Below are 121,757 nucleotides of genomic sequence, written 5' to 3' on the forward strand. Positions count from 1 at the left end.
CCAGCTGATTTCTTGTCTTATCAATGTCTCTCTATTTCTCCCTAAACAATACGAGTACCTTAGCATATTCTCACATCCCTTAATCTTACCCAGTGCACCACCTCTAGAATGTTAATATTGCCTAGAATTTAGTCATGAGTTATATGAATATACATATTTTTCTTTTCTAGTGTCCTTGTTTTTTTCTCCTTTTTATTGTGGTATAATTCATGTGAAGTCAAATGCACAGATCTTTTTTTTAATAGAACTTTATTGGAGTATAATTGCTTCACAATACCATGTTAGTTTCTGTTGCACTACAAAGTGCAACAGCCATATGCATACACATGTCCCCACATCCCCTCCCTCTTGAGCCTCCCTCCCATCCTCCCTATCCCACCCTTCTAGGTCATCGCAAAGCACCAAGCCAATCTCCCTGTGCTATGCTGCTGCTTCCCACCGGCCAACTATTTTACATTCAGTAGTGTATATATGTTGATTTAGACAAAGATATATACCCATATAACCATCAACCAATTCAAGATAAAGGGCTTTTCAGATCCCCATGTTTCTCTCATGCCCCCTTCCAGTCAACCCCCTCCACTGGTGCCAAGTGCTATTCTGATTTCTATCACCATAGATTGGTTTATCTCTTCTAGAATTTCTTTGTCGGAAGCCATCCTGGAGCCATTGCACCATGACAAAGTCATGAAGCAACGGAAGGCGAAACTGCAAGGCAGCGCCATGCCAGGAGGGTGGACTACAGCTCTGTTGTTACGTTTTATGATAATAAATTTACATATAGGGGCAATTTTGGGAGGATGTTCCTCCACGTGAAAGAAAAATTCCTCTAAGGACTCCTCCTCCTGAAACTACCACAGAATGGGAAGTACCCACTAAAGCCCCGGGGAAATGGGTAAAGAATTAAGAGCCTGGAACTAAGGGGATGTTTTTATGGAAAACACCCTCTAGTATGGAGTTACGGCCATGGACCGGAGTTCCTGATGACATAGGAAATTTATGGTTCTATTATAAAGGAAGATTAATTATAGAAAAGCAAATGCCTAGAGCAGAATTGGTTGCTAGGATAGGGAGAAAACACTGTCTCAGTTGGAGGAAACAACAAGAAAGGGCATGCAGGGCATATTGTAAATATTTTCGTGGAACCATTGTAAAAGGTTGCCCATGCAAGAAGAGAAATAGGAACAAGTAGATCCAACTTCTACAATTAAAATAATTATATAACTGCTTGGCTTGATTATTAAGAAATAACCTGTGCTTAATGGGAACTTGGGGAAATATTTTAATGGGACATCTAGAAACTAGGGGATTTTTTTTTTTAAATCTTTATAGAACGTTTTGAGGTCAGATTGTGGTAAGATTGTTTGGTCACGTACCTGGTAATGTAATCAACTACAATATATAAATCTGTGATTGTAAATAATAAAGGAGAGAGAGACATGCGATGCTGATACTTTAAGAAGTGTAATAGATTTATTTCCTTCGCCGACACTATCCATCCCTTGGGTATCCCTGGACTCGCTGGAGCTGGACTCCAGCAAGTGGCGCCTGAACAGGGACCTGAAGGGTAAGTGTAAATAGAGTAAGTTTGGGACAGCTAGGCTTCCACCTAGGGTGCTGCAGACCCCCTTGCAGAGTATAGGCAAGGTAAGTGAAGGGTGGATAATCTAATGAGTTATATAAAAGGTAAGTTAACTATGGGTCATAAGGAATCTAAAGAGAGAAAATTATTTATTGATATTATTAAACATATGTTATCTGGAAGAGGTATTAAGGTAACTACTAGTCAATTAGCTAACTTTTAAAACTTTATTCAAGAACAATGTCCATTGTTCCCAGAGGAGGGTACAGTTAATTTGGATACATGGGCTAAGGTAGGGGATCAATTAAAAACATATTATTCACTTCATGGGCCTGAAAAGGTTCCTGTAGATACTTTTGCTCTATGGAATCTCATTAGAGATACCTTAGATCCAGTACAAGAAAGACAGAGAATACCTTATATGGGACCTCCAGGTGAAAGTATTCCCTTAATACCTCCAAAACCACCTCCTGAGAAAGTATTGGCAACTACATTTGAAAAATGTAAAATAGATGATGATGATGATGATGATGAGTTGTCCCCTCAGGATCAAAAAGACCTGGAGGAGGCTGCTGCTGCTTATCATAGAGAGCCAGATCCTTGGGATTTTCCTGTTATTAATTCTGAGACAAAAACACCTTTGCCAAAAATTAGTTATCCTGCATTACCAGATTATAAACAAGAGATGTCTTTGAGACCACCTCCACCTCCTCCAGCTAACAAAATGGTTAAAAATACATTTAATATTAAGCCAAAGATGCATTCCAGAAGAATGCAGGTCTTTGATGATCCAGAATTTGCTGCTTGTTTCCCTGTAGTTTTTGAAGGAGCCTTTGATGATGAGGTGACATGGGAACCTCTGCCTTATAAGATTCTCAAAGAATTAAAGGCTGCATGTGCTGATTATGGACCATTAGCTCCCTATACACTCACTTTGCTAGATGCTCTTGCTAACAGATGGATGACACCATATGATTGGGTCCAAGTGGCTCGAGTCTATCTCTCAGGTGGGCAATATCTGTTGTGGAGAACAGAATATGAAGACTTAGCTAGAAAACAAACTGCAATTAATAAAAGACAAAGGAAAGCTGATATCTCGTTGGATATGTTAATAGGTGGGGGAGATTATGATACTGCACAAAGTCAAATGTACCTAAATAAGGAGGTCTTGTTGCAGGTCACTAGTTGTGCTGTTAATGCCTGGAAATCTCTTCCTTTGGTGGCTGGGAAAGCAACTACCTTGGGGGAAATTAAGCAAAGGGCTGATGAAGCATATGAAGACTTTATGTCAAGATTAATACAGGCAATAAAGAGAGTAATTACCAATGAAGAGGCAGCTGATATGCTTGTTAAGCAATTGGCATTTGAAAATGCAAACAGTACCTGTCAAGCATTATTGAGACCTATTAGGAAAACTGGAAGATATTAATAAACCTAAACCTAGGGTGAAATGGAAGGATCTGCTCACTGGTCAATGGAAAGGACCTGATATTTTACTAACCAGTGGCAGAGGGTATGTTTGTGTATTTCCACAGGACGCTGACTCGCCGTTGTGGGTGCCTGACCGTCTCATCAGACATGTCGGGCCCTCCGCCCCCGCCTTACCACTTTCCAGTCAGGCACAAGACACCACATCCGGAGACGTCAGCTGATGAACCACCATCAACTAAAGAACCGCTGCTACAGCAGATACAAAACCTCACCATCGGAGAGAGACCAATTCTTTGTCTGCCGCGTCCGCGCCCGAGACCTCGCAAGAGACAACCCACCTCTACGAGAACTTCGAACCCACCAACTTGGGGTCAGATTAAACGACTTGCTGACGACGCCGAAAAAGTGGTAACAGACCAGGGAGCTACCTTAACACCTGGAAATCTTTTGGTTGCTATGCTTGCTATATTGGCCTGCCAGGTAACAACGGGAAATGCTTTGGGTAATTCTTATTGGACTTATCTCCCCGATCCACCGACTTTACAAACTGTAGCCTGGGATAATGAAGATATACCAGTACCTACTACTATGCCCAGGTTAATGGGAGGAGCCATAAACTCCTATCCATATAATAAATTTAAAACAAATAATAATTTTACTTTTCATGGAAAATCAGGGTTCCATCCTATATGTTTTATATTTCCATCAATTAATAATTCTGTAGCCTCTTGTAAGGATGGATGTATACCGGTTTTTCTTAAAGGACAGCTTACTGATTCTCCTTCGAGTCAATCTAATTAAGAGACTTCTTTGATCTTTGATTTAGATAGCACCCGGAGAGGATCCAACTTATAATCAACCTTCCTCTCATCCTTTAAAATTTCCTCCTTGTAATCCTCCTTATGGTATTCGTACAGGAGTACAATCATCTATATTACCATCTCCGGAAGACCAATTGAATAGTAACCGGGATACTGTAGATACCAATACAGGATTTCCTACATGGAATTATTGTATATATTCTTCAAGAATAGATATTCCCATACAGGATACCACAAATAATGTGCATGATTGGAGTAATCCTGATCCATCTAAGGATTATAGATCTTATTTACAACATCATGCACGTTATGATTGGAATAATTCATTTATTCCTGCTTTTATGCATGTTAATAGATGGCACACTGGAGGATGGGTGCCTCCTATCCTAACTATGGCTCAAGATAATATGTATTATGCACAGACCCAGCTTTGGAAAGCTATTGCGGCACCATTGCCAGTTATTCTTCATAGACCTAAAAATATGGGCATTTATCCTATGCAGGCTTGTGTGTCAGCACCTTATGTATTCTTGGGGGCCCCAAATTACGTGGATCTAAGTATTTATCATAATACTTCTGATTCTACTTTTTGGACACATTGCTATGATGGTATTTTGACAAGTTGTATAAATCCCTCTATGAATGTACGAGTTTTAATGATTCTTAAATGACCACCATACATTATGTTGCCTGTAAAATTGTCTTCTGCCTGGTATGATGATTATGGCTTACAAGTTTTGCATGAAACTGAAGTTTTATTACGTTCAAAGAGATTTGTTGCAGCTTTAATTCTAGGAATTTCTACATTTATAGCTGTAATAGCATCATTTTCTCTTTCAATAAGTTCCTTAGCTCAACAAGTACATACAGCTCAACATGTAAATGAGCTTTCAAAAAATGTATCTTTAGCTCTGGCTACTCAGGAAGCTATAGACAGAAAGTTAGAAGCAAAGGCAGATGCCTTAGAAGAAGGAATTTTACACATAGGGCAGGAATTAACAGCGCTCAAAGTAAGATTAGCTTTGAGGTGTCATAAAAAATATAGATGGATTTGTGTTACTCCTCTAAAAGTGAATGAATCATTATATTCTTGGGAACAAATTCAGACTCATATTATGGGAGTTTGGAACCAAACGGGTGTTAGTTTAGACCTTACTAAATTACATCAAGAGATTCATGACATAGGAAATACAAATTTAGATTTATCTCCGGCACAGTCCGCTCAGAATTTTTTTGAAAGTATTGAGTCATTTGTGTCACATAAAACCTTATTCTCAATGCTCATTAATGGAGGAATCATTGCAGTAGTTGTACTAATTCTGATATTTTTACTTCCAGTCATCGTCAGAATAATTATTAAAAGCATCAAACAACTTTCCGTGGAGCTACATACTGCACTTTTAAAAAATAAAAAAGGGGGAGATGTCCGAAGCCATCCTGGAGCCATTGCACCATGACAAAGTCATGAAGCAACGGAAGGCGAAACTGCAAGGCAGCGCCATGCCAGGAGGGTGGACTACAGCTCTGTTGTTACGTTTTATGATAATAAGTTTACATATAGGGGCAATTTTGGGGGGATGTTGCTCCACGTGAAAGAAAAATTCCTCTAAGGACTCCTCCTCCTGAAACTACCACAGAATGGGAAGCACCCACTAAAGCCCCTGGGAAATGGGTAAAGAATTAAGAGCCTGGAACTAAGGGGATGTTTTTATGGAAAACACCCTCTAGTATGGAGTTACGGCCATGGACCGGAGTTCCTGATGACATAGGAAATTTATGGTTCTATTATAAAGGAAGATTAATTATAGAAAAGCAAATGCCTAGAGCAGAATTGGTTGCTAGGATAGGGAGAAAACACTGTCTCAGTTGGAGGAAACAACAAGAAAGGGCATGCAGGGCATATTGTAAATATTTTCGTGGAACCATTGTAAAAGGTTGCCCATGCAAGAAGAGAAATAGGAACAAGTAGATCCAACTTCTACAATTAAAATAATTATATAACTGCTTGGCTTGATTATTAAGAAATAACCTGTGCTTAATGGGAACTTGGGGAAATATTTTAATGGGACATCTAGAAACTAGGGGATTTTTTTTTTTTAAATCTTTATAGAACGTTTTGAGGTCAGATTGTGGTAAGATTGTTTGGTCACGTACCTGGTAATGTAATCAACTACAATATATAAATCTGTGACTGTAAATAATAAAGGAGAGAGAGACATGCGATGCTGATACTTTAAGAAGTGTAATAGATTTATTTCCTTCGCCGACACTATCCATCCCTTGGGTATCCCTGGACTCGCTGGAGCTGGACTCCGGCATTTCTTATTAAAAGAATCATATAAAATGAATCTTTTGTGTTTTTCTTTTTTCACTCAACCTGATGTTTTTGCAATTCATTCATGTTGTTGGATTTATCAGTAGTTGTTTTCTTTTTATTGCTGAGTGGTATTCAATCGTACGAAAAACCCAAACTTGCTTATCTATTCTTCCACTGGTGGATATTTTTTTCCTTTAATTTGGGAATATTATGAATAAGGCTGCTGTGAACATTCTCATGTATGTTTTTGTAAACATGAATAGAATTGCTGGATCATAACTGCCCCAATTGTGTGCTGGAACTTCTTCACTGAACACCCAAACTTCTACAAAAGCCCTCTCAGCCATAGGTGATGTCAGAGAATTGATGTTCTTTGATGGGGAAATGGTAGGAAACTCTCATTGCATTATGTTTATGACATCACTCCTTTTGATTTTACACTTTTATCTACCTAGGGTCTTGGTCACATACCAGATGTCTAATAAACAACTCCAAGCTTCCACAGACCTTTTCATCAGACAGTTCAAGTGGCACAAGATTGTGGCTGTGGGATCAGTTATTGCAATTTGTGTAAGTACACTTCTTTCCACTTGTCCTATCCATCACAGAACTTGAAACAGTTACTTTCATCTAGATGGAGGAGGCTGAGGGAAGCTCTCCATTTTGTCATTCCATTTTCCTGTTTCTAATCTAGGTGGTGTCATGGTGGGACAAGTTCTTAGAGAGAGAATGAGCACATTCTATCAGATAGGGGTAGCTTTAAACAAGTCCAAAACACTAGCCCAAAAGAGTTTGTTTGAGGGGAAGGCAGAAACCTAAGCTGTCCATGCTTTCTCTTTCCCTAAGTTGTTACATTTCTGCTCCAGCTTACCTGGCTCCTTTCCAGTTCTTAAAACTGAGAAGACCACTGTTACCTTCATACCTTGTCTCTAAGGACAACCTGCTCCTTCTGCCTACCTTGCTGCATATGTAAAATTTTCCTTTTCCCCTTGGTTCTGCTGAAAAAAACTTGAATTCTTGGGAATTCCCTGGCAGTCCAGTGGTTAGGACTCTGCACTTCCACTGCAGGGGGGCGTGGGTTCAATCCCTGGTCAGGGAACTAAGATCCCACATATGGCGTGGCCAAAAAATATTTTTTTTTAAGTTGAATTCTCCAAAAAAAAGCTTTACCAGGAATAAATAGTGGGGAAAATAGTAAAAAAAAAAAAAAAGAAAGAAAGAAAAGATATAAATCTATGTGTTTACAAAGGACAAATCACTTATGTTAAGCAGTTAACAATTGTCTTCAAACTGAGTTGCCTCTAAAGCTCCTTTTTCTGAGCATTAGCTTAAACTGTTCACCATTTAGCCTGGAATAAGTTTATGTTATTGCTGTGACTTGTTCTGGTAAAACTGAGAACTTTTCTTGAACATCCTTTGTTGTTTTCTAGTAAAACTCAGATCTCTCTCAGAGAATAGGAGATAGGAATTCAGTAGAGAAGTGCTATCTCAGACTAGAGTGTACACCTAAGGGTCATGACCCTGGCAGAGGAAGAGATTATCCCAAGAGATGGCATTTCATGATTGACTATAGAGCCATAAGCCCTCAGGCCACCCTGCCCTGAGCTTGTGTTCTCCTCCTGCAACCCTCTGGCCTCTGTAAATCCTGTTGTATCCCAGGACCTGTTCTCTGACCTCTTCGCTTTCTCCCCATCAACCAGGTGGTTCCATACTGAGGTGAAATTCAGTTCCTTCACCTACTGTCCTATACCTGTTAGAATCCAATATCTGCCTCTAACACACCTCCTCTCACTTATCTCTCTCTCTCTCCCCCTTCCTCTTTCTCTCTCTTCAGTGAAATTGATGTCATCCTTACAGATGAGTTTACCTGAAATCCCTATTAATTACATATCACCTTGTATTATAAGCACTTATTTCCTGTCTGTTACCTTTGGCAGGGCCATTCATCTCCGTATGGCCAGTGCTTAGAACATAGTAGGGGCTCATTATATATCAGCTGTATCTAATTAAGGGGGAATGGGAATTCACATTTGTCAAGTATCTAGTGTGTCAAGTATCTAGTACCTAGTGTGTGCTAGGAGATTTAGATATGTGATTTCCTTCTCGCAAGCTTGAATACACTGGTGTGCCTACACTAGTTACTTACTGTTTTTTTCTGAGACATCCCTTAGGTTGCATAGGATTTTAAAAGATATTTTCTGAATGGTTAACAGTAGGGAAATACTATCTAGATACATTCACAGTAACAGATCTACAGAATGAATAACAGGATCACTTTAAGAAGTACACCTCTCTTCCTTCCTGAATAATTCAGTCAAAAGGTTTTTCGGGCAAGACTGAGTAAGGAAAGTGGATAAGTGGTGTGGCAGCTTGAATAGGGGTTTCCAGACCCAATTTCCAACTTTGACAGGGGAGGGGGGGTTCCCCATACCTCCAACAAGGAATTCTCAGACACCAGAAGGGTGTCTGAGAATTCAACTCAATTCTGATACTACCTACCCAGAGATAGAATCAGATTCCACAGGTGAAGGGCTCAGTCCCACAAGACCACCCTCCACTTCAGATGTCAGTCGCAGGCTTCCAAGCTACAAATTACAAACGGGAGGTTCTGATGACCCCCTCCTCGGGTTCGATTAATTTGCCAGAATAGCTCACAGAACTCAGGAAAACCCATTTACTCACTAGGTTACCTATTTATTATAAAAGGATATTAAAGGATAGGAATCAATAGCCAGATGAAGACATATACGGGGTGAGGTCCCAAACAAAGGAGCTTCTGTCCTCATGGAGCTTGGGACCCCACCTGGTGGCACATGGAAGCATTCTGATTCTCCAGGGTAGAAGCTCTCTGGAAAAGGACCAAAAAGCTGTCCTTTTGGTTTTTTACAGAGGCTTCATTACATAGTCATGATTGACTAAATCATTGGCCAATGGTGGCTGAGTCAAGCTCAAGTCCCTCTCCCTTGCCCAGAAATCAGGGTGGGATGGATCCCAACCCTCTAATCACTTGGTTGGTTCTCCTGGCAACCAGCCCCTATCCTTAGGTGCTTCCAAAAGTCACCTCATTCACATAACAAAAAACACCTTTATCATTCTCAACAGTTAGGAAATTCCAAGGGTTTGGGGAGCTGTGAACTCCCAAATATATATATATATATATATATATAATGTATGTACGTATGTGTGTGTGTATATATATATTATATATATTTATAACTATCTAAATTTATATATGTCTTATAAATCACATCACACAGCTAATGTAGTAGAGATTGGAGATTATGCAGGAAGGCAGTTAAGAAGGGTGGCAGCTGGGGAAGAACAGGAAAAGTTTAGGAAATTGGTTTAATTTCCAATTTCCAGGGAGATTAAGCAAGTAAGTAAATGCATTAAGGATAATGAGAAGCCAGTTCCTCATTGTTGAAGGAGTTACCAATATGGAAAGGAGAAGACTAGAATAGACCCTGAGGTGTTGGGTTAGAATTAGAGAGATAAAGGGAGTTATTTCATAACATTAGAAGGATCAATTCAACAAGAGGACATAACAAACCTAACTGTATATGCTCCTAATAACAGAATTTCAAAATGCATGAAGCAAGAACTTCTAGAACTTCAAAGAAAAATAGGCAAATTCACAATTTTAGTCAGAGGTTTCAGTACCCCTCTATCAATAATTGAAAGTACAACTTGACAGAAGATAAGTTAATGTACAGAAGACTTGAAAAATAGTATCAAACAACTTGACCTAATATACGTTTATAGAACACCCCACAGAACAGCAGCAGAATACACATTCTTTTCAAATACACATGGAACATTCAGCAAAACAGATTGTGTTCTGGATCATAAAACAAGCCTTAATAAATTTAAAATGTTTCAAATAACACAAGGTTATGTTCTTTGGCCACTATTGAAATACATTAGAAATCAATAACAGATAGATTTCTTAAAAATTCTCAAATATTTGGAAACAAAATAACACACTTCTTAATAACCCAATGGGTCAAAGGAGAAATCTGAAAGGAAATTAGAAAGTATTTTGAATGGAAGGAAAATTAAACCAGACCTATTAAAATTGCAGGGGACACTCAGAGGGAAATGTAAAGTATTAAATGTCTTTGTCAGAAAAGTAAGATCTCAAATCAATGAACTCAGTTTCTACCTCAAGAAACTAGAAAAAGGAGATCAAATTAAACCCTATGTAAGTAGAAGGAAAAGAAATCAGAGCAGAAATAAATAAAATATAAAACAGAAAAATATAGAAAATCAATTCATTGAAAGCTGGTTCTGTGAGAAGATCAATACAATTGATTAGCCCCTAGACAAAATAATCATGAAAAAAGACACAAATTATCTATATCAGGAATGCAAGAGGTGTCATCAATACATATTGTACAGATATTAAAATAATAATGAGATAAATTTAAGCCAATAAATTCTATAACTTTGATGTAATTGACAAATTTCTTGAAAGACAAAAACAATAAAAAATAACTCAAAAAGAAATATCAACATGAATAACCCTATATCTATTGTGGAAATTGAATTGTACTTAAAAAATCTTCCTGGGAGAATACATCATTACCAAGTGGGGTTACACTATGTGTATAAGGCTGATTCAACATTCAAACATCAATAAGTATAATTCACCATATTAAAAGCCTAAGAAAGAAAAAATAGATGATCATCTCAATAGATGGAGAAAAGGCACTGGATGAAGCTCAACATCTATTCATGACTAAAAGTCTTAGCAAAATTCAGATAGAAGGGAACTTACTTTAGCTGATATAGAGAATCTACTTAATCATTCTTTTTTTCTTTATTGGGATATAGTTGTTTTACAAGGTTGTGTTAGTTTCTACTGTCCAGCGAAGTGAATCAGCGATATGTATACATAAATCCCCTCTTTTTTGGATTTCCTTCCCATTTAGGTCACCACAGAGCACTAATTAGAGTTCCCTGTGCTATACAGCAGGTTCTCATTAGTTATCTATTTTATACATATTAGTGTATATATACAATGGAATATTGCTCAGTCATAAAAACGAATGAAACTGGGTCATGTGTAGACACGTGGACTGACCTGGAGACTGTCATACAGAGTGAAGTAAGTCAGAAAGAAAAAAACAAATATCGTATATTAACGCATATATGTGGAAGCTAGAAAAATGGTACAGATGAACCTGCTTACTTAATCATTCTTAATGGTGAAAGACTGAAATCTTTCCCCAAAGATCAGGAACACAGCAAGGACATCTGCTCTCAGCACTCCTCCTCAACATTGTACTGTAAGTCTTAGCCAGTGCAATAAGGAAAGGGAAAAAAAAGTGTACAGTTTGGAAAGGAAGTAATAAAACTTTCATGAAGACATTATTTTCTACGTAGAAACACCCAAGAAACCTACAAAAAATCTCCTAGAGTTAATATATATGTTTAGCCCTTGATGCCCTACTCCTGGAGATCTTGTTATGTGAGAAAAATAAGGGCATAATTCTTAAACCACTGGATATTGGGTTTTCTGTAATTTGCAGCCAAACTATTCCTAGATCATATAACTACCATAGTTGAGCCTTTTATTAAAAATAAGTTTGTTTGTTTGTTTGTTTGTTTATTTATTTATGGCTGCGTTGGGTCTTCGTTGCTGTGTGTGGGCTTTTTTAAATTGCGGCGAGCGGGGGCTACTCTTTGTTGTGGTGGGCAGGCTTCTCATTGCGGTTGCTTCTCATGTGGAGCATGGTCTCTAGGCGTGTGGGCTTCAGTAGCTGTGGCACACAGGCTCAGTAGTTGTGGCGTACAGGCTTAGTTGCTCCACGGCATGCAGGATCTTCCTGGACCAGGGCTTGAACCTGTGACCCCTGCATTGGCAGACAGATTATTAACCACTGCGCCACCAGGGAAGTCCCAAGCCTTTTTTTCTGATGTTTATTTTCTTTTTATAGTTCCCTTTCTGTAAATTAGCCTGTTCATACACTGTGCCTATCTTTCTGCTGGACTATTTGTCTTTTTCATGTTGACTTGTAGCCATGCCTCCTATTGTCTGGATATTAATCCTTTGTTTATGAAATATGTTGCAAATACCATATTCTGTTAATTCTAGGATATGCATCTTTTCACATTTGAACATCTCTGAAATTGAGATGTGTCTTATAAATTATGGTACCTCACACTGCAGTCAGCTAGGGGCAGAGTGGGCATTGCTGTGGTTACCACCTGAGGTATATTTGTCAAGAGGCCAGTGAGGCTTATGGTTCAGAGTCCTTCCCTTGCAAGGATCCCTTTCAAGGCCCTGGGAGGGGCATTAGTAATGTCATGTGCTTTTGTAAAAGTTACAACGGTAAAATATTTCAACCTCAATCTGTTAAGGTCATGTATCTATTACAAGTTCCTCCATGTCAGATGATGTTGGAGTGGTCACAGGCATTTTTTTAGAGCCTGATAAGGGGAATTTGAGTTGAGGAACATTTAGTTTTATTTATTTATTTATTTATTTTATTAGTTTCTGCTTTATAACAAAGTGAATCAGTTATACATATACATCTGTTCCCATATCCCTTCCCTCTTGCGTCTCCCTCCCTCCCAGAACATTTAGTTTTGATATAATGTGGTTTTCAGTCATTCCTGTGTATAGTTCAGTTACAGCTAAATGTCTCAGTATAGAAACAGCTTCCAGGAATACTCCTACCCCACACTGTGCCAACTCAGCATCATGGAATGAAGAGACAGCCAGAGGTCCTATCGCAATATGAATGTTTCTTATGACACCCAGCACCAGAAGTATGTGGGCGGTGGAGGAGAAACAAGATTTGAAATGGCCTTTCCTTTCTTATCTCGAGAAGGTTGATGCATTGCCACACACTGAATCCACATCCCAGGTGTAAATAAAATAGGGGCAGCAACCAGCTTCATTGGTCCTTTTTATTAGGTGAGTGAAAGCTGACCCTGATATTTCTCATCAGACCCCTCCTTACATCTTATTGGAACTCAGAAACTCCCAAGAAGACTGGGAAAGTGTGGGATGTGACTGTCATGACTGGCTGAGACCAATAATAATATATTGCATGATAATAACGTATCACCTTTGGCTACATTCTGCTCCAAACGAAAATGGGATCTTGGATAGGCAACCAACAGTGTCTGTCACAAACACCCTCTCCAAGTCTAGACCTCAGGAAACCCACCTGCAGGAAAGTCTGGATCTGCACGAGAGACACACTTATACAGAATCACTGCCTCACGTACACCAGCCCTGAGAGTTCAGAGATGGAGGAAGAGAGAAGGACAAGAAGGAGTTCCAGAGTCAACAGGACTCCAAAATTATCACTGCACCAGACTCATACTCCCTAAAGTTAGAAAATGATAGCAAATTCCCACCCCTTCGAGCAGTTAGCCCAGAAAACAATGTTCCCAGAGCCCAGTACTGAATACAATCCAGTCTCTGGTTTTGCCGAAGACTGGAGTTGAACTTCAGAGGTGGCTGAAGCCAGGTGAAGAGGGAAAGAAGAGGAAAGCTTCTCAGGTTCAGCCTTACCCGATCACCAGCTGGTCTGCACTGGTTGTCCAACACCTACAACCTATGAACCTAAATTTCACTGGGAAATTTCTCCCACCGAGAGTGATTTCTCCCACGGAGAGTGATTGCGTACAATTATAGGGTAAATCCACCTCTGCGTGCTGCCTCCTTTTCCAGAGGATGGGGTGTGGGACATTCCCTTCTTTTTGAAAAATGTGGAAATGTGCAATAACAAAACCCTCATCATCAGATCTTACTTGAGGGGCCCATCTTACCCATGTCATGTCTGTCTAAAACATCTTAATTTCCTGTTCCCCAAGTTCCATGGTCCAGACATCCAATTGCTGCATAAGGTGTGGGTTCTGCAAATGGCAGAACAGAGAGGAATACATCACCATGTCTTGTGTGTAGGCACCTTCTGTGCTCTGCTCAAAGGCTGCGGCCACTGCTTCTTGCAGAGAATTGCTTTGTTCCATGAAATATGCCTCCTGGGGGTAGTTTCTCTCTCAGCCCCATTAATTTCACCTTCAGCAGATCCCTGAACTACATCTTGTAGCTCCAAGGCTTTTGCCTCATTTTAGAAATATGCTCCCATTCTTCCCTACTAACTCCTAAACTCAAACCTGGGTAATGTTTCCATCAGGGAAAAGGGGGAAGACTCTATGTCCAGACTCCATCACAGGCAAGAGGGGTCAACGATTTACAAACAGAAGTTGTTGGGTGGGATTTTAAAAGCTATTTTGGTGCTCTGCCTTTCCTCTTCCTGCTGCTCCAAAAGTGAATATGATGGCTGGAGCTCCAGCAGCCTTCTTGGGACCATGAGAGAAGTGCCAAGAGAATCACAGAGATGTTGCCCTGACATCCTTAAGACACTGAACCAGACACTCATTGTGAGAAAAACAAACCTTTCTTTGCTCACGCCACTGAAGTTAGTACCTGTTACTACCAGCCAAAAGCAATTCCTAACTAACACAGTTAGTGTTAGTCTTCTGCTTTTGAATTTTCCATTATTTGAGTAATGTGTGTTATTTCTCTGTGTCACATCTTTCTTTGTAGAAGAGGGTTGATCTCTGGCATTACGTTTCTCTCCATTGTTCCCTAATCATTTCGAAATGCTTCAAATAAGCTTCTAATATTTTAATGTGGTTTTAAGATTCGTCCATTTTCCTCTTCTTCATTATGGCCTTTATGTGTCATCTTTTTCTTTGCATTCCTAATCTCTCCCTAGACAGGTGAACCCCCTCAAGCTGACTTGGGTGAAGGAGGTATACTCTGAAATAAAAACAAACAAAACCATATACCCTCTTGTCTTGGTACTCTAACCCCAGTTTTAGGAGCATATTCTTAGATCAAAGTCAAAGCAGGTGCCCAGGTTTTGGCTTGCTGAAGCCCATGCAATTAAAATCCATCTGCAAGGGCTTCCCTGGTGGCGCAGTGGTTGAGAGTCTGCCTGCTAAGGCAGGGGACACGGGTTCGAGCCCTGGTCTGGGAGGATCCCACATGCCGTGGAGCAACTGGGTCCGTGAGCCACAACTACTGAGCCTGCGCGTCTGGAGCCTGTGCTCCGCAACAAGAGAGGCTGCGATAGTGAGAGGCCCGCGCACCGCAATGAAGAGTGGCCCCTGCTTGCCACAACTAGAGAAAGCCCTCGCACAGAAACGAAGACCCAACACAGCAAAAATAAATAAACAAATTACTAAACTCCTACCCCCGACATCTTCTTTAAAAAAAAAAAAAATCCATCTGCAAGGCTGAAGCCATCAATTACTAGGCCCATGTTAATGAAAGCACTTACAACCAGCTTAGGGAGGACCCTGCTGAAGTATAAACTTAATACAATTTTAATTCTTCCACTTGCTGCTATGAACCATGTATGCTGGATGCTGTCCTTTCCCTGGCTTCCTTAATCACATCTGAGCCTAATTCCATAAATTTCAAGTCAATTTCAGTTATGAAAGCAGTTGATTTTGTTCTCTAAAACCCAGTTCTATTTATTTTACACTTCAGCTTCATACCCAGTGCCAAGCTCTCCTCCTCTACTCCTTCCCTTCTCCTTCTGTCCCTCTTGCCACGTTCAGCCAAGGCCCCAGCTGATTGGAGTTGGGCGTGAGGCGTGCTCTGCTCGCACATACCTCCCTCATCCTCTTCCCTCTATTTCCCCTTCAACGTTGGGAAGGGAAACTAAGAGAAGGAAAAGTAGACAGCCTCGTCCCCGTCACTAACCCGAGTGAGATGGCATTCCTTCCTGGTGACTGATCACAGTCACCGACTATTGGCTTGATGAAAGGGTGGTGGTTCCAACAGGCCCTGTGCATGAAAGGCTCAATCCCAAGCCACTCCCAGAGCCATCGGTGGTCTCTGTGGGACTCCCCGACATCATGTCTCATTCCTCAATTGCACAAGCCTCTTGGCCCCATGGCACACAGGTCCCTGGAAAGATGGTAGCCTTCCCAGTTCTCAGTCACAAACTACAACTCAAAGAAAGTGACTTAGATATGTTCAAATTCCAGGGGCTTAATTAAGTTTCTCCGTGACAAGTCTCAATGATCTGCATGAAGGAAATATCACCACCTGCCCCTCCCCCTCTGGACCAGTTCTCCCTTCCTGATGTACCTTCTGAATCTTTCTTCCTGCTTATGTTGATTTTATCCAGGAAATATGTAAGGAGAGGCATCTGGGCATCCCCTGTGCCCTGGCGAGACCCAGGAGGGTCAAACGGCCAGGAGTATGTATACAACACCTACTCTCTGTGCTATTAGGAAACATTGAGCAAGGGGGTCAAGTTTCTTGACACTAAGATGTAGTCAGAGAACAAACTAGGTGCAGGGTAGGCAAATGCTAGAGACCATCAGATGCTGGTGGGCCATCAGACTGGATTAACTTCCTTCCCTGGGAGGAACTGCTGAGCATTTGTGCTATGCTTTTGAACCATACGTTTGTTTCCCATGAGGCAAGGCCCACTTAGGTTTGTGCTTACCTGAGACCTGGCTTTTTGTTGGGGGCCTAGAGAGACCTGGAGCGACGGCCCACAACATCCCAAAACCCCCTTCATCTGTTTGTCTCTCTCCTTTTGCCTCTTGTGCAGGGAAACCCCGGGGCCCCAAGTGTCTAATTCCATCGATTCCAGCTCCTGCTTCTGTGTGTAAAAGAAATCCTCCTTCTAAATCCAGGATGGAGATGGTAGAGGTCATTTGTAGAAAGAGGAAACAGGAAGGGAAAGCGGGATTCAGTCTGGGTTTTGGAGTCCAGAGAGAGAAGAAGGACTTGTAAAGGGTGGGGAGAGCTTCCTCTGGTGGCAGCAAGAGTGTGTGCGTCTGGGGTGAGCAGAAGGTGGGGCAGGAGCTAGCAGGCGCCAGGAGCCAGAAATACTATTTATTGTCCGTGGGAATTTAGCAAAACTCACAAACACAGGATTTTAAACACAGGGTGGTAAGTGGGAGAAGGGGCAAGACAGGAGGAGGGGATTAAGAGTTACAACTACTATGTATAAAATAAATAAGCTACATGGATGTATTGTACAGCACAGGAAATATAGCCAGTGTTTTATAATAACTTTAAATGGAGTATAATCTATAAAAATATCAAATCACCATGTTGTATCCCTGAAACTAATGTAATATTATAAATCAACCATACTTCAATAAATATTAGAAAAAATACAAAATAAACATGAGATGGTGTCTGCAGATGTGTGTGATGGTAGCTCAGACACCAGCTTCGGGGCAGCAGCAGCATGATGCAGGGCAGGTGGGATTTCTGCCTGAGACCCACCAGACACTAAGTTTGGTGAACTGAGAACTTCTTCCCAGAAGAAGAAGAGACACAAATACTGATGGGTTCTTCTGGCTCTGCCCACAGATCTTCTACATCAGGCTGTCCTGGCCTGACGGCGCCGTCCCTCCGGCCCCAGGGCCCCACCCTGCCCACAGATCTTCAGGCTCTCTCCCCCAGAAGTTCTCAGACCTGACCCATTTTCTGCACTGGCCTCTGACCCCAGGAGATGGGGGCAACCTTTTGGCCTCCACTAGCCCCCAGACTTCCACCTACCACCTGAGGAATCCTGCCCAGACCAGCTACACCCTGGGAGGCTACCTGGAGGCCGTCCCCATCGCCAGAGACCACCAGGGCAGGCCCAAGACCCACGGTGCGGATCTGTTTCGGGCACAGCTGCTGGGACCTGACCTGAAGGCAGGCGGCCTCAGAGATGTCAAGGATCTGGAGAATGGGACATACCTGTTGACCTTCCCCCTGCTCTGGGCTGGGCAGGCCCAGGTGCAAGTGCGGCTGATCCACTCCAGCGAGGCAGTGTGGGTTCTGCGGGGGTTTGGAGAGACCAGTGGGCCACAGTTGATTTCATGGGCTATTTCCGGGGACCCACAGGATACGAAGAAACTGTGACTAGCAATGTTAACCCCCTGTTAATTGGGGAGGAAGAGTTCACCTGTCACTAGAGGGATGACGATTCGGGTGAGCTCTGGTTCTGTGCTCGACTCCCCACGCTGTCCTGCGACCCACTGGTGAGACATTCAAGCGGACGTTACTGGAACGTGACCACACCATGCAAGGAGGCCCTGCTGGCACGGTAAGAGACGCAGCGTTGTCTGGGATGTCTGCCCTGACCCCCCTGAACCCAGGTCCCTGGGATTATTCTGCCTGAGCGCCTACTCTTATCATTCATCTATTCACTTCTATTAAACATGTCTCCTGAGCACCTAATATATACCAGGTCTCACGTTAAGTGCTGACAATTTTTATGTAATAGTTGGCATTCCTGCCCTCTACAAGTTTTCAGTGAGGGGACATGGAACCTTTTAAAACAAGCACTGTAGTGAGTGCTTAACTGTAGCACACACCGAGTGGTTTGAGGACATGGAGAAAGGGCAACCTACTTGGCATATGGTGATCAGGGCAGGTGACAGTTGAGCTGAAGCCTGAAGGAGAACCACAGACCTCTGGCCAAAGAGAAGTGTCCTGGTCCCTCTGCTGTGTTGACGGTCCCTGCAAGGAGAGATATCAATTTAGAAATCACCAGGATGTGTGGCTGAGGAGTAAGGAGGATGGATGTGACCCCACTGAGTGAGAAGGGAGCAGAGATCGCAGCCTAGAAGCCAAGCAAAACCAAAGCTGAGAATTGTCCTCGGTCCCAGGGAAGCAAGAATGGGAGTGATGGGGAGGAGACAGTGAAACCAGGCTGGCTGGCAGTGAGCCCTACTTACTGCCCCTGGGATCTGAGGCAGGACGAGGGCTAGAGAGACCCCAGGGAGGAAAGAGACATTTTTAAAGATAGGTGCATCTGGTCTCCAGCAGAGACAGTAGGGGAAGGAGGTAAAAACTGGGTCCCGGGGATGGCTGGGTAGGGGCAGGGCAGAGATGGAGGGACACCCCCTCTGCAGATGAAGGGGGAGAAGGGGCTGCGGGGAGAGGCAGAGGTGGTCAGGTGGGAGGGATGCTGCTCTGTGGCCCCAGAGAGCATGGAAGTTATCACTGGCTGCTGCTGGGAGGACCGGAGGTGCTGGCTGGCTGGCTCGAAGCACTGAGGCAGCTGAGCTGAAGATCCCCGAGGTGCCAGCTCCACCAGAGCCTCTCCAGAGGCTCTCAGCATCAACTGGTGAATTTCCACAACATTTACTTCCAATGTGAGGATTCAGCACCAGGAAACCTGGTTCTTTCCAGACCAATTCTTATGCTCCCTTTGGTCAGGAAAAAAGAACCACACATCCTTTTGGCACTGGTCAATTGGAAATAAATCTAAGATTCAGTACAGGAGCCATCTCAGGATGTTGCTCGGAGGTAAAGCCCAGCTACCTCTGGAGCAAGACGGCCTGGGTTCAAATCCCTGCTCCACCTGTTACTATGTTCCAGCTTCTATTCATGGGATCTCTGGCAAGTTACGTAACCTCTCTGCACCTCCGGTATCTCATTTGTAGACAGGAATAACTTTAGGACCTCCCTTGTCGAGTTGTAGTGAAGAATAAATAAGTTAATGTATGCTACGTGCTTACATCAGGGACAGCACAGCAGGCTCTGTCGGCTCTTATAATCTGATCTCAGGCCTTTGCTGCCGTTGAGCCCCTCCCCCAACCCCTTCTCTGTGCCAGACACTGTCCAAAGCCCTGGAGGTCCTGGGGACAGGCGAGCAGGGCAGCATGGCTCCATCTCTCAGGAGCTAATAGCACGCCGATTGAAGACAGGCATTGAACAGATAAGCACACATGTGCAAGTGTGTAGTGGACGTGGATTTGCAATCCCAAGGTCAGGTGTTTTCTTTACATCAACTTTAATCCCATTCTGAGGACCTCTGCAGTGGGCTGGTGGGAAGGGTTCCCTTGCCTAGGGTCCTGCAAAGGAACTGACCCCCTGACCATCAGGGATCTTTCCTTAGTCTTCTGTCATGCTTGTCACCCCAAAGTGCCCACTGTCCAAGCCTGTGTGGTTTTGGGCTCCAGGATCATCCTTCACCTGCTCCCGAAGCTCTGTCACCTCTATGGGGCACCAGAGCCCCAACAGTCCTAGGGCGGGCCACACTCAGCATCTTTCCAGAGTACAGGAATATTCTCTCCCCTTCCCCCCAAAAGCAAATTCCCCTCTCCTTCTAGGACTCAACCTCTTCAATCAGTCTGTCCCTTCATTCAGTAAATGCACATGAGCACCTATTACATGCGTGGTCCTGCTGCAGACCCTGGGGATGTGGCAGTGAACAGACAGACAAGGACCTTGCCCTCATAAAGCTTACATATGACTGGAGGAAGGGATGATAAACAGTAAACATAACAATAAGTAAATTACATAGGATGTTAGAAGGAGATATGTACTATGGAAATTCTTAAATATAGAGGAGGTAAGGATTAGGAGTGTGTGGGGACAGGATGCAGTGTTAAGCAGGGGGTCAGGGTAGAACTCATTAAGGTGACATTTGAGCAAAGACTGTAAGGGGATGAGACAGTTGGCCAAGGATGTCACTGGGAGAAGCAGAGAGACTGAAACACAGGAGGCCTTGGCCTCGGGCTAGAGCAGCAGAGGTTTCTAAAGTGATTCATTTCTGGATATATTCTGAAGGCAGTGCCCACAGGATGTCCTGAGAGACAGAATGGTCCAAAGAGAGAGAACCGGTGGATGACTGCAGGGTTTGAGGCCTGCTCACCTGAAGGATAGAGTTGCCATCTGCTAAAGGGGAAAAGGTACAGGTGAGGCAGGGGTGGAGGCGGGGAGTTTGGTCATGTGTGTCAGACATCAAGCAGAGATGCTGATACATACACAAATCTGGAATTTGGCAGAGAAGTCAGGGCTGGAGATCTAACTGTGGAAGTTAAAGTCCGGAGGCCGAGCGAGACCACCAAGGGAGGGAGTGTGACTGGAAAAGAGGAGCAAAGGCTGAGCCTGGACCCTCCAGTATCAAGAGGCTGGGGGGAAGGGGGCTCGTAAAAGGGGCTACCAGGAGAGTGAGGCGCCCTGGCAACCAGGCAAAGAGCGAGTCTCAGGGAGGAGGGAGTGATCATGGGGCTGATGCAGGGATGACAAAGGCTGAGAAGTGACACTGGATGTTGCCATTTCTGGTGGGAGTGAAGGTCCAACTGCAGTGGGCTTGGTGAGACGAACAGTAGAGCTAAAACTTCTTGTAAAAGGCTCCAAGCAGGGCCTCCCTGGTGGCGCAGTGGTTGAGAGTCCGCCTGCCGATGCAGGGGATACGGGTTCGTGCCCCGGTCCGGGAGAATCCCATATGCTGCAGAGCTGGGCCCGTGAGCCATGGCCGCTGAGCCTGCGCATCCGGAGCCTGTGCTCCGCAACGGGAGAGGCCACAACAGTGAGAGGCCCGCGTACCGCAAAAAAAAAAAAAAAAAAAAAAAGGCTCCAAGCACCTTCTTGTATTAATTGTGTTTCTCATTTTCTGTATTTGGTGATGCTTTGACATCTTGGGCTAGCTGACTCCCAGAGAGAGCAAACAACTTGTCTTGAGTACAGCTTTGATATGCAACCCACCCCATCCTGAGGCCACCTGGCCACCCTGCCTCCTTTTACCAGGCTCTTGAAGCTGCCCCGACACGCCAGAGCAAGGAACTAGGTAACTGAAGACCACCTCTATGGCCCAGGGCCCACTGAAATTATTCAAACTATCCCAACCTAAGCTTGCGCAGCTGCTTACCCTTCCTTGCCCATCGCTTCCTGTGAAAACCACAATAAAGGCTTTCACCCACATTCTCCGCCGGATCCTTGTGCCTCCTGACCAGCCCTGGTGCTTCCCCACGTGGCTCTGCATGGTGTGCCATGCCCCCCACCCTCCACCATTTAGGAACTGTGAGTAACACACAATCTCTTCAATGGCAACTGTCTCCTGATCTGTTGGCCTCACCAGACCTGAATTAAACCAAAGTCCTGGATATATTTTAAAACAGTTCTGCTTTCTGCACTGACGAAATCCCTGAGACCATGAAATTCAAAGAATCAGGATCCCTGAACTCCAGCTTCCAATCCCTCCCTAGGCCCCCTATATTGCTCTCTCCCAGGAGCCCCGACACAGGACAGATGCCCTTGACATTGAGAACCTCCTTTCCTCCAAGAACCCATCTTTCACCTCAGTCCAGGATTCCTTCTCATCACATATTCCTCTCTTGCCCACTGGTTCCTCTTCAGGAATGTTGACAGACAAGGCCCTCCCTCTGGGCATTTCTCCAATCTGGGTGGCAGAGGAGAACAACAGGAGTCTGGGTAAGTGGCACCAGGGTTGGTAGGAAAGGCAGTCCTGACTCCAGGCCGCGGCATGAACCTCTCGTGTACTCACTGACTGTTTTGCTCACAAACAATTGCTTACAGTTCTGTCCCCTCAACAACCATGCCACCCTGGGATCCCAGGCCTGAAGCCCTCCGGATTCTACCACCAAAACATGTGGCACTTGCTGTCCTGCTCTGGCTGCTCTTTCTCCGCTGCTGACAGCATCCTGGGCTGCCTGGCTGGCCACATCGTCCACATGATGGAGGGCTCCACGCTCTGGCAGTGGTGAGAGTATCTGTGGGACACCGTGCCCTGTGAGTAGCCGTGAGGGGAGAGGGCAGGACCGATTTGCTCTCCCTAATCTAGAACATTGCCAGCGACCTCCTAGTTACCAAGTCTGAAGACCTATTTCTAGTTCTCAGTCTCTCCGGCCCCCTGTAGCATTTTGTCTCATTGATTTTCCTTTGGGAACCCTCTCCTTTCTTAGCTGTGTATTGTCGCTCTCTGAAGCCTCCTTTCGGACTGAGCTCTCCAACTTGGATTCATCTACTGGTGCCCTTTAGCCACCCCTGGATGAAGACTTGCCCCAGGCTAGAGATTCTGGGTTGCCCAGTTTACGTCCTTGCCCAATGCTGACCAGCCTCACGCCAGAGCGTCCTGAAACCCAGTATGTTCACTCAGCTGTGTGCCCTGACACAGAGCTAGAAACAACTGAGCAAAGAATGACCAGAAAGGGAGAAAGGAACAGAATGATGTAGTGTTACAGAAGGCAAGAAAGGAAGGTTTCGGAAGAGGCCAACCAGCTTATGGAAATCAAACGCCAGAGAATTAAAAGCAAACTGAACAGGTGTTTGGATGGATAATAGGGAGATCCTTGGCAACCTAGAAAACTTGAGTGGGGGCAGCCCTAGGCTTTAGGGAGAAGGTTTACGTCCTGGGAAATGGGGACCATAATTTGTATTTCAGTCAAGAGGATGGCGCACGGTCCGATATTAATCCCTAAACCTCCTCTCTCGTCCTCCGCGCAGCCCTGAAGCCGGTGGATCTACACACCACGTATGAGACGGGTCCTCTGATGGCCGTGGACACAGCCTGGGGCATGTAGTGCGGCACTGACCCGCGCACAGCTGGCCCCTGTGCTCCCTCTGCACATCTGTGGCCGCCCTGCACTCTGTGGTCCGGGAACTGGGGGGCCTGGCTGGGGGCCCTCACACCGTGGTGGTGCTGACCCTGGGCGGCCACTTCACCACCTTCCCTCTGTCCATCTTTGTGCAACGACTGGCAGGAATCTGGGCTGCCTTGGCTGTGCTGCTGGCCCGGGAGCGCCGCACTCTGGTGGTCATCAAACTGGCCAACGCCGGCTACAAGTCAGGGTATGGCAGCGACTGGTTCTCCCTCCAGGTGAACCGGCTCCTCTTACCTGCCTTTGCCACCTCAGTGTGGCCTTTGTGGACGCCTGGGAAATGACCTCCAGCCTGGCCCTGCCCGACAGCATCCACCCGGGGAAGCACATCGTCTGAAATGAGGTGGACTTCTTGCTCTCCCACGTCTGCCTCATCTGAGCGCTCTTGCCGGTCCTGGGGCTGTGGATGGAGAAGCTGGTGTGAGACCAAGCCTGGAAGCCCCTCCCCCTCATCTGTCTGTACGTCTTCTCTTACTGCCCTCTGATGCAGGTCATAATATCCACCAGCAAGAACTGGGATGTGGGTGGTGGCAGGAGAAGGAAGACTGGCAGTCGTCCAATGTATCTTGAGCTTTCTCCCCACGTGGAAAAGCCACGCTGAGGGGATGAGAGTTGGGGACAGAGCCAGCAACGCCTATTCCATTGGTACATATGAGCATATGTGTTGGGCTCTATGTTTAGAGTGTCAAGGAGCCTTGCAAAAATATAAGGGTTGGATTCCACTTCAGATATCAGAGCCACCCAAGTGGAAAGCCTGACTCTCTATATAAAGACTTTCATGGATTGATTTGTAAGATAAAATGTCTCCTAATTGTAAAAAGTAATACATGCTCTTTGTAGAAAGTTTGAAAAAGTACCAAAAAATGAACAAAGAAATCTTTGATTCTCATCCAGAGAGTGAACTGATATGCTTAAGGGGGGTGAATGAACAGCCAGAACACAGCCTTGCTTTTTTGCTACTGCTAATAAAAGAGTAACAGTTTTCCTTACAGGGAATCCACAGATAATGTTTTGATAACCCTTGTCTCACCAGTGAACCATATAGACGTTATTTTCTAATAGATTTGGTTGAAATGTTAGAGAATCACGTACAGAAGAATCCCTACGGTGTGCTGGCTCCTGTTCCTTGCCTAAGCATTAAAGTCTAGGTGTTTTATAATACTGGAGAAAGAAACAGAGGAACGCAATGGATCCTACATTTTTACATTCACTAAAATTTCTGCTGTGGAACCACTGCGTCCGTATTTCCCCCATGTGAGTCGATTAGGATAATCAAGGCTTCCTGTGATGAATCAGTCCTGTGATGAATCCAGGCATTGCCAGTTAACCAGTGAATCCTGGGCAAAGCAAATGAAACTGATTGCAGAAACATTTATAGAAAATCTCTGTGTGCACAGGGTAGCTAGGAACTTTTCTGCTTGTTACACAAATGGTACAGAATTATAGCAGAAAATTAAGGAACAGTCCATGAATCATAAACATAAATTAATTACATTAGGGAAAATTACATTTCCAAAATTAAGTATTGTTATGGTTGTTTTCTTTGGGACTTGTTTATTTCTGTTCCAGTTATTATGTTCCTTCTTTCAGATCAATTTTTAAACACATATATTTTTATTTTCTGTATGATGAACTTAGTGTGTTATGGAGGTTAGGTACTAAATAGAGTTTGCTTGTAGATTTTTTGATGATGGCCATTCTGACTGGTGTGAGGTGATATCTCATTGTAGTTTTTTTGTTTGTTTGTTTGTTTGTTTGCGGTACCCGGGCCTCTCACTGTTGTGGCCTCTCCCGTTGCGGAGCACAGGCTCCGGACGTGCAGGCTCAGTGGCCATGGCTCACGGGCCTAGCCGCTCCGCGGCATGTGGGATCTTCCTGGACCGGGGCACGAACCCATGTCCCCTGCATCGGCAGGCGGACTCTCAACCACTGTGCCACCAGGGAAGCCCCCTCATTGTAGTTTTGATTTGCATTTCTCTAATGATTAATGATGTTGAGCATTCTTTCATGTGTTTGTTGGCAATCTGTATATTTTCTTTGGAGAAATGTCTATTGAGGTCTTCTGCCCATTTTTGGATTGGTTTGTTTGTTTTTTTGATATTGAGCTGCATGAGCTGCTTGTAAATTTTGGAAATTAATCCTTTGTCAGTTGCTTCATTTGCAAATATTTTCTCCCATTCTGAGGGTTGTCTTTTGGTCTTGTTTATGGTTTCCTTTGCTGTGCAAAAGCTTTGAAGTTTCATTAGGTCCCATTTGTTTATTTTTGTTTTTATTTCCATTTCTCTAGGAGGTGGGTCAAAAAGGATCTTGCTGTGGTTTATGTCATAGAGTGTTCTGCCTATGTTTTCCTCTAAGAGTTTTATAGTGTCTGGCCTTACAATTAGGTCTTTAATCCATTTTGAGTTTATTTTTGTGTCTGGTGTTAGGGAGTGTTCTAATTTCATTCTTTTACATGTAGCTGTCCAGTTTTCCCAGCATCACTTACTGAAGAGGCTGTCTTTTCTTCATTGTATACTCTTGTCTCCTTTATCAAAAATAAGGTGACCATTTATGCGTGGGTTATATCTGGGGTTTCTATCCTGTTCCATTGATCTATATTTCTGTTTTTGTGCCAGTACCATACTGTCTTGATTACTGTGGTATAGTAATATTACTATACTGTAGTATAGTCTGAAGTCAGGGAGCCTGATTCCTCCAGCTCCGTTTTTCTTTCTCAAGATTACTTTGGATATTCGATCTACAAACAATAAATGCTGGAGAGGGTGTGGAGAAAAGGGAACCCTCTTGCACTGTTGGTAGGAATGTAAATTGACACAGCCACTATGGAGAACAGTACGGAGGTTCCTTAAAAAACTAAAAATAGAACTACCATACGACCCAGCAATCCCATTACTGGGCATATACCCTGAGAAAACCACAATTCAAAGAGTCATGTACCACAATGTTCATTGCAGCTCTATTTACAATAACCAGGACATGGAAGCAACCTAAGTGTCCATCGACAGATGAATGGATAAAGAAGATGTGGCACATATATACAATGGAATATTACTCAGCCATAAAAAGAAATGAAATTGAGTTATTTGTAGTGAGGTGGATGGACCTAGAAGTCTGTCATATAGAGTGAAGTAAGTCAGAAAGAGAAAAAAAAAAAGGTTATGAAGAACCTAGGGGCAGGACAGGAATAAAAACACAGACCTACTAGAGAATGGACTTGAGGATACGGGGAGGGGGAAGGGTAACCTGGGACAAAGTGAGAGAGTGGCATGGACATATATACACTACCAAATGTAAAACCGATAGCTAGTGTGAAGCAGCCACATAGCACAGGGAGATCAGCTCAGTGCTTTGTGACCACCTAGAGGGGTGGGATAGGGAGGGTGGGAAGGAAGGAGATGCAAGAGGGAAGAGATATGGGGATATATGTATACGTAGAGCTGATTCACTTTGTTATAAAGCAGAAACTAACACACCATTGTAAAGCAGTTATACTCCAATAAAGATGTTAAAAAAATAAATAAATAAAATAAATAGAGTTTGCATGTGAACCGTCCCCGCCAAAAGTGCCTGGTGAAAAAGCCACATTCCCAGACTTTCTTGCAACTAGGGATTGCCATGTGACATACTTCAAGCCAATGACATTTCTGAGTTGGGCTTCAGGAAAGTTCTTTAACAGGCAGAGAGACTTGGCTGGTGAATGTCTTTTGCCCTTTTCTCTTTCTTTTCCTGACCTCCTAAGATGCAGCTCTGGTGCTGGGAGGGAGCAGACATCTTGTGACCATAGGAAACAGAGCAAATGGTAAGTTTGGTTGAAAGGAAAGTTACAGGGAGCCAGGGTTCCTACTGGGATCACAGGTCTCCTGTGCCCCCGCCCCCAGGCTGCCTTCTTCCAGACTTCTCCTTATGTGAGACACACAATTTTTCTCTAATTTGTTTAAGCTCCTGGGTCTTGTTTGTTTCTGTACTTCAGAGCTGAATCCATGTGATATTTCACACAATTGTGGATTTTTCAGCTTATTCTAATTCAGACCATTTTTCTTTCACGTGATTGAAATCTGTGTTATTACATGCATACCAAAACAAAAAAATTGACACAAAAGAGCCAATATCAGGGCATCACTTGTAAAAATCACTGACATTTAAAAATAAAGAAAGAATCCTTTGGGTATTTAAGCAAAACAGGTTTAAGTCACCTATAAGAGAAAATTTTAGATTGACTTAGATTAATAAACAACAACATTGAACACTAGAAGACAGTGGAACAATGCTTGCAAAGCCCACAGACTATAAGAAAACAAAACAAAAACACCCAAGAATTTTACACTCACATCTTCAAGGAATTCATGGAAAAGACTCTGACAACTACAGGTTTCTGGTAACTGACTATACTGCTGAACTGAATGAATAAGCATTTTCAGAACTCTAACGGAAAACTGATGAACTCATAAAAGTGCTAACAAAAGATCAAGATGAAAAAAAATTAATTACATGGGACTGAGTGAACTGATGAGGATGATTATAATTTTTGTGACTTTCTGCTTGAATTAAAAAAAAATCTCACAAGGACTCAGAGGCAAAACATATAAAATCAATTTTCACTGCAAAGTAAAGGAGCTGTAACAGTGGAGGATTACTGGACTGAATGTCAATATTATGACATAGTATGAGTGTGTTTCGTGTTTGGTAATTGCAATTGTTGTTGCTTTTGTTGTGGTCATCCATTTACAATGCTTGGTGTCAGTCCATCTCTTGTAAAAATAAAATACAGTGTGTGTGTGTGTGTGTGAAAAAAAAATTGTTGAATTCCACCCATGAACTAAGCTGAACATTTCCCTGGGCTCCCCTGGTCCAGGCATTATGCTATTTGTATTCATTAAAACTGAATACGGTTTTCTTCATATTTATCACCAGTTTGACTTCCATAGCTGAGGCTTACTCTGCTATCAGCAGGATTCCTTGTCTCCTTTGGAAGTTTTCAAAGTGAAAATCCAAGAACACAAATGAATTCTGGCAGCCAGAGTCCTTAATTTAGTGTGTGGGTTCCAGTGAGATGAGAGGAACTGTATTTTAGGATAAAACAATTAGATAACCCTGAATTAAACTTGTGGTGTACTCATCACATTCTTTTCTTGGATTCATGTGCAATGTAACTGTACTTGACGTGATCCAATTATGTCTTAAGTTCCTGATTGCCGAAGCTAATTGAATAATAAAAGTGTAATGTACCAGTCATATTTACAAAAGTTGTATAGGGCCAATGACCTTGGAAAGGGCATCTTACCTCTAATTGTGCATTATGGGCCATGTGGCCCCTACAAATCATAAAGAATAATCATTAAAATGCTAAAACTCAATTATGAGTTCAACAAAAGGTAGGGACTCTCCATTACATTTTATTAATATTGAAGGAGGATGAAGAGCATGAATGGGCACAGACTATAGCATCTTTTTTTCTGGTCTGTTGTGTGGTTCCAACCTCAGGACACTTACTGTGATCACAAATGCCTGTAATCCCTTGCACATCTGAACAATTTCATTAAAGAGAAAGGTGTCCTAAAAAAAAAAAAAAGAATTTTACACTCAGTTAAAGTATTACACAGCTGTGAAGGCAACAGACCAACATTTCAAATATGTGATAATCCAGGAAATACAGCTGACTTTCTAAAAGAACAACAAAAGTCAAACTTCAGTCAAATAAGAGATTACTGATATGATTCAGCAATTCTACTCCTGAGTATTTATCTGAAGGAAAGGAAAACACTAACTCAAAAAGATCTCCCCTCCATGTTCATACAGTACTATTTACAGTAGCCAAGATATGGAAACAACCTAAGTGTCCATCAATGGATAAATAAAGAAAATGTGGTGTATATACATAATGGAATATTATTAATCCATAAAACAGAAGGAAATCTTGCTATTTGCAACAACCTGGATGGACTTTGACAGCATTATGCTAAGTGAAGTAAGTCAGACAGAGGAAGACAAGTACCGTATGGTCTCACATATATGCGGAACCCCATTCTCCATCCTTATGCGAGAGAGTTCTTTTCCCTTAATAAAGTACAACCTGTCACAGTCACACCCACACCTTCACATCTTGGGTCTTAAATGATGCCTGTGTCAGCTTCAGGTTCTTCCAGATTTCTTTTATAAGAACAAAAGACACTTTAAAAAATTTATTCACAGTTTTTGCCTTTCAACTCAAAAGGCAAAAATGCATATTTTTTTTGAAACTTGTAAAGCAAAGCTCCCAATTCTTAACTGCTCAGACATAGAGTGCTGTGGACTTCCATTCTTCTGGCTTTCTCTGGCTTCTATTCATTTATTCAAAAATACTGACTGAGAACCTACTATGTGCCAGGCTCTGTGCAATGTGCAGGGGATGCCACAGAGAGCAAGAGCAAGCACAGTCTGTGCTCTCACGTATAGTCGGGAGAGAGGATTCAATCAAATAAACATACCCTCCCAGACTTCAGACAAAACTCTCCCAGACTTCAGACAGCACTGCAAACCTACAGTATTCAAAACAGACATATGGATCAATGGAACAGACTAGAGAGCACAGAAATAAACCCACACACCTGCAGTCAATTAATCTTCAACAAAGGAGGCAAGAATACATAATGGAGAAAAGACAGTCTCTTCAGCAAGTGGTGTGTGTTGGGGAAGCTGGACAGTTGCATGGAAATCAATGAAGTTAGAACACACCCTCACACCATACACAAAAATAAACTCAAAATGGCTTAAAGACTTAAATGATACCATATAAACTTACATGATACCATAAAACTCCTAGAAGAGAACATAGGCAAAACATTCTCTGATATAAATCGTAGAAATGTTTTCTTAGGTCAGTCTCCCAAGGCAATAGAAATGAAAGCAAAAATAAACAAATGAGACCTAATCAAACTTAGAAGCTTTTGCTTCTTTGCACAGCAAAGGAAACCATAAACAGAATGAAAAGACAACTTACAGAATGGAAGAAAATATTTGTAAACAATGCAACTGACAAGGGCTTAATTTCCAAAATATACAAACAGCTCATATAACTCAATAGCAAAAAAACCAAACAACCCAATCAAAAAATGGGCAGAAGACCTAAACAGACATTTCTCCAAAGAAGACATACAGATGGCCAAGAAGCACATGAAAAGATGCTCAACATCACTAATTATTAGAGAAATGCAAATCAAAACTACCATGAGGTATCACCTCACACTGATCAGAATGACCATCATCACAAAGTCTACAATAATAAATGCTGAAGAGGGTGTGGAAAAAAGGAAACCCTCCTACACTGTTGGTGGGAATGTAAATTGGTGCAGCCACTGTGGAAAACAGTATGGAGGTTCCCCAAAGAACAAAAAATAGAGTTACCATATGATTAGCAATCCCACTCCTGGACATATATCTGGAGAAAACTATAATTCGAAAAGATACATGCACCCCAATGTTCATAGCAGCACTATTTACAATAGTCAAGACATGGAAGCAATGTAAATGTCCATCAACAGGGGACTTCCCTGGTGGTCCAGTGGTAAAGAATCCACCTTCCAATGCAGGGAACAAGGGTTTGATCCCTGGTGGAGGAACTAAGATCCCACATGCCGTGGGGCAACTAAGCCAGGGCGCCACAACTATTGAGCTCGCGCGCCTCAACAAGAAAGCCCACATGCTGCAAACTACAGAGTCCATGCTCTCTGGAGCCCGCGAGCCACAGCTAGAGAAAGAACACCCGCATGCCACAACTAGAGAGAAGCCTGCAGGCTGCAATGAAGACCTGACGCAGCCAAAAAAAAAAAAAAGTCAAGAAAGTAAATAAAATTTTTTTTAAAAGTGGCCTCTTCACCTTTTAAAATAATAAATAAATAAATAAATAAATGTCCATTGACAGATGAATGAATAAAGAAGACGTGGTGTGTATATACAATGGAATATTACTCAGCCCCAGGAGGCTGATTCCTTTGGACCACATCACCCAGGTGCCTTTGCCCTCTGGTTTCCTGTCGGGACCTGCCAATGGGAGACACCTGCTGATCAAGGGGAGGAGATCCCCTCCTTGCTGAATCATCTTGGGCTGCTGTTTTCCTCCACCAAAGACCTTCCCCTTACAACTAGGGCTACTTATTCCAGTTTCTGGTAATTGTTCCCTCTCTTTGCTCCTTCAAGCATATTGGCAACAAGGACTCCACTCCTGCTAGCCCAAGATGCTCCACCTCCCTTGTCGGCGTCCCATAATCCTCTCCATTCCTTTAGAAATGGTTCCTTTATTAAACTCTCCTCCATTCCCTCAATTTGAGAATGTCATCTGTCTCCTGCCCTGACTGATACAAATAGAAACTGATCTCCCAGAATTTACTAAAGTTACTTAATTATTTAATTTAAAAAGAGAAATGGCCTGATTGCACGGGCCCATTGTGTACCAAAGAAATAAGAGAAACATGTAGATGCATTATAATGAAAGATAAGAACATCAAAGACAAAGAAAATTCTAATAACTTTCCAAGTAAGAGCAAGTTGTGTACAAAGGAACAAGATTCAGATTGTTATTACAACAGTGACAATGAAGTAAAGTGTTGTAGAAAAGAATCTTGAACCGGGCGCCCAGAGCCAGGAGCCGGCCGTGGGGTCGCCACTAGGTGGCGCCACTGACACCCGCCGCGAAGGGGCCCAATGGCGGGCGGCCTCCAAGGGGGTCCCTGGAGGTCCCTCTGCAGAGGACGGCAGCCCCGCCGGAGAGAAGAGCGTCCTGGGAGACGCTGTGGGGGTCGCGGGAGGAGGACAGAGTTGTGACCCAACCCACGTCCAAGACCCCCAACCCCTTCTTGCTGGGTCCCTCAGCCCCGCCCCCGCCCACTGCAGCTGGCCCAGCAGCCCGGACAGCAGCTTGGACCGGAGCTCAACCCTCCCCAGACCGTCCTCAGGACCCTCCCTCCCCCGTGACTATCCCCTCCCCACGCCACTGCAATCCAGCAGCGGGTCGCGGGAACGCGTTCACCCCGTCCTTCTGCCCCTCGGCGACCCCAGAGCCCTCCTTCCCCAGTCCAGCCCCACCCACCCTCGGGCTCGCCCCCTGGCCCGACCCTGACAGTCTCCTGTCCCCAGCCCGCCGGAGCCCTCTTCCCAACCCGGGGGTCCCGCCGCCTGTCCCCGTGGCCTGAAGCTCCCAGCCCGCCACAGCCCAGCGCCCACTTCCAACCCTCCGGGTAGCCCACCGCCCATCCGGCCTCTCTCGGCTTCCGACATTTTGACACAACCGCCCTATACTGACCCCCAGACCCCGGGTGGAGGCTCCAGGCAGCTGCCTTCAGGGTCCTGCAGGCTCCTCCAGGGACCGGCTGGGAAGAACCCAGGGAGCAGATGAAGCGCTGGGCCCTGGGCACTGCGACCGCCCTGCCCAAATGAAATTGCTCATATTTGCAAATAATATATCTGATAAATAGTTAATATCCAAAATATACAAAGAACTCATACAACTCAACATCCATAAAACAAATAACCCAATTAAAAAATGGTCAGAAGACCTGAATAGACATTTTTCCAAAGAAGACATAGAGAAGGCCAACGGACACATGAAAAAATGCTCAACATCGCTAACCAGCAGGGAAATCAAATTGAAACCATAATGAACTACCGCCTCACACCTGTCAGAATGGCTGTCATCAAGAAGACAACAAATAACAAGTGTTGGAGGATGTAGAGAAAAGGAAACCCACCATGCACTGCTGTTGGGAATGTAAATTGGTGCAGCCACTATGGAAAACAGTATGGAGATTCCTCAAAAAATTAAAAATAGAACTGCCATATGATACAGCAACTTCACTTCTGGGTATTTATCTGAAGAAAACAAAAACACTAATATGAAAAGGTATATGCACCCCTATGTTCCTGCAGCATTATTTACCCAAGATATGGAAGCAACCTAAGTGCCCATCAGTAGATGAATAAAGAAGATGTGGTATATATAAACAATGGAATATTACTCAGGCATAAAAAAATGAAATCTTGCCATTTGTGGCAACGTGGGTGCATGTAGAGCATATTATGCTAAGTGAAATAAGCCAGAGAGAAACTAACACCATATGAACTCACTTATATGTGGAATATAAAAAATAAAATAAACAAAAGAAATGAAAACAGACTCACAGAAACAGAGAAGAAATGGGTGGTTATCAGAGGGGAGAAGGTTGGGGATAAGGGCAAAAGAGGTACAGGGGATTAAGAAGTACAAATCTACAGTTATAAAATAAGTCATGGGGATGTAATACACAGCATAAGGAATATGTTCAATAATATTGTAAGAATTTTGTATGAAGACAGATGGTTACTAGACTTATCATGGTGATCATTTCATAATGTATGCAAATGTCAAAACACTATGTGGTACATCTGAAACCAATGTAATATTGTATATCATCTATATTTCTATAAAAATAAATTAAAAAGTACAGGAGGATTGTGTAGGTTATATGCAAATACCTATGCCATTTTATACAAGAGATTTGAGCATCATAGAAATTTGATATTCACATCCTCGAATAAAAAAGATCATCTACAGACTAGAGAAAATACTTGCAAACACACATCTGATAAAGAACTTGTAACCACAATATGTTAAGGTCTCTTGATACTCAATAACAAAAATTCCAACTTTTAAAAATTGGAGGGGGGCTTCCCTGGTGGCGCAGTGGTTGAGAGTCCGTCTGCCGATGCAGGGGACACGGGTTCGTGCCCCGGTCCGGGAAGATCCCACATGCCGCGGAGCGGCTGGGTCCGTGAGCCACGGCCGCTGAGCCTGCGCGTCCAGAGCCTGTGCTCCGCAACGGAAGAGGCCACAGCAGTGAGAGGCCCGCGTACCGGAAAAAAAAAAAAAAAAATTGGAGGGGATTCCCTGGTGGTGCAGTGGTTAAGAATCCTCCTGCCAATTCAGGGGACACAGGTTCGAGCCCTGGTCCGGGAAGATCCCACATGCTGTGGAGCAACTAAGCCCGTGTGCCACAACTACTGAGCCCATGAGCCACAACTACTGAGCCCGTAAGCCAAAGCTACTGAAGCCTGCGCACCTAGAGCCGGTGCTCCGCAGTGAAGATTAGCCCCTGCTCACTGCAACAAGAGGAAGGCTGCGCATAGCAACGAAGACCCAACACAGCCAAACGTAAATAAATAAATAAATAAAATTTATTTTAAAATAAATTGGACAAAATATTTGAACAGATATTTTATCAAAGAAGAGATACAGATGACAAATAATGACATGAAATGAAGTTCAAAATTATTAGTCATTAGGAAAATGCAGATTAAAACCACAATGAGATACCACTACAATACCAAGAATTGGTAAGGATGCAGAGCAACTAAAACTCTCACACTTCACTGATGGGGATGAAAAATAGTATGACCACTTTGAAAAACATTTTGACAATTTCTAATACATGTAAATACATATGTACCATATGACCCAATAATACCACTGCTAGGTATTTACCCCAGAGAAATGAAAACATGTTCTCACACAAATTTGTACACTAATGTTCATAGCAACTTTATTCATAATTATCCAAAACGGAGGGAAAAATTGTCCCTCAGCTGATCAACTGGTGAGTGGGTCAACAACTCATGGTACATCTATACAATGAATACTACCCAGCAGTAAAAAGGAATCAGCTACCTATACACAGAAAGTTGTGGACAAATCTCAAAAGTACTTTGCTAAGTGAAAGAAGCCAAACTCAAAAGGCTACATACTGTACAATTCCATTTACATGACAATCTGGAAAAGGCAAAAGTATAGGGACAGAATTCAGAGCGGTCATTGCCAAAAGTTGGAAATGGGAGGACAGTATTGACTACAAAGTGGCATGAAGGAACGCAGGGTACTGGAATATTCTTTGTCTTGACTGTAATGGTGGCTACACAGCTCTATACCCTTTAAAACTCATTGAGCTGTAATACTTAAAAAGGATAAATTTTACTTTATGTAAATTATATCACAATAGACCTGAATTAATAAAAAAGATACAGTTATCTAAAACAACAAACAATATGCTATTAGGAATAACGTGAATAAATCAAATAAAAGAAATGTAAGAACTTTTTGAAAAAATATAAAACTATTGAAATTATTTTGTTTTATACCATGGTCATGAATAGACTCAATATCATAAATTAAATATGTCAGTTCTCCTCAAATTAGACCATAAAGACATACCAAACCAATAAAAATCCCAACAGGTTTTATCATGGAAATTGGCAAGCAAATTGTAAAATGCAAATGAAAGAGCAAAACACCTAGACTAAATGAGATTTTGAAGAACCAAAATTAGATGAGGGTCTCGCATACCAGGTCTCACATAATGACACTAATTAAAAAGTTACTGAAATTAAGACACTGGCTTTGACACCCATAGAGCAATGAGAAGAGAGCCTGGAAATACATCCTTGCTCATGTGGAACCTTTATATATTAGAGAGATGGCATTACAATCCTACAGGGAAGGATAGCCAGGACAATTGGCCATCCATCTGGAAAAAATTAAATTCCAACTTCACACCTTACACAAAAACCAATTCCACTGGATATGACTTAAAACTTAAATATGAAAAGCAAACTTTTAGTCTTAAACACAAAATACAGGAGGCTGTCTTTATGACCTTAGGAGTAGGACAGGATTTCTTAAATAAGACACAGAGTTAGATAAATCTGAAAAGATTAGATTTAAATTTCTATAGTTCAAAAGCACTATAAAGTGAAATAACTAGCCTCGTACAGAGATGATGTTTGCAACATATATAATCAGCAGAGAATTAGAATTCAAAATATCTAATGAACAACAAATCAATTTAAAAGTAGAAAAATACATTACCGAACCTGGTTCATTCGCCCAATGCACAGCAGGCCAAACCATGGGACACCAAAGTTTGCAGAGAAAAGGTTTATTCACAAGGCAGCCAAGCGAGGAAACAGGAAATCTGCCTCCCGGAAGGGGTGGGGCTCAGGATATTGATGGGATAAAGATGAGGTTTGGGGAGCTTGGGGAAATGTGATTGGAGGTAAGAAAAGGGTGAGGTAATTGTCCTGCTGCGCAGGTGCAACTAAGCTACAGAACGTTCAAGAAGTCATCTCCTTAACCCAGTGGCAGTGGAAAGGAGGTTGTTATAAATAACAATATACTCATTTCACCTTTATGGCTCTGAAGCAATTTCAAGAACTGAGGATAAGAGACCAAATATTATAACAAAAGATGCTCCTATTGCTCTTATGGCTCAGGAATTTCCAAGGGTTTAGGGAGCTGTGAGTCAGGAACTGTGGAGGAAAACCACATATATATGAGAAATATGTTTTGGTCATCCCAATCACCAAATATATATATTTCTTATCAATCACAATATCGCAAGAATAAGAGGCAAGTTGCAAATGAATGTATCCTGGAAGATACCTGGCATCAATCATCCAATCCCCAGGGGCCCAAAGGTAAAGCCTGGGCTTTAACCAGCCTCCAAATCTCTGGTGACAAGAGACAAAGCCTGGGCCAAAGCAGGATGGAGATCAGACAAGACCTCTGCATAAAGCCAGGACCCCTAAATCACTGACCCTCTGACAGTGAGCCAGAAGAAAAATAACTGCCATGATGGGAGAGGTAGTGGACACTAATTCTTCAGCCATAGCCTTAGATAAAAGCATGAAAAATATCTTCCCTCAGAGCATCCCTAACCCTCACTCACACTCTTGAGGGTGTAGGCCAAAATTTACAATACCTGTGAGGCTTGAAAAATATAAGCCAAAAATATCATTTAAAGTGACCCTCATGGGTAGTATACCTGTACCCAGCAGATGTAAACACAGATCCCCTCTGGAGGAAGGCACTTACACCTAGGCCTCAAAGAATTCCCACAGACTAAGTTCCAAGTAAGATGAAATATCAATTAAAAAACCATCAAACAGGACTTCCCTGGTGGCGCAGTGGTTGGGAATGTGGGGGACACAGGTTCAAGCCCTGGTCCTGGAAGATCCCACATGCCGTGGAGCAACTAAGCCCATGCACCACCACTACTGAAGCTGCACTCTAGAGCCCGCGAGCCACAACTACTGAGCCTGTGTGCCACAACTACTGAAGCTCATGTGCCTAGAGCCCATGCTCTGCAACAAGAGAAACCACTGCAATGAGAAGCCCATGCACCACAATGAAGAGTAGCCCCCGCTCACCACAACTAGAGAAAGCCTGTATGCAGCAACAAAGACCCAACACAGCGAAAAATAAATAAATAAATTTATTTTAAAAAAACCCATCAAACACAACAAAACAACTGATCATGAGCAAAGGAACTACAGAAACAATTAACTGCAGTTAGACCTTCAAAGATTGCTGATATTAGAAGTATCTGACACTGCTCATAAATCAACATGTGTAAAGAAATAAAAGAAGATATTGGAAGTATGATGAAACAAGAGAATGTAAAACTGACCAGGCAGATTTGGGGGGAAAAACACAAATAGAAACTCTACAAAAGTAAAATATAAAAATTGAAATAAAAGAGTAGATGGGTAAGTTAAATAGCAAATTAAATACAGCTGGAGATAAAATTTGTGGGTTGGCTTAATATAGGTCCAAAGATGTTGTCAGAATGCAGCATGGATGTACAGAGAGGGAAAGTATGAAGGAAAAAAAAGTCAGATATAAAAGACAGAGTTAAAAAATGTCTGACGTGTCTAATAATACAACTTCAGAAAGAGAGACTAGAGAAACTGGGAAATAAGCAGTATTTGATAAGAAAATGAATTTTCCAGTATTGATTCAGGAAGCCCAATAAATTCCAAGCATAATAAATAAAAAAGTCCACAACCAGAAACATTCTAGTCTAACTGTAAAAGACAAAGAGATGTTAATAGTAGGCAAAATTAAAAAAAAACAAGTATCTACAGAAGAGCCACAAATAGACAGCTAGGGACTTCCCTGGTGGTCCACTGGTAAAGAATCTGCTTCCAATGCAGGGGACATGGGTTTGATCCCTGGGCGGGGAACTAAGATCCCACATGCCACAGGGCAACTAAGCCCCTGCACCACAACTACTGAGCTCCCGCGCCTCAACTAGAGAGGCTGCATGCTGCAAACTACAGAGCCCACGTGCCCTGGAGCCTGTGTGCCACAACTAGAGAGAGAAAACCCGCACGCCACAACTAGAGAGTAGCCCATGTGCGGCAACAAAGAGCCCATGTGCTGCAACGAAAGATCCCACGTTCCGCAACTAAGACCCAATGCAGCCAAAAATAAATAAATAAAATAATAAATCTTTTTAAAAAATATATACAGCTAACTTCTCACTGGAACCCAAAAGATAGCGCAATGTTATCTTTGAAGTGTTGAGAACAAAACTATGTCAACCTAGAATCATGTAGCCAGATAAATTATTTTCAAGAACTCTAGCAAAATAAAGACATTTCCAGACAAAATAAAAGTAACAGAAAGAAGTAAGGTCTGAGGTGCAAAAGGGAATGGTGAGAAGAAAGAAGCAAGCATGCAGATAAATCAAAAGTAATACTGAGTTCATAAGACAGTAACAATGATGCCTAATTTGTGAGATTGAAAATATCAAGGTAGGAGTCCCAGGTCTGGTTAAGGTGAGTAAACACACTCCACACTATCTATCCCCCACTGATTACAACTAAAACCCTGGACGAATACATGAAGCAACAATTGGAAGACCCTCAAAAGTAAGGAATAGCGGACAGATTGGAGGGAGAAATCAAAACTCATGGAAGGGTGTGGCAGAGAGTTTATGGTTTAGTTTGGTTTGGTTTCAGCTCAGACTCAGAGCATCCTGAATCCCAGAACTGCATAGCAGGCACAGGAAGAAAAAGCTCCAACAAAACCCCTCTTTTTCTGATCAGAGACCTAGGACAGAGAGAGTAGGAGGAGAATCCTGGTTTTATTTGTAATCCCACCCAACCCTGCCCTGAGGCCAGACCCTGTCCCAAAGATGCACTCTCATGGCAGTAGTGGCAACCCAGAAGCAGCAGCAGCAGCCATGCCCACCCTGACAGGGCAACTAGGAGAGAGAAAAAATCCTTCTCTCTGACCACAGAAACCATATTTCACTACTACGTATGCTCTCGAGGCTACTGTGCTATTGTATCCTCACGGTGGGAAGGCTGTACAATAACACATGCTGTACATTTCCTCCTGACTCACATTCAGTGATTTGTAGTTGTATTATCCGCTCAGGCTGCCAGAGCAAAATAGCACAGACAGAGTGGCTAAAAAACAGAAATTTATATCTCACAGTTCTGGAGGGTGGGAAGCCCAAGATCCAGGTGCTGACAAGGTAGGTTTCACTCTGAGGCCTCTTCCCCTTGGCTTGTAGGCGGCTGCCTTCTTGCCCTGTGTTCACAATGGCCTCTGAGTGCAGACTCGTGGAGGAGGCAGAGGGGGCACTCTGGGGTCACTTCTCATGAGGACATTACTCCTATTGGGCCAGGGCCCCCTCCTCATGACCTCATTCAACATTAAGCATTTCCTGGGCCTCCCTGGTGGCGCAGTGGTTGAGAGTCCGCCTGCCGGTGCAGGGGATACGGGTTCGTGCCCCGGTCTGGGGGGATCCCATATGCCGCGGAGCGGCTGGGCCCGTGGGCCATGGCTGCTGGGCCTGCGCGTCCGGGGCCTGTGCTCCGCAACGGGAGAGGCCACAACAGTGAGAGGCCCGCGTACCACAAAAAAAAAAAAAAAAAAAAAAAAAAAACATTAAGCATTTCCTTAGGGGCGCATCTCCAAATACAGCCACACTGGGGGTTAGGGCTTCAACATATGGATATGGGGTGAGAGGGGCACACAAACAGTCAGTCCTACAACAGTTAACTTGACACTTGGAAATTGGAAAAGCCTACAAGTCAGGACTCCTTTTCTGGAGATGGTTTGGTGAACACGTACCAGCACACTGCTCTGAGGGGAAGTGCAGACAATGATCTCCTGGTCCCATTCTTCTGGGTATCCTTCACTTCTCCCAGCCTGGGAGCTCAGCAAGGTCGGGGGTCAACCTTTGATCCCCAGTTCTCATCCCTCTACTCTCACCTCCTAGAAGCCCAATCAGCATTTGTCAGATTGACCAGGAGCTGAAATGCATCCTGGTGGCATGAAAAGGAGGCTGACAAGAGAGGAAGTCTCGGTCCCACAAAGATGAAACTTGTGAATATGACAGAAGCAGGAACTACAGACACAGGCTCTGGAGTCGACTGTGGGGTGGATGACTTCCCTTCCCTGAACTTCGGGTTTCTCATCTGTAAAGTGCGGGTAATAACAGTACCTCCCTTGGAGGGTCCCAGTGAGGACAGGATGAGGTAACACTGAGGACCCTGCACACAGCCTGGAAAGCTATATGGATCATCACACAGATACCCATCTTTTAAAGATCTCTCCTTCTTCCATAAACATTCAGTCAGCACTGACTGCCCCACTCACTGTGCCACCTGACAAGGACCCAACGCCCCCTGCGCCAGTGCCCCAGTCAGTCCTCAAGCTTCTCCCTGTGTAGCAGGAAGACAACACAGAAAAGGGAAGCGTTGATTGTTAATGGGGCCAGAGGGCTGTTGACCTTCGTCACTGAGTGGGGAAGTGGTAGGGAGCACGGGCTCTGGGCTCAGACCCAACGCCGCAGCGGACATTTACATGCGATGTGACCTCAGTTTAATCTCACTTGGGACCTGAGTTTCTTCCTGCATAAAAATGAGGATCAAAATAAACACTGCCTACCTCCTGGGGTTGTTGGGAGAGTTAAGAGCTATTTTAAAACATAACCTGGATTTGGTAAATTGGTGCAGCCACTATGGAAAACAGTGTGGGGTTCCTCAAAAAACTAAAAATAACTATCATGTGATCCAGCAATTCCACTCATGGGTACATATCCATGAAAATGAAAACACTAACTTGAAAAGATACATGCACCCCAATGTTCATAGCAGCAATATTCATAATAGCCAAGACATGGAAGCAACCCAAGTGTCTATCAACAGATGAACAGATAAAGAAGATGTGGGGTGTGTGTGTGTGTGTGTGTGTGTGTGTATAATGGAATATTACTCAGCCATATAAAGAATGAAATTCTGCAGTTTGCAACAGTGTGGATAGACCTAGAGAGTATTACGCTCAATGAAATGTCAGACAGAGAAAGACAAATACTCTGTGTTATCACTTATATGTGGAATCTTAAAAAAGACACAAACAAATGTATGTGATAAAACATAATTAAGACATTCTGCCCTGCCATGCCCTGCTCTCAAGAGACACAAGTCATCTCCCCCAGCAAATGGGCCTGGCCTGCGGAGGAGGGCGGCATGCAGCTCCGCTTTGCCCAGCTTTCAGAGCACGCCACCACTCCAACCAAGGGGTCCAAGCGCGCCACGGGCTATGACCTGTACAGTGCCTATGATTACACGTACTACCTACAGAGAAAGCCCCTGTGAAAACAGACATTCAGATAGCTCTTCCTTCATAGATGTAGGAGCTGGTGTCATAGATGAAGATTATAGAGGAAATGTTCGTGCTGTACTGTTTAATTTTGGCAAAGAAAAGTCTGAAGTCAAAAAGGGTGATTGAATTGCTCCGCTCATTTGTGAACAGATATTTTACCCAGAAATACAGGAAGTTCAAGTTTTAGATGACACTGAAAGGGGTTCAGGAGGTTTTGGTTTCACTGGAAATAATTAAGATTTATGCCAAGAACAGAAAATGAGAAAATGTACTTTCTCCTTGAAAATAAAGACTTTGCTTAAAAAAAAATCATAGTTAAGGGATTAAGAGATATAAACTAGGTATAAAATAGATAAGCAACAAAGATATATATATGGCCTGGATTTGTTTTATTCAAGTATGGTGAGACACACAGACACAAAATTGGCTATTATGAAGGAAGCAGTTTATATTCACAAAACCATAAAAACAAGATGCCCAGCACTCCATGCAGGGCCGTGCAGGGAGGCACCAGGGTTAGTCAGGAGGCAGAGGGAGGGAGGGGGAAACATGGGCAGGAGCCTTTGTTGTAGGTTCTCTGAGAAAGACAAGGCAAAGGAGAGCAGGCAGGTTTAGGATCAGCTGGTATGAATAATGTCTGCGGGCTCTGGGGATTAGGGGCTGTCCCTAGTTGCCTGGTACCTGGCCCTGGGATGAATATGGCAGAAGAACATGGGCCTCCTGGAGCATAAGAGCCAGATGGAGGAGGTGGTGGGGAGTGTGGGCTCTGGACTGGTTGGTTTGCATATGACAGGCGAGCTCCTGGGCACGTCCACTGCTCTTCTAAGAACTGGCAGCCCTGGGAGGGACAGTATCTCTCTGGTCAGTGAAGCCCCAGATGTCAGAGCATCAAGAATACAGCAAATAAGAAAACATGGCCAACACGAGTGCAAAGCACCTGACACACAGGAAGTGGGAGATGTCATCCCTGCCTGTTTCAACTTTGTGGGGCCTGGGTCTCCCTCTACTTGCTTCACATAGTGAAGTAAGCTGAGAGTCTTCCCTTCCCAGCTGGACTCTAGTTCCTGGAGGGCTCACTGCACGCTTGCACCCACCAGGGCAGGAGAAGCCTTCTCTGGGCCCCTCCCTGCCTGGAAAACAAGAGGAAGTAAACAGAGTGCTGATGTCAGCAGAGGCCCATGGACAGCCCATGGGAAAGAGCAGAGACCAAGACCTTGCCCTTCGTCCCTCCCCGTTCCCTGTGCTCTTTTCTTTGCCTTGTGTGTCCTGCCTCACCTTAGGGGCCACACTTACATCCCTCCTGCCTTTGTTTCCCCAGACCCTGAGAAGTGGCCAGCTGAATGAAGCACAGTGAATGACCCCCCAGGATGGGCTGTGGAAGGAAGGGGAAGTGAGGGAGGTTAATGGGGGTGGTTGGTGGGGGAGGGGCAATCTTGGGTAAGCGCCAAGCTCACAAGGCAGACAGACCTGAGTGCGGTCCAAATCCAGACCTGGAGGGAACCAGAGTAAGTGAGGTCACCTCCCTGCGGACTGTGGAAGATGCTTGGGCTGAATTGGTGACAGGAGTTCATCCTCCCTTCCCCCAACAGGAATGGGGGAGTTTGGGACTCTCCATGACATTAAGGCTCTGGGCCTCAGTTTCTTCCTGGGTAAAATGGACATAAGGATACATCACCACAGAATGTTGTAAAGCTGAAAATGAGAAAACGCAGGTTTAGGGCTTGACTCAGACAAGAGGGTTCCAAGAAAGGGCAGAATCTGCCCTCTGCGGCCTATAAGTACAGGCACATAGAGAAAGCCAGGACTACCTGGCTGGCCATGAGAGAACTGTGCAAAAACTCTATTAGGATTGGGAAAAAAACTGAGAAAAGGAAAAAGGAAGTTCAAATCATGTCCTCCCACCCCCATGGTCCATTCTGTGAACCAATGCCAACGTCATCCTGGAGAGCGGGTGAGCAGAGCCTCCATCCCAGCCAGCCCTGGGGGGCCACCAAAGTTCCCAGCCCCTAATCTCTCACCCCGCCCACTACCAGTCACAGGCAGGCAGGGCCTCCATCAGAGAGGGTCCCAGGGACTGTCACCAGGATGGATCATGACTGCTCTGACCTTCATCCCCTCTGTCCAGGGAAGGCTCTGGATGAGCCAGGTCGCACAGCCGCAGATGGAACCCCCTGAGAAGCATTATTAAAAACAGCCTCCAGTCTGCCATCAAGTGAACTCCCAGTGCTCTGTTGCCTGAGGGCGGCAATGCAGTTCAGAAGATGGAGAATCTCTTTTCTTTGAAAAACACTGTTGCTATCTGGCTGAGATCCAGCCCAACTTCCTGGGTGACTGATATCATCCTTGGGTTCCTGTGTGGACTGGGAATCTTCCTAATGTTACTCCCCTGCTTCCAGAGTAATCCATTCTTAGCACCACCTAGGAAACATAGAAACATCAGGAAGGGCCATTGCACTCAGCCTCCTGAAAGACTCTTAGGCCTCTGCCTTCACCACCATGACCCAGTCTCCTGATTTCCAGCTTGCAGAGATTGCCTGGAAGAACTGGAGGGGACTCACAACCTGGTTTCACTTCTGCAAAGTTTGCCTCTTCCCCTTCAGCCACCTGTGTATCTGGGTCCCACTCAACAGTCAAGTTTGCTGAGTTCCTGGAGAAACCTCCTCAGGCTCATTCAGGAGAGAAGGTGATAACAGAAGAGTCAGTTCCTACCCTGAAGAGGCCTCTCCTTGTCCCCTCAACTGTGTGTAAGGAAATCCAGAGTGCCCTGGGAGTGATTCCATCTGGTGACTACCATGGGCCCTCAAAGGCTTCTCTGACTGGACAGGAGGGCAGGCCACCTTCTCAGTCCCTCACACTCAGCCTTGTGGGCAGAACCTGGAAGAGTGAGACTGTGGAATGGGTCAAGAGGGACAGCCTAGAGCCAGGTCCAAATTCAGCAATGGTCAGGAATGAGCCAAGAGAGGAGAGTGGTGATCAGGCCTCAGGAGACCCCTGCCATAGGGTAACAGTGATGGAGGTGAACTTAGGATCCCAATCTTTGAGAGGTGAAGAGGCCAGGGAGGCTGTGGAGGCCAAGGAGTCTCCTGCTCTTCAACCACAGTGTAGTATTATCTTGGAAACCAAAGTGTTGACAAAATCCCAAACCACAAATGTACATATGAGGAGTTTAGAGGTGCCAGGGGCCAGTAAAAGTTTCCTACTACCTAGAATGTCTGTTTTCCAACATCCAGGTGAGCCATGCCTTAACATGAAGGTTGCTAGTGAGTTTAACTCCAAAGTAAAGGTACAGTCAGACAACCAGCTTCAGGACTTTCCCAAACACATGTTCCTTGCTGCAGACAACTTGGCTTCTCAGGTGCCTCAGTGCCATCTCCAGAGAGTCCCCACCAGAGACAGGTTAGCTTCCCAGGAGCCAAGTGGCCTTATGGAAGCCCAAAGGAGCAACCTAGGGCAGCAGGAGCCCAAAACTTCAAAACTCCAAGACTCATGGAAGAGCCGAGCAAGATGATTGCCCCTACTTACAAAAGAGAGGACTGTAGGAGGCATAAACCAGGAGAGCATGAAGAAAGGTTTAAAGAATTAGGGACCTCTCAAGCTGGAAGTATGAGCCGCCCTGCCCAGGTCAGGGGAATAACAGACTCTATTGGGAGCAGATGTCTCCAGCTCATGCCAGAGAAGAAACATAGCCCTCCAGAAAGCCTCTTCAGAAAAAGGATGAGGCTATTTTTAAAGTGGATTTTCCCCCCAAAAAAAGTCAATGGTCGAGATGCTCTGCAAAAAAAAAGGCCATATCAGCCACTGCCCGGAGTCACGGATCAGTCAAAAGCAGATCAATCTTGAAGAGTGAGACTGCTGAGGGTCAGGCACTCATGACAGCTGTTGGACAGATCCTAGAAGAAAAAAGAGCAATTCACCATGGACTTCATGCCACAAAGTTAAATGAACACAAACTGGAATTCCAAGTCCCAGTATGTGGGTGTTTCTGCTACCATAGGCTTACCTCCTACCCAGAGCAAGGGAGAATGATGGGTTATACAGCCTGCAGTCATAAAGCCACCTCCAAGGGCCAGAGTTGTTCTATCAGGGAAAGGGAAGTCAGACACCAACATAGTTTGAAAAGTGTAAGGTTCGACGATGAGCAGCTGGGCCTAAGGTGCCTCCCATCCTTGCCCCCCAAGAAGAGTTTGTTTCCAGTTAGTACCTGCCAGTATGGGCCAAGGATTCCAGGTGCCCCAGCCCACCATCAACACTGTCCAAGGAGGCATTGTCATCTTTGGGGAGGTGTCTTGCCTGGTCGACAGTAAAATCCCTCTTTAGTCTTCCCTTTAGTAGGAAAACATGTCTCCAAGTAAAAATTCAGTCCATGTAGAGAAAATGATTTTCTCATTAGCACATCCAAGATATTTAATGTTCCCCAATACATATATATATATATATATATATATATATATATATATATATATTTTCTAATAAAAGCATAGTGTAATGGCAAAAAACAAAACAAAACAAAACAAAAACCAGAAAAACAGCCTCCGGGCTCAGCCCCCAGAGCTCTGCACTCACAGGGTGAGGGCCAGAGATTCTGTGGTGCAGCCAGGAGGAAGCATCCAGAGGAGCAGAAGGCTCTGTGGGCTCAGAAACACTGGAGTTGAAGTCCTGGACCCGCCACCTCAGAGTCCTGGGCGTGGGGCAGGGCGTGTCTGAGCCCCGGTGTCCTCTTTGTAGAGTGTGGGGACAGAGGGCCCTGCAGATGCAGTCCTGCATCTCTGGGTGGAGGCGTGGCCTCCAGAAGGCCCACCCTCTGGGTAGCTGGGAACCTGCGCCCACCCTCACCTCCTCACCTCAGGGAGGGTGAGAGACTGCAGGGAGCAGAGCAGGGCGGGAGGGGCCTGCTGGGCCTTGGTTCTGCCTGGAGACTGAAGCGGGCACTGCAGTGTCCCCTACCTGCAGAGAGAGACCACCAGCATGCTGGGTGCCCCTGGTGCCTGGGCTGGGGGCTGAGGCTTGAGCACCAGCAGCTCCCTCCTCCTCCTTCTCTCTAAGGGGCTGTAGCTGGGCAGGGACTCAGGGCCGTGGACCTCTCCCTGAAGGAGCCTGAACTGGTCCTGCTATCGCCCCTTTCCCTGGGAGGAGAGAGACACTCAGAGAAGCAGAGAAAAGGAGAGAGAGAGACACACAGAGAGACACAGAGACTGACTCCTAAGGAGATGCCAAGTGGGTGGCAGAGGCAGGGAGCTGAGGGAGAGAGGAGAGGCCCCAGCTGGCCCAGGTCAGGACCAGCCCCTCAGTGTGAAGAGGAGGGCAGGGAGCCCTAAGTCATGGTTCCCTTTGCACTGACCACAGAGAGGCCCTTTTGCAATATAGGAAAAGAAGCCAGATTGATAAAGGAACTGCCAGTCACGGCAGGGGTGGGCGGGTTTGGGGAAGGCCCCTACCCTCCTCAGTCCTCTGAAGGAGCCTGGTCCTCGCTCTCCTGGTGCTGAGACTCCCCACAGGCGGCCCCTCCACAGGCCTCCCCTCTGGCCTTGAAGGCTCTGCTTGTCTTCTCATCCCGGGAGGAGGGCAAGGCCATGGGTCTGCCCCTGCTGCTGCCCCTGCTGCTGCCCCTGGCATCTCTGCAGGCAGGTGAGAGGCCGGGACTGTCCTGTCTGCCCAGGGCCGCAGGGACCACCCCCCCGGGGGGGGGGCTATGGCTGGGTGTCTGTAGAAGTGTCCCCTGGGGTAGCCGGCCAGGCCTCCCACCCCCAACAAACAAAGAGCTGGTCCCACAGTGCCGGGTCCCACCAACCCCGCACCCTCCTCCCCGCCCCAAGCCTGGAGAGGGGCTCACCCAGGCCAGAGGGCCAGTCCTACCACCTGTCACACATCCCCCTGTAGGTGAGGGTGGCTGACGGTCTGGGGTCACCTTCAAAGTCTCTCCCTCTCCCTCTCTCCTCTAGGTCACTTGGCAGAACCCAATCCAAACACTGACTATGGGATAAACCAACCAAAGAAACTCTCAGCCTCCAAGGATGGCTCCATCCACATCCCCTTCTCCTTCTATTACTCCTGGGAATTAGACAAGGTTCCCAACCTGAGACTATCCTGGAGATGGAAACACTTCCATGGGGAGTTCATCTACAACACGACCCCGCTGTTCATCCATAAGGATTTCAAGGACCGGCTCCTCCTGAACTGGAAAAAGGGTGGGAAGAACGGCTCCCTCCAGATCTCGAAACTGCGGAGGGAGGATGAGTGTACATACTTCTGCCGGGTGGAGGTGCGCACACTGAGACAAGGCAAGCAGATCTGGCAGTCTATCGAGGGAACCACACTCACCATCACCCCCAGTGAGTCCAGCTGTCCTGCCTGAGGCTCTTGGAGGCCACTGGGGTCTTGTCTCCCAGGCCTGGCCCAGGCCCCCTCTTCCTCTCTTCTCTCAAACTCCTCTCCCTGCCCCCTCTACTCCTCCCCAGGCCTCTCTCAACCCCTTTTCACCTTAATCTTCCCCAGCCCTGGGCTGCCTCCCTTGCCCATCCTCCTCTCTGCCCTCCAGATCCAGCGCCCTCCCTCATCCTCAGGCCTCCGCCCTCTGGGCTCCCAGCTCTTCTCCTTTCTTGCTCCAAGCTGGGGCTGCACGCTCCCCTGCCCTCACCCTATGTCCTCCAGGTGACTTGACATCTTTGGGATGTGGCCGCCTCCCCTTTGTCATGTGTCCATGTGTGGAGGCTCAGCTACCCCATGTCTGTCTCCCCACGGCCATGAGCTCAGCCCACACACACAGTAGGTGTGTGGTGGCCACCAATGGTGGCCCGAGGCGTCCCGTGTCCCCATCACCTGTTTCCCATCTCCCCCTTCCTTCTGCTGCTCTGCTCCCCAGAACGTGGCCCTCAACGCTCCCACCCCCATCCCATCTCGTTCCCATCTCCTCTTGCCCCGCTTCCATCCTCTTTACCTCCTTGCCTCCCCTCCACCTCTCCCTGTGTGGTTCTAGTCACACTGTCCCCGTTGTCCACCCTGATCTTGCTCCTCTGTCCTGGTCATGACGAGGCAGCAGCAGCGGTAATGGCAGCTCCCGCTGACTGTGTCCTGCGTCCCGGCTGGACACCTTGGCAGCGTCACCCCAGCTGAACCCCAGCTAACCTTCCCCACGACCCCGGTAACAGTCGGCCCTTCTGCCATCCTCCTGTTACAGGAAGGGAGACCGAGGCTCGCACAGCAAACACCTGCCCGAAGTCACTCCTGGTGCAGGTGGGGTTTGACCCCAGTTTAACCCCAGAGCCTCCCTTCTTAACCATGAGCTGCTCGGCCTCACCTACTGACCTCATCATCTTGGTGTCTTGACCTCTTTTTAACCTAATAATGGACACGTTGCAGTAACAGATCTCCGTCTGTCACTCAGTGAGGCATCGGAACTTGCACCTCAGTGTATCTGTCTCCAGAGCAGCGGGGAGGGGGTTCTCTCTGACAGGAAATGACAATAAGGGTGTTGTCGTCTGTAATTTTTTAGAAAACTAATAATTGACTAAGACAGTTTGCTCTTTATAATCACTTGTGCTGGCAGTTCTAAACACTGTCCATGATGGATTACTGCTCTTGGCCGAAAAGACACTCTCCCTGTCTCTCCTCTTGGAAAACCACTGCCCCTTCTTGAACACTATGCACGTTTAAGAGCAAACAGATAGTGACTCACAATCTGAATTAAGCAAGACAGCCTTGGATTAATATTTCCTGCACCTCCTCCATATTCCCTTAAATCAGGGGTCTGCAGCCTGTTAGGAACCGGGCTGCACAGCCCGAGGTGAGCAGCGGTCGAGCGGGCGAAGCGTCATCTGCCTCCCCCATCGCTCCCCGTCACTCGCATTACCAACTGAACCATCCCTCCCCGCTTCCGAGGAAAAATTGTCTTCCACAAAATCAGTCCCTGGTGCCAAATAGGTTGGGGACCGCTACCTTAAATGACCTTTTCTGACAGATTTTTGGTCTCCTTAGATCCCTCTTCTTCCTTTTCTAATTCCCTAATTTCCTCTCCATTCTTTATTTTTATTATTAATGTACAACATTATCTTTTGAATGTTTACTTTTTATACTTTTCATTGTAAAAGTAAAGCATAAATTCTGGCCAAGATGCTAGGTTGTATGCACATGTTTACCTCCACTCCCTCCCAAAATCTACTAAAATGACAGCAAAGGGAATTTTAAAGACAAAAACCAACAAGGACAAAAAAATTGTGAGCTAGGAGGACAAAACCAAAATTTGGGATGCTGGAAACAGATAGATGAATGTAACTGGCTCAGGAGATCAGAGTGGTTAAACACTAAACCACCAGCGGGGACACCCAGAAGGAAGGTGATTTACACTGGAAAAAGGGTCAGGAATGGCAACCCCTAATATCCCTGAAGGTGGGTATGGAAGCAATCCAGATTATGATTGGAGATTAGCATAAGGTTTTTTGTTTTTTGGCTGTGTTGGGTCTTCGTTGCTGCACGCAGGCTTTCTCTAGTTGCGGTGAGCGGGCTACTCATTGTGGTGGCTTCTCTTGTTGTGGAGTGCGGGCTGGAAGCGCACAGGCTTCAGTAGTTGCGGTGTGTGGGCTCAGTAGTTGTGGCACACGGGCTTAGTTGCTCCGTGACATGTGGGTTCTTCCTGGACCAGGGATCGAACCCATGTCCCCTGCATTGGCAGGCGGATTCTTAACCACTACGCCACCAGGGAAGTCCCTAGCATAAGGTTTATGTTACTGTTTTACAAAATGAATTAGAATTGCATTATTTTCCATATTTCTATGTTCTGGAATCTTCTGTCTGGGAATTATCTACTCCTTAAATTTTCACAAGAATTTATCCATTAAACCTTCTGAGCTTGAAATCTCTATGAAAGGTAGTTCTTTAATACTCTTCTCAATTTCCTCCTTGTCTATCCATTAAAGTTTACTATTTCTTAAATTAATTCTTTAAAATTTTTCTTTGTCTCAGAAAATCATCCACTTCACAAAGGTTTTTAGATTTCTCAACCTATAATTGAGCACACATGCACTCATGATTTCAACAGACTCTTTGTCACTATTAGGCTTGCAAGAGTCTTGTCTGTTTTCTTATTTGTTTTTCCCTAAATAACCACGTCCTGAATTTTTGAGTCCTTCTGCTGTTCTGTTTCCTTAAAAATGTATCCTATCTAGGTTTTCATTACTTTCTATGAAAACTATGAGTTTCCTTAGAAACTCCTCTCTGTTTTGGATACTGAATCTTTCACTCATTTAAAAAATATCTTCAGGGCTTCCCTGGTGGCGCAGTGGTTGAGAGTCCGCCTGCCGATGCAGGGGACGCGGGTTCGTGTCCTGGTCCGGGAAGATCCCACATACCGCGGAGCGGCTGGGCCCGTGAGCTATGGCCGCTGAGCCTGCGCGTCCGGAGCCTGTGCTCCGCAACGGGAGAGGCCACAACAGTGAGAGGCCTGCGTACTGCAAAAAAAAAAAAAAAAAATCTTCACATTTAAAATAATGAAAGTTTTCAATACTGTGAATTCAACTTTGAATGTAGCTTTAGTTTTGTAGGGTTTTTAACATGCGTTCCTATCACTTTTATTTTATGACATGTTAGTATAATTAAGTAATTTTTCTTTGATTAAGTAATTTTTAAATTATAAAATCTTAGTTGAGGGACAGTATTTACACTTTTATTATTAATTTCTAATAAGAGTGGACAGTGAACTTGGTCCACACTAACCCGAAGACTTTATTGGAATTTGGGTTTTTTTCCTTTTGGCTGGGTATTAAGTAATCTTTTAATGGTCTATTAAAAGAGGTGCGATCTGTTTGTAGGACTTAATAAGTTAACCTTAGAAACGCATTCCAATATACATTAGGTGCAGACAAATACTGTTTGATTCGACTTATAGGAGGTACTTGGAACAGTCATATTCATAGAGTCAGAAAGCAGATTGGTGGATGCCAGGCTGGGGGAAAGGGGATGGGGAGTTAGTATTTAAATGGGACAGAGTCTCTGTTTAGAAAGGTGAAAAATTCGGGAGATGGATGGTGGTGGGAGTTGTACAACAGTGTGAATGTACTTAATGCCACTGAACTGTAGAGTTAAATATGATTAAAATAGTAACTTTCATGTTATGTGTCTTTTACCACAATAAAAAACATTTTTTTTAATCCTGTGATTTAGTTCACCTATGGGTGGGTGATCAAATAAGGTTCTGAGATCACAGCACTGGTCAGTGGTAGGGTCAGGATTTAAACAGAGGGATGAGGATTCAGAGCTTCCAGCATCTGCCCTTGTTACTCCCCTCCCTGTGGGAGAGCTTCAGAGACTTGCTCCCCACACCCCCACATTCCCCAAACTAGGGAACAAGATGTGACAGCTTCACTCAGATACCTCCAGCCCTTTAGTGATGAATTTGCATATTTCTTATGTCTTCCCAGCTGCTAAGCCAACCACCCTGGGCCCCACTACACCTAGCATCAGGGTCCCAGATGGCAAAAAGAGTTCAGAGTTGTGGTCCCTAAGTATGGAAACTACAGTTGGGTTGTCATTGGCCAGCACTATGCTCAAAATCGCGATTTTGGGATTGATCGTGTACCTCAGGTGGAAGAGAAGCAAAGGTAAGTGGTCTGGGACCTCCAACCTCTCCCCAGCATTCCCAACTAGGTGTTTCTCAGAACCCTCCTGCATCAGAATGATCCAGGTGCCCATTAAAAATGCAGATCCCGGGCTTCCCTGGTGGCACAGTGGTTGAGAATCCGCCTGCCGATGCAGGGGACACGGGTTCGTGCCCCGGTCTGGGAAGATCCCACATGCCGCAGAGCGGCTAGGCCCGTGAGCCATGGCCGCTGAGCCTGTGCGTCCAGAGCCTGTGCTCCGCAACGGGAGAGGCCACAACAGTGAGAGGCCTGCGTACCGCAAAAAAAACAAACAAACAAACAAACAAACAAATAAAAATGCAGATCCCACATAAGACCATAAAAATGAAAACAAAACAAACAAACAAAAGAAAAAAACAAACAAAATGCAGATCCCTGATGGGCCTGAGGTCTGGGCTTGGGAATCTTCATTTTTAATGATCTGCTCAGGTGGTATTTGTGTGTCATCGAGTTCGGGAACCACCGCTCCAGCCCAATCCCTCTTCATAAACCTGATCACTTTCCAGTTCTGGATGCTTGACTTAACCATTTCTCAGTCCTCGCTTTTGGTTCATGGGAGGGACGCTCTGCCCTGGGAGAAGGAAGGTGAGAGCAGAAAGAACAGGAAGTTGGCTCTGCTCAGCAAGCACTGGTTGGACACCTATTTCCCAGGGCCTGGCTTGTAAATGGAGATGCAAAAGTAAATAAAGCACAGGCCCTGCTTTCAAGGAACTGGGGGATAGGAGGATATGGGGAGGACAGTTGCCTCAAGGGCTAACTGACCCACTTATGAAGAGCTAGGTTGGGAGGAAGGAGGGGTAATCAAGGAGGACTTCCCAGAGGAAGTGACTCCTGCAAAAAGTCTCAAAAAATAAGAAAGAATTAGCCAGGCAAGTGGTGAGGGTGCTGTAGAGGTCACTGTACTTGTGGGGGAAGGAAACCATTCTGGGAACTCTAAGTAGCTCACGGCTGTGGAGGAGGCAGGAGATGAGAGAAGATGACCTTGGAAATCACACCCCAGAGCCTCTGATCCCAGAGGCAAAGTGAAGCAGCAAAGTGGCAACCTCAGCTTGGCCTTGCAGATACACAGTCTGCGCGGTAGAGGGGCCGGAGGTGGGCCAGCCTGGGGTCACTCTAATGCCATGGCAGCGTGGATGGAGGGAGAGGGCCAGATCCTGGAAAAGTTTAAGAGGGGAAACCAGTAGGACTTGGTGATTGGATTGATAGAAGGATGAGGGAGCAGGGCTTAGTCCCATGTTTCCAACTTGGGTGCGTGAGGCCATGGTGAACCCAAGTAAAATAGGGGGCATAGGAGGTCAAGGACCATGATTGGGAGAGAAGGATGATTTCTGAGTTTGGAATAGTTTATATTTGTGTGGCATGTGAGTAGAGATGCCCATCAGAAATTTGGATGTATGCATTCACAGATGAAAGAGACAACAGGGCTAGAGGCATTAATTATTTATGCCACAACACCCACCAAAACTGATTTGAAATAATTTTTTAAAAATTTGCAATGCGAGATGAGCCCTGTGAAATATTAAAGCTCATAGGTTGAAAAGCATAGAATCCGGCATGCCTGCAGCCGGATTCACACACCTGCTTCACACCCTGGCTGGGTAAACTCTGGCACTATGATACTACTGCTCTGAGCCTCAACTTACTCATAGGTAAAATGGGAATAAAAATAGTACTTCCCTGGGGTTGTCATGACAAACAAAAGGCATTTAGAATAGATCCTGGTGCAGAATAAGCACTATATGAGCACGAGGACTTATAATTAATAAGTTACAATAATTAAAATGATGTAATTCTGGCATATGATAGATAAACAGATGGAATAAAAGTGAAAAATCAAATACAAGCAGGATGAAAACAGATCCAAATATATGACGGAATTTAGTAGGTTAAAAGGAAGCATTTCTAATCTAGGGGGAAGGATAAATAGTTCAATACATGGTCCTGGAACAATGGAGTAGCAGCTGAGGAAGAATAATGTTATCTCCCTATCTCATAATTTGCACCAAAACTGAAGATATAAATGAGGAAAAAAATAACCCTAGTACTAGTAGAAAGCATGTGAAACTATTTTACAACCATGGATTGAAGATGACCAGCCTAAGTATGAAGAAGTCATGAATAAAAATATTTATAAATTCAATTACATACAAATTGTTTTTTAATTCTGCAGAGCAAAAACCACAGTGGTTGTGTCCTGGGAGTGAGGATGAAGGTCAGAGACAAAGAGAAAATGTGACATAGTCACTAAAGAAATGCAAGATGGTATTTGAGGACCAACTCAGATGAGGAGCCATAAATCTGTACAAGCATCATTGCACATGATTATGTTTCCCCCCAGCAGTATTCAAGCATGCAGGTTTAGAAACATTTAGGAATTACTGGTTAGAAGTTGTGTTCAGCTGCTAGCACAAAAGTCCAGAAGGAACAGTAAGTTAAATAACACAGAGTTTACTTTCTTCCCCTCATATAAAAGGATGTGGAGCCAGAGAGCAGAAGCTACCACCTATAAGCACTCAGGCTTCTACCTTTCTGCTCACTGTCCTGGATCCTGGCTTCTATTCTAAAGGTTACCTCATGGTTCAAGATGGCTGCTAGGACTCCAGCCATTATTTCTGAATCCAATCAGGGATAAAGGAGGAAAGGACAAAAAGACAATTCCCCAGCTGTCTGTCCTCCTTTTAAAGAGCATCTGTGAAGTCCTACCCACAACTTCCCTTTATATCATATTGGCGAGATTTAGGTCCCACATACGTCCCACATCTACCTGTAGGGGGACATGCTGCCACTCCAAATAAAATCAAGGTTCTGTAACTGAATAAGAAGAAGCAAATGGATATTGGGATAAGCAAATAGCATTCCCTGCCTTAGGACACATCCAGGATTGAAGATGTGTCAGCAAGTGTGGCAGAAGGACAGGGGAACACAGGAGGTCAAGGAGCCAGTGAGGGGGCAGAGATGGAGAGGAGAGGACTCAGCAGGGAGCCTGGATAACCTGAAAGAAAGTGGATCATCAAGAGACAAGAGTTAGGTTAAGCACAGGTACAGAGGGATGATGACAAAAGAGACCTGGAAGGAAAGACAGTAGTAGCATAACAATGATACTAGCATTTACCAGGTCAGAGGTCTCACCTCCAGTGATTAAAAAAAAAAAAAAAAAAAGGCCCAGGGTGTGGCTGAGTGGAGCAGAGGTCACTGGAGTTGGGGGAAGTGGGCAAGTCCAATGTGTTCAGAAGGTGAAGGGGTGCAGGGTGCAGGGAAGAGCTGCTCTCCTGATGTGTGTTGAGGACAAGGCAGGACAGGAGTGGGCAGCCTCAGGGTGCCTGCTGGGTGCAGGCTCAGAGTCCCAGGCCTTTCCCAGGTGGGTTTCAGCCGAGCTGCTTCGCTGCTCTGGTCTCTCCAAGGATGAGCTCAGAGTGGGACGGGGCAGAGAAGGCAGGCAGGAGACAGGCCTCCATGGATGACACATTGACACACTGTTGCTCCCCCTACAGGTCTGCAGACTAAAGCCAGAACCCCAGCCAGGTGAGCGCTTCTCCTCCAAGGGGGGAGGGGGGTGCTGTTTTGTGAAGCAGGAAGTTTCCTTCTGGGAACAGCACTGGGGAGCCTTTCACAGCCCCTCCCCTCCTGGACTCTCCATCCACACCCTCCCAAGTCCCCTAACAGGCCAGGCTCTTCACTTCCGGAGGCTCCAGCTCTTTAAAAAATCGAGAACAGTGGACCAGCACTCTGATTCTTTCCCAGAACATCTCCCTTTGTCTTTCTCTGGCTGCCTCCTTCCTCCTTCACCCCCAGTTCTCAGCCTTTTCCTCTGTTCATCCTGGTTTCTCTCCACCTCATCCTTCCTGAACACACCTACCACCTCCACGTTCTGTCCTCTTTCTTGCCCCTCATCCAATCTGTCCTTTTCCCCTGTGACGCGGGACTTCCAGCTGCTCCGCCCTCTGTCTTTTCTCAGAGCAACTTCCCTCCTGGCTTCCAGCCTGGCTCCCTCTCCTCGGGCCCCAGCTCCTCTTCCTTTCCTGAGCTCTTACCCTCCTCATGGCCCACCTCTTCCCTTTCTCCATCTTTCCTTCCACTTCCAGGCTTTTCCTTCTCTCAGCCCCTCCCTCTTTTCTCTCCCTCCTGACTCTTGACAGCTGCCCTCCTCGGACCCCTCCCCATGGTGATGGCATCTCCTCTAGGGACCAAGGCCTGAGCACCGCCCAGGGGACCTGAGATTAGCTTCCTGGTTCTCAGGCTCCAGTTTTAACTGAGGTGCTGCAGCAGAGCGAACAGAAGCTCCCCCTCCTGCTTCTCCTCCCTGTGCCCCTGCAGTAAAGCCGCTTCTCCAGAACAATCCACCTCAGTCAGCACTCAGAGACAGGGCTACACCGCAAATGACCCCTCAACCCCGTCCAGGCGGCCTCCTTCTGAGAGCCTCAATCCTCTGCCTTCATCTTCCGAGTGTGTCCAGGCAGGTCACAGAGCCCCCACCAAGAGAACCAGTCCGATGCAGGTGGTAACTCTTTTCTGCCCAGCCTCTGACACATCGCCCCCCTCCTGTTCCCACACAGGGGATCCTTCCAAAACCCGGAGGAGAAATACGAGAACACTGGGAATAAAGAAAGGTAGGTCCTGCCGCCATCATCCCCGCTCTCCACCTGGGCCGTCCTTCCCCCCACACACCCCCTCCCTACACACGTGCCCTCAGCATCCTCCTCTCTCCCCCGCCTCACCCACCCTCCCCCAGACCCTGTTCCTGACCTAAAGATGACCTCACTACTGGAGCCCCCTGCCCACTTCTCTACTCTTGCTGCCAGGCCACCTAACCCTGGCACATCTTGATTTTTTCTAGGACAACATACAGGTCCCAAGCTGGACACCAAGGTAAGCAGCTCAGATTAGGGCCTGAAAGAATTAAAGGGAAGTTTGGAGAAGGTGGGGTGGAAGAACAGGGGGACTGTGGTTTCGGCAGGGCATCAGCTGTGGGACTGCGGCTCTGAGAAGGGACAGCTCCGCCTCTGCTGCCTAACACCCTCCCCTTTCCATTCTCCCCCAGGATGACGGCATCTTGTATGCCTCCCTCGCCCTCTCCAGCTTGACCTCACCAGCAGCGCCTCCCCACCCGCCTCCCCAAGAGGGCCCCCAGGAAGAGACCCTATACTCTGTCTTAAAGGCCTAAGGAGTGGGACTGAGTGAGGACCTGCTTAGAGTCAGCTGCACACAGGGATCTCAGTTTCTCATAATCACCCTGGACAGACACAGACGACTCAGAAGCCAGCAGATGTTGAAGGCCACCAAGGACCTGAGAGACACACAGCCACCTGCTCCAGATCCCTCTTCAACTTCCTAGCCCTTGACCACCAAAATAAAAGTCCCTGTACAATTTGCCTGAATGTATCTAAGGAGAAAGCTGACATCACCTTCCACTTCTGTCCTTCTTGCCATATATTAACCATAATAGATAGCTCACACCCAAGATCCCTCCCCTAGTACCTTTGTTCAGTGACCGCCTCAGGCCAGGGACCAATAAATCCCCAAACACTGGTAGTCAGTCTGGAAGCAAAGGTTTGTCCCCCAACTTTAACCATTCTGCTTTCCTTAGGAAGATAACTAGCATGTATTGTGTTAGTGCCTTATGTGCATCACCTAATTTCAGCATCATCAACCACCCTATATGGCACTGGATGTACCATCTGAGGCAGGATAACAAGACCCAGAATGGTTACAGTGCTTTTCCTAAGGCCATGTAGCTAGTAAGTGGCTGAGGCAGGATTTCAACCCAGACCTGCCCTTCTCAGTGTCCTTCTCCTAGGACTCGGGTGTCATTGCCTTCCCAGATCCCTATACTGACAGGCCTCCCACCAGAAAGCATGATGTGCCACAGTGACACGGAGGAGGAGGGAGAGAAGGCAAAAGAAAGCAAGTGGTTGAGACGAACCAAACCAACTAAACCAGTAACCTGGTTTATTAACATAAACTGCACAACTCTGACCTTAGCCAACAACCTCAGAGCCAATGAACAACCCCAACATTTATCAGCTTCTCGGGGATCCTCTAAGAGGCTCTGCCTCCTGCTCCCACAGAAGGGATGAGAGAGCAGGAAGGAGGTGCGAGGCCACAGCTATTCCTCACAGCAGGACACGGCGAGCTCCCCTGCGTCCTCTCTGTGCTGTGGCTCCTCCCTCTGCTCCAGCTCTTCTCCAACATCCTCCATGAGCTGGTCCAGGTCCAGGTCACTGGAGGCTCCATCATCAGAGAGGACACTTCCAGCCTCCTGAGGCCATGGCTCCTGGGGTGCAGGCCCTTCTTTCCCCACCATGGGACAGGCCCTGGGAGGAGCTGGTGGGGTCAGGACCTCTGGCAGTATTCTAGCTTCTTTTTCCTCAGATGAGCTGCTTACTGGGGCCTTGCTTTGGGGAGCTTTAAATTTTTTCTTAGGGCCTAAATGAAAAAGTGACAAAACTGAGAGTCTTTAAGTTTTACACGTCAAATTCCTAGATTTCTAATTCCAAAACAATCTCCGCAAAAGATGACGTTTTTCATTAGACAGAAAAGGGGCTTTGGAGTCAGAAAGACCTGGATTTAAGCCACAGAACAGCCACATGCTAGACACTGGTCTTAAGGAAATTTTAAAACCTTTGAACCTCAGTCTCCTTACCTTTAAAATGGCAAATATCCAATCATAGAGATAATGAAAGAAGTAAAGGGAAATAAAGGGAACAATCACAGAACTATGTATCTAGCCAGCCCACAGAAATGTCAATAAATGTTAGTTCCCGCCTCCTCACCATTCTCCTGTCCCTGGAACAAATAAATGCAATAACCATTATGTTTCTATAATATATGCTGCATTCATATAAAATGCTCAATTAAGACCACAAAAGGCAGAAAAAGTGTAAGACAAAAATAGGAACAAAGAACAAGGGCAAAAAAACCAGTAAGGAATGTTGTACATATTAATCTAACTATATTGATAATCATTTTGAATGCCAATCACTTTGGTCTAAGTGAACCAATTAAAAGCTAAAGATTGTCAAAGTCGATCAAAAAAACATTGCCCACCTATATGTCGTCTACAAGAAACCCATGTTAAAGATAAAGACACATATATGGGACTTTCCTGGTGGCACAGTGGTTAAGAATCCGCCTGCCAGTGCAGGGGACACATGTTCAAGCCCTGGTCCGGGAAGATCCTACATGCCGTGGAGCAGCTAAGCCCTTGCGCCACAACTACTGAGCCTTTGCTCTAGAGCCCGCGAGCCACAACTACTGAGCCCGTGTGCCACAACTACTGAAGCCTGTGCGCTCTAGCTCCTTGTGAGTCAGTTTTCACATAATTGTCTAGAAATTTGTCTATTCTGTTTAAATAGTGAAATGTATTGTCACAGACATAACTTTTTCATATCTGCACAAGCTCTAGTTATGTCTCCTTTTTCGTTTCTGGTATCAGCCCACTCATGCTTTCTCTCTTAACAAATCTTGTTAAAAGTTCATTAATTGTCTGAGTCTTTTCTTTCTTTTAATATTTATTTATTTGGCTGCATTGGGTCTTAGTTGCAGGATCTTCATCACGGCATGTGGGATCTTTCGTTGTGGAGCGCAGGCTCTGCATTGCTGCACGCAGGCTCCTCTCTAGTTGTGGTGCTCGGGTTCTAGAGCGCCCAGGTTTAGTTGCCCCGTGGGATGTGGGATCTTAGTTCCCCCACCAGGGATCGAACCAGCGTCCCCTGCATTAGAAGGTGGATTCTTAACCACTGGACCACCAGGGAAGTCTCCTGAGTCTTTTCAAAAAAAGAGTCAAATTTTGGCTTTTTCTATGCTTTCTACTTTGTTTTCTATGAAATTACTCATTTTATCTTTATTATTGACTTCTTTCCATTTTGTTTGGATTATTTTGCTCTTCTTTTTCTAACTTTTTGAAATAGATACATAGCTCAATCCATTTCAGCCTTTTTTTCTTTTCAAATAGAAGCATTAAGGCTATAAAATTTCCTACATCCTACTTTAATTGCATTCCCCAAGTAACTATGTGGTCAGAATGTTATCTCATATCCATTTTTATTTCTTCTTTGATCCATACATTTTTAGAACTGTGTTTCTTCATTTCCCAAAATGACTTTTTCTTGTTTATCTTTTTGTTATTGCTTTCTGCAGGGGAAGTAGAGTTATTTGAAAGCAAGAAGGCCATTCTTGTAAGAAGGCAGAGGTGATACCATTGTTATTTTTTTTCTTTTATTTGAAGACATAAACTTCTGCTTCATGAAGAACAGCTGCTACCTTCAAATAAATATGGTGGTGACTCAGACAACAGGCTGATGAGTGACAGCCTGATATAGGTAGGACAGAACTGCTGGGTCCTACCTTGGTGACTGGAAATCTCCTTCCCCTTAGAAAGTGAAGGAAACACAAACCACTGATAGATTCTTCTTTCACTACCCACAGGTTCTCTATTTCAAGATGTCCTGGCCTGACAGCAACATTCCCCGGTCCCTGGGACCCTACTCTGCCTCTAAATCTGCCTCCAAGTTCTCAGAATCTCCCTCGCTCTTGGACTTTCTCCTCCAGGAACTCTCAGACCTGACCCATCTTTTGTATTAGCCTCCAAACCTGGGCAATGGGGAGGGATTTTTGAGCCTCCACGAGCCCCCAGACCTTCACCTACTGCCTAAGGGGTCCTGCTTAGGCCAACTGTGCCCTGGGAGGCTACCTGGAAGCATCCTTGTCACCAGAGACCACCAAGAGGGCAGACCCATGACCCACAGTGGAGATCTGCTTTGGGTCCTGCCCTGAAGCCCAGGGTCCCTGGGGATGTCCAGGATCTGGAAATGGCACATACCTGCTATCCTTCCCCCTGCTCTGGTGCAAGTGCAGCTGATCTACTCTAACAAAGTAGTTGGTTTTTTGGAGAATATGAAGAAAGCAAAGGACCACAGTAGATTTCATGGGGGTATTTCCATGGAATTTGAAAACAAGTTAATTAGAAAACACCAAAACTGACATACAAGAGGAGAGAAAGAAAGAACAGAGCATGCAAGAGCTGTTGGTAAACGTCCAAGGTCTAACATACTGGTAATTGGAATTTCAGAAGAAAAGAGTGAAAAAGAATGCAGAAGAAATATTTGAAGAGACAATGTCTAAAGTTTTCCAAAATCAATTTAAAAAAATCAACCCACAGATCCAAGAAGCTCAGAAAACTCCAAGCACACACACACACACACACACACACACACACACACACACACACCCCTAAACACATCATATTTAAACCAATGAAAACCAAAGAGAACATTTCAAGCAACCAGAGGAAAAATATGGCATCTCATACAAAGAGGAACAAAGATAAGAATTACAACAGGCTTCAGGTCATAAGTCAGAAGAAAATAAAATGACATCTCTGAAGTACTGAAAGAAAAACTACCAATCCAGAATACTATACCCAGTAAAACTAACTTTCAAAAATGGTGACAAGGGACTTCCTTGGTGGCGCAGTGGTTAAGGATCCACCTGCCAATGCAGGGGACACAGGTTCAAGCCCTGGTCCGGGAAGATCCCACATGCCGCCAAGCAACTAAGCCCGTGGGCCACAACTACTGAACCTGTGCTCTAGAGCCACGAGCCACAACTACTGAAGCCCCCATGCCTAGAGCCTGTGTTCCACAACAAAGAGAAGCCACCGCAATGAGAAGCCCATGCACCACAACGAAGAGTAGCCCCCGCTCGCCGCAACTAGAGAAAGCCTGTGCTCAGCAACAAAGACCCAACGCAGCCAATCAATCAATCAATCAATCAATCAATAAAAATTAAAATGGTGACAAAATGAGTTTTTCTGACAAACCAATGCTGGTGAGGATGTGGAGTAACTGGAGTTCTCAAACATTGCTGATGGGAATGCAAAATGGTACAGCCACTCTGGAAACAGTTTGACAGTTTCTTATAAAATTAATATACACCAAATATCCTTCAAATACAACAACTCCAGTATAAACAAACTGGTACATCCTTACAATGGAATACTACTCAACAATAAAAAGGAACAAATTACTTTTACATTTAACAACATGGATGAATCTTAAATACATTAAGCTGAGTGAGAGAAGCCAAACTCAGAAGGCTACATACTCTATGATCTATTTTTATATGACATTCTGGAAAAGGTAAAGCTATTTTAAAAGGAAACATCAATGATTGCCAGAGGGAGGTGACTACAAAGGATAATGAGGGAAGTTTTTAGGGTCATGAAAACATTTTGTATCTTGATTGCATTTGTGGTTATGCAATTACATGTCCATCAAAATGTATAGTTATAACACTAAAAAGTAAATTTCACTGTATGTAAATTATACCTCAGTAAGTCCAAATTTTTTAAATGACAAAAACACTTTTAATATTTTTAAATGCATTGATAGGACTTCCCTGGTGGCTCAGTGGTTAAGAATCCGCCTGCCAATGAAGAGGACATGGTTTCAAGCCCTGGTCCAGGAAGATCCCACATGCTGCAGGGCAACTAAGCCTGCGAGCCACAACGACTGAGCCCGTGTGCCACAACTACTGAAGCCCCCACGCCTAGAGCCGGTGCTCCACAACAAGAGAAGCCACCGCAATGAGAAGCCCATGCACTGCAACGAAGAGTAGCCCTCGCTCGCCACAACTAGAGAAAGCCCACACGAAGCAATGAAGACCCAATGCAGACAAAAATTAATTAATTAATTAATTAAAAACATTCTGGGCTTCCCTGGTGGCACAGTGGTTAAGAATACGCCTACCAATGCAGGGGACATAGGTTCGAGCCCTGGTCCGGGAAGATCCCACATGCTGCGGAGCAACTAAGCCCGTGCACCACAACTACTGAGCCCACGTGCCACAACTACTGAAGCCCACGTGCCTAGAGCCTGTGCTCTGCAACAACAGAAGCCACCATAATGAGAAGCCGGCGCACCACAACAAAGAGTAGCCCCCGCTCACCACAACTAGAGAAAGCCCGCGTGCAGCAATGAAGACCCAATGCAGCCAAAGATAAATAAATAAATTTAAAAAAAGAAACACATTCTATCTACTTCAAATAAATAAATAAATGCATTGATAATCTGTCAAATTTTAAAGGAGTTATCAGAGGGCAAAATCTAAATGAAACTGGGAACTCAGAGAGTAATACACTAAAGACTGCTTTCCCCTTGAGGGCATTTGCCAAGCTCAAGAAACTTGAGATTTGGTGTTCAGGAAGCCAAGAGCAAGATACAGACCCCAAAGTCTTTGACAATGTGGTGAGTCTAATAGGAAATTGCCCGCTTGGCATAAAGTCAGGGTCTCAAAGTTCTACACCCTCATATTGTGTGACCTGGAGACCACCACGCCACACTCAAGCAGAGGATTTCAAAGAATTTGACTGTCTTGGACCTTGGTCCAGAACAGACAGAGAAAACTCTTTCTGGAGAATTTATACCCACAAGCCAGCCCTTAGGTAGATGTGCAGTCCAAATTCACAGAACCATTGATAGGAAAAACCTCAACCTGTGTTAAGTTAACACACTCTAGGAAGTTATTAGCCTAAATTTTTGGCAGAAGCAAAAATTTTCTTTGGAGAAGCCCACTATCAGATGGGATTCTTCTATGCCTATTTGGTAACCTCTGAATTCAGTACCAAATTAATAGAAAATTCAATACCAGATTAATGAGCAAGGGATCTTATTTGGGTCACATTTAAATTAACCATAAGGTGTTGCTATTAATAGGGGTAACTAACCCAGAGCCAAACATGCTTATGATTTAGATCTATTAACTGTTCCTTACAGTCTCTGTGGCCTTCAAACCAGCTTTCCCATTTGTTACTTTTTGGCCATCTTTCCAATTTCTTCTTTTAGTTTTTTGCTCTTGTTAGCAGCTTTGACTTGAATTTGTCATTCCAATATCTAATATTAAATTAACTGCTTTTAAAATTATTTTTCCCCAGCTTTAGTAAGGTAAAACTGACTAACAAAAATTGTATATATTTAGGTTGTATAGCGTGAGTTTTTAAGGGGTACAACATGATGGTTTAATATATGTATACATCGTGAAATGATTACCATGATCAAGCTAATTAACACATTCATCACCTCACATAGTTACCTTTTCTTGTGTATGTGGCAAGAACACCTAAGATCTACTCACTTAGCAAATTTCAGGTATACAATACAGTGTTGAGTATAATCACCATGCTGTACATTAGATCCCTAGAACTTATAACTGAAAGTTTGTACCCTTTGATCAATATCTCCTCATTTCTCCCACTCCCCAGCCCTTGGCAACCATTTTATCCTCTGGTTCTATGAATTTAACTTTTTAGATTCCACATACAAGTGAGATCATACAGTATTTGCCTTTCTGTGTCTGGCTTATTTCCCTTAGAAAATGTCCTCCAGGTTCACCCATGCTGCCAAAAAATGGCAGGATTTTCTTTCTTAAGGATGAATAATATTCCTCTGTGTGTGTGTATACATATGTGTATCTCACATTTTCTTTATCCATTCATCCATTAATGAACACTTATGTTGTTTCCGTATCTTGGCTATTGTGGATAATGCTACAGTGAACATGAGAGTACAGATATCTCTTTAACATACTGAGTTCATTTCATTTGGATACCCAGAAGTGGGACTGGGATCATATGGTAATGGTAATTACCATGGTAATTCTATTTTTAATTTTTTGAGGAAACTCCATAGTGCTTTCTATAATGGTTATACCAGTTTACATTCCTACTAGCAGTCAGTACACACAGGTTTCCTTTTCTCCTCAATCTCGCCATCACCTGTTATCTCTTATCTTTTTGATAATAGCCATCCTAAACAGGTGTGAAGTGGTATCTCATTGTGGTTCGGATTTGCATTTCCCTGATGATTAGTGATGCTGAGCACATTTTCATATAGCTGTTGGCCATCTGTACGTCTTCTTTGGGAAAATGTCTATTCATGTCCTTTGACAATATTTAAATTGGGTTGCTTCTTTGCAATTGAGTTGTATGAATTCCTTATATATTTTAGACATTAACCAATTATACAGTTTGCAAATATTTTCTCCCATTCTGTAGGTTACCTTTTCATTTTGTTTCCTTTGCTATGAAGAAGCTTTTTAGTTTGAGGTAGTCCCACTCATTTTTTCATTTGCTGCCTTTGCTTTTGGTGTCATATCCAAAAAAATCACAACCAAGACCAATGTCAAAGAGCTTTTTCCCTATGTTTTCCTCTAGGAGTCTATTGCTTCAGGTCTTACATTTAAGTCTACAATCTGTTCTAAGTTAATTTTTGTGTATGGCATAAGGGTCTAATTTCATTCTTTTGTATATGGATAACTAGTTTTCCCAACACTACATGGTAATTCACAAAATTGAATACTACGCATGTGAAAATGAATGAATTACAGCTACCCACAATAAACGGGTAAATCACCCCTCTTCTGGAGGTGAGCCTGGGTGCAGATGCAGAATTTTCTGGTAAGGTGGCTTGAAGCAGAGATAGCTGGGACAATGGTCTTTGCTTTCTCTGTGAAGTAAGTGCTGCCCCCTTCCGGAAGTGACGAAAGAATGATGTGATGTGATTGACAGGTGCTTTGGGCAATGGGAGAAGGCATAAAAGATTGCATTTAAGAATGTATATACGAGCTTCCCTGGTGGCGCAGTGGTTGAGAGTCCGCCTGCCGATGCAGGGTACATGGCTTCGTGCTCCGATCCGGGAAGATCCCACATGCCGCGGAGCGGCTGGGCCTGTGAGCCATGGCCGCTGAGCCTGCGCGTCCGGAGCCTGTGCTCCGCAACGGGAGAGGCCACAACAGTGAGAGGCCCGCGTACCGCAAAAAAAAAAAAGGATGTATAAAACAAAACACGGGAATTCCCTGGCGGTCCAGTGGTTAGGACTTGACAATTTCACTGTCGGGGCCTGGGTTTGATCCCTGGTCGGGGAACTAAGATCCCACAAGACACGTAGCGCAGCCAAAGGGGGGAAAAGAAAAGTATATAACAAAACAGACTCACAGATATAGAGAACAAAGTAGTGGTTATCAGTGAGGGAAGGGAAGGGGGAAGGGAGAAGGGGCAAAATAGGGGTATGGGATTAAGAGATCCAAACTGCTATGTATAAAATAAATAAGCAACAAGGATGTATTGTACAGCACAGAGAAATACAGCCACTTGTAATAACTTTAAATGGAGTACAATCTATAAAAATATTGAATCACTATGTTGTATACCTGAAACTAATATAATAAATCAACTATACTTCAATTTAAAAATCAAAAAATAAAAATAGAATCTAGGATAACCACCCCACCCCCCAAAAAAGAAGGGGAACTTTAGGGGCTTCCCTGGTGGAGCAGTGGTTGAGAGTCCGCCTGCCGATGCAGGGGACACGGGTTCGTGCCCCGGTCCGGGAAGATCCCACATGCCGTGGAGCGGCTGGGCCCGTGAGCCATGGCTGCTGAGCCTGCGCGTCCAGAGCCTGTGCTCCGCAGCAGGAGAGGCCACAGCAGTGAGAGGCCTGCGTACCGCAAAAAAAAAAAAAAAAAGGGGAACTTTTAGCATCACCAATTCGTGCACTAACCCACTGTGGTACGTTGCAACAGAAAAAAATGGCCACAAATTCTTTGCAGCTCCTTCTATCAAGATGGAGAGGCTATTTCCTCATCCCTGAATTTGGGCTGGCCTGCTTTGGTCAACAGAATGTGATGTAGGTGATATTGTGCAATTTCTGAGCCTAGACCTCAAGTGGCCTTGCAGCTTCTGCTCTCAAGGGGCACAGTGGGGAGAGGACATTTCCAGAAATAATGACCAACACCAGGTATCACCTAATGCTAAGTGAACAATATAGAGAAGGCATAGCTAGAGTTTAAAATAAGGTTGGCAAATTCAGGGGTGGTTTTCTGTAGGAGGTGAGAGAGCTGAGCCTGGGTGTTTGAGATGGTGGAGAAAAGCGAGAGGATGGGGAGTGGAGGGGGAGCGGGCTCAAAGGCCCGCAGGAGAGGAGGGTATGGGTGTCTGAAAGGCAGTGGGCAGTCAGCCAAACTGGAGCAGAGAGCTGTTCTTGGAGAGAACTGGGCAAGAAAGCTGGGGTTATTCTGCAGCCAATGTCTGCCAATGACTTGTGAGTAGAGGAAGCTGATCATATAGGTGCAGTTTTCCTAAGAGTTTTCACCAAAAATAAGTTTGAAAGAAACAATCACTCTGGGCCCAACCTCCTAATATCTTAAGCACTTTTTCCCTCTGTTGTCAGCCCTCTCCCCATGCTGTTGTCCTCACTCCCTGTCTCTAAGGGATCATTTCCATCAGTGTTTGTATCCATGCACAACTCATCTTGTAAACAGCTGAAAACAAAGTCAGAACAGCTTAGGCACGAAAGGAGTTGATTAGCCCAGGTGACTGATGAGTTAGCAGCGGATCTGGCTTTCCGTGCTCACACCTGTCATCTGGTCTGTTTCTCGTCACTGCCCACTTCTGCCCCCTACCGTTCAGCTTCATTCTCTCATTCTCATTCCCTCTTTGGTGGCCCCAGCAGCAGCGGGCTCTTCCAACAAGGGGGCAAGATGACCCATCCTCCCATGTCAGTCTTGCAGGAAAGAATGAGACTTTTTCCCTTAGCTCCAGCAAAACCCCTAAGATTACTAAGACTAGACTAGCGTAGGTGACCCGTCCATCCTGGAGACAATCAGTGTGGCCCAAGGGATGTGTTGCTCTGGGTGACCAGCCCTGAGTCAAGGGTAGGATACCCATGCTCTAGAAAGTAAGTCGGGACTGGAACTTTTATCTGTATAACTTGAGAGTGTACAGCTCTAAATAACCTGTCCCCTCGTCTCTCGTCCTCCGTGCAGCCCTGAAGCCAGTGGGTCTACACACCACGTATCAGCTGGGTTCTCTGATGGCATGGACACTGCTCGGGGCGTAGTGCGGCACTGAAACACACAGCTGGCCCCTGCGCTCCCTCCACACACCAGTGGCCTCATTACAATTGGTGGCCCATGAAGTGGTGGGGGGGGCCACACCGTGGTGGTGCCTGGCACCCACTTCACCGCCTTTCTTCTGTCCATCTTTGTGCAACGACTGGCAGGGATCTGGGCAGCCGTGGCTGCACTGCTGGCCTGGGAGCCCTGAACTCTGGTGGTCATCTAACTGGCCAACACTGGCTACAAGTCCACGTACAGCAGCAACTGGTTCATCCTCCAGGTGAACGGGCTCCTCTGAGCTGCCTTTGCTGACCACGTGGGCTTCGTGGACGCCTGGGAAATGACCTCCAGCCTGGCCCTGCATGACAGCATCCACCCGGAGAGGCTCATCGTCCACAAGTTGGACTTCCTCCTTTCTTTCCTCTCCCCAACCTGAGTGCTTCTGTCCATCCTGGGGCTGTGTGAATGGAGGGCCCAGGCTCGGGGACCCAGTTGTGAAGAGGACCACAGCCACAATAGGACTTCTGGGATAAGGGCAGGTGCCATCAAGCTCTCTCACCTGGAAGACCGCAATGGCTTTCGATCTAGTCCAGCCCATTCTGTTGTTGCCCCACTCCAACCCTTTCTCCACTCAGAACAAGAGTGGTTATTTTAAAACATAAATGAGACCAGGTCAACGGCCTGCTCTTTTGTATCAGTATAAAGCCAAAGGCTTCTATCTCAGGACAAATCCAAACCCCTAACCATGGTTACCAAGGCCTTGCAAGATGGCGCTGCCTAACTCTGTGGGCTTATTTATAGCCACTCTTCCCCAGCGTTCTGCAACCCAACCCCAAGGTCCTCTTGCTGCTCAAGTAGGTCAAGCCTGCCTCGGGGCCTTTATACCTGCTATTCCAGTGCCTGGAATGCCCCTCTCCCAGACCTCCACGTGGCCAGCTTTTTCTCATTCAGTTCTCTCATCAAACATCACCTCGGAGGCTTTTCCTGACCACTCTCCCACCCCAGTACTCTATACCCTTCTCACCCTGCTTTTTCTGCATATCAGTAACCAGAACCCGTAATTATTTGGTTTACTACTATTATTATTTACCTGTCTCCTTGAGTTTGTCTGGCTTGCTCACTGCTGTATCCCCGTGACCTCGAGCCGCGCTTGAGACATTGCAGATGTGTTAAGCAGCATTCATTGAACGAATTAATAACTTAAAGTCAGATGATGAGAATGATACCTGTCTGCCCTGCACCTTCTCTCAGCAAGCTGCCTCCTCTGAGAAACAGGCGATGTATCGCCAAAGTGTCCCCTTGTTGCACTTGCTGGATTATATCTGCATGATTATCACTATGAACGCTTCACATTTACATTTAGGGCAGTATGATTTTTTTTTCTTTTTTATTGGAGAATAGTTGAAGGGCAGTATGATTTTCAATGCAGTTTCTACTTTTATTTTGGAAGACTCTCCCAAGAACATTCTCCCATTTTACTAATGAAGCCCGAGAGGTGGCACACAGCTGAGCCAGTCCTTGGTCCTAGTGACCCTGGTGACAGCTGTGGCAAAATTACTCTGTGCTCGCTGGAAAACTGGCCTCCTGGAAGGGCTGGAAGTGACAACCCATGACTCCTCTTTGACACATCCTCTCGTGTCCTGGACGTCAGTTTCTTGTCTGGGGGTGGGGGGCTGGGGTCCCTGAAAGGAATCCAGTCAAGACTGGGGTTTATCGGTGCACCGTGGGCTCCTTGTCTCCGATCACGAGATCTGGCCGGCTGTTCCTCAGACCCTCTGTCTCTGGCGCCGAGGTTTCCCTGATCACCCTAAAGGGGGCTCCGTGACCAGGCACGACCACGTCGGCAGTGCCTAGGACCCTCTTCCGGCTGTGCTCCTGGGACACCGGGTCTTCGCTCAGCGCCTGCCACGAGTCCTCGTCCCCATCACGTTCAAACACATCGCCCACTACCATGACGGTACCCAGGGCCGTGCCAGCCACCATCACGCTCACGTCCCGCTGGCCACCATGGCCGGGCGTGGCCCACACCTCGAGTCCCGGACCCAACCGCAGAGGCTGCTCCTCAGCCAGCCCGTGGGGGAGGTAGCGGCCCCCGGGGAGGCAAAAGTCGTGCGAGACCAGCAGGGCCGCCGCGGGAAACAGCCCCAGGTTCCCGATGTGGTCCGAGTGTCCGTGGGTCCCCACCACCAGAGTCACATCTCCCGGGGCCACGCCCTGCCCCGCCAGGGCCCCCAGGAGCGCCTCTCGAGCCCAGGGCCCCGCGGTGTCCACTAGGATGGGGCCACGGGCCGCCTCCTCCAGGGCGGTCTTCGCCTCGTAGCCCTCGGGCGGGGGCTCTCGGTGGCCGGAGGCCGGGCCCCAGGCCTGGGGCAGAACAAGGGTCACGGAGCCGTCGGCGCGCACGGCGTCGCCGACCCCCTCGGGCTCCGCGTAGCCCTGCAGCAGAACCACCACAGAAAAGGCGTCGCCGGGCACCCGCAGAGGAGGCTCCCCGAGCAGCGGCTCGGTGCGCACTAGACCGCTCATGGCCGGAGAGGGACGGGCTGGGGAAAGGAAGTGGGGCCTTCGGCGACTGTCCGCTCCCTTCGGGTTTCCACACTCGCCCAGCCTCCGCGGAGTGAATCTCAGTTCGTTGCCACCCCTCTCACACCCTTAAGTTGGCATCGCCCAACTGAACTTCGGCGAGAATGCGCTCGTCCCTCAGCGTCTTCGGCCACCACCCCGCTCGCGTGTGAGGTCCTCAACCGCCACCCTCCGGAGATAACGTTGTTATTTTCTTCATTCTAACCGGCGCCGCTCTCTACCTTGGACCTAGTTTTAGCGCCTCTTAGGTCTTGCCTCACCCTGAGGAAAGAGACACCGGAAAAGCGCGTGGGAGTTTGTCCTCTGCGAGCTCCCGTCACCCAAGTATGGCGGCCCAGGCGTCGCCACGCACGTAACTTAATTCCGTCGCGTTTTCAGGCATGCGCGGACCGCGGCTGCGCAGTCCCAAGCCTGAAACGCGTCTCAGCTCGCTGATCCGTGCCCCCCTCCTTGGGCTGCAAAACTACAAAGCACCGGTAGCTTTTAACAGGATGGCGACCAACGGCCCTATTCAGTGGGCGCTGCCGTACCGTACTGATATTTTTAAAAAAGTTTACTAGCGTTATAGAAAATTTGGCACCTTTGATATTACGTGGTGGCCCCGCAGTGAAATTAATATGAAGTAGACCAAGTGTCTACCCCACCTAACTTATCAATATTACCCCGTCCCCATCCAGTGTCCCCTTCCCGTTCACAGACTGTTGGCATGTAGCCTCCTAGACGCCGGCAGCGTGTATAGGTCGTAGAGAGAATGTCCATTCTGCTTCTTTGTTATAAGAGTCTAAAAACAGATCCTCGAGGGGCAAAGTGACTTTGCCAAGGTCCACTGCTTCTAAGCCATGTTGACCTCTGGGTCCGGTGGGGAGTAGCGGACATATTTAAATATCTCAGTACTGTCACCACACACACCTGACAAGGGGATAAATGGCAGGTAGAGGACTCATCTGTCGGCACCGGGCTTCCACCTACTGCGCCCACCTTTCTCCCCATAGCCATGCGATGCTGCACCACCAGGATCCTGCCTGAGACTACATGGGAGAGAAGAGCTACACGCTCTAGGGTGGGGTCACTCACACATACACACACTCTGAAAGCTGTGGGGCAGGGAGCGCTCAGACTTCAGAGGGTTCCTCTCCAAGACCCCTGTCCCTCCTGGGGGCTCAAAGGCAAAGGTCAGAGTTCCTCTGGGTCATGCTTGGGGTGGGCTGGTGTGTTAGTCACCTCCTCCTCCTCCTTTTCTGTCTTCTCTTGCCCATCTGTGATCTTCTCCTTTCCAGTCCAAGTTTCCTGTAGACATGCTAGGTTGGGTGATAGAAAACAATTTAGATATTGGTCCTGGGGAGAGGGAAGGTTGTGGCCTGGCGAGAAAGTGGCCAGCCCCCAGGCTTACCAGTTTCAGTAGCTCGGAGCACATGATCTTCACAGAGAAAATGCTGTAGGGGCTGCTCCTGATGGTGGAAATACCAGTCTCCCACGACGTCTTCAAACTCCTCCAGCATCGTCTCACACTGGTCAGGTAGAAAGGTCAGAAGCGTATCTGCTCTGCTGGCCTCTGCAGACCCTCCTCTCTGCTCTTCACTCCCTGTCTCCCCACCCCACTTCGGAAAGGCAGGGAACCAGGAGGTTAAACTTGGCTTATTAGATGTGTGATCCTCATTCATTCAACAGACATTTACCAGCACCTACTCTGTCAAGTAAGTTATTATACTCCGAGTCTCAGTTCCTTGCCTGTAAAATGGGAAGTGGTAATAGTACCTACCACATCAGGTTGTTGTGAGGGTAAAATGAGGCAGCAGCTGGAAAGTATGTGGCCCCAAATCGGGCACATAGCAGGTGCTCAGTAAGTGGCAGTATATATCATTAGCCTCCATTATTACTTCTTGATATGTTCCTGGGCCCACTTCAGTCAATGGCAGAGTCCCTGCTCTGCTCAAAGATGGACCTCCTTAGGATCTAGCTCCCCTCTCAGGTTCCCTTCTCACCTTCCCGGGCAGTGCAGTATCTTATCCTACCTGCTTCTTGAGGAACGTGACCTCCACGCTGGGCTCATCCCACAGCTCCAAAGGGATCCCCAGATCCACCTTCACCCCCTTCTGCACCAGGCCTTTTAGCGTTGCCATGGTCTGACTCTGCCCCTGAGAGATGGGAATTTGAGATCAGCCCAGGCCACTGCCCTGCCTCCTCCCCTTTTTGCCATATCAGCTTTGTCAACTACTGGAGACCCCGGTGAGTTCCATAGAGATGAGGTGAGGGAGTCTACGATGGGGAGGGGACACTCCAGAGCTGGGGGGAGCTGGGCAGACATCGTGAGGACCTCAGGGGGTACAGGTTGTAGTTTCTGAGAGATGGGATCCTGCCCTGGAGAAGAGTCTGACCTTGGCATATCTCAGTGAGCCCTTGCGCTCGGCATGAACACTGTAGTCCAGGATCCGCTCACATAAATTCTCCAAGGCCTCTTCCAGCCTTGTCTCTCTGTGGGAAGAGGGGAAACAAAGACTCCCTGGATGCTGTGGGCGCTCCCAGGGCTCCTTCGGGGATTGGAAGGTGGAAGAACACCAAGAAGAACTCACGAAACACTGTAAGGGATGTGTCTCTTCCTCTTGCCTGTGTCCAGCACCTGCCCCAGCTCCAGCACCTCTCGAGATCGGCCAGTGCGACTCAGCTCTTCCTGTAGCTCCAGGCTCAGCAGTTTACATACTAGATGTCCAAGGGGACGTGAAAGACAAACAAACGTACCAGCAACTCATTCGGCAGATAAGCAAAGGCAGCAGAGCACAATGGTTATGGGTGCAGGCTCTGGAGCCAGCCTGGCAAGGCTGGAATCCTGACTCAGCCACTTAGTAGCTGGGTGACAATCCTGCTCTGCCTTGGTTTCTTCACCTCTAAAATGAAGATAATAATAGTACCTCCCTCACAGGGGTGTGGTGAGGATTAAATCAATCAATCTATGTAAAGCCCCGAGAATAGTGCCTGGCACGTGGTGAGCACTGCCTAAGTGTTTGGTGTTTTCTGCAGTTATTTGTTGAGCCCCTTCTGGATGCACAATAGCAACACAGAGAGCAGTAAGACCCATGATCTATCCACAGGACATTGCCAATGTCTCTGGGGATAGATAAAAATATGATGACAATATTGTGTAATGGACTCTATCAAGAGACTTAATCTCACTAGGAAATGCAAAATTCATTCAATGGTCATTCATGGACTTCCTACTAGCCTACGATTTCCTCAAGGATGAGCATTGTGTCTCTTCCACCACTGTCTTCCCAGCACCAGTGGGTCCCAAGAAAAGGACAGGCCTATACAGAAGTGCCAAGCAAACTAAACACAGGGGCAAGGAGCAAAAGTGTCCCAACTGTGCCTATGGCACTATGCTAAGGATACACAGGGAGACACAGGTACTCTCCTTCCCTCCAATGCAGTGGGAGGTGACAGATAAGGAAGGAGGCTTCCAAAGGAGGTGACATTTAAACTGGGTCTTGAAGAACCAAATACAGAAGGGCAAGGATCATTCCAGGCAAAGGAAAAAAACAATGTGCAAAGGCAGAGAGGTGTGAGAGGATGAGGCAGGCTCAGTGACCACTGAGGGTTCAATATGGCTGAAGCATGGGCACTTTGGGGATGGGAGGTGGGGTATGGAAATGTAAGAAAGATGGAGGCCAGACCACAAACACTTGGATGCTATGCCAAAAACCGTTGGCTGTAGTCTAATCACAGCAGGAGGCCTGAAGAGGTGTTAAAGCAAGGACGTACACAATTGAGTCTGTGTTTAGAAAAACTGACAGGTGTAGGGGGTTAAGAGAAGGGACACAAATGAAAGGAGAGGAGAGATGAGGACCAAGTCAGGAGGAATATTGCTACTGAAATGCAGCGTGGAGTGAGGCGAAGGGGAAAAGAATCCAGGAAGAAATTAAAGCAAGGGAGGCAACAAACCAGGGGACCAGGGCACTCTGAAGTGCCCCTTCCCAGCTGGGCCCCATAGGTGATACAGCCACAGAAGATGCTGCTCACTGTAAAATTCATACAGTGCACACCCTCTGCAAAACCTCACAATTATGGGGAACCTCTCCCAGTTGTGTGGCCTCCTCTTTCTTTTATGAGCTTCAAAGGCTGATGTACTCACTCCCAAACCCCTCAGGAGGGCATGGGGCCTATAATTTGGGAGCGTCTCCGCCGGGGTGGAGCAGAGGATGTCCACAGGTAATGAGCCTGACACCTCACTCCTGCAGTCTCTTCAGATTTAGGTCTGGTGGCATGGAGGAGACACACACACACACACACACACACACACACACACACACACACACACACACACACACACACACACGCACACACGATGCTCAGTAAAGTGGTCGGTCCTGGGCCGATAGTCTCTGCACTACAATTCCCACAAACCATTGGGGGGCCCCAACCAGCAAGAAAAAGCGGGCTCCCTCTGGATGTCTCATGGGAATTGTAGTGCCATAGTTTTGGGGTAGCGCTATGCGTTCCCTCCGTTGACCCCATTCGAAGTCCACCAGGCTCCCTCAGAACCTCCCTCAGGTCCTGAAGGAGGTCAGGTGACCCACCCATCACGGTCCACTTGGTCTGGCCCAGACGGAGGTGGGGCAGAGGGATGCGAATAGGGGCTACTCCCTTTAGATACCTTCGCATTTGCTGGGCAAGCGTTCTGTGTCATCGTCCTCCTCCTTCGGCGTCCCAGACACAGTCAAAATGAAAAGCAACATTGCCAACTGCACAGGTCCCATGACCAAGTGCCGTCCGCAGCCAACCACCTCCTGCCTTCAAACCAACTTCGGTCAGGCAGCGGGCCCTTTAAATCTCAAGGCTGTCGGCTGCAACTTTAACCCAGCCTGGCATGGGAAGCGCAAGCGCAGTGCCGGCTCGAAGAGGGCGGGGCTGCGCGGCGCTGTGGGTTTCACCGCCTGATTTTGTGGCACCTCCCAAAGGTCCTGGCTGCCAGATAGTGAAGGAATAAACTGAAGTAATTACAGCAAGAGGGTGTGCTCCTTACACGTAGGCACAGAGACAGCATTTTTATATAATTTCAGGCCGTGAGCCTAGGGGTCTTATTCCGGCTCGTGGAAGGGGCAGTGACCTGTTCTCGGTCTCTGCCAGGAACTGCTCCTGGAGGGGGCGGGGCCAACATGGCGCCGAGCGCTGGGTGAGCGGCGCTTTGGCGGTGGTGAGAGGCTCTTCCTGTGCTGGGCGCTCGACTGGCGGGGGCGGGTCTGAGTGGTACCCGGGACTAGACCCTTTGAAGGGCCCGTGTGGGGACCCGGAGGAGGACGGTTGGTTGTGTGTCCGTGCGCGTGGGGACTCTGTGTGTTTGCATTGGAGGGATGTTGGGGGCATGAGGTGGGCTTTCTACGCCTTCTTTCTCGCTGTACCCATTGCCTGGGGACCTTAGACCTGCTTCCCTGCTGGGGAAACTGCTACACGGATCTAGGTCAAGTTAATCTTCTGGGAAGCCTTCCTGCCGACTCCACTGACCTGAGGTTTCCTGAGGCCGTGGCGTGTTATTTGAGCCTGTACTGGCAGAGGGTACCGCGGGGTATTGAAGGATTAGTAGGAGTTCGCCAGGGAACTGGGACATGACCGCCTCCTGTATACCCGGCTCCAGGCACAGAGTATGTTGAATAAATGTGTTCCCTGCAGATAAGACTTATAAAAGCGGGGGAGGAGACCTGGGATGGTTTGAGAAGAACTAACTTGTATTTCGCCCCCATCTTCCCCACCCTCCAACAGGCCCACACCCGCCCTCAACGTACACCTCGCAGTCAGTCCAAAACACTTTTGACATTAGTCTTCCTAATGCCAGCTTGAAGCGAGCCACTTTCCTTTTGGACACAAAGTAGATTCCAAGCTTGGGCTTATATCTTGTTCACTTGATAACAGTGGTACTTGAGGGTTTAGTGAGCACCTAATTCCTAAGCCTTACAGTTCATTCATTTATTCAACAGATATTTATTGAGTATCTAGTGTGTCTCAGGCCCCAGTCCGGGGTCTCAGAATACATCAGTGAACGTAACGAAGATCCCTGTTCACACAGTGCGGGAAGGGGAGATGTGGTGATAAACAATAAGAAATAATACAATATGTATCAGCAGATGTTAAATTCCATGGGAATTTTTTTTAAAAAAGCAGAGTGGGGGTGGGGTGCAGTATTAAACAGGGTGATGGGAATAGGCAGCCAGGGAACATCTGGGGAAGAGCATCCCAGGCAGAGGGAATAGAGCAAAGGTTTGAACAGCAAGGAGGACAGTGGGGCTGGATCAACGTGGAAGAAGGAATGAAAGGAGGTCAGAGATGTGGTGGGGAGAGAGTAAATCACGAAGGAGCTTGTAGACCATAATAAGGATTTCGAATTTACACTGTGGCACATTGGGAGCCAGTACAGGGTTTTGAGCAGAGAAATGACCCAATGTAGTTTATTTTTTGACAGAATCACTCTGGTTGCTATGTTGGGAATAGATGTAGGGAGCAAGGATGGAAGCAGGAAGACCTTATCAGGAGGCTATTGAAGTTCCCCAGGGGATAGATGCTGGGGAGCTGGTCACACAGTGGGAGTGGAGGATCAGATTGGATCACCTGGTGGATTTGCTTTGAGGGCTCACATAATGAATGACCGCCTGGATGAATGGTGTTGCTATGAAGATGAGAAGAGCCGAGGCTGGAGCTGGTGGGGTGGGGGTCATCAGGAGTTCAGTTTAGAAGGGATTCTAAGTAGCCAGTTTGATATACAGGTCTGGAGTTAGGAAGGAAGCTCTGGGCTGGGGATATAAATTTGCCATCACCAGCCTATAAGCGATACTGAAAGCTGTGAGAATGGTTGAGGTCACCGAGGGAATAAGTATAGCTCATAGCTGTACAAGGACCAAGCCCAGGGCACTGCAACATCAAGCAGACGAGGAGAAGAGGAGGAACCAGCAGAGGAAACGTAGAGAAAGTGGCCAGTGAAGGAGGAGGAAAACCAAGAGAAGGTGGGGTAGCCATGGTGTTAAGACAGTGTCTCCAGAAGGTAGTAGGCAACTATGCCCTGTGCTGCTGAGAGGTCGAGGAAGATGGGGAAGGAGATGGGACTTTGGATTTGACAATGTAGAGTCACAATGACCTTGATGAGTGGTTTCAGGCACCTAATGGAGTCAGAAGCCTGACTAGAGTAGGTTCAAGAGGAATTAGAGATAAGACAGCTTTTCCAGGGAGTTTTGTTGCAAAGAGGAGCCAAAAAACCCCAGAGTATCGCTAGTACAGAAAGTGGGATGAAGAAAAGATGGTTTTTTCTTTTTTAAATTATCTATTTATTTATTTATTTTTGGCTGCGTTGGGTCTCCATTGCGGCGCGCGGGCTTCTCATTGCGGTGGCTTCTCTTGTTGCAGAGCACTGGCTCTAGGCACGCGGGCTTCAGTACTTGTGGCTCACGGGCTCAGTAGTTGTGGCTTGCGGGCTCTAGAGCGCAGGTTCAATAGTTGTGGCGCACGGGCTTAGTTGCTCTGCGGCCTGTGGGATCTTCCCAGACCAGGGCTCGAACCTGTGTGCCTTGCATTGGCAGGCAGATTCTTAACCACTGCGCCACCAGGGAAGTCCAAGATTGATTTTTTTTTTTTTTTTTTTTTTTTTTTTTTTTGCGGTACGCGGGCCTCTCACTGTCGTGGCCTCTCCCGTTGCGGAGCACAGGCTCCGGACGCGCAGGCTCAGCGGCCATGGCTCACGGGCCCAGCCGCTCCGCGGGATGTGGGATCCTCCCGGACCGGGGCACGAACCCGTGTCCCCTGCATCGGCAGGCAGACTCACAACCACTGCGCCACCAGGGAAGCCCCAAGATTTTTTAAAAAATTTTAATTGTGAAATACACATAACATAAAACGTACCATCTTAACCTTTTTTTTTTTTTTTTTGTGGTACGCGGGCCTCTCACTCTTGTGGCCTCTCCCGTTGCGGAGCACAGGCTCCGGATGCGCAGGCTCAGCGGCCATGGCTCACGGGTCCAGCTGCTCCGCAGCATGTGGGATCTTCCTGGACTGGGGCACGAACCTGTGTCCCCTGCATCGGCAGGCGGACTCTCAACCACTGCGCCACCAGGGAAGCCCCATCTTAACCATTTTTAAGTGTACACGTTAGGGGCATTAAGTACATTCACACCCATCACCACCATCCATCTCCAGAATGCTTTTCATTTTGTAAAACAGAAACTGTACCTATTAAACAATAACTCCCCCTTCTCCCCTTCCCAGCTTCTGGCACTCACCACTCTGCTTTCTGTCTCTATGAATTTGACTACTCGAAGAACCTCATATAATTGGAACCATACAGTATTTATCCTTTTGTGACTGGCTTATTTCACTTAGCACAGTGTTCTCAAGGTTTATTTGTGTTGTGGCGTGTGTCAGAATTTCCTTCCTTTTTAAGGCTGAAAAATATTCCATGGTATGGGTGGACCACTGTTTTGTTTTTTGAAGATGGGAGAAATAACTGCATTTTGTAGGGCTAATGGGAGTAATCTGCTAGGTCGAGGAATTGACGATGATGCAGGGAGGTGGGGGAATGCTGGAGGGATGCTTGAGTTGGGGAGGGGCATGACCAGAATCTCTACAGTGAAAGGGAAGGCAGAGCATGTGGGCGCCGGTGCTGCTCAGTGGGTGGACATGGTAGTGGGAGCCTGGGGAGGTCTCTTCTGATGGCCAAAAATCAGGGAGGAGTAGAGGTGTCAGATGAGACAGAAGGAACCTGGGTGCACTGAAATGTAGGACCATCAGGCAGCATTAAGGGCCCGTTTGAAGTTCGTGGCCATGAAAAAAGTGCACATTGGTCAGGATGGTTGTGCATTTTCTCATCACGTTCAATTGTAAGGGCATATAGGCTCAGACAGGGAGAGTTGTTTTTAACCAATGTTGTATTCTTGTCAAGTGTGAATAATGATGCATGACGGAGCAAGACACATGAAAGCAGGCACATTAACAACCTTAGGGAAAAAAGATGCTTTCCACATTTTACAGAGAAGAAACCCAAAGCTGGGAGAATTTAAGTAGCTTGCCCAGGTAAGGTAGTGCTGGGGCTGGGATTTAAACTGAGAGCTGAGATCATTCCACTATACCTCACTTGTACTGTGCCTGGCATAGAATCAGCTCGATAAATTGTGTCGAATTGGGTCCAAGTGCTACCTCCTCCTGTTCAGCTGGTGCTGCTCGCGTGGGGATGGACAAAGGGCACCCCCCCACCCCGAGCCCCTTCCCCCCTCACATCTCCACTGTCCTCCCTTTGTTGCGGCCCCTCCTGAACGGACAGCCCCTCTTCTTGGGATATCACTCTCACGTTTCCTCTCACCCCCCTGCCAGGGTCTCCATCTCTCCGCCCTGGGGCGTCTTCCTTCAGGGGAGGGGAGGAGGGGCTCCAGAATGGCTGAGGAGAAGAAGCTGAAGCTGAGCAACACCGTCCTGCCCTCGGAGTCCATGAAGGTGGTGGCCGAGTCCATGGGCATCGCTCAGATTCAGGAGGAGACCTGCCAGCTGCTGACAGATGAGGTCAGCTACCGCATCAAGGAGATTGCACAGGTACCCTGGCCTCACTGCACTGTATGGAGGATGCTGCCCAGGCCGCCTTCTTCCCCAGGGTCTCGGGCTGACATCTGTCCTCCCATCCCTAGGATGCCTTGAAGTTCATGCACATGGGGAAGCGGCAGAAGCTCACCACCAGTGACATTGACTACGCACTGAAGCTAAAGAACGTCGAGGTGATGGGAATGCACAGGACTGAGGGGGCAGGGTACTGAGACCTCCCATACGGTACATTTGCCTCAGCCAGACCTGCCTGCTTGGGCTCCCTTCTCATCCCAGTGTCTCTCTCCGTCCTGTTGTAGCCACTGTATGGCTTCCACGCTCAGGAGTTCATTCCTTTCCGTTTCGCCTCTGGTGGCGGCCGGGAGCTTTACTTCTACGAGGAGAAGGAGGTTGATCTGAGCGACATCATCAATACCCCTCTGCCCCGAGTGCCCCTGGACGTCTGCCTCAAAGGTTGGGGAAGGGGAGGGGAGCAGGGGAAGGAGCAATGCGTAGGGGTGTGAGGAAGCACGCCCTCAGTGTGAGGTCCCTTGTGAGGAACAGGAAGGAAAGCACCCGTCCCATAGTGTGGAGTGACTTCCTGATGTCTGCGCTCAGCAGTTCACTTTGACACCTTCCTTCCTTGCAGCTCACTGGCTGAGCATTGAAGGCTGCCAGCCAGCTATTCCAGAGAACCCACCCCCAGGTAACCTCCGTGCCCAGCGTCCAGCACCCACCCCTCTCCCTCCTCCTCCCTTTACATCTCCTGCCTTGACTGCTTTCCCACCAGCTCCCAAAGAGCAGCAGAAGGCTGAGGCCACAGAACCCCTGAAGTCAGCCAAGCCGGGCCAGGAGGAAGACGGCCCCTTGAAAGGCAAAGGTCAGGGGGCCACTCCAGCTGATGGCAAAGGTCAGTACCGCTGGGCCAGGCCTCTTGCCCCAAAGCCAGATGGTCATTTGTGAAGTGGGTGAGATCAGGGCAGAGGGCGAGACCTCAGGCCAGGAGCCCCAGAGAGGATCAAGAAGCCCAAGGGAAGCCGGGTCTCCCTGGGTTGGGGAGGGGAGGGTTGAGGTTTGTCTGGTGCTGAGGCCTCCTCTGGAGCTTTCTTTTCTAAACCTGTCTTCCCACTTCACACAGGGAAAGAGAAGAAGGCGCCACCCCTGCTGGAGGGGGCGCCTCTGCGACTGAAGCCCCGAAGCATCCACGAGTTGTCTGTGGAGCAGCAGCTGTACTACAAGGAGATCACAGAAGCCTGCGTGGGCTCGTGTGAGGCCAAGAGAGCGGTGAGGCCCCGCCACCCTCTCCTGGCTTTACCCCTTGGAGGCCACCCGCCCCCCCGCCCAGTGTCGGCCCCTCTTCACTCGCTCCCCTCCCCCCACAGGAGGCTCTGCAGAGCATTGCCACCGATCCGGGGCTCTACCAGATGCTGCCACGCTTCAGCACCTTCATCTCAGAGGGGGTGAGAGGACGCGGGAGGGGGGCACCTAGGACAAGGTTCTGGGGTGAGGAGGAGGGAGAGGAAGCTCACCGGAAGGGTCCCGCTTCCCCATCGCTTCTCTCCCCCCAACCAGGTGCGCGTGAACGTGGTGCAGAACAACCTGGCCCTGCTCATCTACCTGATGCGCATGGTGAAGGCGCTGATGGACAACCCTACTCTGTATCTAGAGAAATACGTGAGTGGACCTGCCCGCCCACCTCTCATCCCAGGCCCTGGGGACCCTGCCACCACCCACAGGAGGTCATTTGTCAGAATCAGCTGACTCGAGGCTTCTCCCTTAGGTGCATGAGTTGATCCCGGCTGTGATGACCTGCATCGTGAGCAGACAGCTGTGCCTGCGGCCAGATGTGGACAATCACTGGGCGCTCCGGGACTTTGCCGCCCGCCTGGTGGCCCAGATCTGCAAGCATTTCAGCACAACCACTAACAACATCCAGTCCCGAATCACCAAGACCTTCACCAAGGTGAGCCGTTTCCCATCACTACCCGGGGTTGTCACCAGAACAATGAGAGCTTCACTCAAACCAGTGTGGCTGCAGGAAATGATGCTGAAAACCAGGGGCAAGAGGACAGGGGGATGGGGACTGGGACTTGAGCTGCATCTGTAGTGTCTTTTTTTTTTTTTCCTAATTGTGTGATTCCATTAAAGTTCAAAAACCAGAAGAACTAATCTCTGGTGGTAGAGGTCAGAATAGCGGCTACTTTGGGGAGGACAGGGTGGCTGGGAAGGAGCTGTCATGTCTTAATGGTCTACAAGGAAAATGTGTGTACGAGAGACTTTGGTCTTTAGTAGTTAGCTTTTCACACCCCTTTATTTGGGTTTATTTTCCATCCCCTTACAGAGCTGGGTGGATGAGAAGACCCCGTGGACAACACGCTACGGCTCCATCGCAGGCCTGGCAGAGCTGGGACATGATGTTAGGCCCCAGCGGAGGGGAGCCCTGGAGGAGGGGAGGGATCGTGAGGTCAGAGTGGGCAACAGCCCCCTGACCCGGGAGACCCTGTGGTGACCCCAGGGCCCCGGCTTCTCCCCTTCTCTTCCAACAGGTGATTAAGACTCTGATTCTGCCGCGGCTACAGCAGGAGGGGGAGCGGATCCGCGGGGTCCTGGACGGCCCAGTGCTGAGCAACATCGACCGCATAGGGGCTGACCACGTGCAGAGCCTCCTCCTGGTGACAAAGCCCCGCCCCCGCCCTCCCCCACTTCTTCCCGCTGATCCCCCTCTCCACCCCCCACCACACACACACAAGGACGATGTTTAGAAAACATACAGCATCCTCCATTCACCTCTCCCACCTTCGCCTCTTACGTTCAGGGCACACCACAGAGTCCCATATTGTTTGCAGCTGGAAAAACTGAGGCACTAAGGGGTTAAGTAACAAATAAGAGTCTTAACTCTCAGCCTGTGACTTCAAGCCTGCACTGCCCCTGATGCTTCTGCACCACTCTGGCCCATTCTGTGCAAGGCACATGCCCTGTGGACTGGCTGGCCCTTAGATAGCACCAGTGTAATTACTCAGCAAGTTCTCCACTCCCACCAGCTGGTGCCCAAGTTCTCTATGAAGAAAAACCACAGCAGGGCTTCCCTGGTGGCGCAGTGGTTGAGGGTCCGCCTGCCGATGCAGGGGACACGGGTTCGTGCCCCGGTCCGGGAGGACCCCACATGCCGCGGAGTGGCTGGGCCCGTGAGCCATGGCCGCTGAGCCTGCGTGTCCGGAGCCTGTGCTCCGCAACGGGAGAGGCCATAACAGTGAGAGGCCCGCGTACCGCAAAAACAAAAACAAAAACAAAACCCCACAGCATTCCTTACACACTGATAACCCAGCACAGCCTGGCTTCCAGCAGGAACACACTGAACTAGTGGGTGACCTCCTTTCTCACCCCTTCCCCCGTCATGATTCTCAGAGTCACTGCCCTCCCTCTACCTGGCTGCTCTTTGCCTTCTCTCTGCAGAAACACTGTGCCCCTGTTCTGGCAAAGCTGCGCCCACCGCCTGACAATCAGGATGCCTATCGGGCAGAATTTGGGTCCCTCGGGCCCCTCCTCTGTTCCCACGTTGTCAAGGCCCGGGCCCAGGCTGCTCTGCAGGCTCAGCAGGTCAACAGGACCACTCTGACCATCACTCAGGTCAGTACAGGGTCCGGGGAGGACAGATGAGCAAGTGGTAAGGTGAAATGAAGAAAAACCACGGTGGTGGTTCCCATCCAGGTGGGACTCACAGACACCACGTACTCGGGCACACACACTGACTTTTGTAAAACACAGCCCCCCTGAGTCAGCCATCTTTGGGGGTGTCTAGGTCCCCTTTGTGATGATGTCCCAAACCCAGTGAGACCCACTGAGAAGCAAGAGGAGCCCTTCTTTTCATAGCTGGTATTTTTCGTAGATGGTGACGTTTTCTTCCTGCTGCCTCTTCCTACAGCCCCGGCCCACGCTGACCCTCTCACAGGCCCCCCAGCCTGGCCCTCGGACCCCTGGCTTGCTGAAGGTCCCTGGCTCCATTGCGCTGCCTGTCCAGACACTGGTGTCTGCTCGAGCTGCTGCCCCGCCTCAGCCTTCCCCTCCCCCAACCAAGTTCATTGTCATGTCATCCTCCTCCAGCGCCTCATCCACCCAACAGGTATGTGGAGCCGTGTGGGACCAGGGATGGTGGGGACTGTGTCATCATGTCACTGATTATTTGGTTGGAGCAAGGGAAGTATCCCCCGGCCCTGGGTGTGGGAAGAGTGCAAGGCAAGCGGCACTGCCTTTCTCCCCGCCCAGGTCCTGTCCCTCAGCACCTCGGCCCCTGGCTCAGGCTCCACCACTACCTCTCCTGTCACCACCACCGTCCCCAGCGTGCAGCCCATCGTCAAGCTGGTCTCCACCGCCACAAGTGCGCCCCCCAGCACTGCCCCCTCTGGTCCTGGCAGTGTCCAGAAGTACATCGTGGTCTCTCTTCCCCCCACAGGGGAGGGCAAAGGAGGCCCCACCTCCCATCCTTCTCCAGCCCCTCCCCCGACCTCAGCCCCCTCCCCGCTTGGGGTCAGCGCCCTATGTGGGGGGAAACCGGAAGCTGGGGAGAGCCCCCCTCCAGCTCCAGGGACTCCGAAGGCTAATGGCTCACAGCCCCCCGGATCTGGCTCCCCTCCGCCTGCACCTTGATGCTGTCACACGTCTGCTGACCTTCTTCTCTCCCCTGCATTCTCTCTCTCTCTCTCTCATTCACACACACACACACACACACACACACACACACACACACACACACACACGCTGGATGGAAGGAAATAGTAGTCAGCTTCCCCCACGTGACTTTCTCTTTCAGTATTGTACAGTCAGTTCCTCAGAATAAAAGTTTGATTTTTAAATTGTGATCCACCTCTGTCCTTCCTGGGTCAGATCCCACGGATGGGCGGTCGAACCCGTGGAGCCCCCCTGCTCTCTAGGACTCAGGACTCTTCCAGCCAGAGCCACATCCACAGGCCAGGATGCTGGGAGAGGAAACATTGTCCTTCTCCTGATGCACTGGTCACCTCCTTTGCCACCCGTGTCCTCACGGAGCCTCAGCCTTTGGGAGCCTCAGATCCGAATGACATAGGCGTCGCTATGGCTTAGGTGTCGCACCCACTTGTGGGGATTGGCGTTGCCGCATGGTCTGAACGCCAGCCTGAGGAAGCGAACCTGGAGGCCAGAGCATGTATGCCGGGGAAGTTCAAACGAGAGGCTGGCGGGTCCCAGCCCCAGAGGAGGAGCCGAGGTGGAGGGGCCTTGGCCGGGAGGCCCGGGGAGGCCCGGAACGTCCATCTGTGAGGGGCAGAGGCAGGAGGAGGGTGCTGAAGGCCTCAACAGGAAGGAGGGCAGGGGATCCAAGGGGCCAGGAAGCTGACCACGCGGACTGACCGCATTAGGAGGCTATGGGTCAGGGCTGAAAGTGGAGGTGGGAGGAGAGGGCCTTTGGGACTCAGCGGCTGATACCTGGAAAAGGCCTGAGAGCTGAGAGCCTCCCTGCACCCGAGGCAGGTCCCAGCAAAGGGCTCCCTCCCCCAGCTCTGCCTTCTGCTCTGGGCTGCTCAGCTCCTGAGACAGGCTGGAGTCGGGAGAGGAAAGGTGCTGGGTTAGCCCCTGCCATCCCACAGCTCCCTCTCCTCCCCCAGTGCCGTCCTGTTGTCTGGAGAAGCTGGTAAACCCACCCGCGGGCCCGCGGTGCACACACGCTCACCTGACCACCCCCCGTGGCAGGGGAAGGTGCAGCCTGACGTTGAGAGCCTGGCTGCAAGGAAAAAAGGAACAGAGCCAGCCCCAGAAAGGTCGTGACGTGTCCCATCTTCATTACTGTCACGACTGGAGTTCTGCACAAGTGCCACCCCACCCCCTTCCCAAACTCTAGAGCCTCTAAGCTGGATTCTGAGGCTGGTGGCCGCACCTGAAGGTGGAAACAGCAGGTATCTTGGCCTTGTCTCCTACCCTACGTAACTGGACTAAGCTTGGCTACACCCACTTACCTCTTTGCGGGCAGGTCACATCGTAACTTCAGATAAACCTGGAGCCTGGGTGGGAGGGCACAACACCGTTACTCAGGCCCTATCCTACCGGCATCTCACCATCCCTCACACAGGGCCCCCACGTGTGGCTGTGTGGATTTTGCCCCAAGACAGAGAGAGAAGGGCTGAAATCCACCCAACTCCACGAGCCATTACATTCACGGAGCTGGGTCCACTTGTTGGGGAGGGTGCCTTTACTAACACAGAGCCAGTATCACCACCACCACCGCTCCTTCACAGCCAGTCCAAGGGGTAAACAAATACGTGCATATATGTGTGCACACACACACACGTACATGCGTACACATGTTGGCTTGGGCTCCAGAGAACTTCTAGAACGGGGAAATGGTCTCACCTGCCTGAGCCTCGGTCCCAATGCACGGAGGGAAAGAGCCGGAAGGGGAGCGGGGAGGGGAGGTCATCTGAGAGTTGATACCTCATCACCGTCAGCTGAGACCAGAGAGGAACGGAGGTGAGTTTGGTCTCCTCACACCTGAACTGCCTCCCTTCCCCTCGGTAGGTGGAATATGCTAGGCCAGCCCGATCCTGACCTCACCCTGAGGTGGCTGCAGGCGGAGGATTCGATGAGATTCAAACTCATCCAGATGCACCGAGCTGTGAAATGAGACCTCATCCACCCGAATTCCTGGCCCATAACCTGGAAAGAGAGAAAGACTCCTCTCCTAACCCATATTTTGGGAGGGGGTGGGGATCTGTCTCTAACTTCCCTCCATGAAACCTTTGACAGTGACCTCGACCTAGGAGAGAAAGACCCACTTTCTCCTCACCTCTCAGTTCTGACTTCCCCACACAAAACTCTTCCGTTAAGCCGATGCGCATCTCTGTCAGAGAAAAGAACAGAAGAAGAAGCTGCCAAATACCCAATACGTGCCACCAAGGAGCCTGTCCCAAACTCCACCCTGGTCCAGCCTGCAGGCTGCTCACCAGAGCCGCTGGGCAGAAAGCTCTTGAGTCGTATCTCTCCCTGCACGTCCACCTTCAGCAGCGAGCCCTGAGAGTGACAGGTCAATGCCCAGACGTGACCTCCCCAACACACTTCCCAAAGGCCACCTGTCCTCAGCCGCAGGGCTGGGGGCTCAAACTTACGTTAGAGGCTATCAGGACAGACAATCTCTCGACCACATCCAGAAACACTTCATTCTTTTGGCTCTAAGGAAAGAGGGATTTGGGGGTTGATCGGCCTGTGTTCTAACGTGGACAGGCATAAAGGATAGGACAGTGGAGGCTGGAGCCCTGGGGTGAGGACACGGGTAAGAAAAGGGATCATCCACGTCTAAGGGAGGTGGAAAGATACGCTGGGATCTTGGACTCTGGGGGCTGAGAGAAAAATCAGAGGATCTGAACCCATCAATCCCTCCCTCACCTGGTCAGAGCGGCTGGACAGCACCGGGCGGCTGGCTGCACTGCTGGGGGCCACTTTGCTCTGTTGTGTCTCAGCCCCAAACTGGAAATCATCCAAAGCAATCAATCCTCACGTATGACACTTCCCACTAACCCTCCTCAATCCTGGCCTCATCTGTCCCTGGACTGACCAAGCCAACGCTGCTGAGGTCAAAGAGGCTGAAGGGTTTGCTGACCACGGCCTCCGTCTGGATGAAGTTCCTCAGCATCTCCGTGGATGTGGTCTGTACATAGCCATAGTCCTATGGGCAAAGGAAGGGCAGTCTTTGGGTGGTCGGGGGGGGAAGGGGTGAAAATGAATGGACTCAGCCTCCCAGCCAGGGGATGCATCTTCAGGGAACGGGGGACAGGGAGGGACATCCTTGGACTCACCAGCACTTCATCCAGAAGTTCGTAGACCAGAGCCACGTTGCGGGAGATGGTCCCCTCACCCAGGGAGCCACAGTAATCACCCAGGAGCGTGGCTAGCCTGCAGAACAGGACAGAGTGTGCATACCCTCCTCCTCTCTGACCCCCACGCCTGGGTGCCCAGCCCCGCCCTCCTCACCGGGAGAGCAGCTCTAGGAGGCTGAAGGGAGAAATGTTTTCTGAAGTCGTGGCCACCAAATAGAGGCCGCTGTGTCTGATGTGAATAAAATGACGGTCATCGTGGTGCTGAGGCAGAGGCAGGAGTAAAAAGCATTAGCAAGAAAGAGTTATGGTGATTCCTGGCCCATGAGACCTGGGCTGGTATCCTGATTCCCCTACTTACTAGCAGCGTGACTTGTGCCACACACGAAACCTCCCCAGGGCCCAGCTTCCTAATGTGTAAATGGAGTTAATAATAGTACCTACTCCAGAGTGGCTGAGGATTGAGACGTGCGGGGAGCTGTGCCTGGTGCATTGAGAACGCTCAATAAACTTCCATTAATATTATTTAGAGGAATGTGCCCCCCAACTGGAAGCTCTCAAGGAAACAGCCCTGGGAGGAGGCGCCCCCCACCCAGACCCACCAAGCGCATCCCCTCCACCGCACCCCCGCCAGTGGTTACCATGACAACCGGAGACTCGTCTCCAGGCAGTCCCGTCAGCTTCCGGTAGAAGAGCTCGGCCACATCCCGGCCTCCGCTGTCTCCGCGGACTGACCGGGTGGAAGGACAGCTAAGGAGCTAGCGACACTGGCTGGCTCGGGGGCACTAGTCCCACCCAGCCCCTCCCCCCCGCCCCGCTGGCCAAGGATACAGTCCTTGTAGATAAGCGGGTCCCCCTTGGAGGACAGAATGAAGAACTGGGAAATCATGGCCGTTCTGGAGAGTAGACCAGGAGGCAGTAGACCAGGAGGCAGCGAAAGTTGGGCCTGCCCCGCCCTGCGGCCCCGGAACAAAAGGACGCGAGTGGGCTGGCCCTTTAAGAGCGATTCTCCTTCGACCGCGGGAAACCCGGCGCCAGCCCCAGCCTCGCCCAGCCTTACCCTCCTGACACCCGCGCCGCTCCCCCGTCACTCAGCCCAGGCTCGCCCGCTGATTGGTCGCGGCAGGGGCCCGTGGCGAGTGGGAGGGGCGGAGGGCATCTTCCCCGATTGGCCCGGACTCAGCGGCGCTGGTCACGTGGGGAGCGACGTTTCGCGCCAATTTCGGTTGGTTGGCCGCAGTCCGCCGCGCCGACGTTTTTAGTTGCCTGGGGAGTGAGAGCTCAGAGCCCGCCAACTGCTGCCGCACAGCCCTCGGCAGCAATGGCACTTAAGGACTACGCGCTCGAGAAAGGTGAGGGTCTGCAAGTGTGGGAGGGGCGTCCTGCGCGGGAAGTTTCCTGGTCAACACCTGTTTGGGTGAGCTGGGGTCCCGGGGGGCCGGGTTCGGCGCGCGAGGCCCGAGGCAGGGTCGGGAGGTGGCGGGTTGGAGGCACACGGTGCCTGGGATGCGCACGGGGCGCCGAGGTCGGGGGAAAGCTGGTAACCGCGTACGGGAAAGAAGTAGGGGTCGTGGGTGGGTGGGCTGTAAGTTCCAGAAGGAAGGGTCGCCCCAAGGGGAGACCAGGACCTCAGGGGACCCTGTCAAAGGTTCAGGGTCGGCCACCCCCAGCCCTACTTCCCTCCGCGCTCCGAGCGCCCGAGACGCGCCGAAGCCCGGGGGGCGGGCAGGCCGGCCGCTGCGCTCTGGGATTGGCCGCGTTAGGCCCACCTCCAAGCGGAAGTGGAGGCGGGCGGAAGTTGCGCGACGCTGCTGGAAGGAGTGTCGTGTGTAAACAGTGTCCTTCCGCGCGGTGGCCTCGGAGGGAGCTGCTGAGGGTGGGGGCCTGCCTGGAATTGGGGTGCTTATCAGACGCAGAGAGAGGAAGTGGTGGGGTGGGACGGTGTGGCCCTTGACGAGCCGGCCAATCGCCGGACGGGCTCCCGCCCTGGGCGGAGGAATCCCGGGCTGTGAGGCGGCGGCATCTGGGCCCATGTGCTTCTTTGTTTACTAAGAGCGGAAGCCGTGGCGGGAGAGGGGGTGGGGCGGAGGACGGGCCTGGTGGCGGAGATCCCAGTGAGGGCAGCGGTTTAGGGGACCGAAAGAAAAGGAGAGTAAAACGCGTAGAAGAAACGCTGAGAACCTTGAGAGCTGAGTGTGTTGCCGGCTGTGGGAGGCCCTTAGGAAACGGTACTGAGATTTCTAACTAAGGCAGAGAGTGGAATTCCCCTGCGGGGAGGGTATCGGTTAATACTCTAAACTGCCCGGGGCCACTTTTTCTTCCCTAGGCCAAAACAGGCTTGTGAAAAAGAGTTCTGCCCTGTTTGGGGAGAATTAGGTAGGCTTATTTGAATGTTGTTTCGATTGATGAGTTCATCGATCTCATTTTAAATGGAGGTGAGTTGCTTAGATTTCTCTCAGACGGGTTTTGCAGTAGGGTATCTGAAGAAAGGTTGATTCTTACGGTTTTACGCTTTCTTTATAGAAAAGGTGAAGAAGTTCCTACAAGAGTTTTACCAGGATGATGAATTTGGCAAGAAGCAGTTCAAGTATGGGAGCCAGTTGGTAAGTCTAAGGTTGGGTAGAGGGAATGGGGCAGTGACTTGAGCTATGAGAGCTATTAGCAAATGCATTTTTGTGTAAGTGACGAGCTTAGCACCATACCTGATACCTGTGTATCACTACATTGACAATAAGGTATTTTCAGGGTTTAGGGGGGCTGAGAAGTGAGTCTTGTTCTGTCTCACACTGCTCTTTCTCCCATGTGGGGCCTGGGACCTGTGTGCTGAGCTTGTGGTGACAGATTTTTGCTTGTCAACACTGGTAAGGTAAATTTGGCCCCGTGGCTATCTCCTCCCCACCCCAGGTTCGATTGGCTCATCGGGAGCAAGTGGCAGTGTACATAGACCTAGATGATGTAGCTGAGGATGACCCTGAGCTGGTGGATTCAATTTGTGAGAACACCAAGCGCTATGCCAGGCTCTTCGCTGATGCTGTACAAGAGCTGCTGCCTCAGTACAAGGAGAGGGAGGTGAGAAAAATGCAGGGCATGGAAGTTAGGTTTTTTTCAAGAAGGTTCTTGGGAGCAGAAAGCGGGCGGTGATTTCTGCCTGGCCCCCTTTATGCGCTGTCCTTTCACCATCCTGGCTTTTTCCTATTTTCCTTCCTTTTCCTTTAGGTGGTAAATAAAGATGTTCTGGACGTTTACATTGAGCACCGGTTGATGATGGAGCAGCGGAGCCGGGACCCTGGGGCAGCCCGGAGCCCCCAGAACCAGTATCCTCCTGAACTCATGCGCAGATTGTGAGTGGTCTCGGTGGGGAAGGGTGTGGGGTTTGATCCCCAGAGCCTTGCTAACAACAGTTTTTTCCCTTAGTGAGATGTATTTTCAAGGTCCCAGTAGTAACAAGCCTCGCGTGATCCGGGAAGTACGGGCTGACTCTGTGGGGAAATTGGTAACAGTGCGTGGAATTGTCACTCGCGTCTCTGAAGTCAAACCCAGGATGGTGGTGGCCACTTACACTTGTGACCAGTGTGGGGCAGAGACCTATCAGCCGGTATGTGTGGAGCAACGAACAGTGGTTTTTCTAAGAACTAATTTTGTGTGCTGATGGTCACTTGTTATTTTCTCTGATTATCGTAAAACATGTTGGTGTGTTCACCTTTTATCTTCTTTCTAACGTGGAGTGGTCTTTTTATACATTCTGTGTCTGTTGACATCCACCAGGAATAACTTAAGACATTCTCAAAAGTTCTATGGTTTTTGTGACAAAGAGGAATGTGATTCAAGTAACTGACTCTAAGGGGCTCCTTTCCTTATGGTTTCCTTTAGTGTTTCCTTTTTTGTATCCTAGATCCAGTCTCCCACTTTCATGCCTCTGATCATGTGCCCGAGCCAGGAGTGCCAGACCAACCGCTCAGGAGGGCGGCTGTATCTACAGACACGTGGCTCCAAGTTCATCAAATTCCAGGAGATGAAGATGCAAGAACATGTGAGTTTGGGGTGTGTGGTCCAGGACCCAGGGAAGGTGGAGCTTGGGAGTCCAAGAGAAGTCATCAAGAGCAGCAGGGAGGTTTAACTGGAACTTTCTGATTGAGTTGGGAAGAGGTAAAGGAGAGCTCAGCTTCCCTCCTGTCGGCTTCCGTGAGGCTGAGCAGGCCAGGAAGCAGAAGAGCAGTATGCCTGGGGAGGGGAGGTTAGTCTTTGGAGGCCTCACGTACCCTTCTCCCCCAGAGCGACCAAGTGCCCGTGGGAAATATCCCTCGCAGCATCACGGTGCTGGTGGAAGGAGAGAACACAAGGATTGCCCAGCCCGGGGACCATGTCAGTGTCACCGGTATCTTCTTGCCAGTCCTGCGTGCTGGGTTCCGACAGATGGTCCAGGTGAGAACGGGAGTTTAAAATGAGGAGGTGGTTTTCCCTTTTTCTCCTCATCCCCTTATTCTTATCCAGCCCCACAGAGAAAAGTGTCAATAGCAGAACACCAAAGCAGAACGAAAGGTTTTGTCAGGAACTCCTGAGGGAATCACGTGGATGGGCAAGTCAAAGAACTTCATTCATACCCTGGCATCTTCCTGCCCAAGGGTTTACTCTCGGAAACTTACCTGGAAGCCCATCGGATTGTGAAGATGAGTAAGAGTGAGGATGATGAGTCTGGGGCAGGAGAACTGAGCAGGGAGGAACTGCGGCAGATTGCAGGTGAGGGGTCGGGGGAAGGACTGGGAGTGTGAGCTTCATCCTAGCACTTTTTATCCCCCAGAAAACACTCTTACTTTTCCCTTTCCCACAGAGGAGGATTTCTATGAAAAGTTGGCAGCCTCCATCGCCCCAGAGATCTATGGGCACGAAGACGTGAAGAAGGCGCTGCTGCTCCTGCTGGTGGGAGGGGTGGACCAGTCTCCTCGAGGCATGAAGATCCGGGGTGAGTGCAGTGAGTGCAGCGTTCAGGAAGAAAGGATGGGTGACCAGGGCCAGTGTCCCATAGGTCACAGAATAAAAGAGCAGGCATCTTGGCTTCCTGGGCACGGGGTGGGATTAAAAGAAATGGTGCTGGGCATGATGGGGGCAGATCTCAAAAGCACTTTTCTCTGTGTTTGGATGACTTGCACTGAAGGAATAGTCATTCAGGGGCTTCCTTCCCTTTCTCCAGGCAACATCAACATATGCCTGATGGGGGATCCTGGTGTGGCCAAGTCTCAGCTCCTGTCTTACATTGACCGCCTGGCCCCCCGCAGTGAGTAGTCAGATCCTGGGAAAGGCAAACTGAGGCCAGGAGTAGAACCACCACGCGTCCGTGTTTGTTCTCTTCTGGGAGCATTGGGGAATGGAGATTCGGTCAGCACCACCACCCACAGACCTGCAGCTGCCTCGGGAAGGCCTGGCTGGGTCAGAGCAGTTCAGTACAGGCCTTGCCTCACTAGCCCTGTTTCTTCTGTCCTTTGCCCCGTTGTTGCTCCCTTGTTGTCTTCGCTTTTCCTAAACATGTCTATTTTCTTTCTCCCTGGCCCTTTTGTTCAGGCCAGTACACGACAGGCCGCGGCTCTTCCGGAGTGGGGCTCACAGCAGCTGTGCTGAGAGACTCCATGAGTGGAGAGCTGACCTTGGAGGGTGGCGCCCTCGTGCTGGCTGACCAGGGTGTGTGCTGCATTGATGAGTTTGACAAGATGGCGGAGGCTGACCGCACGGCCATCCACGAGGTCATGGAGCAGCAAACCATCTCCATTGCCAAGGCAGGCATTCTCACAACGCTCAATGCCCGCTGCTCCATCCTGGCTGCCGCCAACCCTGCCTATGGGCGCTACAACCCTCGCCGCAGCCTGGAGCAGAACATACAGCTTCCTGCTGCGCTGCTCTCCCGATTTGACCTCCTCTGGCTGATCCAGGACCGGCCCGACCGAGACAACGACCTGAGGTGAATGCAGCTCAGCACTCAAGGAGACACCCCTTGGTAACAATCTCTGGAGATGGAGGAGAAATTGGAAAACTCATTGTCTGCTCATGGAAACTCCAGAACCTTTCCTTCATACAGCAGGGGCTGGTCGACAGTTGTTAAGAGTGGGTCAGGGTTGAAATGTTGATGGTCATTTAATGGGAAAGTTTGTCCCTGCCAGGCTGTGAGGTGGAGAGCTGAGGGGCCAAGATGTAGTTCGGGTGTGACGTGTGACACCAAAGAGACAGGGTTCCTACTTGCCTCCCCTCTTCCCAGGTTGGCCCAGCACATCACCTATGTGCACCAGCACAGCCGGCAGCCCCCCGCCCAGTTTGAACCTTTGGACATGAAGCTTATGAGGTAGGAGAGCTGGGCGAGGACTGGTGTACTTGCCCAGGTGCCATGGGGGGCAGTGTCTTGGCCTGGGTGTGCGTCTCTTGAAAATCTTTCGCTCCTCCTCCACCATATGTTCTGGGTCTAAGAACAGTGAGTCTAGGTCCCTGCAGCCTGGCCATGGGAGACCATGACGCAGAACCTGCCTTTCATGCTACCTCCACCACCTTCCCATCTCAGGGTTGAGACAGGTTCCGATTTTTGGCAAAGCTGCATCCTGCTGCACGGATACCTGATAGTACTATTCTCTCCATGGAGTCTGTCCAGGGACTCCCAGGGATTCCTCAAGGTTTCCTTCTTTTTACCTATTCTCTTGAAGTTAACAAAACCGTCTCTTAAGACAGGTGGATTTGTCATATTCATGCAAAAGCCATTTTCCTAAAAATTTGGGAATAACTTGAAGTGCAGCATTTGGAGAAATCCATCAGTGATATTTAAGCAAGCAGATACTCATCTGCTGATTTTGTTTTTCCTACTTAAAAGTACCCCTGCCAAAGTTTTCTTAAATGGAAAACTCTTAATGCAGAAAAAACATACTCTTTGCACCCCTCTCTCCTGTTTTGCCACAGACGTTACATAGCTATGTGCCGGGAGAAGCAGCCCACGGTGCCAGAGTCTCTGGCCGACTACATCACAGCAGCGTACGTGGAGATGAGGCGAGAGGCCTGGGCCAGTAAGGACGCCACCTTTACTTCCGCCCGGACTCTGCTGGCTATCCTGCGACTGTCCACTGCTCTGGTGAGTGCCAGTCTGTCATACTGGAGGATGGTCCACTTGGGCTCTACTGGGCAGCCTGCCTTAACGCGGCCCCCCTCGCTGCCTCCCTCCTCCGCTCGCCCTGCCGGGGCTAAAGTGCTGACAGTGCAGATAGTGGTCCTCTCCGTGCTACCGCACTGTGGGTACTTGCTGCTCTGGCAGGGCACGCCCAGCGCCCGTGGAGGGAAAGGCCTCCCTGCTTCTCCGACCTCACCGAGGGGGTGGATGGGTTAACTTCACTCCCTGTGTCCTAGATCCTGTGCTAGGAACGTTCATTTCTGTCCTCACATCTTGGACCTTAGTCCTGGGGGCTCCAAAGTGCTGTTCGTGCAGGTAGTGTGATTACCTGACCTACTGCTGAGCTAGCACTTCCCGAGCCCCAGGGACACTACCTCTCTGCCAGTTGCTTTCTTGGCTGAGCTCCCCAAGCTCCATCTGTCGTGGTGGGGAGCCCAGTGGAGTTCAGAAGGGTCTGGTCTCCCTCACAGGACAGCTGAACACCGGGACTGGCCAGTGTTGAGAGGCGGAGACTTGGGCAATTGCTGGACGCTGCCCTGGGCATTGCACTTGTCTCGGTCTGACAGTGCCGGCCCCACACTGCGGATGCTTGGCGGGAGGGGAGGGGCCTCTACTCCTTTGTGAGTAGGAACACATGGGTTGTCCAGCCTTAAAGCTGGAGCGGGGGGGGGTCCCTGACTTTGTTCCACCCCCCTCCTCCCGTTCCCATCTCTCCCTACCTTCCCCTTAGGCACGTCTGCGAATGGTGGACACAGTGGAGAAGGAGGATGTGAATGAAGCCATACGGCTAATGGAGATGTCCAAGGACTCACTTCTGGGTGACAAGGGGCAAGCAGCCAGGTGAGTGGCTTAGTGAAGGATGTCAGGAGTTACCTTGACCTTCTTGAGCAGAAAACTTATCTTGTGGCTTCTGCATCCCTGTGTCTGTGATGTTGGCCTCAGAATTCTAACCCTGACCACTGCTGTTCTGTTGGTACTGGGTGTTCTTGTTGTACCCTGACCTTGCACACCCACGCTTGCACACCCATGCTTGTTTTCTCCAGGACCCAGAGACCAGCGGATGTGATATTTGCCATTGTCCGTGAGTTGGTCTCGGAGGGCCGCAGTGTCCGGTTTTCCGACGCGGAGCAGCGCTGCGTGTCTCGCGGCTTCACACCTGCTCAGTTCCAGGCGGCCCTAGACGAGTACGAGGAGCTGAACGTCTGGCAGGTCAATGCCGCCCGGACACGGGTCACTTTTGTGTGATTCCAGTCACTTGAGACACTGGTATCTACTCTGCATATGGTCCTAATCCCCCTTCCTTTAAAGACCTAGAGATGCCCTTGAGGGGAAAGGAGGATCCCCTCTTTTTCCCAAGCTGCACTTGTTTTACTAATTCTTTTTGCTAATAAACTGTGTAGACTTTCTGCCTTCTGTTAAAAACAGGTTATTTTGAGTTTTCTAGATTCCTGTCTTTTCCCTTTACGCTTGTCTTATTCCAGCCCCTCATAAGTCTACTCAGGGGAGTTCCTGCTCTGCCTGCTGGGCACTGATAGAGAGTGCACTGGGTCTCCACTCCCACCCCCCACTCCAGTTGATAGTCTTAAAGTATGGACACGAGTACCTCTGCCTTCTGGGGTTCAGGCACGTATCTCCCTGTGGTAAACACTCAGTGCTGCAGTAACTGAGAAACACCTCCCCCTCGGCCATCCACTGAGCCTGTAGGATCGAGGCTTTAAGATCCAAAAGAGTGTGGCACCTAACAGAGAGGACAGAGCCACTAGAAGGGGTGCGGAGGGGCTGCTCCCCTTTTATTAGCAACAGGTTTCTCTAAACGGAGTGTAGCACCCTCCTCTCGACAGCTGTCCGACCCCTGTGCTGCATCCTTTCAAGTATCCTCTCATCAGAAGAAGAGCCCTCGCATCCGCCTGCCAATGCCTTGTCGGTCATAGAGGACGTTGAACTTGTTCACAAACTGGTTCATGGTGTTGCATGTCTTGGTGATGGTGCCAAGGTAGGCCATGAGCCCCACGTCATTGCATTGCTGCGAGGGAACAGAAAGAGCCAGTTCCCCAGGGGGCTCTGGGTCCCCCGCCGCATGCCCAAGGAACAGCCAGGTCCCACGTCCTGCGTGCAGAAATGACGGCGCGAGCCCCACCTCCCTGTCCTGGGCTTTACACTCACGTCGTAGAAGTCTGTCTTGAACTTGTCTGTGCTGAGCACTGGGAGGCAGTGACACAGAGCATAGGCCTCACGCAGGATCTCATGGTTAAAGGGGACCTCTCCTAAAGGCACAACAGAGGCTGCGTTAACGTGGATGCTGTCGCTTCCCCACGAGGGAGAGGAAAAGGGGTTCAAGTGCCAGGGAGACACCTGCACCTGTCCCACCTGCTTCAGAGGCCTTGACGTACTCCAGGATGAGCTTGACGCGGCTGTGCAGCATCTTGATGGCGCTGTGCTGTGCGATCAGGTGTTCAGCCACTGCAGGGGGACAGGGACAGGCCAAGGTGGAGAAGGAGTGGGGCCACACCTTCCACCCCCCACTTACGAAGCCCCTCCAGCCTCCCCTACCAGTGGAGTTCTCTCCACTGCCTGTTGCTGTCATTCGTGCCACGTGGTCCACACCAATGCGTTCAGCTTCCTCTGTGGCCAGAGTGTAGGTCAGCTCAGCAAACAGCATTGTGGCCTACGGGGCACACAGGGAGAGTCAAAAGGAGGAAACGCCAGGAGCAGAATCTGAGAGTTGAAGAGCAGGGCGTTACCTACCTCTCCATTGATTATATCTATGACAGACTCAAAAACGCTGACGGGAAGCTGTAAAGAAGAGATGGGAGAACAGCTCTTATTAACATCAAACACACCTGAACCTATATGTTAAGCGCCAAAAACTTGGGCTTGGCCCCTTCACATTACATTTTCTCATCTAATCTTCCCAAGGACCTAGTGAAGTAGGAATTGCCCCATTTTACACACGGGGAAAATGCACTTTAGAGGTTAAATGACTAACCCAAAGTCTCACAGCTGGTAAACTGCAAAAGAGATTCAATAAAGATGTCATACAGTTAAAGATAGCGGGATGAGAATGAAAGATGGCCACAGCGATGGACAAGCAGGACAAAGTGGGCACGGGGTCAGTTTTACTCACATCTGTGTGCTTGGTCATAGGGTTCAACTTAAGAAACAGAGGGCTCTCAATTATCTCGCACACCTGGAAGAGGGGGAGGATGCACACGAGTGTCAGGGCCCATCTTCCCCTCATGTGCTAGTCTCTGCCCCAGCATGCACAAGTGTGAGTGTGTATACCTGCTTATGGACGTGGATGTCGGAGGGGTCAGGTGGCCCCCCTGTGGTATACCAACCGAGGAACTCCAGCTCCTTGAATACCTGTTTAACTGGAGAGGAAGGGGCCAGAATATTTCTTTAAACCATCCTTCCTTAATTTGAAGTTCCTGGTGTATGTTTACCAGCTTCTGCCCTCCCCATGCCGGCTCTATTTAGAATAATTAATTTCAGTCTTCTCTCACTCCTTACCTTTGCAGGGAATAACTGAATGTGTCCTTTTTCTAAGGTCTCTTCAGCTACTCTATCTTCACTTTTCCTCCGTTCTCGTCCTATCCTGTTTGTTTTTTTCCCCAACCCTCTCCATCTTCCCCACTCTGCTTTTTTTTCCCACTCCCACCCCGCTCCCCCACATCTATTCCCCTCTCACACTGCTCCTCCTTGGTGTAATAATATTCCTTGTCAATGATAATCTTCTCTTCCACGGTGTGGGACAGCAGCTCAAAGGAGTTCATCACCTCGATATTTCGGCCCTCCTGCTTCCCGATCAGAGCCCCTATCACTGGATGAGAGAAGGACACATAAGAGGTGAGGGTAAGGAAACCCCAAACTTCCCTAATCATTATAGCTTGAGGGTCTGAGGTCAGTGTGAACCAAATATTAGGGAAACGGGGATCTGCGGAGGAGGAACTGGCTTCAGTAAAGGAAGGGGAAAGACCACCATTTGGGGGAGGTGGCCAAGGAGAGGAGGCTGGAGAATTACGCCGAACACTCACCCTGCATAGGCCGCCCCTCCTGCGAGCGCATGCGAATCCAATGATCTGAGATGTTGAGGATGACGAGGGGATGAAGAGCGACTGAAACGCTGCCAGTCACTCCGGAGGCCATCACGCTGGGCACGACTAAGGGAGGAGGAAGAGGGGGTGAGAGTCCTCCCGGGAGACGGGAGTGGGAGACGGCAGAGTCGGGCCATACATCCCTCCCGCAAGTTAACCCAGGGAGCTCGCTTTTGACCCGCCCCCCGTCGTCTCCCGGGAGTCCAGGACGGCCTTGATGCGCCCCCAAGGAAGTCTCCAGAAGCCGCTCCCGCGCGGCCCATTACCTGCTGCATCCACCTCCATCCCGCTGCTCCCTCCGGTCCCGTTGGCCGCAGGTACCGCCGCCGCCGCCATTTCCCCCGCGCCCGCCAGCGTCGGCCCCGCCCCCTCCCTCCCTTCCTCCCTCCTCCCCCTCCCTCCCGGCTTCCGTAGGCAGAGGCGCATGCGCAGTGTCGCCGTGGCGCGCGCACGCTCCAAACCTGGGCTGCGCTGGCTGTATTTACCTAGCCTCGGTGGGGTGGCGCAGGCGCCCCTGGGGTGGGGAGAGCCGGCAGGTTTTCGTAGCCCCTCTAGCCTTCAGCTGACCTTGAACAAATTACCTAACCCCACCCTGATCGTCCTCGTCAGTAAAAGTGGGATCAGACTACCTAGTTCCTAAGGCTGTTGCAGAATGAATGAAACGTCCCGTTGCTGCCCTCAGAATAAAACCCAAACCTCTAACCATGGCCTGCAAAGCCCTGCAAGATCCGGCCGCTGCCTGCCAGCCGGCCCTGGCCTCTGCCTTTCTGCTTCTCAGTCCCCGTGCTTCAGCCACACTGGCCCTCACGTCTGTTCCTTTCACACGCCTCACTCACCCCCACTTAAGGGCCTTATGTCGCCTCCATCACTGTAACCCCTGTGACCAAAACTGTACCTGACACATGGGCACCTAAATGATTTTTGAGTGAGGCGGTGGAGCCTGGTCTTGAGAGGCTCCATCCACACGTCCTATCTTTCCTCCTTCTGTATTACCTAGGGCACTAGGAACACCCCCTAGTGTTTTCTAACCTCTTCCAACCTCCCTCTACCCTCCATCTCCATCATTCTTTCCAAACTCACCTCTGGCAAACCTGGCCTACTACAGCCCTCTCCCCAACCCTGCACCCAAGCAAGTTGTGTACACTGCGTTTACTCCATCTTGTTGCCCCTACAATTTCGCTGGCTCTTTTAGTGCGTGTCTGCACTGAACCCAAAGTGTTAGCTCTTAGAGAACAGGTAGAGACCTGTATCTTGACCCTATGGAGCCTACTCGTGCCCAGAACCAGCAGGCCCCAGGAGATGTTTTCTGGTGATAATGGTGCTTTCTGTGAATTAAGCAATCTTTCCTAAATGGAGCCTGAGTGAAGGGAAGTTAAAGGGCAAGCAGCCCTCAAAGGAAGGGGCTTGAGAAATCCTGCAGGGAGAGACGTCTTCTGGCCAAAGGGAAGTTAAGAGTTTCTCTCGTTTTAATCCCCAACGAGTGAAAAACCTCCCCGTCAACTGAGAGGGTTATGGGAAAACCTCACTTCTCTATATATGCCTCACTTCTCTTAGGAAAAGTGAGGTCAGAAACATGTATCTCTTAAATAATAGGCAGCTTCCGAGGACTGTAATGCTTCTCAGCTATATTGAAGACTCAAAAAACAATTATTCTGGTGTTGAAGTTGCTAGTTTGCATTGCTGTTTCAATCATTAGAGAATTCCTTTGTCTTTTTGTTGTTTCAAATGCTTTTGAAACATTGTTCAGATAACTATACAACACATAAAACAGTGGTTACTGTGAAATTTAAAGATGACTTGGAAATTGAATCAGTTGTTTATACATGCTTTGGAAGTAAGCTCAGCTGAGCATTTCTTTAAAGTGCATTGTATTTTAAAAAACTACCATCAGGGACTTCCCTGGTGGTGCAGTGGTTAAGAATCCACCTGCGAATGCAGCGGACACGGGTTTGATCCCTGATCCAGGAAGATCCCACATGCCGCGGAGCAACTAAGTCCCTGCACCACAACTACTGAGCCGGTGCGCCTCGAGAGCCCGTGCTCTTCAACAAGCGAAGCCACCACAATGAGAAGCCTGTGCACCACGACGAAGAGTAGCCCCAGCTAGAGAAAGCCCGCGCGCAGCAACAAAGACCCAACACAGCCAAAACTATAAATTAAAAAAAAAAAAAAAAAAACCTACCATCAAAACCTCCGGTTGAAATGATGGTGTTAAAGCAGCTATCCCACTCTTCTTTTTTTCCCTTCCAACAAAACTAAACATACTGTATCACTTTGTTGTTTTGTTAACTTTTCCTTCCACAGACAGAGTGGAGGTGACTGGGCTGGTGGGGAACAGAGCAGAGGGTCTGCTCAGAGAGCCTGCAAAGAAGGCACATATGTGAAAGCTGCTAAGAGAGTACACCTTTTTTAAAATTATTATTATTATTATTATTATTTGCCACGCTAAGCAGCTTGTGGGATCTTAGTTCCCCGACTAGGGGTTGAACCCGGGTCCCCAGCAGTGAACGCGCAGAGTCCTAACCACTGGACCACCAGGGAATTCCCGAGAGTACATCTTAAAAGTTCTCATCACAAGAAAAAGTAACTATGGATGGTGGTGGATGTCACATCCCAGTAACTATGGCTTCTCCTTTTCTCCAATTATCCCCTATTTCCAGACCTCTTGTTCAGAAGGGTCAGGTGTGAGTGACGAGGCATTTTTACAAAATGTACAAAGACCCATTACTCTGGCCACCGTGGCACATGTATTTGTTTCCCATTGTTGCTGAAGTAAATTACCACAGACTTCGTGGCTTAAAACATCACACATTTATTGTCTTACAGTTCTGGGGGTCAGAGGTCTGAAATAGTTTCCACTGATCTGAAACCAAAGTGTCTGCAGGGCCACATTCCTTCTAGGGGAGAATCCCTTTTGATGTCTTTTCCAGCTTCTAGAACTGCATTCCTTACATTTCTTAGTTCATGGCTTCTTCCCCGTCTTCAAATCCAGTATTTTAGCAGCGTCTTCAAATCTCTTTGTCCTTCTATTCCCATTATCGTATTGCCCTCTGTTGTAAAATCTGTCTCTACCTCCCTCTTATAAGGACACTTGGGATTGCATTTAGTGCCCACTGGGATAATCCAGGATAATCTCCCCATCTGGAGATTCTTAACTTAATCATATCTGCAAAATCCCCTTCACAGGTTCCAAGGATTAGGACCCAGAAATCTTGGTGGCCACTGTCCAGCCTGCCACAGCAAGTGTGAGCCACTATAGGGGAGCTGGAGAGAGCAGTGTCCTCAGTCACATGATCTAGAACCACACCAATCCAACAAGAGAATCCTGATGGCTGGGTCAGAATTAAGCTGGAATTCTCTAGGCTCTCTTTTGGCTGGGCTGTACTCAAGAGAGTCTACCAGCCAGGCTGGCCTAGGGTAGCTATTAGGGGAAAGAAAAGAAATGCCATACCAACAAGTGGTCAGGGCAGACTCTTTGATTTTCAAAATAAGTCTAGAAAGACCCCCGTCCCTTTCATCCTGATCATTACCCAAGAGATGGCCAACCAAGAAGGGACAGCCACATTCAGTGACCAGGCTGCCTTACTACAGTGTGTGGACCAGAAGGAAGTGAGGGAAGTAGAGCTGACTTGAAAGAGGTCATTCCAGTGCTTGGTACCCAGATGCTGTGGGTGGTAGGGAGTGTGGAATGTCCATCCAACACCTTGACTATTGGCCCCCGGTGAGTGGCTTTTGTAACAGAAGGTGCATCAATATCAGACTGTAGAGGACCTGCAAAGCCTAAGACATGACACAGTTTCAGGGCTATAATGATGTGGCCTGAGTCAGCCGACTGGACTGGAACAGGGACACCAGCATCAAGAGAGCCCATAGCAGGTGTTAAAGGTTCGATGGAGTCAATTTACCAGGAACAGGAGGGAGCTTCTGGGCGGTGCAGGCTTGATCAACAGCCAGGGAGTCTTATCAGAGACCAGGTCCCCACTCTGGGCATCCACATGAATGACCCATCTGTCAGATAGGACCAAGGTGTGATTCCATAGTTTACCGCCCCAAGGGTGTGTCTTTAATTCTCCATACCTGTCATTTTCCAAGTGAACCAAGCAGCCAGGCCATTGGCTAGCAGCCCAAGTCAGTAAAATGTAACAAGGTTCATCAAGGGGAGTGCTGGCCAGACTCAGGATGAGAATGGCCTTGACTTCTGCCCATGGTGGCATCCACTTTCGGTTTTACGTAGTTGGCCATGAAGCTGGATGGCAGTGGCCACCCAACGCACCCATCAGATTTCACCTTGGCTAAGTCATCAGTGAACCAAAGCCGGGCATTTAGGGGAACCTGTGTCACTTGAGGGACCCAGATTCAGGACCTTGTTTCAGGTGGTTTCTCTCAAGGCAGTAGCTGCCACTTTTTCATGTAAAATTCCTCAAGGACCAGGCTGACTGCGCTTTTAAATATACCATTTCTATTTGACTATCGAGGCCTTTTAGGCTCTTCCCATCTTGTTAACTCTCAGGTTCGACTTGACTCATCCCAAAATGGGGTATCAAGCCTGGAGAGCTACAAAGCCTCCTGGGTGTGGAGTTCAGTGGCAGAGGTACCTTGTGGCTGTGTCAGCAGGTGGCGCTGTTGCAGTGAGAGAGGCCTCTCTGAGAGCACAGGCAGCAATCCCGTTTTTAAGAAAAGCTGTGATTTCCTTTTCTTGCTTCACAGTCTTTATTGTTTCTGTTGGACCATCGGAGGTGGAAGGAAGGAGAGTTGAGGAGTGATCTCCGTGTTCCACTGTCACCCTCTACGTACAGCAGTCCCTGAATGGGAAAATCCCCTCTAACACTTAAGGGACTGGAAAAGTGCAAGCATATAAGCCATCAATTCCTGCTACGTATACAGGTGCAGAAGCATCAGTTGAATTCAGACACCTCTTCCCCTACAGGAACAAGGACCAAGAAATCTAACACATTTGCGAGGGGCAACAATAACCACCAGCAGGAGACCCCACTAATCCTCCAGCTGAGGCTGCAGGGCAGCGGGGAAAGCTAGCCTGCAGGGCACGGTGGAGGCAGCAGAGGGGAAACTGAACCCTCAGGCTTCTCCTTCTTGGGCCTCGCACTCCAGGGTCAGCACCCACGATTCACTGCTGTCCCTTCCCTTGCGTGGAGGGTTGGTACCTCCTGGCCTCCTGTAAATGCCCCAGCCCAGGGGGCCCCTTTCTTTCTGCACCCATGCATGTTGTTGCATTTCACCCTGCAGTCCTTAGGGCCTTGCCCACCCCTGTGCCGAGCACCCTGACCTTACTACCAGGAGCCAGGTACTGCGGCTGGGTTGTGAGCCCAGCCCAGCAGATACTCAGGCCACTGGCTTAGGCAGCACTGGCATAAGCCAGTGGCCTGAAAGGTGACCTGTCCGGACACCCTTGCCTTGCACAGAGGGGTAATGACTCACAAGGCCACAATGACTGCCCCCTCCAAACCCACATTGATGAAAACAAGTGGCCTTATTATTGGGCTGGGGCTGCACAGGCCCCCTGGGTCACTTGTGGCAGCCCCCCATGTGGTGGGAAGAGAGGACGAGCTGACCAGCTTCAGTTCATAGGATCCTATAGTGCCGGCCTTGAGTACGTTCCTGGAACACACAACGGGCTAGTCAGCTGTGAGTGGGCCACATCTCCTGGGCACTTCCTCCGCTCCCCCCCACCCCGGAACCACACACACACACACACACACACACACACACACACACACACACACACACACACACACACACACACACACACACACACACACACACACACACACACACACACACACACACACACACACACACACACACACACACACACACACACACACACACACACACACACACACACCCCACTGAGCTCTTTATCCAGGAAGATAAGCCAAGAGAGGATACGCATTCACCCTTCATTCAGGCTTGGAGGTGGCCAGAAGAGTTTAATCTAGAAATAAAGCATCATTAATTTTCTAATTGATTAAGGCTCTGTGGGGGTAACTAAGATAAATGTGCCCACATGTCTCTCCCCTGGGAGTTACAATCCAGAAAAAGAGAGTGACTAGTATTCAAATGTTGCAGGGAACTAGTAGACTCTGAGTGGATCCCAATGCAGTGAAGGTCAAAAAATTATCATCTCTTCTAGTCCTCTGGGTCCCTCGTTCTGGGCGTTTAATCCGTTGCCAAGCGCTCTTGGTTTTACCTCTATGAAATCTCCCATATACCAACCTCCTTCTCCCCGTTTCCGACGACGCCACCCTAAAAGCACGCAGCCTGCTGGCCATCCAAGTGCCGAGGAGTCTCTGATCACCTGTAACTCGTCCCAGGCACCCAGGCTGGGCACCTGGTCGGAAGCCCCTCTTTCCTCAACCCTGACCCCTCCACTCTCACCCTGCCTCCTGCTTACCAGGAAATAAAGGCTCTTTGGTACGACTTACGTCGACTTCCCGATCTCTAACAATCCTAGCGGGTATATACATCTTTCTCCATCTCCTCACCTGTAGTTTCAGAGGATGAATCTTACCTGGAGTTTCATCGGAACATCTTGCGGGAGCCAGGAGGGCTACAGGCAGCCTTTACTGGAACAAGCAGCGGCCGTGGAGATAAACGGAAGGGCCGCAGACAAGTGTGGCGGCCACTGGAAGATGACCTGCTGGGCGCGGGTGCAGGACGCCCGCCCTCCACCCACAGGAAGCAGACAGACTCTGGGGTCCAGCCCAGCCATAGCCGTTCATAGCATGTGCCATCCAGGGAATCTGGTTACTTATCCAAAGTTGAAAACTTCATTTGCAAAAAACCCATATGAATTTTTGCCACAGCTGAAAATAACTGACAAGTGAGCTGACCTCCCAACAGAGGCCTTCCTGTCCTGTGGCCACCAATGGGACCCACTCCTGGATGTAAAAGCGCATTATCTCCCTTCCTCTGGCCTCAGAGAAGCCTTCAGTACGGACAAGAAAGGGTGGCTGAGCCTCCTAACTAATCCTGGGGTCCTGTGCGCATGCGCATGAGTAAGCAGTGGGCTCGTAGAGAGAATGCAATCGACCCACAGAGGAGGAAGCTGGGTCAGATCGCTTAGGGAGTGCCTGGTTCCCTTAAAGTTCCTTGAGTTCCCAACTCTGAGACGGATCCTGCCTTCGGATTCTGCGTGCTGTCCGGGGCCCTTCATCACCCTCCTTCCCCTACTTTGCACGAGTTAGTCTGGAGAGGCTAAATTACACGCGCGATGAAGCACCGGATTGCAGCGCTAACACCTCCCTGAGGCCAGGAACTTCCAGTTACTGAGCAGGAAACGCTTACAGCTGGATGCCCCAGAGCCGCTGTTGCCCTGGGCTGTACGGTGTAAAGTGGTGATCCAACGGGATTAGCACAGCAGTTCTGACCAAAAGACAGGATTAAGGGGGCTCTCTTATTCCAGAGATGTGAAGAAAGAATGCCATCCCCGGACAGAATCTTAGGGCACTTGATGTAAAGGTGAAAGAGAACTATAGAATCATGCTTCCGTTTCCAATTACCACTAAAAACTAACTAGAGTGCCCCTCTAATTCATTTTGGGGTCCAGGTGGATCCCCTAAGAATGCTCACATGCACAGAGCTGGAATAGAAGGACATCCAGACGTCCTGTCTGTCCCTCTCCAGAGCTTCAAGCCCGCTCCCTCCCACTGTCCCGGATGCCAGAGTACTTAGACCCTGTATTTTTTTTTTAAAGCAGCATTTTATTATTATTATTTTGCATTTTTTAAAATTTATTTTTAATTATTCTTTTTCTTTCTTTTTAGCCAAGCCACCGGGGCATGCAGGATCTTAGTTCCCAGAGGGATCGAGCCTGTGCCCCCTGCAATGGAAGTGTGGAGTCCTAACCACTGGACCACCAGGTAATTCCCTAGACACCTGTCTTGAGTCCTCTTGGGTCCTATATTGAGATGTTGGACAGGAGGGGCCAGGTGATGGGAAGAAACTGGCCTGGTGATGGTGGTTCCTGAGCACAAGGGTGGAGTGGAAGTCCTTGCTCCCAGGCTGGCCTTGGGGCTGGCACAGGGTCTTACCCTCAGGGCAGCAGCTTTTGCAGGCCAGCTCTTTCCACAGTGTGTCACTGGATGAAGGCAGCTCGCAGACAAATAGGCTAAAACCTTTTTTCTACACCCTGGGAGCCAGGTTGCCCTGGAGCAGAAAAGATGGGGCAGCTTCCTTGTCAATTGTCCCTCAGGGATGGGACTGCAGCTTGAGCTCAGTCAGCTGAGGAATTTGGTTGAATTTCTCTCAAAGGAGACAAACTACATGAGCAACAACGCTATTCCCAAAGCCACGTTTGGAGTCTGGTCATGGAATCTGGTACTCAGCTTCAGCTGCTACTTCCAGAGCCAAGGTGCCCTTCCCCAGCCTCACCAGTTCTCTGAAGGAAGGCAGCCATCCTAACTAATCTCAGGGAGAGACCTTTTCACCCTAACCCAGTGGTTCTCAGCTGGGGCCAATTCTGTCCTTCAGAGGTTTGGTTTCATAGTTCTATGTTTCATGAGGTCCTTATCATATGGGCAATTATACTGTAATTATTCTGTAAAATAAATATTTACATAAAAATACTGAATTACTATAATGTTCACCTGAAACTCATATAATATTGTAACTCAACTTTACTTCAATTTTTTTTAAGTGTGAAAAATAATATTCACACAAAAAATGATGTTATGTTTGGGATTTGCTTCAAAATAATCAGGAGGAGGAGTGGGACTGCAGATGAAACAAGATTGGTACCTATTGATAACTGATCGACTTATAATTCTCTGCAAAAAAATTGTATATAAACTGAAATTTAATTAAAGTTTTCTATGAACATAAGGCTTTAAGTATTTAAAAAAATTTCTCCTGGATTGGGTTATCATGATAAGTAGGACTTTACAATTGATCAAAATAGAAATGTACAACAGGGACTTCCCTGGCGGTCCAGTGGTTAAGAATCCACCTTGCAATGCAGACGACTTGGGCTCTATCCCTGGTTGGGGAACTAAGATCCCACATGCCACAGAGCAACTAAGCCCTTGCGCCCTAGAGCCCGAGTGCCACAACTACTGAGCCCCCTTGCTCTGGAGCCTATGCACCTGCTGCAACTAATGACCCTGCGTGTCACAACTAGAGAGAAGCCCATGCACCGCAACAAAAGATCCTGTATGCCGCAACTAAGACCCGATGCAGCCAAAACTTAAATATTTTTTAAAAAAAGAAATGTATAACAAATCTGATCTATGAGTAACAAAAAGTTATTTTTATTAGAATTTATCTCAGTGAGATAGAGGGAACTGTCTTGTTTTTCTCAATAGATGGGCAATACTTATTACCGGAATGAAATATTATGTCTATTACTACTTTTGGGGTTTTTTTTGTTTTTTTAATAGATCTTTATTGGGGTATAACTGCTTCACAATACTGTGTTAGTTTCTGTTCTACACCAAAGTGAATCAGCCATATGCATACATATGTCCCCATATCCCCTCCCTCTTGAGCGTCCCTTCCATCCTCCCTATCCCACCCCTCTAGGTCATCCCAAAGCACGGAGCTGATCGCCCTGCTACTTTTGTTTTTTAATTTAATTAATTTATTTATTTATTTAGGCCGTGCCCCGCACAGCTTGTGGGATCTTAGTTCCCTGACCAGGGATGGAACCTGGGCCCCGGCAGTGAAACCGCCGAGTCCTAACCACTGGACTGCCAGGGAATTCCCTACTTAAGTGAGATGAGTGGTGAAAGGAATATAGTTATAGCAATGTCAATTTAATCTGCCAAAATCATATTGTGATCTATCACCAGCAATGGCCTTGTTCTCCTCTCATTTTTTTTTGGAGGGAAATAATAGGAAATCACTTGAATCACAAAGGATTTGTTCATCTACTCGATATTGGCAGCAAGGTTCCCAATGAATCCTTTTGTTTGGTACCCCAGAAGTTTTGGGGTACCAAGAAAAAGAATAAAATACCTAGGAATAAACCTACCTAAGGAGGCAAAAGACCTGTATTCAGAAAACTATAAAACACTGATGAAAGAAATCAAAGATGACATAAACAGATGGAGAAATACACCATGTTCTTGGATTGGAAGAATCAATATTGTGAAAATGAGTATACTACCCAAAGCAATCTACAGATTCAATGCAATCCCTATCAAACTACCAATGGCATTCTTCACAGAATTAGAACAAAATTTTTAACAATTTGTATAGAAACACAAAAGGCCCCAAATAGCCAAAGCAATCCTGAGAAAGAAAAACAGAGCTGGGGGAATCAGGCTCCCCAACTTCAAACTATACTACAAAGCTACAGTAATCAAGACAGTATAGTACTGGCACAAAAACAGAAATATAGACCAATGGTACAAGATAGAAAGCTCAGAGGTAAACCCATGCACATATGGTCACCTAATTTATGACAAAGGAGGCAAGAACATACAGTGGAGAAAAGATAGCCTCTTCAATAAGTGGTGCTGGGAAAACTGGACAGTTATATGTAAAAGAATGAAATTAGAACACTACCTAACACCATACACAAAAAATAAACTCCAAATGGATTAAAGACCTAAATGTAAGGCCAGACACTATAAAACTCTTAGAGGAAAACATAGGAAAAATGCTCTTTGACATAAACCACAGCAAGATCTTTTTTGACCCACCTCCTAGAGTAATGAAAATAAAAACAAAAATAAACAAATGGGACCTAATTAAACTTAAAAGCTTTTGCACAGCAAAGGAAACCATAAACAAGATGAAAAAACAACCCTCAGAATGGGAGAAAATATTTGCCAATGAAGCAAAGGACAAAAGATTAATCTCCAAATATACAGACAGCTCATGGAGCTCAATATCAAAAAAACAAACAACCCAATTAAAAAATGGGTGGAAGACCTAAATAGACATTTCACCAAAGAAGACATACAGATGGCCAAGAGGCACATGAAAAGATGCTCAACATCACTAGTTATTAGAGAAATGCAAATCAAAACTACAGTGAGGTATCACCTCACACTGGTCAGAATGGCCATCATCAAAAATCTACAAACAATATATGCTGGAGAGGGTGTGGAGAAAAGGGAACACTTTTGCACTGTTGGTGGGAATGTAAATTGATACAGCCACTATGGAGAACAGTATGGAGGTTCCTTAAAAAACTAAAAATAGAACTACCATATGAACTAGCAATCCCACTACTGGGCATATACCCTGAGAAAACCATAATTCAAAAGCCCACATGTACCCCAATGTTCATTGCAGCACTATTTACAATAGCCAGGACATGGAAGCAACCTAAATGTCCATGTACAAATGAATGGATAAAGAAGATGTGGTACATATATACAATGGAATATTACTCAGCCATAAAAAGGAACGAAATTGGGTCATTTGTAGAGATGTGGTTGGACTTAGAGTCTGTCATACAGAGTGAAGTAAGCCAGAAAAAGAAAAACAAGTATCATATATTAACACATATATATGGAATCTAGAAAAATGGTACAGATGAACCTATGTGTAGGGCAGGAATACAGACGCAGATGTAGAGAACGGATGTGTGGACACAGTGGGGGAAGGAGAGGGTGGGACAAATTGGGAGATTAGGATTGACATATATACACTACCATGTGTAAAATAGCTAGTGGGAAACTGCTGTATAGCACAGGGGGCTCAGCTTGGTGCTCTGTGACCACCTAGATGGGTGGGATGGGTGGGGGGTAGGAGGGAGGGCCAAGAGGGAGGGGATGTAGGTATACATATAGCTGATTCACTTCATTGTACAGCAGAAACTAACACAACATTGTAAAGCAATTTTACTCCAATAATAAAAAATATATATTGGCCGCAAGATTCCCAAAGAATCCTTTTGTTTGGTACCCCAGAAGTTTTGACACCCTGAGGGCAATGCACCATTGCAAGATTTGGGGGTGAGAAGCCTGACTATCTTCTGCCAGGTGGGGAAGGCGACCGAGAAAGAGGGTGCCCTGGCCACTGGGATGCTTTCCAGGAAAGCAGTTTTAAATGTGAACAGATAGAAAATAAGGATCTGGGGCAAACATGGCACTGAAAGCTGTGGGGACTGTGCAGGGCCGAGGTCTGCAGCCTGTGCACCGTCTCTGTCACCGTGGCACACTGGCCCGGCTCTGCTGTCGGGTCGTAAATTCACAGACAAACATGAATGGGTAACAACAGAAAACGGTGTGGGAACCGAGGAAATCAGGAATTTTGCACAGAAAGCTTTGGGAGATGTTGTTTACTGTAGTCTGCCTGAAGTTGGGACAAAATTGAACAAACAAGAGGAATTTGGTGCTTTGGAAAGTGTGAAAGCTGTGAGTGAACTCCACTCTCCTCTATCAGGAGATGTAACAGAAATGAATGAAGCTCTAGCAGAAATCCAGGACTTGTCCACAAATCTTGTTATGAAGATGGTTGGCTGATCAAGATGACACTCAGTAAGCCTTCAGAACTAGATGAACTAATGAGTGAGGAAGCATATGAGAAATACATAAAATCTATTGAGGAGTGAAAATGGAACCCCTAAATAAACTAGTTTGAAACAACTTAAAAAAAAAAAAAGAAAGAAGGATCTGGAATTGATTCTTTCAGAACTGGCTGTGTCCTCACACTCTTTGGGAAGATTTGTGTGTTCTCCACCCTCTCCCTTCCCTATGCCCCCTCCCCCAGGTCCTCATATCCTTGTCTGAAAATGGCTACAGTCTGACATGAGACCCACATACGGCCACCAGTACCCTTCCTTCTATGGACCTCTGATAAGACTTATTATTTTTTAAATGAAATTAATACTTTTACTGCTTCGTCAAGGACATTCTTAAATGAAACTGGATTTTTTTAAAAACTATGCATGCATGGCAATGAAGAATATAATAGTTCAGTTTTGCGCCATTACCTGAATTTATGCTAAGGCATTAGCAGTTTCACCCACGATTACTTTTGTAGCATCACTGCAAAGTCAACACAGTGAAAAAGACCAAAAAAATCTATCTTATGTAAACAGTTTTGACCTCCCAGACCACCTGGTCGCAGGGACCCGCACAGGTCCACAGAACATACTTTGCAAACTGCTCAAAATTAGATACTTCAAAGATAAGATAATGTTACAAATAATATCATACCAGAAGATTCGAGATTTTAGATGAAACAGATAAATTCATAGAAGAAAGTAACTTACCAAATCTGATTCAAGAGGAAACGGAGATATGAAAAACTCTAAGCCAAATTCTAGGCTTCAGAGATGAATTCTTGTGGAAGTCTCTTCTGAGATACAGAACAAGATAGATACAATTTTGTTCTAATCTGTTTGCAAAGCCACAGCTGCAGCTTACTTTAGGACAAATGGACTAAAGTGCAGATAACACTCTCTCTTCCCCTCACCAGCCTGTATCACTGCTGGAAAGTCTTCTCACCTCTGGACAGGGTCCTGCTCTTCATCACCTTTTCTTAGCACTTACCGTATTTTCTTGGAATTGATTAGATTACTGTCCTTAGAGTGAAGTCCCAGGAGAGTAAGGTCTGTTACATTGCAGAGCTGAATGGGTGCGCTATAAATATTGGAGGCAGTAAAAATTGAGATCAACCGCGAGGCAGGGCCATAAGGGAAATCAGGAGATCACAAGGGTTCATTTTGTATATCATCTGAAAGACTTGATTCTCTCACTACCAGGATTCCTCCTGTGAGGGCATAAAAGTGAGTGAACCTGATTCCCTCTAGCATTTCACACCTTCTTCACAGTGATGGGGCTTCACCAGTTTTCTATGATCTGGATGGATCGACATCGGTAACTTCCCCAAGTCTTTTCTGCTCGTTTGCCTTGTACAGGTTTTGTCCTCACGTGAACTCTCTGATGGGCCGGAATGTTTTCTTCAGATTTTAGTAATTTAAAGGAGGCATTTTTACAAGAAACAAACACAAAACTTGGTTTGTTTGGAAGCATAAACTTGGTTTATTTGGAAACTTCAAGTAAGGGTGAATGTTCTATATTGAATCCTTCCAGCGTCCTCCTGTTTGCTGCGTGTCGGCTTGGGACTCCGATCCCTCGGACACGGTGAGCAAGGCTCGGCACTCGGAGGCCCCGCGGGAGACCACGTGGGAGGGCAGCCAGGACCCACTCAGCCCCCTGCGCCCCGCCTTCTGCGCCCCGGCCGAGCATGCGCCCTGAGGACCGGGTGCGCGGCGCCCCACCCGGCCTGGCCAGCAGGGGGCGCGGCTGGCGGTGCGGCAGGCCTGGAGTGTCGCGTCGGTGCTGGGGCCCTGCGCCCAATCAGCAAACCACCGAGAGGCGAAGACCTTCCATTTTCCTAGAGGGAACAAGTGGATGTGGGGGGACCGGGGGAGGTGTGGGTGGTGGTGAATAGGACCGACCCGGAAGCGAAACGGAGCGAACTTCCGTTCTTTGTTCTGTCCCCAGTGTGTGGGTCTGTGACAGGGTCCGACGGGGCCTGGTCGGTGTCCGGCCCCCCAAATCTCCCGTCCCTGCCCCCAGGGTGAGTCCGGCCGCCCCCGGGGCTCGCGGTGGGACAGAGGCAGTGGTCGCCGGGGAAGGGGTGGTGTCCGTGCCGCTGCGGCCCGCGGGGTCCCCAGGCCCGCCCGGGGCAGGGTGCCGGGAGGCTCTGGTCCTGACTCCGCTTCCCCAGGGACCCCGCCCCCCAGCGGGCCCTGCATCGCGGGAGGAAAGGGGCTGCGGTTATGGTTCTGTGACAGCGCCCAACTCGAGTACTTTAAAGTTCTGGTATGGCTGCATAGGCGTTCCTCTCTTTAAAACAGCTGATGACAACGACCCTAACTTGGTCGTTCCCCGAGACGCTTTCATTTGATGTTAACACAGTTACAGTTATCCGCGCCCGCGGCACGAGAGAGGGTCGATTTTTTACTGGGCTGGGTCTGAGGACCAGAGAATGAGTTCAACGAAGTGTGCTCAGTTAAAACTATTCAGATTCCATAATAATCCCCTTGGCGCCCAGTAAATCTAGTCTTTTTCGTAGAGTGGTACAACTGTGTCCCATTTCCAGTTGTAATAGATCCCTGATTTGATTCGTTTTTCAAGTGGGACTGAACACCGACCGGTGTTTCCATTCTGAAGGGCATGTGTAAACTCCAGGAGAGGATAAGCAGGATGCTGAACCTGAAGTCTGTGGGATAATTAGAGGAACTGAAGGTATTTATCCCCAAGAAGAGAAGTTTGTGGAGTGGGCATCATTTGGTTTCAGGTGTTTGGTGGAGAATTGTGTGGAAGGAGAAGATTCTATCATTGAAGGTCCATAGGGCACTAAGCCTCTGAGAGGTGAAGGTCCAAGGGGCAGGTTTTTAGTTTACCATCCGAAGACCTCTCTAATGGCTAAGCTGTGTAGCAATGGGACAGACTCCCTGCTGAAGCAGCTGAGAGTGTCTAGCAAGTTAGCTGCCAGAACCTTAGGAACTTGAGAAGGTGTTTCTTGCCCTGGGTGGGAGGTTGACCTGGAGAATCTTGACTTCTGTTTCAGCTCTAAGGGTGCAACACAAATACCAGTTGTGGTCTTAATCAGTATTTATTAGCATATGTCCCCTCTCTTTTTCTCTTATCTCTAAATATCTAGATTAGAAGTGAAGTTTACATAAACATTTAAAATGCCTTTTTTTTTTCCCTTAGTCCTACAGCGTTGGCATCAACTAAAGTCAGAATTCCCAAGAACTTGAACAGAGGCTGCCAAGTTCCCAGTAATTGCTACTCTGGCCTTTTAGAGACCAACTCCAGAGAAGGAAGGAAAGAATCCAGGAGGTAAAGCTTTCCATGACTTGTTCTCACTGCCAGGTCATCTTTCCCAGTCCCCAGCAGCACTCCAGAGAGTGGGGTTGGCAGTGGAGCAGGGGAAGGGCCCTGCCAGGACCTGAAGCTCTGGGGGCACAATGGAGGTTTTTCTTTCTATGAGAAACATTGTTTACTGATCCAGACACCGGGGACTTGTTCTCAACAATATCCGTTTGAGCTCCAGCTTTGGTTAACCCAGCTGGGAGGAGGGAGTGTTGCTTTCTTCTCCGGAGTCAGAGCCTCTGACTTTCCCTTCCTTTCTAAAGGAGAGCTTAGACTGAGAGCGGATTTGTTGGGGGTGCCTGCTTATAACCAATCCTGGAGATTGTAAAGTTCGTTGACAGAAAAAGATGGCTGGCTCTGAGAAAGAGTTGAAGGGCCCCAGCCAAGAGGGCGATGGTGGCAAGAGGGTGTGTCACCTTGATTGTCAGTGGGTCTGGCTTATGCCTGATTCATTGCTTTTCACTGTGTTATGGCACTGGTGATGGGCCTTCTACATCCCCTTGCTGCCCAAAGACTAGAGTTCTCTGAACTCTCAGTGACTCTTAGGGCCCCTCCCCTTTTTATACCTTAATGTGAATGCAATAGTCTGTAATGATGAAGCAAATACCTTTTGCATTGCTGATTTTCTTACTCCTTTCAGTAGTGCTTTGCGTTGTTAATTGGCACTCAACAAATGTTTGTTACATGAGCAAATGAACAAAGAGGGAGGCACACAAAATCCAGGGGTTTTCCCTGTTCTTCCCTCAGTGTAAGGATGCACTGGCAGCTGCAGCACCTATTCTCCATCTGTTGATTCTTGCCACAGCATTCAGTTGTGAAAAACAAACTTGTACTTGAGACCCAAACCTTCGTCTAGGTACTAATGTTACATCTTATTCCCTGGAGCCACAGAGAACAGCAACCGGGGAGTGGGGATCTTAGTAGGGACAAAAATGGAGTAATAAATAATCTTATCCTTTTTAAAAAGCATTGGTTCTTGGTTCAGGGACTTACATTCTGATCCAAGAAAATCTCTTACGAGAGAAGGGAGATAAAAAAGAAGGTTGGGGGGCTTCCCTGGTGGCGCAGTGGTTGAGGGTCCGCCTGCCGAAGCAGGGGATGCGGGTTTGTGCCCCGGTCTGGGAGGATCTCGCGTGCCGTGGAGTGGCTGGGCCCGTGAGCCGTGGCCGCTGGGCCTGCGCGTCCGGAGCCTGTGCTCCGCAACGGGAGAGGCCACAGCAGTGAGAGGCCCGTGTACCGCAAAAAAAAAAAAAAAAAAAAAAAAGAAGGTTGGCTGCTACCTTCTTGGGGAGAGGAAACACAGCAACTGGGACTAGTCTCTCAGAACCTGGCAAATATATACACCCACCCCTGTGATGAGACGACACAAGGACCACAAAAAGGGACTGAATCCTTCAATAACATCCCACCTTTGACTGAGACTGGAAGCAGAAAACTTATCTTTTTTTTTTGGCCACACCGCACAGCTTGTGGGGTATCAGTTCCCTGACCAAGGATTGAACGCAGGCCACAGCAGTGAAAGCGTCGAATCCTGACCACTAGATTGCCAGGGAGTTTCTGAATTTATCTTAATTTAATAGATCTGAGCTATTTGCCCTGGTTCTGTGAGACAGGTATTGTTTCCTCAGGGTTTTTAAATTAAGACAGAACTTATGGAAACTCCCCCATGGTCTCTGTTATTTGGGTGCTTTTTCATGGCCCCTCTTCCTCTAAGGATAGCACCTACATTTAATATAACAGCTAGAAACCTACCACAGTAAGTTTTTTTTCCTTCTACTAATTCTAACATTTATGAGGGTTTAAAAAAAATCTATATAGGGCTTCCCTGGTGGCGCGGTGGTTAAGAACCCACCTGCCAATGCAGGGGACATGGGTTCGAGCCCTGGTCTGGGAAGATCCCACATGCTGTGGAGCAACTAAGCCCATGCACCACAACTACTGAGCCTGCGCTCTAGGGTCTGCGAGCCACAACTACTGAGCCTGCGCACCACAACTACTGAAGCCCGTGCGCCTACAGCCCATGCTCCGCAATAAGAAGCCACCGCAATGAGAAGCCCGTACACCGCAATGAAGAGTAGCCCCTGCACGCCTCAACTAGAGAAAAGCCCGCATGCAGCAACAAAGACCCAGTGCAGCCAAAAATAAAATAAAAAATCTGTATACATTAGCTTTATCCATTATTACAAGTATTCTTAAAAGTTGATATGATACTTACATTTTGCAGTCTGCATGTAACACTTTTTCACTTTAATATTTTTCATTTGAGTAGTTGCTTCATATTTTATTCTGCTAATGGCATCATTTGGCACCCGTGTTCCCCATTTTTTGTTGTTAGAAATATCACTCAGTGTTGCGGGGGGAGCCTAAAGTGGGATGTGGCCCAGGAACTTCGGCCTTTGACCTGAAAGACTAATCCCAGTTGCTGCATTTCCTCTTTGCTGTTCTGGTACTAACTGAAATGCTAGTTCCCCTCTGTCTGTATTCAAGAGGGTTTTTAAAAATTATCTTTGGGACTTCCCTGGTGGCGCAGTGGTTAGGAATCTGCCTGCCAATGCAGGGGACACAGGTTCGAGCCCTGGTCCAGGAAGATCCCACATTCTGCAGAGCAACTAAGCCCGTGCACCACAACTACTGAGCCTGCGCTCTAGAGCCCACCGAGCCACAACTACTGAGCCCACGTGCTGCAACTACTGAGCCCGTTTGCTGCAACTACTTAAGCCTGCACGCCTAGAGCCCGTGCTTCACGATAAGAGAAGCCACCTCAATGAGAAGCCCGCGCACATCAACAAAGAGTAGCCCCGCTTGCCACAACTAGAGAAAGCCCGCGCGCAGCAACGAAGACCCAATGCAGCCAAAAATAAATAAAATTAAAAAAAAATATATATATATATATAAATTATCTTTGAACCTTGAACTTTTCCTTCTACAGTGCTTCCTCATTCTCATTCAAAACCTGTTTCCTGCTGACTCTGCAAATAGGAGACCAGAGATCCGAGCTTCACGCCCGACCCATGGAAACTCAGGCTGATCGAGTATCTCAGGAACCTCAGGCCCTGCTTGAGAGTGGTAAGGAATCAGGGTTCCCTCGTCTTTTTATTCAGCCATTCAGCAATCACCTGTTGAAATCCCTCATTCACCAAGTGCTGGGCTAACTTCTGGAATCCAGACTGGATAGGACATAGTCCTTGCCTTTCACTAGCTCCCCGCCTAGTGGGGAAAGGCGGAATGAAGCCATTAGTTAAGTATAGTTTGGAACTTCCCTGGTGGCGCAGTGGATAAGACTCCATGCTCCCAATGCAGGGGGCCCGGGTCGATCCTTGGTCAGGGAACTAGAGTCCACATGCCACAGCTAAGAAGTCCGCATGCCGCAACTAAAGATCCCGCATGCCATAACAAAGACCTGGCGGAGCCAAAATAAATGTTTTTTTAAAAAAAAGAGTTACAGGAGAAGATATATGATCAAGCATGGAAACAGGAAACAAGATATATCATCTAGCACAGAAACAGGAAACATTTGTAGTGTGTAGATTTGATCTGGGGATAGAGAAAAAAGAGAACAGTTGTGGGCATTGTGTCTTCAGTCAGGGCTGGGATGAAGCCCGTTTTCCTCTGGTCAAGAATTTTGTCCAGGAGTTTGAGATGTGGAAAATGACGGAAGGGACATGAACAGGATAGCTTGTGTTCTGGCCAGGCTTGAGAGGATGGACGAGAATACACGAATCACTAACAGTAGTTCGGGGCAGATGTCATGGAGAGTAGAGTGACTGGAAAGAAAGAAAGGGACCTGGGGCAAACCAGAGAGCCTGGGTCACCAGGGCTTTGGGTGTCTTTGCTCAGGCAGGAAGGCCCACGCTGAGCGTGCCGGCCATAAGTGTAAGCACCTTCTGTAGCTGCAGAAGGAGTGAACTTAGAAATGTAAGAGGGGGTGGGTCCTTGGTTGTCCCAGGACCTGTGAGTTTTCTGTAGGTCGAGAGGCTCAAGTGCAGATCGACTGACTCATGGACCCTTTAATTGTCCTCAGCTCTTCCTTCCTCAAAAGTTCCTGCATTTTCCGACAAGGACAGTCTGGGGGATGAGATGTTGGCAGCTGCACTGCTGAAGGCCAAGGCCCAGGTAAGCTGTGCTTTTCTTTATCCTTCTTTCCCTTCCCATTTTGCAGAAGTTTTTTGTGTAGCAACATCCCATTCAGTGCCCTGAACTATGATTCCCTCTATCAGGACTGTGGGCGTTTCCTGCTACACAGTGGAACTTCGCTTTATCTCAGACTCTCTTCTCTCCTCCTCCACCCTGACCTCCTCTCCCACTTCCCAATATGCGTTATTCAGCCCCATCCCGAATTAGCTTTTGGCTCTACCAGTCCCATCCCGCAGCCTGAAATTGCAAGGGAGAACATGTTGTTTCAGGAATTGGTGACCTTTGAGGATGTGGCTGTGTATTTCATCCGGAAGGAGTGGAAGCGTTTGGAGCCTGCTCAGAGAGACCTCTATAGGGATGTGATGCTGGAGAATTACGGGAACGTGTTCTCCCTGGGTAAGGAGTGATGCTTCCTCAGTAAAACTCCCTTGGCATTTCTCTGCTTCCTTGTTTGCTAGTAATAGTTGAGTCACTGAAAACCATTAGCTAAGGACTGACTTAGTCTCAGAAAATTCTAACAATAGTAGCAACTCCCATTTGTACAGTAATTTGTAGTTCATAAAGAGTGTTCATAGATATTCTCTCATTTAATCCTCACAGTGATGCAGCTATTGAGGTAGCCAGAATTAGCCTCATTTTATAGGCAAGGAAAGAGAGGTCAGAGATCTTAAATGCTTTGCATATGGTCATGTTGCTAGTGACTGGCAGGACTCGAGCCCTGGCCTTTTAATTCTATACTTCTTTTTAAATCTGGCACTTTTTTCCATGTTATTCTTAGGACTTAACATTAACATATAACCCAGAGATTTTCCCAAAAGATTACATATTGGGATCCCTAAACATGTGAGGTACTGCTCAGTGCCCAAGTGAACATTCTGGAACTCTGTCTAGCTCCTCCCCTTCTCTGTCGGACTTCCTTTAGGGATCTGTTGATTTGTGGGTGGACCTAGTGTAATTGCTGCTCTTGTAGAAATTTCAACTTGCGTTAGGGAGGAGAGCAGTTAGCTTCTTAACCTGTCGTCTGTGGACTCTTCATTCCTTTACCCTCGCCTGCTTTCAGTGAGGACATTCTCCTGGGCAAGGCCGGGGGTCTTCCTGACTCCCATTTGAGAACTCCCCATGCATTTCCTCTCTGTCCCCTGCAGATCCTGGGTCTGGGATTGAGCTCTGGGGCCATTTGGTATGAACAGGATAAACCTTGTCCCATGTCTTTCCCTGTGAGCAGGATTCCCATTTCTGAATTTTGACATGATCTCTGGGCTGAAGTGAGAGGAAGAGCCGAGGGTCCTGGGTTTGAAGGGCACTGAGCAGAGAGGTCCTGAGAGGTACTGTTCAGGTGAGGGAGATACAGCTCTTTCTGTCCCTAACACTCACTGCCCTGCCTTTACTCTCACAATGTTGACAGACTAAAAATGCTAACAGTCTGGACCCTTTACCCTTGTCCTCTGTGCCTGAAGTTCCCTTAGAAACCCCAGAGCAGTGAAAATAGCGAAGGCAAACTTGGAAACTGTTGACATAGCCTCACATCGTAGCACAGCGTTCTAGGCCTGGGGCCCAGAGATGGACTGACCTCTGTCTCAGGCCTGTTTCCATGGACTTGGCATATAGGTGCCATGACTACAGACCCGAGTGTCCTTTTCTCCTGGGGCTACAGGGCTTCACCCTTGTCGCTTTGTATTCATCACCTTCCCACTTTTCTCCACACCGTCTGTGGTTAGTTTCTCATACCTGCTCCCCACTTCATCCTCTAACTGTTCTGCAGTCACCATCTCCCAGGTTATGTTCAGTCTCTGACCTCTAGGACTTTGTCACTTCATTAAACCGTATGTCCTGTCTCTTCTGTTTTTGGTTCCCTGCCTCTGCCTGATCCAGCTTTCTCTACACTTCCACCTCCACCTCTTTTCTCGATTTTCCTTCCTGCCTTTCTCCTTCCCTGTTTCCTTGGCCCGGTTCTCTTATTCTGCCTTAGCTACGTACAGCCTGGGTAGGCCTCTTTGCACACAGATAAGAGGCATGTGCTTTTAGCCTGTGAACATTATGTGATTATACTGTCTCTGGTTTTGATTCTTTTTCCCACAAAGAACAAGTGACATTTGTGTTTTGTATTGT

At 47.9% G+C, this 121,757-nt stretch overlaps 8 protein-coding genes and 2 pseudogenes across 13 annotated transcripts; 6 read left to right on the forward strand and 4 right to left on the reverse strand.

Moving 5' to 3' along the window:
• Nucleotides 1-3,160: 3,160 nt before the first annotated feature.
• LOC307063076 (NXPE family member 3-like) lies at nt 3,161-23,930 on the forward strand (annotated as a pseudogene). The gene is made up of 6 exons: nt 3,161-3,225; nt 6,607-6,721; nt 17,520-18,243; nt 22,290-22,364; nt 22,470-22,682; nt 23,397-23,930. The product of its transcript is annotated as an NXPE family member 3-like (transcript).
• A 17,876-nt stretch (nt 23,931-41,806) lies between these two features.
• LOC307063839 (deoxyuridine 5'-triphosphate nucleotidohydrolase, mitochondrial-like) lies at nt 41,807-42,248 on the forward strand (annotated as a pseudogene). Its single transcript has one exon. The product of its transcript is annotated as a deoxyuridine 5'-triphosphate nucleotidohydrolase, mitochondrial-like (transcript).
• Nucleotides 42,249-45,258: 3,010 nt separating this feature from the next.
• On the forward strand, nt 45,259-46,315 carry LOC307063077 (spermatogenesis-associated protein 31A6-like; the record flags this gene model as incomplete). Its single annotated transcript, XM_079719061.1, is given in 3 exon segments — nt 45,259-45,508; nt 45,511-45,798; nt 45,801-46,315. Coding segments are annotated over 3 exon segments (1,053 nt in total).
• Nucleotides 46,316-47,581: 1,266 nt separating this feature from the next.
• On the forward strand, nt 47,582-57,800 carry LOC307063236 (paired immunoglobulin-like type 2 receptor alpha; the record flags this gene model as incomplete). Its single annotated transcript, XM_079719240.1, has 7 exons — nt 47,582-47,636; nt 47,951-48,340; nt 52,421-52,600; nt 56,131-56,161; nt 57,193-57,242; nt 57,474-57,505; nt 57,678-57,800. 7 exons carry the CDS (start codon nt 47,582-47,584, stop codon nt 57,798-57,800), a joined length of 861 nt encoding a protein of 286 aa, XP_079575366.1.
• Nucleotides 57,801-69,670: 11,870 nt separating this feature from the next.
• MBLAC1 (metallo-beta-lactamase domain containing 1) lies at nt 69,671-71,104 on the reverse strand. Its single transcript, XM_079718680.1, has one exon. The coding sequence runs from the start codon at nt 71,051-71,053 to the stop codon at nt 70,238-70,240; it is 816 nt and encodes a 271-aa protein (XP_079574806.1). The 5' UTR covers nt 71,054-71,104; the 3' UTR covers nt 69,671-70,237.
• A 1,179-nt stretch (nt 71,105-72,283) lies between these two features.
• CNPY4 (canopy FGF signaling regulator 4) lies at nt 72,284-75,858 on the reverse strand (the record flags this gene model as incomplete). The annotated part of the gene is made up of 6 exons (XM_079718914.1): nt 72,284-72,408; nt 72,501-72,618; nt 73,123-73,245; nt 73,486-73,582; nt 73,681-73,807; nt 75,756-75,858. 6 exons carry the CDS (start codon nt 75,856-75,858, stop codon nt 72,284-72,286), a joined length of 693 nt encoding a protein of 230 aa, XP_079575040.1.
• Nucleotides 75,859-80,491: 4,633 nt separating this feature from the next.
• TAF6 (TATA-box binding protein associated factor 6) lies at nt 80,492-85,501 on the forward strand (the record flags this gene model as incomplete). 2 transcript variants are annotated; one of them, XM_079719299.1, is made up of 14 exons in its annotated part: nt 80,492-80,662; nt 80,755-80,841; nt 80,968-81,121; nt 81,297-81,353; nt 81,438-81,557; nt 81,786-81,931; nt 82,030-82,107; nt 82,220-82,321; nt 82,428-82,610; nt 82,989-83,063; nt 83,194-83,319; nt 84,101-84,274; nt 84,570-84,767; nt 84,911-85,501. In XM_079719299.1, 14 exons carry the CDS (start codon nt 80,507-80,509, stop codon nt 85,289-85,291), a joined length of 2,037 nt encoding a protein of 678 aa, XP_079575425.1. In that variant the 3' UTR covers nt 85,292-85,501. The 2 variants fall into 2 exon arrangements, with proteins under 2 accessions (XP_079575425.1, XP_079575424.1); XM_079719298.1 differs by having other exon boundaries at nt 80,507-80,632.
• A 151-nt stretch (nt 85,502-85,652) lies between these two features.
• On the reverse strand, nt 85,653-89,386 carry AP4M1 (adaptor related protein complex 4 subunit mu 1; the record flags this gene model as incomplete). Of its 2 annotated transcripts, none has more annotated exons than XM_079719302.1 (15): nt 85,653-85,933; nt 86,105-86,216; nt 86,349-86,399; nt 86,632-86,676; nt 87,026-87,120; nt 87,222-87,328; nt 87,459-87,512; nt 87,616-87,682; nt 87,778-87,840; nt 88,055-88,135; nt 88,224-88,334; nt 88,465-88,561; nt 88,640-88,746; nt 89,124-89,212; nt 89,314-89,386. In XM_079719302.1, 15 exons carry the CDS (start codon nt 89,369-89,371, stop codon nt 85,709-85,711), a joined length of 1,362 nt encoding a protein of 453 aa, XP_079575428.1. In that variant the 3' UTR covers nt 85,653-85,708. The 2 variants fall into 2 exon arrangements, with proteins under 2 accessions (XP_079575428.1, XP_079575427.1); XM_079719301.1 differs by having other exon boundaries at nt 89,103-89,212; nt 89,314-89,371.
• Nucleotides 89,387-89,803: 417 nt separating this feature from the next.
• Nucleotides 89,804-97,023, forward strand: MCM7 (minichromosome maintenance complex component 7; the record flags this gene model as incomplete). Its single annotated transcript, XM_079719402.1, has 15 exons — nt 89,804-89,834; nt 91,006-91,085; nt 91,387-91,551; nt 91,699-91,823; nt 91,897-92,077; nt 92,375-92,512; nt 92,755-92,904; nt 93,105-93,219; nt 93,311-93,442; nt 93,671-93,754; nt 94,039-94,432; nt 94,727-94,810; nt 95,413-95,581; nt 96,348-96,457; nt 96,661-97,023. 15 exons carry the CDS (start codon nt 89,804-89,806, stop codon nt 96,860-96,862), a joined length of 2,160 nt encoding a protein of 719 aa, XP_079575528.1. The 3' UTR covers nt 96,863-97,023.
• A 358-nt stretch (nt 97,024-97,381) lies between these two features.
• Nucleotides 97,382-100,077, reverse strand: COPS6 (COP9 signalosome subunit 6; the record flags this gene model as incomplete). Of its 2 annotated transcripts, none has more annotated exons than XM_079719545.1 (10): nt 97,382-97,640; nt 97,781-97,881; nt 97,985-98,077; nt 98,168-98,282; nt 98,363-98,410; nt 98,742-98,804; nt 98,900-98,988; nt 99,306-99,437; nt 99,652-99,777; nt 99,978-100,077. In XM_079719545.1, the coding sequence occupies 10 exons, from the start codon at nt 100,045-100,047 to the stop codon at nt 97,500-97,502; spliced, it is 978 nt and encodes a 325-aa protein (XP_079575671.1). In that variant the 3' UTR covers nt 97,382-97,499. The 2 variants fall into 2 exon arrangements, with proteins under 2 accessions (XP_079575671.1, XP_079575670.1); XM_079719544.1 differs by having other exon boundaries at nt 97,781-97,899; nt 99,978-100,047.
• Between the last annotated feature and the right edge of the window lie 21,680 nt (nt 100,078-121,757).

The sequence above is a fragment of the Hyperoodon ampullatus genome (genome assembly GCF_949752795.1).
Source record: "Hyperoodon ampullatus genome assembly, chromosome: 14".
Taxonomy (NCBI): Eukaryota; Metazoa; Chordata; class Mammalia; order Artiodactyla; family Ziphiidae; genus Hyperoodon; species Hyperoodon ampullatus.

What these genes read in the sequence shown, in the direction of transcription:
- MBLAC1 (XM_079718680.1), bottom strand. Translation starts at nt 71,053, where the DNA reads ATGAGCGGTCTAGTGCGCACCGAGCCGCTGCTCGGGGAGCCTCCTCTG.